The 144,179-nt window shown below is 40.7% G+C and overlaps 6 protein-coding genes across 6 annotated transcripts; 2 read left to right on the top strand and 4 right to left on the bottom strand.

Moving 5' to 3' along the window:
* The first annotated feature begins 29,612 nt into the window (after positions 1-29,612).
* On the top strand, positions 29,613-36,733 carry cdk2ap2 (cyclin dependent kinase 2 associated protein 2). Its single transcript, XM_006787200.2, has 5 exons — positions 29,613-29,721; positions 31,012-31,167; positions 31,444-31,535; positions 33,820-33,940; positions 36,002-36,733. The coding sequence occupies exons 2-5, from the start codon at positions 31,113-31,115 to the stop codon at positions 36,067-36,069; spliced, it is 336 nt and encodes a 111-aa protein (XP_006787263.1). The 5' UTR covers positions 29,613-29,721; positions 31,012-31,112; the 3' UTR covers positions 36,070-36,733.
* A 310-nt stretch (positions 36,734-37,043) lies between these two features.
* aip (AHR interacting HSP90 co-chaperone) lies at positions 37,044-41,617 on the bottom strand. Its single transcript, XM_006787199.2, has 7 exons — positions 41,460-41,617; positions 40,814-40,996; positions 40,540-40,728; positions 39,715-39,891; positions 39,428-39,569; positions 37,940-38,169; positions 37,044-37,812 (listed from the first exon to the last, which is right to left on the bottom strand). Exons 1-7 carry the CDS (start codon positions 41,556-41,558, stop codon positions 37,807-37,809), a joined length of 1,026 nt encoding a protein of 341 aa, XP_006787262.2. The 5' UTR covers positions 41,559-41,617; the 3' UTR covers positions 37,044-37,806.
* Positions 41,618-45,482: 3,865 nt separating this feature from the next.
* On the bottom strand, positions 45,483-53,899 carry tmem134 (transmembrane protein 134). Its single transcript, XM_006787197.3, has 8 exons — positions 53,690-53,899; positions 53,082-53,326; positions 51,187-51,254; positions 51,014-51,100; positions 50,869-50,945; positions 50,326-50,370; positions 45,960-46,013; positions 45,483-45,855 (listed from the first exon to the last, which is right to left on the bottom strand). Exons 2-8 carry the CDS (start codon positions 53,280-53,282, stop codon positions 45,773-45,775), a joined length of 615 nt encoding a protein of 204 aa, XP_006787260.1. The 5' UTR covers positions 53,283-53,326; positions 53,690-53,899; the 3' UTR covers positions 45,483-45,772.
* Positions 53,900-56,842: 2,943 nt separating this feature from the next.
* serping1 (serpin peptidase inhibitor, clade G (C1 inhibitor), member 1) lies at positions 56,843-62,926 on the top strand. The gene is made up of 11 exons (XM_006787196.3): positions 56,843-56,982; positions 57,284-57,331; positions 57,452-57,563; positions 57,657-57,806; positions 57,911-58,207; positions 58,335-58,556; positions 59,789-59,932; positions 60,024-60,227; positions 60,305-60,444; positions 61,977-62,199; positions 62,450-62,926. The coding sequence occupies exons 2-11, from the start codon at positions 57,284-57,286 to the stop codon at positions 62,695-62,697; spliced, it is 1,788 nt and encodes a 595-aa protein (XP_006787259.2). The 5' UTR covers positions 56,843-56,982; the 3' UTR covers positions 62,698-62,926.
* A 2,401-nt stretch (positions 62,927-65,327) lies between these two features.
* doc2g (double C2-like domains, gamma) lies at positions 65,328-136,037 on the bottom strand. The gene is made up of 11 exons (XM_006787195.2): positions 135,869-136,037; positions 132,344-132,749; positions 131,765-131,844; positions 131,126-131,200; positions 128,112-128,221; positions 115,610-115,736; positions 114,736-114,792; positions 114,012-114,136; positions 75,698-75,779; positions 75,360-75,456; positions 65,328-65,805 (listed from the first exon to the last, which is right to left on the bottom strand). Exons 2-11 carry the CDS (start codon positions 132,729-132,731, stop codon positions 65,666-65,668), a joined length of 1,281 nt encoding a protein of 426 aa, XP_006787258.1. The 5' UTR covers positions 132,732-132,749; positions 135,869-136,037; the 3' UTR covers positions 65,328-65,665.
* LOC148102518 (N-lysine methyltransferase KMT5A-A-like) lies at positions 94,363-102,364 on the bottom strand. The gene is made up of 7 exons (XM_087842373.1): positions 101,804-102,364; positions 100,841-100,958; positions 100,582-100,744; positions 100,214-100,406; positions 100,037-100,108; positions 99,161-99,232; positions 94,363-94,479 (listed from the first exon to the last, which is right to left on the bottom strand). Exons 2-7 carry the CDS (start codon positions 100,947-100,949, stop codon positions 94,363-94,365), a joined length of 726 nt encoding a protein of 241 aa, XP_087698499.1. The 5' UTR covers positions 100,950-100,958; positions 101,804-102,364.
* Positions 136,038-144,179: the final 8,142 nt, after the last annotated feature.

The raw sequence follows: 144,179 nt of genomic DNA, 5'->3' as shown, positions 1-144,179 counted from the left end.
CCCCGCCACAGGCTCCTAGAGTCACTCTGTTGGAGTTGTGACTCTAGTTTCCTCCCGTAGCGCTGCTTCGCCTCTTTCACCGCCTTCCGCACGTTATATGACGCGGCTTTGTACAGGTCCATGTCCCCCGTCGTGAGTCCCGTGTTGTAGGCAGCGGTGCGGGATCTCAGAGCGTCGCGGATGGTTTTATCCACCCACGGCTTCTGGTTGGGAAACGTTGTGATAGTCTTTGTCTCCACGGTATCATCCGCTAGTTTCCCGATGAATCCCACAACCGCTTCCGTAAACACGTTGACATCATCGTCGGAGCTGTTTCTGAACATGTCCCAGTCTGCGTCGTCGAGTGCGTCCTGTAACGCGGCCACCGATTGATCCGTCCAGCGCGCGACCTTCCTCTGAACCGGAACTTCTGAACCTCAAGGAAGCATGAAGCCTGAGTCATCAGTAAAAAGTACTCCTGTGGAACTAGCTCCCAGTTTAGATTTGGAGACACATGCTGTCTCTACTTTTAAGATCAAACAAAACTTTCCTTTTTGAGTAAACCTCAGGTGACTCTGAACCATCCCTTAAGCTTTGCAGGCTCAGAGTGCAGGATGCACAGAGGTTCTCCTCCACTATGTAACTCTCAGTGCTGTCATCTTCTCTCTTCTCTTTCTTTGCATCTCCTCAACCAGTTACAAGCAGATACCTGCCCCACCCTGATCCTGGTTCTGTCAGAGATTTCTTCCTGTTAAAAAGGAGTTCTTTCTTTCCGTTGTTGCCAGTCACTTGCTCACAGGGGATTATCTGGTTGTTCGTTATGAATGTGCATTTGTGTTTGTAATAAATAATCTATTCCATATTTATTGATAGTAATTTAGTATTTATTCAGTAAAGTTAATTGTTGTTGTTATTACACTGATTAATTTTTATTTATTTATACAAATACAATTAAACATTTTAAAATATATTCTTTTTAAGTCAAGTTAAACCTTACCTTTGATCTTTGTATTCATTTATTTATTTTTGATATTGATTCCAACTATTAATTTTGCGCACTCAGCCAAAAGGCATCAGTATAAATAACAAAAATATCTTAAGAAGTTTCTTATGCTTCCACAAACTGTCACAAAAATATCACCAAATTTTAATTTGCTCTTATATTTATCAGTGAAAACTACAGAAAAAATCGATTTGTAGCACAATGCGAGTAAGAATGCAAACATACTTTTGGATCTGAGACGGGCTCAAACCTAATGGAGGTCATTAAACATGTAAATCAACAAAAAGTACAATTACATCACAGACCACAAAATATAAGGAGCCACCAACACACTGTAGAATAGTTTAATTCTCTTCGTCCTCTCAAAAAAACAAAAACAAAAACAAAACCCAGATGCACCAGGCCATCCACTTGTTTAAATGACAAAAGTAACACTAAAGATGAGACCTGTTGCCATCCTTGTGTAATTTGGCGTACTTGAACCTTTTTCCATCTCCGGTCTTCACACCCACCCCTCCACGCCATTTCTGATGAGGCGTCAGTGAACAGATCAGCTGAAGGGCCAGATGAATCTCTCAGGTTCGGTGTCAGCTCTGTTGGATTTTTACCTGTTTCTTAAAGACATGACTTTCATATAGTGTTCTTTTCTTCCATTTCCTTGAACTTCCTCAATTCTGTTCATTGTGAGATGGACAGAATCAACTATCTGAGGCATGCTAAGATATGTTAGCATTAGGTTAATTTTCAGTTTACTGAGCCACTTGGGAATTACCTAAGGTAACACAGTTTACCTTTTAAACTGTGTTACCATTGGCATTTTTTATAGATTCAACCAAAAAAAGGAAACAAATGATGTGTTTTCATGACAGGATGCTACTAACAAAGTGCCAAAGATACAATTTAAAAATGGGTCTTTGCTAAGTTGTCTGAGCGTAGACAAAACACTGGTTCATCCCTTGAATTAGCTGCCTTTGAATTACTCATAGGTCAGTGTTAAGTGACTTATGAGTGACCTAAAAGAAACATTTCACTGAAAATGAGTGAAAAGTCACCCAATGTCAAAAGAAAAACAAAAGAAAGCCAAGAGAACTATTAGTTAACACAGCAGTCTGTGCCCTGATGCACTGGATTATAGTATTAGTGAGAGGTACTCACATCTCATCAGTGGTTTGGTATCTGATAGTCTGGTGTTATATTTTGTACCACAATGAGAAAAGGTAATTAAAACTGACAATGGACCAGCTGTCCCACTAGCGAGTAGATTCACAGTACACTTCCATTTTTTTTAACCAACCAGAATAGGTCAAGGTCGGCTGTGCAGCAGGCAGGAATTGAACCTAAAACGCCAGACTTGGGAAACAAGAGGTAAACTTAGAAGCAGCTTTATTGCTTAGCTTTTACCAAAGCACAAAATAATAACAGCTCAACTAATTCTCATTCACACAATGAGGAGGGAACCAACCATGAGGGAGAACAAAAAGAGCAGATTGAGACTAAGACAATATGTCCACATAGGATGACGAGGAAAATACTAAAGGTGAGCAGATCCATCCAGATATTGACAGTATTAATACCAACGCTGGAAATGGTATCAGACTGAGAGTATCGTGATAGGATTGATCCTTTGTTTCTGTCTTCTAAGTTCAGCATGTAGCTCACTGAATGTCTTCAATTAGTTGTTTTTAGGAAATAAATAGATATACCTCAGACATGCACTATGAAAAATATCTGAACCTTTTTGTGTTGACACATCTATTTTATTTATATCCCACAGGACATTTAAACAACAGAAGTTGACCCAGAGTGCTTTAAAAACAGGCACATATACATTTCATGTTAAAAAAAAACAAAAAAAACCAAACAGTTTCAAATACATGAAAAGCTGAATGGTGTGTTTTGTTGTGCTAACTAATTATTGTGGAAATTAAAAATCACAGTGACTTAGTGGTTGTTAAAATTTAGAATTCAATGCAAATTCATGATGCTTCATCTCATAAATAATTACACACTGCTCTTTGATACATAAGCTGCTTATTAAAAGTTAAATGTATTGGTATTGGCAATACTAGCCATTTATTTTATTTTGGCATTGGATTAATACCAAAATTTAAAGTATCGCACACCACCACTGAATATAAAGCACAAGAGACAAGAGGCCACCAGATGAAAACAACTACCAGTGAGACCAAGCCTCAGACATAATAACTTGACATAGAGACTCAAAACACAGAGGCAAGACTGAACAAACAGAAAGGGAATGCAACAAAGACCATCAAGGAGCTAAAGGCACAGATACAGGTAATTGATGTGAGTGAAGTTGCCCCCCCCCCAACACCCTCTACAAATCAAACAAATTTGATGTCAAATGTTTGTGCTACATTTGTGTTGAAACTTTTATTAATATCTTTAAGACATAATCCGTGCAAATTAACATTTTTGCACCACAAGCATAGCACAAAGGTTTGATATCAATTTTGTTTGATTTGAAGAGGGTGGGGGGCCAACTTCACTCAGGGACCATGGCCACACAAAAACATACGGTGGACGGCGTTGGATGTAACGTTTTTCAAAGTAACATGCTTCTGTAATCACATTACATTTTTTAATAGTGTGGTAATGTAACAAATGCTGTTTTTCAAAGGTTTTTCAAGTATCTGCATGGCAGGTGAATAGAAAGAAAAGAAACATTTTCCCTTTTATTTCAGCTCACTTACAATTTGAGTCATGTGCAGGAACGAGGAAAATAGTGGAGCAATCTTGAAACTTGACGTGCCATCATATTATGAACCGCACTCTGGCCTTTTGTTCTGACAGCAGCTCTTTTGGTCCATTTTGGAAAAGAACACTGTGTATCCACCTGCTCAGTCTGTGCTAAAAACAAGTACTCTGCTAAGCTCATTACTGGTATGCTTGAAAATCTGCCCTCACACAGCTCTATCTCCACTCATCTATCATACAGTCCTCCTGTACAGGTTTTTTTTAATGTCTCATTTAAAGGCTGGTGACAGTGGCAATGTGTTTAAGATACATGCAGATACAGCCGCTAATAAAGGACTACAGTTCATCTCAACTGCGTCTCAGTCAGTTGGTCCTCTGGTTACCGCCCACTGAAACAGCAGTGTCCCTTTCTCGCTCTGGGGTGCATGTAATGGCTACTTAATTGCAGAACTGAGGACTGATGCCCTGATCTGAAACTGAGTCTTCCTACCGATCTAATCAGTAGAAGTGGGTTGACAATAAAAATATGTGGACGCGGAATTTTATAGTCAACGTGTTATATCACTAATATCACCTAAATGTTTTGTAACTGCCACACCCTACAAGAAGTCGTCTTGATGCATGCTCAATCATCCAGGTAAGTAAATCTCAAAAAACTTTTGGAAACCCTACAGGAAGCCATGGGGGCAGTAACGTCTATATCTTCTTTCAAGACTGCACTCAGTACTAACGAAGAAGAACATAGCGGTCCTGCAAAACAGGGGGATGGAAGGAAACGGAAACTCATTTTAAAAATAGGAAAGCATTTCACAGTAAGCAAAGTTAAATGCAGTCGGTGCATTCCTTTAATGACAGCACTAGTGCAGTGCACGCGTATTTAAAACAGTTTTAACAAAAAGGGATTGCGGAATGTAAACTGTTATAAATGACTTGTTGACGTAACAAATGTCAAAAACAGATCCGTCATATCTCTAATGAAGAATGTCAAGTAATTTAGAGCACAAGAAAGAAAGAGCACAAATAGATGCTGCAATCAGCTTAATTTTATGTGTCTTTTATTTATCTGGGAAAAAAATGTCAGTAACATTAAAATGTGTTTTTCAAGAGAGATCTACCCAAGAGGGCAGCAGAAATCGTAACGAATATAACATCACAGTTCTATAAACTTACTTAAAGTGATCAAAAAGTACTGGATTGATGGTAATATTGGTACAAAATACGCAGGGTCATTAAGATACTTTAAAAACAGGTAATTTCTTTATTTTATATATCGCATCTTCATAAATCTTATTCACAACAGTCTATTAACTAATATAAGTAACAATATTAGATGAAAAAAAACTGGATCTGTGACGTAAACAAAGAATGGGTCAAGTTTAGAGAGTTAAGTTAGTGTGTTGGGTTGATACCTTGTTTATATTCATGTTTGTACAGTTTTATGTTAGCTTATCTGTCGGAAACTTCTCAGGTTGATACTTGCTTAGTGAACACCATTTCAGTTTAGCTGTGTGGCAGATGTAGGACCTAAGTGCAGGACTCATAAATGAAAGAGTAAATCCAAAATTGCAGCTGAAAAACTTCATATCCAAATATAAAGCAAAACTAGAAACAAGAAACTAAAACTAAAACACTAGAAAATAAACCAGGAACTGAAAACTAGGAGTTGACTTGGAACATGGAGGGAACTACCAAAGTAAAACAGGAAGTACAATTGACAAAAACACAGACTAGAACCTGAGATGGGGAAACATGAAGCACAGAGACAAAAGTGACTAGATGTGGAACACCGTGAAGGCACAAAAACAGAACGGAAAACCTAGAAACCAGAACTATAATTACAATACAAACAGGAAACCATAATCCAAAAAGTATAACTTAACCTCCTAGGACCTGGCGTCCACATATGTGGACATCACATTTTGGGTTATTTAGACCAAAATAATCAGTTTTGCTCTAATGGGCCTGATATCCACTTACGAGGACATTATACTGCTACTGTTCTATCAAGATTTTAAACGAATATCCTTATATGTGGCTCTCATTTTTCTTAGAAACAAAAATCAGGTCAAAAAAAAAACAAAACAGGTAATTCTCTCTTTTTACATTCATCGGGTCAGTTCGGGTCTTAGGAGGTTAACTCAAAAAACACAAACACTGGGTCACCAGAACCAGTGTTGACAAATGCAATAATTAGAAATAATAAAAAATAAAACTTTTCAAATTAACATTAGCGTTTATTCTGAAAATTCTTCCACCTTAGGTTAGGCAGTTAGTCAGTGGGTTGGACCATATCAATAATTAATTATATAGATAGTGAGTTAAAAGAGTTTAACCCTTTAAAGCCGATTGGAGTGGGCACGCTCAGTTTTGCATAACTATTTTTAAATCCCTGTAGAACCGGAACCACGTAAGCTAGCCCAATAATTTTTTTTGTGTATGAAACCAGAGGAGTTGTACTTACATCTTATGCCATCAGCTTGTCCTAAGTCACGGTTTCCTTCCACATAAAGCTTTGCAAAAACTGCATAAAGCGCTTGCAGGAACAAAAACATAATATTCCAGAAACATAGTTTGCCGATCCGACCAGCTGTTCATAACACTTCCCACATTGAAATAGAAGGCAGCACGATCGCATGTCCTCCATTACCTGCCCGAAACCGGAAGTGACGTCATTGTCGCGGAAAATGTAGTTTTTTACTTGTAGGCCTTAGAAGCCTATACTGGTGTTTTTATAAGTCATGTTTGACTTTATGCTTTTCTGAATAATTTCTGTGATGCTTAGAACTCAAATTGCGCTGCTTAAAATAGTTTATTTTGATGCACATGCTGTTTTCTTTGCAAATTTGCATCATAGGATTGTTTTTTGTTTTTCCTATAGTATATAAAAATTGGTGTATCTCAAAAATAAAACTATGAAGACACTCAAAATAAATTTCCTGTTGTTGTAAACTATTTTTTGCAACTTTTTTGCATTTGAAGTTTTGAGGGATAAACCTCTTAAATTCTCCAAGCAGAAATATATATAAAAAAACCCAAAAGCGATTTTCAATTTTTTTGTAGTTTATTGCACTTTTTTGCAATTTATGTCGTTACTATGGACTTAATGCATACATATTATTAAAATGTGGGCTATAACAGTTGTATTGATGTATAGCAACTTGAAATGCTCCCTAAAATGGCACTACAGCATGTAAAAAATATAAAGTAAGCTCTTGGTTCTATGGTAGGTCTTAAAGGGTTAATTGGCACTGAACTCTACACCATCTGAGAAACTATGACAACCAAATTTTTTATTAGTAATTTTTTTTTTCTAATTCAGTTTTGTGTTTTAATAGTATTAATCAAAGGCGTATAGATGAGTTTGTTCTGAAAAGAGGCTCATGCAACTCTCAAATGACTGAAGTTGTGACAGAGAGCAGCTTTATTATGGTTATCAGCAGCTGGGAACATCATCTCAAAGATAAGAGCAAGCCTCACTCCAGATCAATCGTGAATTCATGAACTGATTCATTTGTTAGTTTGAAACTTGCTATTATGGATTGGAAAATAAAATATTTTTGATTTAATTTGAAGCATTATTTGAACTTGAAGGCAAAAGCCATTTTTAGTTTCCTTTTGCACATTATTATTTAGTTTAAATATTACTAGCACATTAATATGTATTACTTTTTTTATTTATTACATCTTTATTCTGATGGTCCGATTGAGTAACGTTAAAAATACCTTTTATTATTTTCAAATTCACATGTTTCTTGGGTCATTATTTTAATTTGCAGTTTGACCAGACAACAGGGTGACATTTACAGGTTGGGTTTACTCCAATCACATTACTTTAAAATTTTCTTCAGCTTTATATTGCAATGCATCCCTGAATAAAATGAGCACATTACAGATAAAAACAGAAAAAGAGTGATGTCAGAGTTCAGTGTACACCGACCCCAGCCAAAGCCCAATCTTCAAAAAGTAGCAAACAAGCATTAATGAGCTGTCAGTATACCTGTACATGTTTCTACATGAGAAGGGGCTACAAGCCCAGTACATGATTCTAGAAAAAGAGTAAGAGCTTGTAATCCATCAAAGGTCACATTAAACCACGGTGTCAGCACAGAGTCATTTGCAGAACATGAATGTTGGAGGAGTTGCGTATTAATGGAAGGACGATGGGACAGAAGCACACTCTGCACTCAGCATGAGTCATCCTTCATCTGACCTGTGGTACATTTGGTTGATATGAAAATGCCACGACTGAGATTTTCATCTGTGCAATGATGGAAAAAACTAATGGGTCAAAAATTATTCTGGAAGACTTTATGTAGCATACTAATACAACTAATTTTCCGCATTTTATTCTTTTGGCATTTTACCCTGCACCACAGTGCCTACTCTTACTGCCTTTTACCACCTGCGACTCCACTTAACTGGTGCAGTGAAGAGTCCACAATTCCTCACTTATGTCCCATCTGTTAAACCAGCCAACAGTGGTGTATTTTGAATTATGAAATTCACTTGAACAATGCCTACATCTGTTAGCATTTGGCTTGTTTCTGAAGCCATGTTTTGTATTTTTTAGGTCTCTGTGATTACCTACCATTATGCTACTTTATGACTACTGATTACCTGCACAACATTTTAATGCAGCTGAATTCAGATTTGCACACTCTGGTAGTTTTCAGTGCTGATTTTCTCTTTTGTGTTTTTTGTGTGATTACAGGTCACTGCCTATTTTGACTAGCATTCATTAGTAGACTGCTGATAAAAGCAGGGTTTCACAATCAAACCATTGAAAGGCAAGATAAACTAAAATATAGGCACTGGCTATAATTACAGGAATGATTGTAGATCAGCAATAACAAAAGTTTCTATTGTTATATAACTGATATAAAGTATTCCAAAACATTTTCAGTGGATATTTAAATACACTGAAGCCGTGCGCGGAATAGGTTATATGCAGCTTTTACCAGTGTGTCATCAGGCATGCTGCAATTTTAACATTTCTAATAAAATGGTTCATATTCACTTACTATCGGTGTTACTCTTTCGACATGTGTTACAAATTGAAATGTCAGTTTTAGCTTTTTTGTACTGCAAATTCTTAGCTGAGATAAAATATATTTATTGCAAAAGTTGGGAATTTTTTGTGTTAAAGCTGAAAAAACAAACAAACGAACAAAATGCCTTACATAAGTAAGATGAACTGAAACTCAATGGCCACTTTGGTAAATACACCTGTTTAGCTGCTTGTTATTAGAAATCTCTAAACAGCCAATCACATTGCATCAACCCAGTGCGTTTATGGATGTAGAGATGGTCGAGAAGACCTGCTGTAGTTCAAACTGAAAGGTGAAGAAAGGTGATTTAATTGACTGTGAATGTGCTGTGGTTGTTGGTGCTGGGTATTTTAGAGTCTTTCAGAAATTGCTGACCTACTGGGATTTTCTACTAGACCTTCTTCAGGGCTTGCAGAGAATGGTCTGAAAAGAGAAAATATCCAGTGAGCTGTAGCTCCCTCGGTCAAAATCTCTTGCTGATTCTAGACGTCAGAGGAGAATGGCCACACTGCTTTGATCTGATGCCAACATTAACTCAAATAACCACTTTTTAAAGCCAAGGTATGCAGAAAAAGATCACTCACTGCAGAACTCACAAGAGATGCTACTGTTGGAAATCAATGCAGCTTCATGCTGCAGTTCATACAGCCTCACCAAAATTAGACAATAGAAAACTGGAAAAATGTTTCCTCGTCTGATGAGTCTCGAGTTTTGCTGTCATTTGGATGGCAGGTTCAGAATTTCGTATAAACAACATGAAAACTTGGATCCAACCTGAGCTTTTCCATACTTTCTTCTCTTCATTGGCCTACTGATAATCTAGAATGAAATTTAAAATCTTTCTCCTCACATGCAAGGTCTTGACGATTTATTGATTTTATTGTATTAATAACCCCAAACAGAGCACTTTGCTCTCAGACTGCTGGCTTACCTGTGGTTCCTAAAAATCCTAAAACTGAATTTAGTTGAATTCCTTCAAAGGTTCAGGCTCCTGCTGGTGGTGTAGTAGTGTAGGGAATATTTGTATTGGCCCACTTGGGCCACTTAGCATCAATTGATAAAAGGAATTCAACATTTTTCATATCACAAGCTTTGTGTGCAAGAGAAATGGCAACCAGCAGAGATAGTGTCAGGAATAAGTAAAAGTGACCTTGCAGGGATCCGAAGCATTCTGAAAGTAGTATTCCAGTTTATCTTGTTGTTGACATGGACAGTGCTTCTGTACTCATCTCAAACTTGTCAGTCAAATTAATTTGACTCTTCTGGGATCCAGCAGAATATTCATGTATTACAACTATCAGTTCAACACATCCACGTTCATGCTGACTGCTCCTAGCTGCAGTTTCAATTTTCTCAACTGAAAAGCTGAAGAAACTCGAACTTCCCTTTATAAATGTTAATTTTTGGTCTTTTTGTTCACTTTCTGTCAGAGTACAGGGACATTTTCTTTTGTCCTTTTACGGCCGACTATTGATGATTGTTACTAGAGCACTCAACCTCACGACAGCTGTCTCAAACACAAATCACGGTTAAAGAAAAGAATTGTGCTGTAGGCGTCTTTTTCCCTGAACTTGTATATTGTTGCTCTAGCTGTTGTGCAATTGCTGGCTGATAATATGCAGCTTAGAAATAATAACTTTCTTCACATATATATCAAATTCTCCTCTCACCCCTGCAGGTAGTCTATCCTTCAAGCTTCAACTGCTACCACAGGCCTGGTACCAGTCAAACGTTTGGACACACCTTCTCCTTTAATAGTTTTTCTTTATTTTTACTACTTTCTGCATTGTAGATACATGCTGACATCAAATATATGAAGTAAGATATTTGGAATTAGGCAGCAAAGAAAACATGATAAATAACTCTAAATATGTTTAATATTTTAGATTCCTCAAAGTATCCACCCTTTGCTTTGTTGACAGCACTACAAACCCTTGGCCCTCTCTCAGTGAGCTTCATGATGTAGTCACCTGAAATGGTTTTCACAGGTGAGCATTGTCAGAGTTCATTGGAGGAATTTTCTGCCTTCTTAATGGGGTTGAGACCATCAGTTGTGTTGTGTAGGAGTCAGGTTGGTACACAGCTGACAGCCCTATATGACAACTGTTAGAATTCATATTATGGCAAGAACCAATCAGCTAAGTAAAGAGATATGACAGTACATCATTATTTTAAGAATTGAAGGTGAGTCAGTCTGGAAAATTTGCTAAAACTTTGTCCCCAAGTACAGTTGTAAAAACCATTAAGTGTTATGATAAAACTGGCCCACATAAGGACCGCCCCAGGAAAGGAAGACCAAGAGTCACATCTGCAGCTGAGGATAAATTCATCCGAGTCGCCAGCTTCAGAAATCACAAGTTAACAGCACCTTAGATTAGAGGTCAAATAAATGCCACACAGATTTGCAGTAGCAGGCACATCTCTACATCAATTGATCAGAGGACTGTGTGAATCAGGCCTTTATGGTCAAATAGCTGCAAAGAAACCACTACTAAGGAAAAGCAACAAGCAGAAGACGTTAGTTTGGGCCAAAAAACACAAGGAATGGACATTAGACCAGTGGGAATCTGTGCTTTGGTCTGATGAGTCCAAATTTGAGATCTTTGTGGCATTTATTTGACCTCTGGATACAGCCACAAAATGCAGTTCTTCATGGGTCATGAGACACGCATGTGTTTCACAAACAGCGAGTGAGGAGTACAAATGTATTTTCCGCTGTGTTGCCAACAGCAAAGTGCTGAAAGCTGCAGGTCTTTGAGTGGTCCGGAATGAGACTGGTTCAGATGTGAGTCATCCCCATAGATGCCCACATTTCAAAGGGCAGCTTTGGAGCAGGAACAAGGATGTTTACACCCTGGTATAAAATAAAAAATTCTGTCTTTACCCTTGTGTGACAAATACACAAAGTACTAAGGTTTATTTGTCATTGTTAGGGGCACAGCTGTTTTGATTTTAAGGTGGACGAAGACATAGGTGTCTGACATGTCTGTTTGCTGTGTGTCAGGTTACCTAATTTTGATCACTAAACTTCTCCGCTTTGGTGAGGGTCAGTGTCCGCATTATGGGCGCAGGGCATCCAGGCCCATTCGAAAATGTCACCATGACCCCTCAGATGAATTCTCCTGTCAGACTTTAACAACTATGAGAAAAATTGAGTCATGTAGTTTGGTAATGAAAAAGTCATTGCTCCCCTCAGTGCATTCTTCTTGGATCTCACAAATCGCCGCCCGTGTGTTACTGTCCAGTGCCTCAAGACTCCTCACATCACCAGTCCGCATATTATTCCCTGTTGCCATATAATAAATCTTTAAAGCCAGCCTTATTATGACAAGGTTATAATGTGGCAGTATTTTGGAGCATTTTAACATGATTATCTAACAAGTGGAGTGATATAGCTTTCTTAGTGGTAAAGATAGGTATCTAAGATGATTACATACCAGCTTTACTGAGTTGAATTCTACTATATGTATATCTACTATGCTTGTTAAACTGTAATCAGTGGCATCAGCGTTGGTCCATATTGAGACTGTGTGAACTCCTGGGATCTGTAGATTCATTATCATTCTGTTCCAGGTGAATGTTCCTGGATAAATGTACCCATCAGGTCAAGGAGTGGCCAATAAAATGTTTTCTGTCATAATGTGAATGAATAACTGTGTGGTTATGGCAACGCATCAAGGCTGTGAAAAATTACTTTAAAAAAGAACTACTCTTTTATTGAATAAACCTTGTACATTTTAGTTAGAGTGATTTTTTTTTCTATTTGGACCCATTTTTAAGGGTTATTTCTATGTGAAGGGTTTTTTTTAGTGTGAACATGCTTTCAGCCTGGAAAAGACAACAACAGCAAAAACCAAGAAAATTATGTACTAATCTATTTGTGTCTCTGCTGCATTCACATGGCCTCTGCTCAGTCTTCTCAGGATATTTCGAACATATTTAGGTAGAAAAGAAAGTGCTAGTGTCAGATCCTATTTGGGCCAGGTGAGGGTCAGTGTCCGCATTATGGGCCAGGGGCATCCAGGCCCATTCAAAAATGTCACCGTGACCCCTCAGCTGAATTCTCCTGCCAGGCTTTAACAACCATTAAAAAAAATTAAGTCATACAGTTTGGTAATGAAATCCTACTCGGGCCAGCAGCTGTGGTGACAACATCTCAAAATCATGCACTTTTACATGATAAAAGTATCATATCATAATATCAGTGGTACATCATCTTCTTCCCTGGATGGTTTGCATTGAAGTCCATGTTGGCATTCTGGTTTCTTTGTACTGTTATAATTGGGATCTTCATTGGATCATGGTGTATGGTGATTTCACAGGCTTTTTCTTTTTTGCTCTAAGCATGTCACCCTACCACTACACTCACTGGCCACTTTATTTGGTGTACCTGTTCATCTATTTGTTAACACTAATATCTAATGAGCCAATCGCATTGCAGCAAGTCCATGCATTTAGGCATGTAGAAACAGGAATGACAACCATCTGAAGTTCAAACCGAGCAACAAAAGGAGGGGAAAAAAATTTAAGTGACTTTGAATGTAGCATGTTTTGCTCATGTTAGATGGGCTGGTCTGAGTGTCCCAGAAACTACTGATCTACTGGGAAACAGCCATATCTGGGGTTTACAGAGAATGGTGTGAAAAAGACAAAATATCCAATGAGCTCAAGTTTTCTGGGTAAAATTGCCTTGTTGATGCCAGGGATCAAAGGAGACTGCTTCAAGCTGACTGGAACGCAACAGCAAATAACCAATGGACGCATCGAACTTTTAAGCAGCTGGGATACAGCAGCAGAAGAGCACACCAGATGCCACTCCTACCATCTCAGAAAAAGAAAATGACTATGTAGTTAGCATGGGCCCACAAAACTAGATGACAGAAGATTGTAGCAATTCAGCAATTGATTGAGTAATGCTACTGACCGTGTCCATTCCTTTATGAGCACTGTGTAACCACCATCATGTCACGAAGCTCAAATATCTCAAACTGGTTTCTTGAACATGACAGTGAGTTCACTGTACTCAAGTGGCCAAAATCTGAGGAATGTTTCCAGTACCTTGTTGAATCTGGAGACACTGAAATCTGCAGGCTGATATTTTAAGAACCTTAGGTGCCTATTAAAAGGTTTTTTAGAAATTTCTTTTTTCACAATATATGACTTCTGTACATAAGTTCAAATAATGCTTCAAATGAAATCAAAAAGATTTTATTTTCCAGTCCAAAATAAGTTAACAGATGAATCGGTTCATAAATTCACGATTGCTCTGGAGTGAGGCTTACTCTTATCTTTGAGATGGCTGTAGCTCAGGAGGTAGAGCAGGTCACCTACTGATCGGAAGGTTGGAGGTTCGATCCCAGGCTCCTCCAGTCTGCATGCCAAGTATCCTTGGGCAAGATACTAACCCCAAGTTGCTCTCCGATGCATCCATCGGAGTATGAATGTGTGTGAATGTAGTTAGAAAAAGCACTAAGTATAGATAAAGTGCTTGTGAGAATGGGTGTGACTGGGTGAATGTGGCATGTTGTATAGAGCGCTTTGAGTACTCCGGGAGAGTAGAAAAGCGCTATATAAGAATCAGTCCATTTACCATTTGAGATGATGTTCCCAGCTGCTGATAACCATGCTAAAGATGCTCTGTCATAACTTCAGTCATTTGAGAGGTGCATGAGCCTCTTTTCAGGACAAACTCATCTATACGCCTTTGATTAATACTATTAAAACACAAAACTGAATTAGAAAAGACCGTTACTGATCACAAATTTGGTTATATATTATAGTTTCTCAGATGGCGTAGATGCCAATGCCAATTAAACTCTTTTAACTGATTATGTATATCATTAATTATTGACATGGTCTAACCCACAGATTAACTACCCAACGTAAGGTGGAAGAGGTTTCAGAATAAACACTAATATTAATGTGAGAGAAAAAATAGGAGAAAGTGAAGCTACTTCAGTCTAATGGTTCACTGTTGCATTTCACTCATTAGCGAACAAAACTGAAACAGTGTTTGCTTAGCAAGTATCAACCTGAGAAGTTTGTTTGTTGTCTGTGAAATGCTTTCACATTTTTTAAAACCTCAGTTTCCATTTTTCTTTCATCCTCCTCTGTTACATTTGGCTACATTCTTCTTTTTTTAGTATTGAGTGAAGTCCTGGCAGATGATATAGATAATACTGCCCCCATGGCTTCCTGTAATGTACTGAAATTACAAAAACACATTTACTAGTATTAGTATATAACAATAAAATTCAGCGTCAACAAATTTTTGTAGTTGACGTCATCAATTATGCCGACACATTGTTGTAACCCTAAAGATGAACAACCATATTTGCATATACAACAATTGATTTTTTTTTCCATTTTGTTCAGATATTATTTTTTGTCTCCTGCCATTCCTCACCTCCTGAAAGCACAAAATAGTGAACCACAGAATTCTGACAAACAACCAGGAATCATCAGTATTCCAAATAAGCAGGACTGAGCCAAGCAGTCATGTAATGAAGCTGTTCTATATGGATATTGCTTTTCCTCAGAATATGTCTACTGCACAGAAACATCTAGTGAAATCAGAAGCATAAGTATTTTTTTCATTTTTAGCTTTTTTCTTTTTGTTTTCTTCCACATGAAGAACTAAAGATAATACATGTTGCTGTTCTGTGTCCATCTGATGCTTTCTGTTGTGAGTTTATAGTCCGAATTCAAGTGAGCAGTGACATCTGAGCAGAATTAAGTTGCATGCAGGTAAACAAGCTGTGTACAAAGAGGAATTAACCAAAACCTTGAAACCAGCTGTTATTGTCTAATGATAATTCAGTTTTATTCGCTTTAAAAAAATTTTTTTACAAAAAAAGACTTTTTTTCTAAAAAGCAACTAGCGACAAATCTGGCCACTTTTTCTGGTGTTATTGGAGACTTATTTATGCTGCTGTGGGCACCTCGCCCATGCCAAAGCCCCCAGCTGCTATCAGGGCAGGAGATGTGCACACCTATGCGTCCAAACTGCAAAAAATCACGCATGAGCGAAGCCTCTGCTCCCGCACTGACTGTAACACAGTCAGTTCTTCTTTTACTCTTATGCTGTTTTGTGGATCACAAGGTTTAAAACTACTTATAAACACACACACACAAAGTAACTCCACCAGACTGCCTATTTCAGGTCACTTTTGCCGGTCCAAGCCCGGATAAAGGAGCAAGGTTGGTATTGTGACATGAAAAAAAACAATAATTGCTAAAAGAAATTTTATTTGTAGCTCTAAATAAATTCTAAATGCATTTAGGACATTTTTTACTCACTTTATGTGTCTTCCACGATGTTATTTCTCTCTCCAACAACGTAGGTTACAATTACATTAGCATGACCAATTATGCAAATTAGGCAATGACGTCGTTTAGCGACTTCTAGCGACTTTTAGGACAGCCAATAGCGATTTTTCTTACTGAGGTGTTGGCAACACTGATTCTGATATCCTGTGTGGTAAAAATAAGCTGTTGTCCTCCACGGATTGTAAATTTAGAAAAGATCAACACAGCTTCCAAATTTTACAAATGAAGCAAGCACAGTTCAGTGCAGGGTTGCTTGCTGTGGTTTCAAAAAGTAGTTTGACTGCATCAAAGTCTCCCCCGCGCTAAGACATCTGTTTTATATTCTGTTCCAAATATTACTAAATAGAACAGATGCTCATTTTTTTCATTACAAGTTTTAGCAGGGCTGGACTGGGACAAAAAATCAGCCCGGGCATTTTGACTAGAGACCGGACCACCAGGCATTATAGGAAAAGCCATAAAGCCTTTGAATGAAAACAAATGCTGTTGTGACAGTGATGTACACTATCTTGTTGGTATATGTATGATTTCTATACATTTTACATCAGATAAAAACTTTGGTTGTAAGATTCAGATAATTATTTAATAAAAGCTAGACATTTTAAATGAAAATAAGAAAGAAAAGTATTTCTTTGTGCCCCCCTTTCCCTGTTAATGCCCTGCCTGGCCCCCTGGCAAAACTTTGCTAGACCCGCCCCTGCACAGTTACCAGCTGTCAGCTACTTAGAAAAGGTTCCTGGTGTTATTAGTCTCTCAGAAACAGTTCATAACTTCCCTTCAACTCATTCATGTCACCTAAAAGGTAAACCTGTTTCTCCATCACCTGTTCAGCTCTGATGATTCAGTAAGGACATCTCCTGGTTTCATCTTCATGTTTCCCTCAATATCCATCCATTCCCTTTCGCTTTTCCTCATCAGAGGAATTTGTTAATTTGTTATATACCTGTTAGAATTGTAGAAGCATGTGTAAATTAGCAGCAAAACAAGTGCAATGAGTTTGTAAAAGCTGCACTGTTGATAAAATATGAAGCAAAATAGAAATGGCGTCAACCATAACAAGGAAGTTCAAGTTCTCCTATCAAGCAAGCAAGGTAACAACTTGGCAGGCTGCTAATGAAAACTAATGTGAAAGTGGTCACAAGTGGATCAGGCAGAACAGACGATGTAACCCTGTTTCACCTTCAAGTGGGCAGTGGGAGTAGCAGGATGTGCACTGCAGCATGCAAAACCCCCTGATGAAACATTAACAATTACTTTCTTTAATAATGTCAAGTAAACATGCAAAGCGCTGATAAGAATGGCATTACCAAGCGAAACTCTTTATCTACAAGCAGATCTTATCTATAACTTTTTTTTTTTAAGTTTACACTGTTTAAACAAGAATCCAAAGCCTGCACTGCAGCTTATTGTTAGAAGAAAAACTCAGAAAAAAGGTTTAAAAAAATGTTCTGCTGGCATTTAATTTGAAGATAAGAGAAGCGTTTTGCAAACACTTTGAATCCCCAGGGGTTAAATATCTCATACTGTCTTTCTGCTCAAACAAAGTTTTTGTCACCTCCATAAAAATAATCTAAGAACTGTGTGTGTGTGTGTGTGTGTGTGTGTGTGTGTGTGTGTGTGTGTGTGTGTGTGTGTGTGTGTGTGTGTGTGTGTCTTTGAACAACTGTAAAAATCCCGTGTCCTGTTATTTTTATATGTTTTCATGTTCAGCTTCTAGCACTTTTTGTTTTATGCAAATCCTTGCTAGTTGCCAGAAGCTTTCTCCTCTCTGTTCCCTAACTCATACAATTGCATCTTATAACTTTGAAAGCATTCAAACTCAGAAGGGTTAAATTATATTGATTTTGTAAGACAAAAAATAAATTTATAAATTTAAACATTTATGTTCTTCGATCAGTTTTTCTTGTTTTAAACAATTCAGGAAGAGAAGGGTAAAAACACACACATAGTATACAGAATTAAATAGGGAAAAGTTTTTTTTTGCTGTTGTTTGTTTTTGACTATATTTCTTGAAAATCAAAGATTCAGTATAGGCGCCAACCTTAGGAGCTCAAACAAAATCAAATTCAAAAACCAGCCTTGTTCAGTCCTTCTTAAGGCTGCCTTCAAAAGACAGTCAGTCCCTGACTCATGTTAAAATGCACCAATTTAGAGAAGAAATAAACCTTTCATCTAAAGATGGTCGCTAAAAGTCTAGACAGCGATTGCTATTTCCGCTTTTATTTGACGTCCATGAGACTGTGATGAGAAAAATCTGGTCCCGGCACATAAACTGTGCACATAAGTGCTACAGTACCTGTGCACAAAAATAATGAAAGCAAGTGAATTTAACTAGAAAACAACAGTCCATTCTATGTTGTTAGTGCCTCAAATTCATCAGAAAAGCTGAAACCTTCAAAGAGCGCAAAATGTGGTTGAAAGACTTCTGAGGCTTTCAGCATCTCCATGGCGACAACCTGTGTGAGACTGTAAGCATGTGAAGCTGGAAACAGGCAGAAACCACACAGATGTGACATGCATAGAGCTCACAGCATATACTGGCTGCTAATAGTTTTAATTTCCTCTTGAACACATTTTCTTTGAGGGGAGCACATTTTCTCGTAACTGTCTAAAAATCTGAATTTTAAATCTTTTTTTAATTTTTTTAAATATCTACAGCACATCAGCAGTAATGAGCATTCTGACTGGTTTACCAGCATTAGAAGCCCAGCTTCATGCATTAAAAAAAAGACTTACTTCTTACTAGCAACAGTGCCGCACTTATGGACACTCTTGAATCCTGCTAAGGCTTTTTGGCAGTTGTTTTTTTTTTTTGCTAAATGGAAAAGTGCATTCCTGCTGACCATTTTTAAGCGCAGCAAGAGATATCAGTACACAAAGACGTGCTGTTTGAACAGTGATATTTTCAGTGTTGGGACTAACGCGTTATTAAGTACATTATTAAATACATTATTAAATACAGTCCAGCCCTGTGTGCAGCTCATCTGCAGTCTGGTGTTACCTACATCTTCCTATTCGGAAGGCAGAATTTCCAAGTTCTGAGTACAATTGAAATCACCACAACTGCAGTTTTTGTGTTGGATGTAAAAAGCGCACTGTGACGTAGGCTAGAATCATGGCAGCGGTCAGTGACGGTCCAGGCATGGGATTTCTCTCGTGGAAATATGCACATTTTTTTTTTTTTCTATTGGTAGGTGGCACAGTGCACTTGTGGCAAGTAAGCAAGCTAGAAGACTGGCAAAGTTATGGAAGCAACACATTAACAAGAGAATTCTGAGTAAAACAAAAGTTACTATCCATAGTAACTAGTTACTTTGAGTAACGAGTAACTTGAAGTAACTTTTGATACTACTAGTTACTTTTGATATAAGTAACTAGTAATTTAACTAAGTTACTAATTTAAAGTAACTTACCCAACACTGGATATTTCTGATGGCTGCACATGCCACTGTGAGACTAATGGAGGTAATGGAGCACTTTGCATGTACCTGCTTATTCTTACGCAGACAACAAAAAGCACATGCATACAGCACCACTTCACACACAAAATCTAAAAATGTTTCAGCTTGCTAGAATAATAATTTAATGGAATTCATAGCCAAAGAAAGCTCACTTTCCTGTGCAGTGCTTTAAGGCTTGTCTTGCATCTACTATTCAGAACACAGTTTGTCACCTCCAAATTGAATTATATGATACAGACAAAGATGAAGTCTGTTTAAGCAACTAGGGGTTTTTTTTGGTATCTGGGGTGTTTTTTGCGTGACATTCACCCTTTATTTAGTGTTTGATGCGAGAATATAATCTTTCAAGCGCAGGTTCTACAAGTGCTTTAGTCGTCTGAAAAACACATGCTCGACTGGAGTTGGGGAAGATGCAGTTTATGTTAGATGAAAGGCACAGCTGATGAGATGGGGTGAGAATACAACCCTTCTCATCACAAACGTCAAATGAAAGCACATCAAAATTCCTTATTTTTCCATCGCTATTAAAGTAAACATTTGGCAAGTGATGGTAAAGCAGTCAACTCTGTACTGAACAAAAATACATAAATACACACAATGTACAATGTGCAATGTACTGTTTTAAAATAAGAAGGATTTAAAATGTATAACGTGCTGGCAGCAAATGGCCAGGACATTTTCTGTGTTTTATGGATTTTATTTTTATACTTTTTTTCTTCCTAAAACCAGGTTTAAGCCCTGCTCTTGCACATTTTCAAATAACCTTTATATCATTCTGTTTTAGGTTCACTCCATATTTTTCCCCTGGCCATCCACACTGCACCTGCGTGGCTCTATATGAAGCTGTAACGTTTCTTTCAAAGCCTCTCCCGGAAGTGGCTTAAGCACATTAGCTTAAGTACTGCACACTACTTAATTACAATTTAGAGGCACTTCTGTTTTTTCATTTTGAGAAACTTTAGACTTGATTATTTGCCAGCAGTATTTTTCTTTGCTTGTTTTTAGCAACAGAAAAATACACAAACAAGTTATGAAATCTGAAACGTAATATTTGATATTTATTTATTTATTTATTTTTAAAGTCTGTTGACTACTCATCTGCTGAAAGATATTTCAGAGTTTACAGTGTATCCAGGAAATCCAGATAAGGGTTATCCAGCTCAAAACTTCCTGTGTCATGTGTTGTTGTTTATTAATATGCAACAATTTTTAAAAAGCTAATAAAAGGCTGCGCTTTCATCTGATAATAGCTATGGGATTTCATTTTGGCAAATGCAATCATTCTTTTGCTCTCCAGACAGGCTATTTATCTGAATGCAATGAAAGCCTGCTAGGACTCTGGCTCTGAATGAAAACCAGGAAGTTTGCAGTACCATAAATCTCTGTATATAATAAAACATAATATCAGTATTAACAATCTAATAACCATTTCCCCCCTCAGGATAAATACACCTACCTTTGATACTGTGACTAAATTTATGTATGACAGATTTAGAAACCATGACCTAGACTGGTTAGTGTATACAATATAAGTTTTCTTAATAAGTAAAACACAATACTGTGTGTTTTTCTAGCTTTTATGGATTCAAGTATTTTGAATTGAATCGAATCTTTTTTGAACATGTTAAAAAAGTACAACAACAGAGAATTGGAAAGAGACAAACAAACAAAGCAAAACAAAAGGAAGAGAACTTTCTCGATCATGGGGCGACCAGTCTACCTACTGAGCTATCCCTGCCAAATAATCCGTGGTTTATCATTTCTTTCAGTCATCATTAGAAAACTGATCAGCGTGCTGCTGTTACTTAGCCAAAAATGTACTCCACCACTTCGCTCATCCACTTCATTTTTCCAGTATCTGCATCATCTGCAAACAATTTGACAATAACAGCAAGAAAAAAACTCATCATGGCCCAGCTGTGTCTTATCTCTCCCAGCCATTTAAGCCTCGCAAATGACTCACAGCCATGGCAGTTTTAACTTAAACAAATGGGGATGATAACACTTTCCTGTACAGTGCGATTTTCAACCTTGTAACAACTGTGTGACAATTTATATTCTCTTTTAAATTGAATTCTTTATCCAGAACTACATTTGTCCTCTCACTGTGGCTAACCTGGAGAAAAACACTTCCCTGAATACCATGTGGTTTCTCAGTGTTCGAATATTCGATTTTTCCTTGTAAGTTTCTTATCTTTCTAAACCATCCCCCTATTTTTTTGATTACCTCCACTGAAGTGTGTGGAACACTGATTGTATGCTGCTGGATTACTGTGAACCTTTTCTTGCTCTTTCAGCTGGATCAGTTTTTTCTTCCATCAGTTCTGTAACTTCAGCAAATAAGACCATGTTTCCATTTGAAGGATTTTTTGTTATTTAACATGTCTCCGAGAATTACAGTACTGTGCAAAAGTCTCAAGTCACCCTCATATCTCTATATTTAGCTATGATATTGGTTGCACTGATTTATGGCCACAGGTCCAAACATAAATGGAACAAATGTTAAAAGAAATTGTTTTTTGATTCTACCAAGCTTGAAAATCAATATTTAGTATGAGCATCTTTAATCTCTAAAACAGACTGAACTCTCTTAGGCAAGCTTTCTCATAATGTCTTGAAGTAGTCTTCAGGAATAGTTCTCCAGGCTTCTTGAAAGACATTCAAAGTTGGCTGCCTTTTGTTCTTTTCTCTGTCAAGATGATTGATTGGTTGATTGATTGATTGATTGATTGATTGGTTGATTGATTGATTGATTGATTGATTGATTGATGGATGGATGGATGGATGGATGGATGGATGGATGGATGGATGGATGGATGGATGGATGGATTGATTGACTGATTGATTGATTGATTGATTGATTGATTGATTGATTGATTGATTGATTGATTGATTGACAATTTATTTCAAACATGTAAACAATATACAGGTACATTTAGAAAAGAAAATAAGAGAGAGAGAAAAAAATACTACACAAAAAAATGAATACATTTCAATATAGCTGCCGTTCTGATTAATTTACATGTTGAAAGGGAGCGGGATATGATCCCCATAATGTTTCAGTAATGTTGAGGTCTGTTATGTGTGCTCAACACCGGTTCCCCTCTTGAGATAGTGTCAGGGACTGGGTCTGTGCCCCAGCATTTTGAGTTTATGTTGTATTATAGATTTCTTATGTTAAAATAATGTTAAAGTTGTGTATTATTCTTAAGTTAATGTGATAATGTTAAATTCTGGTATAATTATTAGCTTGTTTTAGTTAGGTTTTAGTCTGGTATGTTTTTCTATGTCTCTTTGTCTATGTAGCTTTCCCTTTTGTCTCGCCCCTCTGTCTCTCCCCTTGTGTTCTGGGTCTTATCTGTCTGGCATGTGTTCATGTCTATGTGTCCATGTGATCAAGCTTGTATTGCCATGTCCGCGTCCCATTATGTGTGTGTTGTGTTCTCATGTTCAGTGTGTTTAGTTTTCTTCCCCTGTGGCGTCATGTTCATTTGTGTCAGCTGTGTTTCCCCAGGTGTTTCTACTTCCCTCATTACCCTTCTGTGTATTTAAGTCCTCTGTCTTCCTCTGCTCAGCGTCAGTGTGTGTGTTTCCTCCCTTCATATTGTGTAACGTGTTCAGGTACATCATGATTCTGTTCAGGTCATGCTCACAGTTCATGTTTTTCTCATATTTTTTTCACATACTCCTGCCCTGAATCATGTTCATGTACTTTTTTGTCATAGTCATCACAGTCTAGTTTTCCTAGTTTAGGTTTTAGTTTTTGCCCCTGTTCATTTTTTGCCTTTTTTTTGTATTCATGTTTTTTGGCCTCAGATTTCAAAGTGTGAAAAACAAGCTGGAAGTGGTTCAGTGCACCATTAAAAAAGTATATAAATAAAAATTGAAAAGTTGAGAAGTTTAGAACTCATGCTGACAGATTTCTTTGGGTTCTAACTGGGTTAGATTTTGCTGAAATGGAAATAGGGTTCATGTGATTGCTTTTAAAATAAATAAAAAAATACTTACAAATAAAATATAAATAAATATAAACTTTCTTTTTCTAATGCAAGAACCAGTTAGAACTATTAAATGCCAGTATATAATGTATATAATAAATGTAAATGTATATCATAAAAAAGTGAACCATTATGTAAATATCAGCTGAATAGTCAAAATCAAGCAGGGGGCTCTCACCTGCTCTCTCGCCCTTTCTAACTGTTTGACCAGGGCTGTATCCCAATTCAGTGTCTGCAGCCTTAAAGTACGCAGCCTTAACGGTCCACAAGGCCCACGTACTCAAAGACCGCTAAGGCCGGAAGTGCGAGGCTTGTGAAATGGGACGGTCTAGCCTGCCCAGGTTGCGCTGCCCAGGTAGCCTAGCAACCATGATACTAACAGCTGGAAACATTTCATACAGCTTTGTTTGACAGACATGAAGGAGAAAATCTTTTGTTCATTTGTTTCTACATGAGCTTTGATCATTGTCTGTAAGATTAAGCTCAGATATTGAACGGCGTATATTTTAAAGTAAAGGCTTTAAAACCAAGTTAGTACAAACGTCACTAATGTCACATAACTTTGCTGACATGTGGCCAACAGTAATGTTTTAATGTTCTTCGTTATTAAACATTTGCACATAAATAAGTGACACAATATTCAGTACTTACTTAAAGTTGACTCTTCGGGCGCCCCTCATCTGCCGTTTTTTTCGGCAAAATTATCCACACCCACCGCCGCGCTATGCATTCTGGGATATGTTGGGCCACAAAGTCTACACCGCCACATCCTTAAAATTCAGGGAAATGAAGGATGCATTTGAGGGCCGCATTTCGAGCAGCCTTCGAATTGGGACAGCCTTCGTCGCGTCGCTGTGACGTAAAAAGCCTTAAAATGCGACCTTTAAGGCTGCAGACCCTGAATTGGGATACAGCCTATAACTTCTCGCTCATGCGCGGGAAAGTGTCGGGCGCCGACCTTTTTGTCTCCCAGCCTCTGTTTGGTGATGGTCATCCATAGAAGCTGTGATAGCACAAAGTAAGAAAAGTCTCAACTAGGGTTTTAGTAAGGTTTTAGTTTTTGCCCCTGTTCATTTTTTGCCTTTTTTTGTATTCATGTTTTTTGGCCTCAGATTTCAAAGTGTGAAAAACAAGCTGGAAGTGGTTCAGTGGACCATTAAAAAATAAATGAATAAAACTTGAAAAGTTGAGAAGTTTAGAAAGGATAGTACAGATCTATGAAAGTGAAATTCATAGCAATCAAGTCCAAACTTTGAACCATAAAATGTTTTAGATAAATTGGTGATAGTCGGGTATGAGGCCCACATTGATTTGAGATTGACTGACCCTTCCTTGCATTCTGAACTTACCATCTGCCTTTCTGTTACCTTATACTGCTATTTTTATTTAATAATAACTTTTAAGGAATAATTCATTTTCGCTATAGTACAAGCTGGTGCTTGTTGTGAAGGTTCACCAGGAACACTTTGAAATATTATAGTTCTGACTGAGTCATACTATTTTTAATAGAAATAGACCTGTTATATAGACTGTTATGTGACGGCTGTGTGCAGGCAGGAGTGGTAGTAGGAGGACCCAATGTGCAGACACTCGGAGGCGGAACGTGAACTCAAAACAGCTTTAATGCTGAACTGAAAAGGGTAACAAAACAAAGACTCCAAGGTAAACTTACACAAACAGAACACACAGCAAGATAAGGGCAGATCAAGACACTGACAAACTGAAACACAGGGCTTAAATACATAGAGGGAGCAATCAGGGAATGAGTAACAGCAGGGAAACACAGCTGGGGCAAATCAGGCCTAACGAGACAAAGGAAGCACAACCAGACGCATTTACATGAGAAACGGACTTTCAAAGTAAAACAGGAAACATAACACGGACTGAACTTACAGACACAGACTCACAGGCAGGCACTACAGAGGGAACAGAGACATGGGACCAGGGCAGACACAGACACAGACACGGAGATATAGCAGACAGGGGAGACAGCAACTAAGGATTACACAGAGACATAAACCAGACTAGAAATGATAAATAATATAATAAACTCAAAAACCCTGGGTCAACGACACAGGTATCCTAACACGGACAAGTACTGATTTTTAATTAATGGAAGAAAAGTTTGATGAAATGTCTCCTGGCAAAATACTAGATAGCGAAACTTGAAAGACTTTGATCTGAACTACTATTGGGAAAAACAAGAATGGAATGAAATACAATAGGATAGGTTAGGATAGCCCTTTATTGTCATTGTACATCAACAATGACGTTATGGGTGCTCCGCACCAACTGCGCAGGAGTAAATATATATATATATATATATATATATATATATATATATATATATATATATGTGTGTGTGTGTGTGTGTGTGTGTGTGTGTGTGTGTGTGTGTATAAATACTAAAGACATTATACATTATTATTCCTGATTATACATACATACATCAGGAATAAATAGCAATTAGAAGAGATGAATACAGTCTGGAGGAATATATAAAAATCAATAGAAAGGCACACAGTGGAGACCAAAGTGCTTGGAGGTAGTGCAAAGAAAAGCCTTGATCTGAATAGAGTCTGTATGTGAGTGGCCTGAGTGATGAAGGTTATTCAGACCATGGTGTCTAAAGCAAATATGTGATCTATAACCTTAGAAAGCATGAAAAAACCTGATGCATCATAAAGAAAAAGAATTATAAATGTCATATTACAATTGAAAAGTACATGAGAGACAACAGAACAGTGAGAATGTTTTTTCATAGTAACCCACTTTGCTGATAGCCAATAAAGAAAGGACCATTTTAAATAATATATTAAATAAATAAATAATTTATAAACACAGAAATTGTGAGTCCTGATGAGGCCTATAAATCTAACAGTATTAGTTTAACAAAGGTTTAAATTAAAATGTAGTTTTTATTTCCACAGTGCCACTTCACAGAGGAAGTGTCATTAAAATGCATGAAATAGCAAGTTAAAGACCCAACGTGTAAGACAGAACTCAGATCATTGGTGGCCAATTAATATTTACTGGTACTATTGTGGAGGGCAACTCCGATAAGCTTACAAAGAGATAAATTTAACACTGAGCTGAATGAACTTCAGCTTATTGGTGCAGCCTTTCACTGCAGTTTGACGTTCGCATGTGGCCACTTGGGAAAATCTTTTGCCCGCCTTAGAATTAGATGATCCCCTCTGAGCAGTAGAAAGGTAGCGATATTAAGGAGGAAGAACCCTCATTAGACAGGAAGAGACTTCTGACACAGGCATCAATCCAAAGTGACCAATAGGGACAAATTGATAAATATGACCGATATTGCTGTCATCAAACTGTCCAAACTTCTGCTTTGACAGAGCTGGTCATACTTGTTGATGATCAATTAATCAAGTGAATTTGATTATTGGCACCTAGCTGCTACTTATGCACTTACTACCTATGGAAAGAAGTAAACGTGTACTTAGTTTTTAACTGGACTGGATAAAGTATTTTAGACACTTTCTTTTTCATATTCCTGTATATGTAGCCTTAAGAGTTTGCACCCAGATATACTGCAATCTAGACAGCATTTTTTACTCGTGTCGCGTGTTTCAGCAAAACACCTATGATTTGAAAAATATGTCACAGTGGCGCTGCTCAGAAGCTGAACAGTACTGCTTATCAAGCAAGAATGGAAAAACAATTCTCTTTCTTTTCAAAAGAACAGTAAATGATCCTTTCAGTTCTGAAAGGGTTACAGCGTTGTTAAAAGAAGATGAGATGCAGTGCAATGCAACACAATGCTCCCAGCCTTCTGGAAATGTGTTGGTGCCATTAAATTAAAAAGTCTTTTTCTAAAAGCAAGAAAATACAAGGTTTCAGCATTTGCAATGTTGTCTTGGTACTTTGTGTTTTCAGATACATTGAATATGTTACTAGCAAATAATTATTGTGTTTTCTATTTACAATTTACACAGCGTGCAATCTTTTGTAATGATACTTTAATAATGTCTGTCATTATATGCAGACAGTAATTCAATTCAATTCAATTCAATTCAATTCAATTCAATTCAATTTTATTTATATAGCGCCAAATCACAACAAATGTCGCCTCAAGGCGCTTCATAGATACAGAGAAAAGCCCAACAATCATATGACCCCCTATGAGCAAGCACTTTGGCGACAGTGGGAAGGAAAAACTCCCTTTTAACAGGAAGAAACCTCCGGCAGAACCAGGCTCAGGGAGGGGCGGCCATCTGCTGCGACCGGTTGGGGTGAGAGAAGGAAGACAGGATAAAAGACATGCTGTGGAAGAGAGACAGAGGTTAATAACAGATATGATTCAATACAGAGAGGTCTATTAACACATAGTGAGTGAGAAAGGTGACTGGAAAGGAAAAACTCAATGCATCATGGGAATCCCCCGGCAGCCTACATCTATTGCAGCATAACTAAGGGAGGATTCAGGGTCACCTGGTCCAGCCCTAACTATATGCTTTAGCAAAAAGGAAAGTTTTAAGCCTAATCTTAAAAGTAGAGATAGTGTCTGTCTCCCGAATCCAAACTGGAAGCTGGTTCCACAGAAGAGGGTAAAGCCTTGCTGCAAATTAGCGAAAATCATTTTCACACTGCAAACAAGTGCATTGTCAAAACAGCAATTAAGATGATAGGTGATTTATTTGGAGCAGGTTAAAGTGATCTCTTTTCCATCCATAAATACATCTCCCACCTGTACCAAAATATAATGATACAGAAGTGAAAATTGGTCTTTTTGTGCTACAGTGTTTGGTTCCAGTACTTCAGAGGGTCAAAATGTTACAGCAGGGGCATGATGACAGTGCATCTCCACAAAATCATAGTTGTCTGTTCACTCTTTTGAAGCAGATGAGGCTAAATCTGTATGCTAAACTAGAATAGTTCCACCAACTAGGTACTGGAAATTAAATAAATAACCTGTTGAATTATTATACCTCTTCTAAGGTCCTTGTAGTTTACCTTAGTATTTTGACTTTATACTCCAGCTCCCGTATTTAAGAGGGAATATTTCTCTTTTTTTTTTATTCCACCGAGTTTATCTGAGAACTATTACAGCATATTAGGACTTAATATCATCAACATGAAAACTTAACATCATACAGTTATCATAAGCTCAGCTCAGTGTATTTAAACTCGAATGTTGGTACTTTACTACAGGAAATATGAGATGAGAGATGAGATTGCCTTTATTTGTCAGTTGCAGGTCTTTTGCCCACAACCAAGATGACAGACCTTGCCGACCGTACATACAATACACAAACATCACATTGGGGAGACAGGTCAGGCTAGGTAGCGAGGAAAAAAAACATCGAAATATGTAACATGTAAACAGTAGCTGAAGTACTGCAAAAAGGACATCTTTTGTGATCCTATTCTTCTTCATTGGCTGCTCCATTTAAGGGGTCACTGCAGCGCCTCAACTGCCTCCATCTCACCCTGTCCCTTGCATTCTTCTCTTTCACATCAACCCTCTGATCTTTCCCTTTCTCTCCTTCAACATCCTTTGTCTAGTATATCCATTATCCCTCTGCACATGTCCAGACCTTCTCAGCCTTGACTATCTATCTATCTATCTATCTATCTATCTATCTATCTATCTATCTATCTATCTATCTATCTATCTATCTATCTATCTATCTATCTATCTATCTATGCCCTGGCATGAATTGTAATTACCTATGTAATAAGCTATTAATGGAACAAAATTTTATCATGAGTAAAGCATTCAATCAAGTTACGCAAATATATATTTAAATTTAAAATATGGGAGTGAAAACAGAAAAATGAAGGTACATCAAGGGGTAAAATGTTCCCATTTCATATTAACTATTCAGACATGTTTCAAAGTCTAAAAGTTCTTCTAGACTTTATAATTATTATGTAAATGGGAAAGAATTTCTCTCCTAAATATCGTGATGTATTTATCTATAACCATATCTGCCATTTGTTTCAGCGTTCGTATTTTCATTTTCCCTACGTATGACGCGGGTTTGGCGCGGTAGTAGTTTCTGGTGACGAAAACATTTAGGATATATGTCACATGTAAACCGACCAATCAAATCGCTGTAAAGATTAAAAAAAACAACCAGCCCCCTCGTCTGCGCAGACTCAGTCACTGAGGAAGAGTCAGAGCTCGCGTCCCACAGAGGATTTCACGTCTCCCTAAAAAGGTACAAAATTGCCACTTTTTTGTATCGCTTCAGGTGTCATCGGTGGTCACAAGTTTAGTTTAACGCTATTAATATTCGCTGTCTGTATTAGAATGTAAACGGTAAGCCTGTTTGGTTGGGGTTTACTTATGTTTTTGTGGTAACCGGCAAAAGCAAGCTAATCCGGCTAACGTTACCAAGTAGTAGTTAGCTTGGCAGCTTTATGTAAATGCTAACGTCAGCTTTTGTTTCATTGAGCACCTCTGGGCTCCGCTCGTGCGACTTTGAGTGACCACATTCACACTCACCCAGCCTATGAAAAGCTTCAGTAGAGGCGGCTTAAAACACAAAACAAGTACAGTTCACAGGTTGACACATTCAGTGTAGTCTGATATTAAGCTATGGTTCTCTGCAGTCAGGGTACCATTGACAGATTAGGGAACTTGTATTGTAATTACGATGTTTTTGCTGCAAATTGTTAAATTAGAGTCCAGCGGACTCTTAGATGACCTGAGAAAGCTCATGTGGTTGAACACGAGCATGGGTATGTTTTTAATGGCACTTGTTGTTTTGTGACTGAATGGGAAGATTTAATGTACTTTCCCATACAGTGCAAGTTACTATCATGGGTCAGCTAAAATCATTGAAATCCACCTGGTCCCCTCTGAATGAGTTAACTTTTTTTTAAATTTTTCACAATAACTTAACTTAACTATAATTAATGGGGCAGTATAAGGTTTAATATTTATATATAGAGGACATGGGGATGGGTAGAAATGTTATGCTTTATGTACAAAACAAGTGCTCTGCGAATGTCTGATCAGAAGTAAATGTGACTACAGCAGTAATGATCATGTAATACAGCATAATGATCTTTTCTCAATTCAAGCCTGTTCATTTTTGCTATAAAGTTCAAATGTTAAAGTTGAACCAAAGAAAAGGCGTCATTTTAGCACAGAGTATAAAATGTCCGCAGTGAGGACCTTGGTTTCCTGTTGGTTTTCTCATCTCTCTGCTGCAAAAGCAACCTGAATGAGAAATGTTTCCACTGACAGGTCATAAATTTTGTTGTGTAATGTGTGACCTAAGGCAAATGTGCTCTGTTTTTACATAAAAAATGTTTGCGTTGCTCCCAAACACATCCAGGCTGACAAGTCTTGCTACTGCTGTTAAAGAAAGGTCTATTGTGCTCATTTCCTCTCCGACTTTTGTTGATGGTGATTCCTGATTATTCTGATTCACAGCTTCCTTTGCTTCCTTCTATTCATGGATTGAATTGCATTTGTGTTTCTGTGTATCTTTATGCATTAGCTCTTAGGAGCTCATCATCACCTGTAAAGCTGTATAAGTATCGGGTTGACGGGACTGAAGGAAGCGGCACGTCGTACGGGGAGCTGCCTGCTGAAATCGCCATGAGTTACAAACCCATTGCTCCTGCACCATCTGGCTCCAACCACACTCCACCAGGTACTTTAGGACCAGCTTTAATGTTGTGCAGTGCCGTTATTAGCATGTTGTCAGTTTCCTGTGGTGTGTATGTATGAAACAGTTCACACTGTGACTATGGTCAACAGTCCCATTGCCTTCATAAACCAGTGCTGCCCCACACAATATTTTATCAGTCATTAACAATACAGCACAGTATTATTAAACAATTTTTTAAGATTTTACATTTGAAACAAAATTGCTTGTGTTTTAGGTTCAGCCTTTAATGTGTTCTATCTCTTCTCTCCTTCTGGCCAGGGTCTTCTGTGCCCTCTCCCTCTCTTCCATCGTCGTCCAACTTCAGGCCAGCCTTCAGTGACTTTGGCCCGCCCTCCATGGGCTTTGTTCAGGTACAACAACAATTTAATTGCTCTGATACTTGAATACAGACTGCTTTAGTAAAGAGTTGTCACGTGTTTACTGAAGCATAGGTCACCAAACATGGATTTTCAACCACTCTGATTATGTCAATACTGGACCTTAACTGAGTAAATAAACTAAAAAAAAAAACTTGTGTATTCACATACTTTTCACACTCAGGTCCCAGCCTAGGGTTGATTAAATTCACCTCTTTACTGTTGCTGAATTATTTCTAAAAGGCGTGATAAAAAGTCATTTTCCTTTATTTGAAGCTGCACAGAAGTTTGTTTTTGTTCCCATACATCCAGCAAAAAGTGAAGGATTAAAGTTAAACAGTTAAGTTTAAGTAAGTTAAGTTAAAGCATTACAACATACAAGAAGATACTATAGAAATGTCTATCAGTAAAGTCACCCTCTAAGGTAGTAGAAAAAATGTGCCTTTCTGCACTACTTATTAGTGCTATATTGATTAAGTACAGTAAATATTGTTGGCAGTGGAAGGCGGTCACGGTTTGACTGAAGCATGTTTCATTAGCATAAATTGAAACCACTGAAGGGAACTTGATTTCAAAAGAGTTCTGAGAGGACATGGGAACAGTTACATTATTGTTAGATGAGGCAGTGAATACTTGAACACTACAATACTACATCATTGCAGTATTATAATTATTTCATCATTGTTACACAATGTTCCCTCTAAGTTGCGCGCATGCGTAATTGCGCACAGCTGCCACGGTCTCTGCGCAGAAAAAATCTGCGTTACGCACAACAAAAATTCTTACCTGAATTGAAATTAAAGTAAATACGTTAACAATTCTGTTTTGCAGTGCTAGTCAGTAAGTGACTGGCTGCTCCCGTATGGGATTAGAACGATGCCACCTTATCCCATAGTCCAGCCAATGATGCGATTCACATTCGTATATACGCAGCTAATCAACGTCGTTGACAGGCTATGACAGCGTCCTTATGTGCTGACACCGGTGTTTTAGCCAGCAAAGCGCCGTGGCTGATGTGGAGTGAAGCCACGTTAATGACAACATGTACAACCATTGGAGATGTGAGCAGGACAGATGGAAAAAGTGTGGACTTTATTCCACTTTTTAAATTGTGTTGATAGGTCACGTAAAACCAGAGTTGTGATAAAAAAGAAATATACAATGTTTGGTTTTCTTCCTTCCTTCCTGAAGTTGTAAAAACGGCGTTTTATAAGGAAAACACTCAAACGCAATCTCCACCTGTTAGCAAAGACAAAACCAAAACACCCCCACTCTTTCCTGTTGGTCGAAAAATGTACCATATCGACCAATCAAAACACGGCATTTAGTTGTAAAGAAAAGGGAGGAAGTTTTAGAAGTTACGGCGGTTTTGAGATGTGAGTGATTGGGGACATTTAGCGCAAATCTTGTGTAGTTAGTGTGTAGTGTATTCAATAGTTTTGTTGTGTGTGTCAGAACTAAATGTTACAGGTGTTACAAGAGTGATACATCTCCTGTTGTCAGGCCTGCAGGTATCAGGCTTTTGATGTTCTCCTTTATCATAGTGGACAGAAATTATTTTTTTGGTGGCACAAATAATTTGATTGTTCTGTAAATAGTGTGAAATGTTTGTTTAAAAAAAACCTTGGCAGCATTTTAGGTAAACAGCTGCAAAAAACTTTGTTGTTTGCAAAACTCCGTTACTTTTTTGAAGAAGTAACTATATAATTAATTCCCGAACATTGGTCATTATATACTGTATTTTGCAGACAGAGAGTTACAGGACTCTCTCCCAGACCACAGACTCATAATACAAGTCAGAACTTTATGAAAAAAATAAAAAATAAAGTTGTGTTTTCAAAATTGGAGTTCAAGTTATTTTTACTTCCAATAGTGTTAACATACTACACAGGTCATGAACAAGATTTTTTTTTTTTAATTTTCATTGTAAGTGGGCTAAAGCAGTTAATTAAAAGTAGTCTAAAATAAATGTAAATGCTGTAATTTGATTATTTTAATAAACCATGTAACTTGGATGGATTCGATGCTGGCGTGACCACAGTGCACACGTCTGCTGTTGCTCACAGTGGTCCAAGGATCCGCTCAGGGAGTTTGTGTGTTTGCTCAGACACATGAAAAATTAGAGGGAACATTGTTGTTACATCTGCTGTAAAAAGCAAACTGACATATTTTTCATGTCATTCTACAAAAAAGAAAAAAAATCTACATTTTTCATTCATGTCTGGCGTGTATGTGGAACTGTGACATGACTAACGTTTTATACTAATTTCCCAAACAGCCTGTGAAAGTGTCCCAAGGGTCCACCTACAGTGAGCTCCTGTCTGTCATTGAGGAGATGAGCCGTGAGATCAGGCCCACATACGCAGGGAGCAAGAGCGCTATGGAGAGGCTAAAGAGAGGTATGTTTTAGTAGTCAAAAGTGCATGTCAGTAGGATTCAGAACATTGTTGTTGTTGTTTCGGTTTTTGGGGGGTGGGATGAAGTTGGGTTTTTTTTGTTTTTTTTTAATGCATCTATTATGTAAATGGAATCAGAGGAAGAGTGGTGAACTTTTCACTTTTCTTAGCTCTTTGGTGAAAGTGGATTTCACACAGCTTATTCTGAAAATGCTTATTTACTTGCTGCAGTAACAGTGCTCTGTTATTATCCTTTTATATAAAGAAAATTGTCTCTGACTCCAGCTGAAGACTTAAAGCCCAATATCCACATTTATAAGAAATTTGCCAGGTAAAGCCCCCCATGACAGCTGGAAGTTATCACAGTCAGTTATCCATTAAGACACATTTGTCAAAGTGTGGGGCACAGTGAAGAATTTAGTGAAACTGAGTTGCATACATACATTTAAAAGATAAGGTTTGTCACATGACTGTGCAGTCCTGTGAAACTATAAGTACTAGAGGTGGGAATCACCATACATCCCACGATACAATATTATTGCAATTTTTTAAAATATTTTGCGATATTCAGATTCTGTACATAAAGGTAAACTTTATCAATATTCATTTTATCTAATGTCAAAGTCTCACACTCAGTCTTTCTGATTTTCAGTCAGTTTTATTGTTGACAAACTGAACAGTTTGTATTACAGTCTAGTCCAACTTAACTGCAACCATCTGGTACAATTATAGCTATTCTGAACTATGCAATTTATGAAAACTATGCAGCCCATTCAGCAACTGAAGAATTTGAAAGTAAATTAAAACAAAATATAATTTTACATTAAATAAAAAAGTTTTAAACTTAATTAAAATAAAACATGTCTCAAATTAAAATAAGTAAACTGTCATGTTTATTGCTGCCAAAAAAAGTTAAACACATTTGGACAGTGAAGGCATGTCAGGATTCTTGCTCAGAAAAAGGATCAACATGCTCTGAAGTCAGAGCACAAAAACCTTTTTTGGTAACAAAATATCGATTTCTGCTGTCCCTGTATCGATACATTATTAGCAAACAAAATATCACGATACTACACAGTATCGATTTTTTCCCCCACCCCTAATAAGTACACTCTATGACTTGGTAGCTTGTGTACATTTAGCAGCAATAACTAAAAATAAGTTCTCATTTTCTGTGTGACTGAGTTTCATATCTTTGGAGTAATGATCCCACTCTTCTTTACAAAGCTGCAGGGATTTGTTCTGTACCTCCACCACTCTGATAGTTCAAGACAGATGTTTGTGCTAATATGCTGTGTTTGATTTGTGTTGTGCTGTGCATTACCCAGAATATCTCCACTTTAGTCTTGTGTGTCCAAAATGCGTCATTCCAGAAGTCTTGTGTATCCACAGTATCTACACCTCCTTTGGTCTTGTTGTAGAACAGGATCAGTTGTGCTTTTTTTCCCTTCTCTGGTATTTTTATCCTCCATTTTGTTGAGTCCAGATTTGTGCATCACAAACCAAGAAGATCTTTAGGCCATACTCGACGGGCTTGTTTGAATTATATTGTAAAAATCTGAACGTTCCCGTGAATGGCACAAGCGTTCGTCTACAGTGACACAATCACTGGGGATAAACTGTGTGTTAGTTCTTGTTGTGTAAAATAATCTTCCTAAGTGGTGGCACTCTTTGTGGTCCACAAAAATATATTCCTGACACTCACACTTAGTAAGAATATAGGGTAATTCCATAGGAAACAAATGCAGGACGTTTGGGGTAAAAACACAAAAACTAGAATTTTATTAAAAGTATAAAAGGAAAGTTAAAATTTTAAATGGCAGGATAGCCAAAAAGTGTTTTTTGAGGTATAGCTGGAATATAAAATGACAACAACTTTTCATTAATTAGGTAGGCAAGAAAACAACATTAGTGGGTCTTTTTTGAAATACTTTTATGGGTTAAATCAACTCAGTTTTCTTGGTTAATGAGAGACTTCTAACTTGGCAGTAATGACTGTTGCGTTTGTTGTATTTGAGGTAGTCTCTTTTTTTTGTAAACTTGCCTTGTGTTTGTGTCATACAGGTATAATCCATGCCCGTGCACTGGTCAGGGAGTGTCTTGCAGAGACGGAGAGAAGCGCCCGCACATAACCTTTTGGACAAATCCCTCCACCTGGCACTGGCACTCTTTTTCCTGTGACACCTGCCCACATCATGATCCCCATTTGATGTTTTATAACCTTTTTTGTTGTTGTTATAAATTAAATCCTTCCTCTTTCCACTGGCTTTTTAGAGGTGCATTATGCCCCCTTGTATCCATTCACAGCATTTCCCCCTCGCCCATTTTGGTAAAGACTATCTTTCTGCAACTCGTTGGGCGTACGCAAACAGAAAATTTTATATCTATTTTAAAAATGTGGGGAATTTCAGCACATTTTTAGGTCAAGCTGGGGATATCAAAGTGGATGGGAATGTTTATATTTGTTCAACAATGGGATTTGACCAAGAAAGTTGACTTTTTTAAAAGATGTCCCCACTGCACCAGTGCTCCTGTGTCGACTTTGAACATCCAGTTTTCAACCCATGAGCATTTTCTGTTATTCTGTACATCTTGAATATCCTCCTGTTCCTTTCACCCTTGTTTTGTTTTCCATATTTTGTAAACACACATCGGACGTTTCTCATTCCCAAGAACTCTGTATATCTCATGTCAGTTTGTTAGTATGGAAATTTTGTAAACCAGATTTTTGAGATTCGGTATGTATAAATAAAAAAAATTAAAAAAATCACAAAAAAAATGTAAAATGCTTTTTAGGTTTTTAAGATGTTACAGTAGGTTTTATCAAACAAATGTGACTCAACATCTTTCAATGGAGTGTTTTTTGTTTTTATAAAAGTAGTTGAAATGTTTATTGACCTTGGAAATAGTGTTTTGACAACATACTTAGATTTATTTATTTATTTTTAGGATATTAAACTTAACGGCCTTAATCTAGGAAACATTTAAAGAGCAAGGACAGCTTGTTTTTTCACTCAAGACTTCTGATTGATAGAAAACATCCTAATTTTTTTTTATTTTTTAAATAAATCCAGCTCTACGGGCCGTATTTAACAAAACACAAAGCTGAGGATAAACACAGATTTATTTACAGTTCCACAATCACAACCTCAATAACATGTCACTGCAGGCAAGCTTGGGCTAAATGACGCACTGCTTCACATGAACAGTAAAGAGTAGCTCTTTCTAAGCAAGTGAATGAGATACTGTGAGTTTGCGCAGAGTACATCTTGACATAAAAATAAAGGTAGTATTTAGTACATACATGAAATAAGTACACAGTAGAAAGCAAAGACAATGAAAGTGTTTTATAAGATTGTCGCAGAGGTTACATTTCATCGCCCACATATCATGTAGTCATGGTGATTCTGCTGTGACCATAATAGAAAGGGGGTGCGAGGCAAAGATGAGATACATGATTGTCCAAAAAACCAAGATTTTCTGATCATTTTGATCATGGTAATGGGCTCCCAAATTGCAGATAAGTTGATCATTAAAAGGAAAACGCTCCCTTTAAGAAGGTAAATGAAAAAAAAAGTTCCTTTAAATTAATATTACAGACTGAATTAATGGCTGTGCCTTACATTACAGTCCTCTAAAAAAACTGGGTTTTCACTTTAAATTCCAGCTACAACATAAACATTTTCAAATCAAAATCTTAATTTAACATTTAGAGGACTAAAGCTGCAATGCAAGTTTTGTTTGCGCATCGACCCGTGGCTGGGTGTTTGGCTTGGATGGAATAAAAGTGGAACGCCGAGCGCACCGACTGTTTCTCTCCTCCATCTTGAAATTAACAGGCATCCTCTCGAGTCCAACTCATCGAGACTTCAACCCTGTGAGAAGGAAAGAGTATAACACGCTTCATTAAAACACAACACGACTTACTTACAAAACAAGCTTCTCACTTGCGGGCCTGTGAATATGATCAGTGCAATTAGGAAAAACTCAAACTGGACTGACTGTAGTGGCAGTAGCTGGTGGCGTGTTGTAGTTGAACAGGTCCTTGTAGCGACCCTTTTCCTCCTTCTGTTTGGAGCGGATCCTCTCCTCCATGGTTTTCAGCTCCTTGGCCACAGACGGTCCCAGAGAAGGATCCAGTTCCAAGAGCTTCGCAAAGTCGGCTCGCGCCTCCGTCTCATTCCACACGGCAGCGTGGGCTTTAGCGCGCTTGTAAAGGGCCTTTACGTTGTCTGTTAGGAGGAAGAACAGCTATTCAAACTACAACATTGGTGACACAGGGCAGGGATAGCTCAGTAGGTAAAGTGGTTGCCCCATGATTGGAAGGTCAGAGGTTCGAATCCACTGAACGGCTACCCTGAGGTACCCCTGAGCAAGGTACTGTAGCCACCCGCTGCTCCTCGGGCGCTGCACTGGTGGCTGCCCACTGCTTGAATGGGTTAAATGCAGAGGAGTCATTTCTCTACAGGGACTAACACATACACATCATTATTAGATAGGAGCTCAACTGGCTTGTTATCCATCATAATTTGCAAATTATTGTAATGTGTGACATGCAGAAAGAACGTTTTTTCTAAACCTAACAAGAATTTAAATCCACTGAGAAGTTGTGGAGGCCCGAAAACACTCGTTTTATTAAAATCTGACTACCTCAGTAGCAGGAGGAGCAATTCTTGTGCCTTGCCATCATATCAATCCTTCGGACGGATGAGCTAACAAGAGAATGGCAGCGTCCAATAATATTAATGACAGTGAGACGCTTTTTCCTGCCATAATAACCCTGAACAACTGCACAGTTCACTTGTATGGCCTGAGATATAGTTTAGTGTTTGTCTGTGCAGAGGGCAATTGTGAAGCAATCAGCTGTCACAAGTAAAATAACCTGCGTATAATGAATTATTTTATTATACTGAGCACCTTTGTGTTGGTGATAAAACTCCCAAATGTTAAAGAATAAATGCCAAAAATAGTAACAGTATTTTACCATTTTAATATAGAAATGAAAAAAAAACAAGACTAATACGACAACCACAACTGATACGATCAGTCAGGTTCAGGCTGGTTTCTGCGTCTGTTCAACTTTCTGTGTAATACCCCAGAGTGGATCGGAGGGCGTGGGCATGACATCAACACGTGGTTGCATCTGTGGCCACGAGGTGGAACCAGATGATCCACTGACCCAGCTCCAGACCTAAACCAGGAGGTGCGACTTATCTTTGACGATGAGGCTAGTAGTAAATAACTGAAGTTATGCAATCTGCGACAACTTTGACAAAACTGACTCTAACAGAGTCACATTTGTTAAAAAAAAAAAAAAAAGATTAAAGGGTGTATTTTACCAAGTTTCTTAGCAACGATGATATGCCACAGAAAGGCAAAAGAGAGAAAGCAACTAATGCTGTATTAAGCAAGACGCTAACGTTTAAGTGGTGTCATCCTTCAGCAGTGAAATTGGTGCAAACTAACTAAATTTGAGTCAGGCAGCCTTACTCTCGTATTTGAAGAGAAGGGACGAGCAGTGTTCGATGACCTCGTAATACTGGCCCTCGAGCAAGAGGCACTGACAGTAGTTGAGAAGCAGTGTTGTGATCATCTGGTCCAACTTTAACCAATTTTCATCTCCAGGTTGCTCCTGAATAAAAGATTTCACAAAGTATTCACAAAATGACAAGAGACACAAATCTTAATTCCACTTGAAAACATATTCAAGGAAGGAAATGTATGACAGCAATGTGTCCATGGTTATCAGTGCACAAAATGCATGACTGTCCCCCAACCTTGATCTGTAGGTTTTTAAGGCAGGCGATGCCATTGTAGTATTTGTCTCTGGCCTCACTGATGTGGCCTTCTTTGAAGAGCTTGTTGCCCTCCTCGTGGATCTGAGGCACAAAACTGAGTTTCTCTTCATCCGTCATGGCCCACACATCCAGCTGGAATGACCCGGGAGGAAGAACCTGGGCAGGCAGAGAGACACATGAAGTATATTTAGTATATTTGATGCACCTATTAATGGAATATAATGAGTGTATTTACTGAGGAAGAAATTTGAAAAATATATATTTTTCACTAGTATTTTCTTTCCTTTTTCATGATCCCATGAAAAGCTTGAAAATATTTCCTAATATAGATTAAACAACTTTACAGTTAATACAAAGTTAATACAGGCTGAAACAATTATTTGATTTATAGCTAATTAACTGGAAATTATTCTAATCATCATTTTTCATATAAAAATAACACATTTTTACAGTACCAGCTTTTGACAAGTGAGATTCTGCTGCCTTTTAGCTCATTTAGTCATTGATCTACTTAATGTATAACGTAATTATAATAAAATAATAATATTATCCTTCACATTTAAAAATCACCTGCTGTGGCGACGTTTTGTGAATTAAAAAAAAAGCTCTATTAAGTTTGGACTACTGGTAAGATCAAACAAGCATAATTAAGGTGTCACTTTGGACTAACAGCACAATTTTTAATGGCCTAATCAATAAAGAAAATACAAAAATATATATGTATAAAAACTCAAGTACTGTGTTGGTGCTATTACTGGAACCCAACCCAGCACCACCACTGATGTTGCTCTCCTTCCTGCTCACCTCCAGCAGCTCGATAGTAAAGACAAGTGGCTGTGGATTGGCTTGGAGATGATCCAGGTCCTTGTGGCCCAGAGAGTGGTGCGAGTGGATCTGGGCAATGCCACAACAGTGCCTCTGGCCTTCCAGAGGGTCCTTACCAACACTGATGTTTCTTAAGGACTGGGACACAAGCGGATAAAGTGCTGTGTGCTGAGGAATGAGACAGAGATACAATCAGCCCTGAGGAAGAATAAACTGTTTAACCAATCAATTCCAGTATCACCAGCTTACCAACCTTGGTGTCACAGGTAAATTCTGCAACTTCTCCTTCTCTCATAGTGATGACCAGTCTTTCCCACACAGCCAATTTAAACTTTTTGCCCAGGATGAGCTCCATGGGTTTACTGCGGCCCCCCATGGTTCTGGAGTCATCCAGCACGGTGCCCTCACACAGGCTGGTGCGGTAGTGAAAGACCACCTGATCATAAAAAGGGAAATAGTGTTATTACCTAAAAGAAGGAAGAATTAGCACCCCCAAATGACATATCTGTAAAGGTCTGCGTTGTATCACAGTGTGACCAATCACAAAAATGGAAAATTGACTGACGTGAGAGCTCGACGAATCAGAAGTCACAAACACAGGCCGTCCTGTTCCCGCCCCTATCTTTCCATCAGATGAAACAGAGGGGGGGAAAACGAACCAGGCCTAAAACGATCCTAACCCCGTCTACTACTGTATCACCATAAATCGACAAAACACTCTAGCTTGTCGGTGATGTGTGTACACAGAAGCGTCCGATACAGCAAAGACTCGGACTGACTCGAGTCCAAAGTGTTAGCAAAAGTATAAACGCCGATAGCATTAGCTAACGTACCTCGTCGCGTTACTCAGACTAAAGCCTGGATTGAACCCGATCGGTCGCTGGGACCGAAGGTCTTACCTTAGTTCCATTGGGAAAGGTTGATAAGTCTCCTTTACCGGGACTTGTTAATTTCTTTTTAATTCCCTCCGCGAGAAGCTTGCGAGCCTCTTCCTCCATCCTCGGTCGACTCTCAGTTCACGAGATATCACGATCTTTCGCGAGTGCTGTCGTTTCGTAAGACGTCATTAGAGGCGTCATCTAGCGCGAGCTTTTCGTTTTAAAAGAAAAACAGCTGTAATGGTTGACAATTGTAGGTGCGCAGAAACAAACACGCAAAATAACGAAATAAATAGATTAATAAGATTATTATTTAGCTACACTTTCATTACATTGATATTACCTCCTGGTAATAACAGGAGGTAATAACAGTCCCGATGTCGCCAGATGATGGCGCTCTCGAATATCGGAATAATGCAACGTATTTGTTTTATTTACACACACACACACAAAACGTTTCATATGTTTTTACTTTTTATGAGTTCTCTATGTACATTACTGTGCAAAAGTCTTGAGCCACCCCTCATCTTTTTATATTTTCTTTCTGAGGAGTGAGACTTAATTGTGTCTTGAGCAATAGTTCTCCAGGATTTCTGCAGGTCTTTCAGAGATTTTCTTTAGACATTGGCTGCTTTTTTTGTTTTGTTTTTTACTCATTTTCAGTCCAGACCTTGTACTTTACAATTTTTAGAGGAATGTTTGTTTGTTTGTTAAGTAACTTAACACTGACCCACAAATCATTCAAGCACAAAACAAATCCAGTGAAGACTTGACACAGCACCTGAGAGATTCTTAGTTGATCCATCTACTGTTGACTGAAGACCCATCAGAAACTGTATAACTGGAAGGGATGCTGTCAGGAAGTGTTACGGATTCAAATATTGAGGATGGATACAGGAGGAAAACCCAAAATAACAACACTGGTCCGGCCGGGTCAAGTCAAACAATGATTTAATGAACACACGCGTGGGAGATGGACACCATACAGCAGACAGCATCAGATCTCAAAATGGTGGAGCCTTGATCAAACTCTTATAGCCTCTAGTGGCCCCCACCCCATCATAAAAGCCTAAACATTCACATTCTTTCTCACACAGCGCCTAAGCTACGACCTTGGCTCCCTGTTTATCTGCTCCTGATGAGATGGGGCAGTATGCTCTGTTCTCTTCTAATCAGACAAATAAGGCGATGACTTTCTGGAACAGTATTTCTTATAACGCAGCAGTATAATGCATCATAATACAATATCATTCATTCACAATAAATCAGCAGTCTAATGTAATGCAAATGAGTTTAACAAATGTAATAATTATCACCTTCTTCTAATTCAGGAGCATAATGCAAACTAAAACTACATAATAATTCACAATCTTTAATTAGGGGTCTAACATGGCATAAAGTAATATCATAATCCGACAGAAGCCATTCTGAAGGAAGGAGACCAGAGAGAAAGGGCTGAGGTACAGCCATCTGTAAAACACAGCGAAGCCTCTGTCATGTTCGGTGCATTTCAGCCAGTGATGTTGAAGATTGTGCCACATTTGATGGGAATATGAACACAGAAAAGTGCCATCAGATTTTGACCCACCATGCAATATAATCTGGAAAGCATCTGATGGGCAACAGCTTCTTTTTCAGCATGACAGTTATCTCAAACACACTGCCAGCAGCATAAAAACCATGCTTATCTGTTATTTTTCCTCCTCTGTGTGGATGTGAAAGTCTGCAACCCATTGATTTCCCACACTCTACCTGCTAGCCTCCAGCAGATGGACTTTACCACTATTTTTTCTCATCATAATGGTCCAAACATTATAGCTTCATACAGAGTGATCATCAGTGCAGATCACCAAGAACCCTGTTATTTTTTTTTTTTAAAAAGTGCTAGCTTACTCCTGGCTCAGCAGTTATCTGACCAGTATGACAGGAAAGCAGCAGAACCCAAGTGTCCTTCATTGGGTTTGTTATTATTCCTGTTATTTCTTTTTAAAACTGGTATCACTGGAGATTTAGATATCTAGAATAATCTATTATCAATTTAAATGGAAATAGTTTCTGTTTATTGGGTCCAATTGCTCTTTTTAAGAGTCAATTAAATCAACCCTGAACATTCAAGTGCTTGTTTAGCTTACTTTCATAGATGCACACTCAGAGGATTTGTGAGGTAGTAAAGAGGTAGTGGTCCTTTGTGTCATTAGGAATAAAATGTGATTAAAAACCTGCTGGTTTGTCATACTCATAACTGATCTGATCAGGCTTGAAGTACCAAACCAGTGGCAGTATATGTAGCACAGTGCTGCAATTCAATTCAGTATATATACTGTGATTCTAGCCATATACCCATCTGTCCTGGAGTAACATCCTATTAGAAACACCACCTTCACTAAGGTATAAGCATCTAGAGTAATGTTTGAAATGTTGGAAACTCATACATCTTATGCATTTTTACTAGATGTGTAGACTTTATATTTTTTTACATTATTTTAAGGTTAAATGAATAAAAGAAAGTTCAGGTTTATCAGTTTGCTTTAAAAATGTACAAGGATCAAATCAGGTGTCATGTCTTATGTGTGTCTTATCTGATCTGGCCACTTTTTGAATTATGGCAAATGTGAGCTCTGAAAACGTGTTCTAGCTCTTTTCTGTAGTACTGATTCTCTCTTCATCTTCACCTCTCCACTACCTCTGTTTTTTAATGTGCATGCCACATGCCTCATCTTTCCTATTCTCACCTGCCCTGTCCTGTTGTCGCTTCTGCTCATTAAAAAAAGATGTGATCAGCATATGCTCCTCCAAATCTTACCAAATTTCCTTTTATTGTCCTATCAATTAATACTCTAATTAATATGATGTTAATTTATGTGAAAAACAAATTAATGCACTTTGGAATTTTTTGTAGATTTAACAGAGGGAATGGCATCAAATCATGTGTGTTAATCACAGGCTTAAAATTGGTTCTTTGCTTAGTTGTCTGTTACAGGTCGACCTAACACTGACTGATTTAGGTGCCTTTTTATGCTTGAATGATTCATAGGTCAGTATTTTAAATAAAAATCTATAAAAATGGTTAGATACAAGGACTAGTCTACTGCTCAAGACCAATGTCTCTAAGCATATTTTTAATTTAAGCTGAATGATGAGACTCCTCCAGGGCAGTAGGTCCAAAAACGGTATCTACTATTTTTTTTTTTTACTGATTTAATTAACTTATTTTGGTGCATTTTTTAAATATTTGCCAGCATAAAAGTATAATGAAAATAGCCGTTTTGTTATATTTGTGACTAGAAATTTTATGTTAAAGTATTCTACATGTTTCATTTTACATTACTGTGAAATATAACCATATACCATCCAGAAATTATCACTAATTGACTTTTGCAATGTGAAGTTTATTATTTTTTTTTAGTGTGTGCTCAAGTATGGGACTTTTTCATATTTTAAGGCAATAGACATTTTTTGATGTATCCCGGTTCAGATCAAATTTCAGGCTTTTATCCTTTATAGCTTTTTCAGACACGTTCAAACATGGCCTCAAAATCTGAAAAAGAAACATGCTGGAAGTAGGTCAATGGACCATTTAAAAAGAAAGTATTACATTTAAATTGAAAGTAAATTTAACAGCAATTATTACATATATCCAAACTTTGGACCATGAAATTGTATATAACAAATATCTATATATCTATATATATATATATGTGTGTGTGTGTGTGTGTTTTTGTGCAATCCTAATGCTTCTGTTAAATAGATTTGATCCATCATCCTTTAAAAGCAGACCCAAAGCTACTTCTCAATTAGCCTTACAAATTGAATAAATGCGTAATACCTTTCAGAACAGCGGATGAATGGAGTGAGTCAGACAAACACGCTCTTAGAACCAAGAAATAGCAGGTCAAAAATAGATTTCACTGGAAAAATGCACTCAATAACAGATGCAGAGGTAAATGCCTGATTTTGAACTATATAACATCTACATTTTAAATATATTGTGAAATATATCATGATTTAAATGAATGGCTTTTCATTAAAACCAACTGACACAGATTAAAATATACAACATTTTATAGTAATTTCACAGTCATCTTTCACGTAAAACAGAATACACAGGCGAGACGGTGGTCTTTTTGGTATACACATACAGTAATGTCAGTTCATGGAGTGGAAATATAGTGAAGGCGCTGAGTGGTAAAAGTAGGAGTGGTCAATATGTCAAACAAACCAAAAACAAAGAAAAACAACAACAAACAGGTCAATATATCTTATGAGTGTCAAAATACCATTAATTGTAACATAGTTGAAAGAAATGTTGTGAACATGTGTGGGCACATGAAATTTCATTTTTCAAAATAAGGTAGGTAGAACAGTTTGAAGCCTCTTCTACCACGGACTGCACAGCTGATGTAAATCACATGGTACACTGCAGGCGAACACAGAGAATGGCAATATTAGCATTCATCAAAACAAAGCTTTGCACATAAAAAGACAAGTAAAAGGTTTAAGAGATAAAATGAACAAAATTACCTCCAGGGATAAACAGAAGAAATCCAGGAATGAAGAAAATAGCACTTGAAATACCTGTGGGGACAGTTTTATTAGCTACAGTCAAGAGAAAACACACGCAACGCTTTGAGTTCTTAATTAGATTAAGAAATTACTACATAACTACCGGTCCATTTAACATTTACATGCTCTGAAACAGCCAGAAATGCTAAGTTAAATGAGAGGATTGATGAAGTTTGCCTGTACAGTAAATCTGAAGCTACAGCTGCATAAATATTGAAAATGACTAACTACTCTTTTGACAAGATTAACACGTTGTTGTTGGAAATCACTGCTTAGTGTTCTAACAACATTAATAAAAGGTGTGAACAAGAAGGTGAAAAAGTATCTTATGATTATAAATTATGTGGCTGAAAGGAAAGCATAAAAATGGAGAAAATTGAGGTAACACCAGAGGACACCAGAAACAGGCAAACTGCAAATTCCTAATATACAACCATCAATATCGATGGTACTTTCAGTTTAGTTAGGCAAAATTTAAGTGGTGGTGTCAAATATTTCAGCTGTAGCTCAATCTGTGATATTTGCAGCTGCCTGTGGGAACAGCAAACCACATTTATAACTACAGCTCACACAATTGTGTTGTAATTTTCATAAACAAACCAGGAAATAATTGGCCTCTTTCCTTCACTATGTGATCTCATTTTATGTTGCACATGAAAGGAGTCTGAACAGTGTAAAACACTTTAAAAAAAGAATGCTTGCACAGCTGGGCTGCACTTATAGACTTTCTGGTTATAAACACAATGAAATGGTCACAGAAAAAATAGTGCATACTTTACAACATTTTAAAGTACATGTCTAAAGGCCCCTATGACTAGATGGAATTTTTTTGGATTTAATTTAAAATGACACTGTAATTAGATTTACCCACAAATACTTAAAGGTAGTTACACAAGAATAAGGGGGTAACGAGTCAGTTTTTCACACGAATTATACTGCAAGTAAATGTAAGTAGTGTGTAAGTAATTTTAAGTAAGTAAGCAATTTAGTGGGAAAACAAACAGACAAGCTTGAGCCATATTATGCAGCGGCTTGATCTTGCCTAACTTGTTTTTCTACAAAATTACTTATTTAAAATTACTCATGCAGTACTTAAAAACGTACTTACACACTACTTAAATTTACTTGCAGAGCATAATTTTGCTTTGTTTCCTGTAAAAATCTGTCTTGTTACTCTCTTATTCTAGTGTATCTACCTTTAAGTATATAATTATATTGTAATTTCAAATGAAATACATTGAATTCCTTTTAGTTACAGGGTAATAACTCTCTTTGATATTATAAAGTGTTACTAAATAATGCAATACTTGAGCCATATGCACAATCACTCTTATGCTAGTTCATTTGGAGGCAGATGGTGACTTAGCAGATGTACATTTTAAAGAAAATCTTAAAGGGGTGAGTAGAATAATACATCAACTAATGTATGATAAAATAGCACAGAAGCTGATGCAGAAGTGATTAATAATGTGTTGCTAACTTTCAAAATTCTCTACTTTAAAAAAAGGGGGGTAAGAGATTACCCCCCACCCACAATTCTTGTGGTGATGATGCTCAAGAAAAGGCTTGGGAGCAGTGATAAGAGCATGAATTGCTCTGAACAGGACTCAGGGTTATGGAAGTATGCCCAGTCAACTTTAGATAATGAAATTTCTTAAGCAGATTTTACAGCTTAATTGCAGAGTTGCACCTGCTCCTGTAGCTACTTATGAAAGGCAAATTGATCTAATCTCATCTATTTGGACTCTGGTGACATTTTCTTAATATGTTGTGGGTGAGCTCATCCCAAAGAGCACATTAATTGCTTGATTTCTGCCTCAAGCTGGAGAGGAGACACTCTATACAAAAAAGGCAGACATGACTAATTAAAAGTGCCTAACTCGGGGTGAGCATTCGAAGCTGATATTCGTGGAATGTGTAGACCAATTTAATGGGAGGTGCTGATTTTTGTAAAGGGGAAAAGCAAGGCTCATTTGATCTGAAAAGACTTTTTAAAACTTGCCTGACAGATTTTAATTCATTATAAATCCTGGTTGTACAGCCAAAGAAATTCTGAATAACAGTTCTGAACATATAGATACTTGATAAAATGCACTGGGTTTGGACAGAAATACAAGATGAGAAGTATTGAACACTCAGCTTTTTAGAGGTTTGGAGGCAGAAAAAACAAAAGGGACACTACTAATCAAAGACAAGGTTCAAGATAGCTAAACATGTGACACACAGAGCCACTACCGGGCCCAGCAGACCTCTGCACTATATGGAATGTGAAGTGTGATCTCATTCAATACAAACTTATCGCAAGCATGCAGTCAGAGCATTGCACTAGGGCTGGACAATTAACCAAATTTGAAACTCAATCACAAATATGATTGACCAGTGCTGAAAATGCTTGTTCTGTCAATTGAGTACAAAGCAAAAGTAAATCAAGCGCCTCTTAAATCAGTGCCTCATCACGTGCCTGCATAAATAACGAAATTCAAATGTCTGGTAAGGCAGAAGGTGAAGCGCTTGCTCCTTGAAGCAGATCCTCATCTGCTGTTTGGTAATACTTCAGATTTAGCACAAGAGATATTAACCAAGAATACTTCATACGCAAAGAGTTTGCACTGCAAGGCAACACGAACTAAGTTATTCAACCACCTGAAAACACACCACAAGAGTATAGGAATAGATGAACAGATGAAGGCCAAGAAAAACAATGCAATGTTTGCTAACATGAATCATCCAATGTCCACTCATGTCCATAAAAGCAAGGGTGGATACGACACATCAGAGTATCCACCCAGCTCCCAAAGATATACTGAAATCACCAACCAATTGAATTCCATTTGGCCAAGATAGAAACACGGTGAGTAATGGAGGGTTCAGAAAAAATGGTCAACTTACTGGAAAAAAGATATTTTATTTCCACAAGATTTTTCCAATGTGGCAAAGCCTGTCCTGTCTGCAAAACATCGCAGGTATAATGTGGAGGGATACACAGCTGTGGACTACTATGAGCTTTATTCACACCCATACTACACTTACAATGATCTAACTAAAGATTTCCCTGACAGTAAGAAACAGTGATTCTTGTATAGGTTTGTTGCTACATTACAAACATTCTGCTGACAACATTGAGTGTAGTAACAATGCGTAAGCTTGAAGAAGTTATTTTAGAGGACAAGTGGAAGTTTTAGGTGTTCTAGGTGCCTAAACAGCCTAAACCTTAAGCCATCTGTCATTTCCAAGTGCAAATGCTCCTTCGGTTCCCAGAAACTGAGGGACCTTTCAGCTGAATTTAAATGATCAGGGTGGCTGTTCCCTCAGGTGTAACCATAAAGTAAAACCTCCAGGCATCCAAGAAAAAGAGGATTTAAAGAGGTTCAGTGGAGTTTGAGGTTAGCGGGAAGTCGGCCAACTAGTTGCTACAAAGATTATGCACCATGTTATCATTTATTTACAAAACCCCCCAAAAATGTTCAGATGCTGAAGATGCTGAGCGAGGGTTAAACTATTCTCAACAAAAGCAGATGCTGACTGAGACAAATACCATCATGTCAAGTCTGAGATGACCCATATGCACTAAGGTCAGTCAGCATGAAATATTTGCACTTTTCACTTTTCAAGTGTAGGACAGTTATCTACCATGGATATAATAAAGCCACTGGTTGCTAGGGAAACATGTGTTTCCTGACTGGTTGGCAGTGGTTGTTGGAGGAGATTGAAAACCTCAGAGCGACTACTTTGGCTGCAAACAGGTTGCCACAGCTGCCTCTAGTTTCTCATCTTTTTTTAGTTCCTCTAGTTTTTCATACAATCAACGCATGGTTTTCCCTAGCGACTGGTCTCTAAGCCTGTGTAACTCAGCGATCCTGGATTGTCACCTTAATCGTCATAAGGCGGTACAAAAACAAAGAAACAAGCAAAAAAGACCCACTGTACATCATTCTTGTTATGATTCTGTCACTCCAGTCGTAAAAGCAGACAGACTGTGAGATCTGGACTGAGAACTATACTGTCCTGTAGCAGGCAAGGACTATGGCAGCTTTCTGTGTGTTATTTTGTGTGTCAAGATAACACAGAGATCCTCCCACTTGTGGGAAAGCACACCAGCACTAATGGACTCAATGGAATAAAAACATTCCATTCTGAATTATACTATTTAATCCACTATATAAGTCCTGCATTCATTCATGTTTGGTCTGTTTACAATTTGATAGAAGTTGAGAAGTGACGTGCTTCTTTGTGTATGCTTGCATTTGGACTAACATGCATTTCTAAAAAAACAACAACAACAACAGTCTAAATGCTTTGCATGTCAATATTTTATCTTCCTTACCTGCACTTGGATTGAGCTGTATGCCAATACCTGTGAAAATAAGAGCTAAAACAAAAACAGCACAAACATTATAGGTTTGAAAGGTTCTGTTTTTATTCGTTTGGTTATTCTGGCAATAGCTCTGTCATAATCTGTTGATCAGTGCAGGGGGACAAAGTTCACTGTGCAAAGTGCCAAGACTATCATTGCCTGACACAACACGGAACAAACTACCTGGTGTAACATTGCAAAACAATTTGGAGTGGCGCCTTAGTGTTAATGTTAGAGCGTCATTTTGAAGTGAACTTAAAATCAGAAAGAAGAGGTGTGTTTGTCCTTTTAGACTGCAGAAATTTAACTGGAGATTAGCAATTCTTTTGAGTTTAAAACCAAAATTTAATTAAAATCACTAAACCATCTACAGTGGGAGCAGGCAGCCCTTGTTACTGTGATGCTCCAACAGCCAAAATGAATCAGGTAAACATGAGAAAAACAAGTTTCTCTCAGTAGATTGTTCTGGTTTGTGTGTTTCGTACGTAATAAGTAATAAAAACATGTACTTACCAACTCCAGTGATGAGGAGAAGGAATGAAGAGAGAACAACCCTTCTGTTTTTCTTCACCAGCGGATGGGACACCCACCTAGGCGAAACGTGTTTTTAAAGTAACCGTGTTTGTTATGCTTCTCCGTGAGAGAAGACCGAACTTACCCGCAGCAGTGCGCAGAAAGCTGCGTGACTGAACTCAAGGTGCTGAAGGACCACTGAGAGCTGCAGTAAGACAGTGTTGCAGGGTCACTGCGGAGAAAGCAGAAACACGCTTCATCTCACATTCACAGAAGAAGCAGGGAAAAGAAAAATCACACCTGAACTACAGAGCCCACCTGATTTTGAAGAAGTTATTGAAAGAGGAATTCCCATTGTTGCCCAAGGCGTCTTCATTTTCCAGATTCTAAAACAAGAGGAGATGATGGATGTCATATAAACGGCAAAGAAAAATGTATAGCTCGCAGAGAGGAAGCAAAAGTAATACTGTTATTATAGTTGCTGGTTTTTTTCCTATTTCTTAAGGACGTGACTTTCAGATATGTTCATCTGCTGTAGAAATTTATTAGGCCTCCCACTTCTTCTTTTGTCCACACATGCCCAGTTTGTCCAGTTTTTTTTGAGGACACACTGCACAGCATGCTAGGAAACTTCTTGTTGGTGCAAAATGTTTATTTCATTGTTCATATATTCGCCAGAGGAAATGGGAACAAATTATGTGTTTGTGTGACAGGCTGCTAGGAATGAAGTGCCAGGAAATATCATTTAAAACTGGTTCTTTGCTAAGTTGTCTGTTAAGTGTAGACACAATACAGGCTCATGACTGGAGTTAGATACTGCTTTTATCCTTGAATGATTCAGGCAGTCAGTGTAAAGTGGAGAAAAAAAACTGGAGAACTGATACCTAAGACCACTTTACTGCTTGTAAGCAAAATAAATAGAAATGAAGGGCAGCTCAAGACTTTTGAACAGTAATCTACAAGAGTTACTGGCCTTCACAAATATGTTGTGATAGAACCACGTTTAAAATAGTTCTTTTCACACGGTTAACAACCAAGCTCCATCACATCTTACAGATTCCATTTTACCAGAACTTACTGTATCTATGTGTGTTTCCATGAATCCCTCCTTGACTTTCATAACAGCCACACTTGGCACACAAGCCCAACTTAGGCACCTGCCAGTTGTTTTTTATATCACATATTATGATTTTATTATGTTGCCTAGCTACCGCCAGTCACAAAATGACCAGTTTGAACTTTTATGCTCCTATAACACATTGTAAAGACATCCTATTGTTTTAATTTCATTGCAATAATGTCTCATTCACATCCACAAAAGTTGAATTATGCATTCAGTATTAGGCTGGATCAAGTTGCCTAGCAACCACCTAGCAACAGGCTAAAATGAGCAACTTTTACTGTATAAACAATATCTACCACCACTATTTTTCTTAAACTTTTCTCAGTGTTGGTAGATATATCTGTTTGCAGCAGAACAGCACAAAGAGTTCACAGATAATACTGTGGCTGGTGTGTACAAGTTATGCTAATACAGCACTGTGCTGTCAGACTGCAGCCTTTGTGGCTCCTACAGTTCTCCAGCTTATAATGGGAGGCAGAGCCTTGAGCTACTAGACACATCTTTTGTGGAAATAGCTAGTTTAAGCTGTGGACAGACACCCTCTCTCTTCCTTCCTTTAAGGTTGAAATATTTCCTTTTTTGACAAAGATTACAGTCAGAGCTAGATGAGGTAACGCAAAAAAAAAATAAATTTTAAAATGCTGCTTTATGTTCAAGCTGCTAGCGGAAGCTCTCGTGAAGCCTGCTCTTTCACTCCACATAGATTCAAATCATCTCATTGTTACATGTCATTAAAATTGTGTGCTCCCAAGGTTTATTTCTTTTCTTCTTTCTTCTTTGGCATCTTTTCATGCTCTTGTTTTCTTTCTTCTTTTGTTTCATTTCACTGGCTGCTGCCAATTGCTGCCCACCTTAAGCCTGGATCTTCTCTTTCAGTCCTCAAAATCATAAGTTAGCTGTCTTCCTTGCTCACAGGGACTTGCTGAATTCTTGAGTTTGTAGCTACAAATTCGTAGTGTTGTTATAAAAACACTACAAGCTAAAACTGATACCAGTAAAAAAGGAATTAGACAGCCTCTCACTGGAAATGTAACAGCAACATAAAAACAAAAATGCAAACAATGTTTTGTATCTCTTGTGTGCATGCTACCTGATACTTGAGGTTAGTGGGTTCAGGGGAGGCGGCAGCAGCAGGTGAGGGATGATTCTGAGGTTTGGAGAAACTCAAAGGGCCAAATGTCATCTCTCCTCCTTCTCTGTCCTTCCATCCCTGCGGCTCTCCGTCAGACACAACCCCCTCCTCATCTCCCTCCAGCACAAACGCATCGTCGATGGTAAACTGTGTTGCCATGGTGATTCCCTCTTACACCCTGAGGTCCTGTAGCCGGATGCTCACTGTGATTTAAGAGTAATAACGAATGTTTTATGGATTTATGGATTTTTAATCCCTCAAATCGCAGGAGACAGCCTGAGAAAATACTAACTCAGCAGCTGCTGAGTTTTCTCTCACCAATCACAGCATTTCCCTTTAAACGTTTAAAGTTCGCTCATACATGCTACACTACATAAAAACTAAATAAAGTAACTCCACCACTTTGGTTTAAAAGGCGAAAACAGCTGCCGTGCTGCCTACACGTAACAGCGGATGGGATCGAGGCTAAGTACAACAGAGCAGAGGCTACGCGGCTTTCCTGTAGGTCTCTGCCATTGTTTGTCCTCATTCTTCTGTCCGATCAGATGACCAGGAGGAAAACTTACTGTCTTAAGTAAATCTTTTCTCCTGCGAAGAAACTTCGACTTCTGAACTTTGTTCGGAGACGAGTCACATTTTTGTAAGCCCTGAAAAAAGTGGTTTTAAAGCCTTCTGTTAGCAGTATCTTAGTTTTGCTTCTGTAGTGCGACTTCTTTAGAAGTTTGGACTCTCTTCTTTTTTTGGCAACCGGTAATCGATTAGATACGTCTGATTACGCCCAAAGCGCTCTCTTCGTGTGCGAGCCAGGGCGCCGAATCGAGTGTCGTTTTATCGATCGATCCGCTAACTTTTGTTATCGAAGGAGAAAAAAACTGAAGAAACTGTGTCAATCATTACAATTTATGAGATTCCTACGAAAAAATAGATGGCAAAGCATTACATAAGTCACTCGAAATTTCTATACAGTAAGTTGAATTTCTTTAGTTTAAAGCCTGGAATTTTGAGACAATAATTCAAAAAGGCGTTCACTGTGTGCGTGTGTATGCTGAATAATATAAGATAGCTAAAACAGATTAACGAATAAGTTTGGATAAATGATAAATACGATAAAATGAATAGGAAGAAACTGAAAAGAAATGAACAAACGTAAGTGACACAGCTGTCACATGATGTGTGTGCAGCTTTTTGTTGCAAGTTAGAGCTGTGTTATATAATTTAATACAATGCATCTCGTTAAAGATGGTCACGTTTGGTTCTCATTAACTTCAGGGATAGTATAGAACTAGCAAAGCTGTATTTTATTCGACGCAGTTTGTCAGTCTTCTTTCATAATTTTGATCTGGTGTAAAAACACAGTAAATATAAAAAATAATTATTTTATTAAAAGCACGAATCAATTCAAAAACATCTTGACCTGGGTTGTTTAGGGCACAACCTATCAGAATATCAACAAAAGTGTATGTTTGCATATTCGTGTTCATGGACTGTGGTCATCTAATGGAGGAAAGGCATCCCGTCCAAACCCACAAGCCAGTAATATATTACCAAGGCTAATTAATGTCAATTAAAGAGCTGGAATCTATTTTGTGCGTTTTTATCTTTTGCTTTTAATCAAACGGCATTTCAGCTTTTCATTTACTGGAGTTTTAGTGTATTTTGTTTTAACATATTCAATATTCATTAGCAGTGCACTTAAGAACTGATAACAACAAATCAGCTAAATGAATGTATTCTCCATTTGGATTTAAAGACACATATAGATTTACTGGATCTTTGTATTTACATGCATAATAAATTTGGTAAAGCTGCCTCTTCTCCCATAACTAGAATGATTTTTTTTAAAAAGGCTCTAAGGAAGTATTTATTTTGATATAACTTGCTTTGAAATATCTCCAGTTATGGGTATGCTGATGAAGAGGAAAACCAGTTGAGATAGTCGACACACTACAGTAAAAAAGAAATATTTCACAGGACTTGATGCTGTCCAACGCATTCAGGTGTGTGTTAATGCAATGCCATATTCCCTCAAGTATTAGTCATCTCAGCAAATCACCTAAGGCCAAACTGTGTGATGCTCAGAGAAACTGCAAAATACTGCACGTCTTAGTTCATAAAAATACAATAAGACAAAGACTCAACAACAAAGGTTTGCCAGGAGAAAGCCTCTTTTCTCTAAAAATAACATGGTAGCATCTGAACAAACAACAAAACACACGCGACAATATCCTTTGCACAGATTAAACCAAAGCAGAGATGTTTGGCCATAATGCACAGAGACACATTTGTTGAAACCCAAACACAGCATAGCAGCACAAGTACCTCATACCAGCTGTAAAGCACAGTCGTGGTGAGGTGATGATTTGGGCTTGGACATGGACACTTTGAAGCCACTGAGTTGGCCATTTAACTCCTCTGTACACCAGAGTCAAATGTGAGGCAGTCTCTCTGGCACCTAAAGTCCAAACTGGGTTATGCAACAAGCAAGTCTACAACAGAAATGCTGAAAAAGACAAGAAATCTTATTCTTATTGAAATGCTGTGGTGAGATCTTAAAAGCACTGTAAACATACAAGTGCCTGTAAACCTCAATGAACCAAAGGGACTTTGTAAAGAAGAGTGGGTCAAAATTCCTCCACAACAATGTGAGAAACTGATAGTTATACAGAAATTGTGGTTCTACAAGCCATTGTGAATCATGGGGTGTACGGTTTTTTTCACAGTACTCTGTGCAGGATTGCATAGAGTACTGTGAAAGCTTTCTTTGTTACATGACTGTAAAAGATGCAAGAGAGCCAGTTTACAAAAATGGTAACACTTAACCTAATTTATTGCCAGTTTTGTTGGTTTTTGTGTATGTTTGTTTGTTTGTTTTAAAATGATTTTCATATTTTATGTGTTGGGTAACATCCTAATCCCAAATAATCTAAATATTATATCTCAGCAAAAAACAACAACAAACAAACACAAACACACAAATACAATAAATAATAATAATAAAAATATGATTAGGAAATAAAAGTAATGTAGAGAACCGTTGAGTAAACTATGCTTCAGATTAGGTACACCACCTATACCAGGTTGATCTATATTAATGAAATAGAAGTTGTTGTTTTGTTTTTGTTTTTCCACTAATATTGTATGAGGTTTTTGTGGCTCCATGTTGTGGTGCTTTGCACCTGAGAGGATCCACAAATCTTTCTGCGGTTGTGTTTAGAAGGACATGTAAAAAACAATCTGCCAAATCAAACATGCAGAGCTGCCCACCGTCTCACCCCTTTGAGAATTAGGAAGCAACCGAAAAAAACGTTAAAGTCGTTCTGTTGTATGATGTTTCTACACAAATAGTAAGTCAAGTAAAGATGTCGCCTGCCAGTTAGGACAAGCTGGGTTTTTACTTTTTTATGCCCTTGTTTCTCTACCCACCACAACCTTCAGCAAACTAACATAAAACAGTTTAGGAGTGAAACTGTCTGTCTTCCCCCATAATACCCGTGTTTCACTTTTCTTGGCTGAGATGATGTGTTTTGCAAATTCTGCACTAAAGCACTGATACTAGAACTAATGGAATTTATTTGAAATTATCTTTGAAGGCGAAATAAACACTGAAATTTGAATATTTCCACTTAGTACCTGTTGCCAACATGTGAAATCATGTGATTTCCAATAAGTCAGAAGACTTGCATTATGCAAACAAACATCTCTAAACCAACAATCACAGATTAGTCATTGTTGGTTGCAGTTCAGGCGAGCAGATAGTAAGAGCTGCTGGTTGCAGTGAACAGTGGTTCAATGTCAGAGAAACTTTACTGACAAATACTCGTATCAGGACTGAATCTGGACACACGGAAATTCAAGAGCTGTAAGTTATGTATTTGTATGTGTGCGTGTGTGTGCGTGTGTGTGCGTGTGTACGACTAACCCAACTTGAATATGTTCAGCTACTTCCTAAAATATGTAAACATATTTGACATGAACAGGAAAATGTGTACATGTGTCTTTTGATTTTTGGAAATCTAATGAGGCAGTGAAATCCTTGTAATAACAACAGTTTAAGAAACTTTGAATGCAGACTGATATCACTACTTCACAGACTGCGCCACATATTGATCTCTCCTCCGGCTTGGTGCCACATTAATTTTGAAATCCTCTCTCGTTTGCAGATGGGACAAAAGGCCACACTTTGCTTCTTGCTGCAGCTCATTTTTGAGGTAAATCTGAAGAAGTGCAGGACAATATCTTTACCAATCCCACAGAAACTTAAATGGCAGGTGTTTTGTCTCTTAAATTTGTGAAAGTTTCATTTGATGTCTTTCTTTCCTCCTGGTCAGCTGTCATCATGCACAAAAATCAGGGTGATACCTGACTCTACGCTGGAGCTTCCTTGTCTCCCAGCAAATAATCACTTCATCGGAGTGGAAGAAATCACATGGAAATTCAATGGTTTTAAACGGCTTCTGTTTTCAGTGTGATGCAAATATTTGCTGCTTTTATGTACACATATGTATATAACACTTGGTCTTTTTTAAACTACAGGTGCCATCCTGTTTCAAAACTATCAGCCCGTCGCTTCAGACTTTTCCCTCCGCTTTCGCTCTGTCACTAAAACCAAAGAGGGCACGTACGAGTGTCTGTTAAAGGGGAGCAATATGGAAATAGTACGAAGATTTGACGTCATAGTTGATGGTGAGACTCTTTCGTCATCATACGAGCACTTTTAATTTTACAGTTAGTGGAGCAACGAACAATAAAGTGTTTGCTGTTTGTCTGCTTTTTGTTTCTTTTTGCAGAATTCACTGACTATCAAATGAAAGTATTTACAAAGTCAGATGTTAAACTCCCTTGCAATATCCCAAGTTCCAGAGAATTCAGCGCTGCACTGTGGTTCAAAGAAAGTGCAAACGGAAGAATAAAGTTGAATCTTGAAGATGACTCCGCAGATGATAATAAAAAAATAGAGCTGATTTTTCCAATAGACCACGATCAGAGCATCATGGTCAAAAACGCTGGCATGGAGGATGCTGGTATTTATGAATGTGAACTGGATGATGGAAAAAAGCTGAGCTCTATAAACCTTACTGTGGAAGGTAGGGGGCTTGTCAACTATAATAGAGATTTAATAGATTTAATGATTTTCACTGCGCGTTGAGTTAGTAAGAGGAAAAAAAGGATCGATTAGTTGCATAAAACATTTTTATTTATGATTTGTTTCAGTTTTAGCTCCTCCTACAGCTCTTCCTCACACATGCCAAGGCTCCACCTCACCATGGGAGCCCTGCCCGGAGGAGAACAGCCGCACAGCAGAACCCATACTGAAGGAGTCCATGACAGAGTTTTCAATGAAGCTGTATTATTATCTCAGAGAAATATATCCTTCTGGCAACATGCTCTTCTCTCCTGTCAGCATCGGTGGGGTGCTCTCCCATTTGTTGTTAGGTACGAAAAGAGAGGCGAGTCGCTATTTTAATGTAATCACGTTGAAAATGTTTAGCATTCATCATGTTCTCCAGTGAATCCTAGAAAAATGACAATGAACTGTTCATTCCTCTGAAGTCTGAAAAACAAGGCCATCCCATAGACACAACACATCCACTGTCATTCATGAACACTAGAATGGTGAAAAGGTGGCGCTGTTGCATTGTTTCACACAGTTAGTCTGTAAACACAGGCACGTAGGTCATTTTTAGCGATTCTGACATGCAGACATGTATTTTTTAGGCCCTAAAATATTTGGTCAGTGACGCAGTTTTCCAGTTTCATACATCACCATGTTAAATTTGAGATAAACCAACCAGATAAACCTGCAGGATACATTTCATGTTTCAGTTTTGCAGAATTTTAGAGGGTGAATTAATACAGTAATGAACAAAGCCAAAGAAATAACAGGTTACAGATTGATATTAAATTCCTCTTCTTTTTCTGAACTGGTCTGGCTTTTGTTAGGTATTATTGGTTAACGTCTTATGTGGTTAGCTCTGTGATAGACCTTTCCAGGATGTGCCCAGCTTTTAGCCCTATGACAGCTGAAGAAAATGAGTGGAAGATGATCGATGATTGGAAATGAATTGAACTGAATGGATGTTTTGAAGTGTAACTTAAAAATAGAAATGATGCTGTGATCATACAGCACTGCAATCTTCTGTGAATGTCCTGGACTTACAATGTTTCTGAGCTCATCAGCGTAACTAGTGAAACTATTTATTTGACCACTCCTAATATTCCCACTCTCTCCCTCTGTGTTGGAGAGTGTTTTATATATAAAGCCTAAAGATGGCCCGTTTTTCTTCTATTATGTCTTTTGACCAGATGTTATGAGTTCAAAAAAAAGCTTTCAAATGTAAATGTTGCACCTGAAATAATCTTCAGATCTTTCACCTGCTGAATTTATTAAGAAATAACAACAACAACAAAAAAAAGCTCACAGCTATCCACAGCACAGTACATTTTCCCATTACATTACATTTAAGGGTCATGCCATATTTTTCTCCTTAAACTAAAGGAGCCCCTGGACTAAATGTTTCCATGTTTCAAATAACTGTGACTTAAAAATGTTTTGGTACACAGCTAAAAAGACAAAAATGGATTCAACTGTATTTTTAAAATCAAACATGGCTTGCAGCTTCCTATAATGTACTAAACTTATTGTTATTGTCTAATTGTACCTTCAGGTGCAAGGAACGATACCCGTAAGGCCATTGAGAGCGCTATCTGCGTGCCTCACGACTTCCACTGCATTCACTCCCAGATGAAGAAGCTGAGAGAGAAGCTGGCCGGCTCCCTGCTGATGGCCTCTCAGATCTACTATAATTCACGTATTACTATCACAGTGTGAAGTATATCACAGAGCAGAAAATCACAGATCGTGGGAGATAAAATGATTTCTATTTTGGCTCTCCTCCATAGACATGAATCTGAGTGAGTCCTTTACCGACCAGTCGATCCAGTTTTATGATGCGGAGCCCACAAAGCTACTGAATACCACTGAGGAAAACACACAAATGATCAACAGCTGGGTGGCAGAAAAGACCCAAAATAAAATCACAAACTTGCTTGACTTTGTCCCACCAAGTTCACAGCTGATCCTGCTCAACGCCGTCTCCTTCAGCGGTCAGTAAACTGTGCGCACACCTTATGCACATTTCAAAAACGTGGAAACTGATAAACTTTGTTTACGTGTGTTTTAGGTCAGTGGAAGGTCAAGTTTAAACCAAAAAATAAAAAAGGACATTTCACAAAATTTAATGGTGATGTGGTAACGGTGCCTCTTCTCTATCATGACAAGTACATGGCAACTATGATGTATGATCCCCACCTAAAGGCACAGGTAAGGAACAAACCACCAGCTGACACTTTTCACAGCAATACGTGTCTAAATCCTACACAGACCTTTCTGCCACAGGCAACAGAAGTGACATCCTGTCTTCATTGATTCCTACAGGAAACATGTGTGTTATGTTTCTTTAATGTTGAGCTTTTCATCTTTAATGCACATCTAAACTGCTCTCCTAACTCACAAAACATACAGTTTGAACAGTAGCTTAGGTAATGTTAGCATCATAGAAAAATATAAATCCAGATTTCATCTGTCATTATACGGTTATTTTAATTTTATACTACAATCGCTATACAGTTTATTCCTGTATAAGTAAATATGCTAAAATACTTCAGATCTATAGCATTCAATTTCCTGTTCCCCAAAGGGTCAGTTTCTTGTCTCTAGTCTTGTCTCTTGAGCTATGACAGGTATCAGAGTCGTAACCAGATTCCAGCATCTGATAGTCCATAATTCCGGTGACCTGCAGTCCTGTGCAAAAGTCTTGAGCCACCTCTCCTTTCCTTATATTTTACTTCCAAGGAACCAGACGGTATCATTTTTTAAAGTGGTCTGCAGCTCTCCCGGCTTTCTGAAGGTCCCTTTATAGTTTTTCTTTGGACATTGGTTGCTTTTTCTTTCACTCATTTTCAGTCCAGGCCTGTGTAACTGACCATTTTCATAAGAATGCTATTACTACGAAAATGTTTTTTTGTTCCTCAAGCCATTTAACACTGACCAATGAAATGAACAAACAAGTAAAGAACCAATTTAAAATTCTATCTTCAGGCACAAACACAATTTGTATTTTTTTTTTGTTGACTCTATGAAAAATAACAAAGATAACACAGTTTTAAGAGCATTAAATAGTATTTTTGCACCAACAAGGTGATTTTAAAAAAGCTTTTATCTAAAGGGTTGGTGTATTTCAACATGCTGTGGAGTGTGCCCTTAAAAAAAAAAGAGGAAAATGGACAAGTGGAAGACCAAAAAACAAAAACTATCTATGTTTCCTCAGAGAGTTCAGGCTGTGTTGAAGAATAAAAGCAGATATTGACTTTCAGGCATGTTAGAATTGTACAAACTCTGTTTTTGCCATATATATCGTATTTTCATTAAATTGCTAAAGATTTTCCAAGGAAAATGAGCGATGGCTCAAGACTTTTGCACAACAGTAGATATCTTTAAGTTGGTAATCATGTTGTTGGCCTCAGTGCACCGTGGTTTTGCTCAGATGAGTTAGAGAGTCAACAAAGTTACTAAATTTACTGTACCACTGGTGCATTTTCTTTTTTCACTCATTACAAAACAATACACAGAGAATATTTCCATCTCATGGACAACCAGATGATTTAAACAAAGTTAATGCCAGCCAAACAGTTACAGGCACTGATACGATCATGTGTATTACGATGATGAGATAATTTTTTTTCACATCTCAGGTTTATTTTAAATGCCAGTGGTAAAAACAGATGGTCTCATAATGATCTCTTTTGTCACTTATTAACACTTCGAGTATTTTTTTTATCTTTTTTGGCCAACAGGTGGCGAGGTTTGCCCTCACAGGAGACAGCAGTCTTTACATCCTGCTGCCTTCCACCAACACAGAGGCAAAGCTGCAGGAGATCGAGCAGAAGATGACAGACAGGACTGTGGTTCAAATGATACAAAACATGAAAACAGCATCTCCTCAGCATATTGAGGTCACTCTGCCCAAAATCAAACTGAATTTCCAGCCAGAAATGAACACGCTTATCAAGAAACTAGGTTGGTTCATCTTCTGTGCTCTTCTCTCTTTCCAACCCAACATCTGACTTTTTTTTGTATTACCATAAATAAACACCACCCATGCCTTCATCCTGTGCAGTTTAGCTAGCAGTAAACATTAGGTTCCCATTTATGAAATATGTCTCTACGTTTGCTTTTTGATCTCAAAGCATCTCCACCACATGCTTGGCTCTCTTACCTGCTTTCACCCTCACTACTACCTTTTCTGTACTTTTCACTCCCTTTCCAGGACTGTCAGTGCTTTACGAGGGTGCCGACCTGTGTGGCCTCTACCCTCAGGAGAAACTGTTCCTGGACGACGCCAAACACAGAGCCTTCCTCGCACTGACCGAACAAGGAGTGGAGGCCGGCGCTGTCACCACCTTGTCCTTCTCCCGCTCCTACCCTTCCTTCTCCGCCCTGCGGCCTTTCATCATGCTGCTGTGGAGTGACCACACCAATGTGCCGCTCTTTATTGGCAGGTTGACCGAGCCGTGAGAGGAGAACATAACAAGGGATGGGGGGTAAAATGTGCAGGAAACGACAGGCAATGTTTAACAAAGGCTGCTTTGCTGCTGTGTTTGAAGTAATTTGAAGAATTTTTCTGAAAATTCAGTTGTTAAGAATCAATATTGCTTTAAATAGTCTAGTTACTAAAGTGAGCAGTGACTTGTGGATTTGGATGATCTTCCGAGACGATGATAAATAAACACATATCTACACAACACACATGGTGCCTATCTTCTGTTCTTGAAGAATCACATGTTCAAAGGAGGACAGACGCCCACTGATACAGCTCTGATTTATTTTGAGAAGTACTTACACAAACCCACCACAGGATGGCAGCCATACTGTGTGATTGACATGGACAGTGAATACACAGGGACTGCAACAGTGATTTTCCCATCTCATTCCCTCCTCACCCCTCCTGCATCATCACCACTGATATTAATTCAAGGAAGACGAGTGTCAAAATCGGCGACAGTAAAGGTTTTTTGTTCGTTAAAGCGAGAGCTTGCTCGGAAAAGCGAAGCGAACTGAGCAAAAAAGGTACCCTGAATCGTCGTATTCACAAATAAACAAATACACAGATGGCGAGGAGGCTGAATGCATGGCACGTCGGCATTCAGAATGATCAGCTAAGGTTGCACTCTATTATACAAGCTGATGGGGATTGCTAAACATGCAGCTGTACTGCAGATTGAAATGATTACATAAGCAAAGCAGGGTCAATAGACAAAGAGTCAGAAAATTCAGTGACTGTAAACAAAACGAACAGATCCAGAGACGGAAACAAATAACCACCCAGCCAGAAATGTGAACTCTATTTGATCACTGCCAACCAGAAATGTATCCTTAATGCCTGGATAATATGATAATGTTGTTTTGGTTTGATTATCTCACTGCCGACGTGCTGGGAGTCTCAATGTGCATAGACAGAGTGCAGAATAAACCTACCACCCTTTCCCAAATCTTACTGACATTATTTAAGCTCTGAATGAAAATATGCTTAAGCCTAAAAGTGTTTTTTATTAGTGTCCAAGCCCTTTATTCTTATCCTAATCCAACTTTGGAGGATCTACTCTTTTTTTTTTGCAGTCAGCAATCAGACATTCACAAGGTTATCGAAGGACACCAAGAATATGAGCAGCCAGATCGATTCAACAGTTAGAAAACTCCCCGAGGCCACTGACCCACCGTGCATGTGCTTCTCTGAACAAGTGTATGGCCAGAGCTGCTGTGACAGATGAACCAGGGGACGACATCCGATATCCTGGCAGGCATGTAGATAAGTTTTATATATAAGATGAAAATGCTGAAATGTGCACAAAGATCCACGGCATGCATGCAGCTCGATGAAATTGGGATCTTATTGTTGTTGGATCTGTGCGTTTCCACTGACCCTGAAGGATGTAATCCCCCTTTACACGAGAGGTTAAATTATAGGAAGGGTCTTGTACCAAAAGCAAAGTTTTATCAGGAATTCCTGTGTTTAATAGACATGTAGATGATTTAGAAGAGACCTGATATTTAATAGGTCAAAAATAACGGGACAATCAGACGAAACACTGACTCCCTCTGATGGCTGATCTCACCTTCAGCCAGATGTCTTCTACCAATATCGAATGTCTGAGGTCGTGCAGATGTGGGTTAGGGAACCTTTTCGAGCTGTTTATAAAAATCAGATAACCGAACTAATCAAATTCCTGTATCTTTAAATTCAAAATATGTGACACCACACTGACGAAAGAACATGTTGCATAACTGGTGTTTCTGTTGGAGCAAAAATTACAGTCACTGAGGTAAACTGTCTTGAATCCAGATGAAATTTGTTTCAGAAATGCTGCAACACAGTGCAGGATACTCTGAAAGACATCGTTTTGCCTGCTGTGGACACAGCTCTGGGCTTTCATCAGACAGGAGCAGTCAAAGATTACGCACCACAGTATTTGCCTTTCTTAAAGTTGCTCTTTTGGCTTTCTGGCAGTGGGAGACAGAGATAGCAAAGGCCTGGAACAAGTGGCCGGGCGCACTCGCACCACTGAGGCCTGCGGTGGTAACAGAGGATTTCTTTCTTTTGTCCTTTTTTTAAAAAACATTCCTTCGCACCTCTGCGCTTCTGAATTCGGATGGAGATGTTTTGAATGGGGCATGACGTGAATACAGATTAACAGACGCTGCACAGGCAGGAAAAGCAGGCACTCATAGTCTCACAGCCTTCACGCACGCGCACATTTTGACACATTATTGTCTCATGTGAAGGTGGATCAAACACCACTGTTACCAGAAGACAATGAAAATACATAAAAACAATGAAAAGGTAAAGGTAGAAATCCACCGAACGGATCTTTTTGTGCTTTATAATACGGTGTGTTGTTTTGCATTAGATAGACATCCACGAAGATAAGAGACTTCTCACGACAATCATCCTTTCGTAACATTCTCCCCCCCCCGCTCCTGCATCTACGTACCACATAATGAGTCACAGAGGGTGCACATACTGTCGGGTACTTTCACTGAATGAATTTTGAGTACATTAGTCTCAAATCTGGTCATTATGCATAAAATTTGAATGGACATGAGCAACTTCTACAATACGGTACAGTCTAAAGCACAATTTAGTGAGCTTTGTTTTGTTACGTCAACACTTTAATGAGGACATTGTCACAATTTGGTTTACCTTGGAAAAAAAAAGTATTCAGATTACACCTTATTACCATCACTAATATTAGTATGAATATCATATACTAATACTCTGCGCCGTATTTATTGGCAATATGAGACAGATTTTGAACAGTATTGTTATTGCATGTTTTATCCTTTGTTCTTATTTCTCCCTTACTCACACTCTGTTATCGGCCATCGTTCAGTGAGACATAAATATGTGTGTGTGTGTGTGTGTGTGGTATAGTGCATTTGCATGTGTGTGCATTTATGCGTTTGTATCATGAATGTCTTGTATAATCTAGTCCGGTTTGTCACTGCTTGGGGCTCCTTGCTGCGTGAGCGTATGCCAGTACTCGACTTTCTTCCCTTTGTTTTTGAGACACTCGAACCAGTGTTTGAGTCTCTCTCCGCTCGCATTGATGCCCAGCTCCACTCCTCCTGCAAACACACAGAGGGAGAAGCAGAGGAAACAAAGAGGAGTCAAGAGGCGAAGGAAAACGTGTTTGCTGGTGAGGACGATTGGTGATAAAAGGAGACAGAAACTGGGAGAAGGTGAAGATGACTAATAAGGAAACAAAATAACTAACAAACTAAAGAAAGAAAAAGTTGAGTTTGCTTTTCATAATTTTTTTTTTAAATACTCTTTATGAATCTGAAATTCCTGATCATTTTAGCATAGCTATCAGAGGGAAAACAATCACAACACTCACTTATGTGAAATGTTTGCAGGGACCAAAGAATGGTCCAGATCTTTCTAAAGAGCCCCCAAAAATCTGGGAAATACTGGATCCTTACCAATGCACTGTACATTATCCTGGGACCTTACAAAACATTATCTTTACAGTTTAAGTAACACATTTCTCATGAATTGGAGTGGCAGTGTAGAGTGGAATATAATCAAGTTCAGTACCTCAAAATTGTACATTAGTACAAGGCGTGTTTAAAGATTGATCGAATCTACCGACAAAAAACAAAAAAACAAAGCATCTCTGCTTTAAATTTTACCCCTGTCTGCTCCTAGATCTTCTCCTTGTGAAGCACTGTGAGCATTAAGGCACATCTGCTATGCTTGGACTGCTCCCCAGAAGTTCCAAACATAGCGAGAGTTAATCGTCCAGTTTTAGCGGTCATTATTGGGGAAGCCTGCAGACTCCAAGCTTGAAGAAGGGGCATTAGTTGGAGCACAAGTAGGAGCATATGCTCACAGCTTTATCAACTTTTTCAGGGTTTTGCATTGTGAATTTGCTCCAAAGAAGTCCAACTGGACCACAATTTGTGTCCCGAGGCATCAAAAAAAGAACCATAACTGCACACAGCTTGAGTTATGGAGCTCGCCCTCGTGCCACCATCCACCTACCAGTGCTGGGTAATCACATTACAGTTTTCTTCAAAGTAACGTGTACTGTGATGAATTCATTAATTACATCTACTGTAATACTGTCACAGATGTTAGTGATTAATGATCATCAAATGTGCCTTTTTCTTCCTAAACATTTCCCTAATCAGCTGATTTCAGTTGGGCAGGGAGTGGACTGCAGCCTTTGAGAGGTGGCATATAGATATTGCTTTTATTTTTATTTTTTATTGCATGATAAGAACAATAGCTTGATCGTAAAAAATAAGAGCCAATGCTCTCTGTACAGACAGCATGCTAACCAGTGTTGGGACTAACGCGTTATTAATATATATGAATTTTATAGCATTTTGTAAATGTAAACAGGGGGTGGCCATTTTTGGCCACGAACAAGCTGAGAGGAAGTTTTTATGTTTTTCTGTCACTGCACAAAAAAACAAAGATGTATAAAAGTCATTGATACTTTTAATTATTGTTATACATCTAACCTCCATCATGGTTAGAAAGTAAATCAGATGGCATGTTTTATTTGGAAAAAAATTGGGGTTTTGTGATTTTTTCCATTTATGAGTTCCTAGGATTATGTGATCTAACTGGTATTTAAAGGGTTAAAATTATGAATTTGAATGAAATTTTGGTCTTGATGAACAGCACTGGTACTAATCTAAAAAATCATGTCAAAAAAAGTGGAAATTTTTCTTAATATATATGAATTTTATAGCATTTTGTAAATGTAAACAGGGGGTGGCCATTTTTGGCCACGAACAAGCTGAGAGGAAGTTTTTATGTTTTTCTGTCACTGCACAAAAAAACAAAGATGTATAAAAGTCATTGATACTTTTAATTATTGTTATACATCTAACCTCCATCATGGTTAGAAAGTAAATCAGATGGCATGTTTTATTTGGAAAAAAATTGGGGTTTTGTGATTTTTTCCATTTATGAGTTCCTAGGATTATGTGATCTAACTGGTATTTAAAGGGTTAAAATTATGAATTTGAATGAAATTTTGATTTTCATGAACAGCACTGGTACTAATCTAAAAAATCATGTCAAAAAAAGTGGGAATTTTTCTTAATATATATGAATTTTATAGCATTTTGTAAACGTAAACAAGGGGTGGCCATTTTTGGCCACGAACAAGCTGAGAGGGTAGTGATTTTGATGGAATCCAGAAGGTTAAGTAACGCGTTACAGTAACTACGTTATTATTGTGGTAACGAGCACGGTAACTAGTTATTATGCCAAAATCAGGAACGCGTTAGTCGTTACTGGGATTTAGATAGGGTCGTTACTCGTTACTTCGTGTGGTGGCTATCGCGGAGCTTCCACAGATTCAGTAACATTAGCAAGTGGTGGAGGCCAGCAGGTGGATGAGGGAAAGGGGACGCAGAAGGAAAAGAGACCCGAGGCAGCCGCCGGTCCAAGTGTGAACTGAACTTCAGGTAAGAAGTTATGACCTGCAGTCTATCTGGGTCAGATATAAACCAAGTTTAGGTGGAGTTTATTTTCGTTATTCTGACTTTTTCCGTACTGCGTGCTAGCTAGCATGACGGAGTTTCTATACAGCTGGGTGGGTGCTATGAAGTTAATGTTGAACTTTATTTTGTTCATAAGTTATTAGAGTTGCCAACTGTCCCGTCTGGTATTCCAGAGAAAATATTAGGCGTTTCTTATTGAGGTGAAAAGCAACAGTTTGTCCCGTAATTCAGCTACAATGAAAAAGGCACAAAGCTGGATTTATTCTGTGTCTTTGCGGCACAGCTGCCTCTTCTTCTTTCATTCTCCCCCCTCCCTCTCCCGTTTCTACTTCAATCATGAAAACTGATCAATGATCAGCTGATCGGCTCTCTTGTTTGTTTATCGCCCACTTTGCGCCAGAAAGAGGAAACCAGCCGATGTCGCGTTAAACAACAGCAGCACGTTTAAGCTTGATCAGCTGTTGTTAGAACTTATTTAATATTAATTTCTAGTATCAGCTGATGTTTGCTGGAGCCACAGCTGCAAAAAAGCTGCTGGTCATGATATCGGTTTGGTTATCTGGTGAGAGGGAAACATGAAGATGAAACCAGGAGATGTCCTTACTGAATCATCAGAGCTGAACAGGTGATGGAGAAACAGGTTTACCTTTTAGGTGACATGAATGAGTTGAAGGGAAGTTATGAACTGATTCTGAGAAACAGATAACCTTAGGATCCTTTTTAGTTAGCTGACAGCTGGTAACTGTGCAGGGGCGGATCTAGCAAAGTTTTGCCAGGGGGGCCAGGTAGGGCATTAACAGGGAGAGGTGGGCACAAAGAAAAACTTTTCTTTCTTATTCTCATTTAAAATGTCTAGCTTTTAAAAAATAATTATCTGAGTCTTACAACAAACGATTGATAGATTGATGCATATATACCAACAAAACAGTGTACATCACTGTCACAACAGCGTTTGTTTTCATTCAAGGCTTTATGATTTTTCCTATAATGGCGGGCCGGTCTCTAGTCAAAATGCCCGGGCCGATTTTTTGTCCCCGTCCAGCCCTGTATGCAGCTCATCTGCAGTCTGGTGTTACTTACATCTTCCTATTCAGAAGGCAGAATTTCCGAGTTCTGAGTACAATCGAAAGCACCACGACTGCAGTTTTTGTGTTGGATGTAAAAGGCGCACATGACGCTGTGATGTAGGCTAGAATCATGGCAGCAGTCAATGACGGTCCAGGCGTGGGATTTCTCTCGTGGAAATATGCACATTATCTTTTCCTTTCTATTGGTAGGTGGCACAGTGCACTTGTGGCAAGTAAGCAAGCTAGAAGACTGGCAAAGTTATGGAAGCAACACATTAACAAGAGAATTCTGAGTAAAACCAAAGTTACTTTCCCTAGTAACTAGTTACTTTGAAAGTAACGAGTAACTTGAAGTAACTGAGTTACTTTTGATAGAAGTAACTAGTAATGTAACTAAGTTACTATTTTAAAGTAACTTACCCAACACTGATGCTAACACAAAGCTAGCCAAGAACACAGAGTGAAGTGTAGGGATGGGAACTGATAAGAATTCAGTGCTGCCGATTCCATTACTGATTTTCCTATTGAGTTCTCACTGGCTCTGCTTTGAGAGTGACCACCATTGCTAAGCAGAATATCATAAATGTTACATTTGTGCAAATTTCTCTGTAAAATGACCTGAAACACACTGTCTCATAATTACCATTTAACAATATAAACTGAGGCCACACACCAACACAAATGCCAATCCTAACAAGGACACACATGCTATCTTTCTCTTAGTGTTTAGGTATGAACACAAAGTTAACAGCACAAAGCAAAGATGAAAACCAGCACAGAGACTTTCAAGTGATTTTACTGTAGAAACATGAACAGGTGGAAAGGAAAGCTGCAGCCTGACCGATCATCAGTTTGTTACCTGTTGAATTTAGGGTCTGGCTGCTTGGCTGGGGTCAGCATTCACTCAGCTTTATCACCACTCTGGGTTCTTGGCTAGCTTAGCATTAGCATGCTGTCTACAGGATGCAGTTTGGACTTTATCATTGCGCTCTTGTCCATTTGTACAATACAAATAATGCTAATCTCCATATCCACTCTACACACTATTTTCCACCTCCTGAACATTAACTGAAATCACCTGATTGTAGCGCAAGTGCAACTGAAAAGATAAGTTGATAAGCAATGACTGATCAATACTGATTGATAGGAGAGCACACTAATAATCCCCGTCCCTAGTGTGGTTAAAGCTGAGTGTATGTATGCTGCCCCCCAGCACAGCAGCCAGAGCAAAAACAGCAATGATCAGTCAGTCTTGCAGGACTTTTGTCTTATGTTCTAACGAAACACCACTGTGGCGATTGCTGTAAAGTGTTTTTGGGGCTGTTGACTTTGTACTCATATTTAAACACTAAAAGAAAGGTCTCTGGTGTCCTTATTAAGACAGGAATCTGTGTCAGTGTTTAGAAGGTAAAATGCATCTCATGCTATGCTACTGAGTAACACAAGAGTAATGTAATTACTGAGTATTTCAACTAGTTTTTTCTCCAAGGACTGATTAATGCATTACTTTTAAAAAAAGTGACAAGTACCTTCTTCTGAGTAGTAACCCCAACATGGCCACTAGCATGACCACACACATAGCACAATCATTGTAGCTCTGAGATCCAGCTTCTAAATGTGATCATCCTTCCCAAAATATAATTAAAAGTGTGAAGAAGGAAAGGGAATCCAGTGTGGGATAGAGATGAGCAATTGCAGCTCATAGTTATACTTCCAGGAAGCAAGTCGAGGAACACTCAGGGCGCTTCATAACTACATGACCTTAAGAACAGCAGCAATATTAATAAATGTATGTTTTCTGTTGAAGAAGTGCAAACCAGTTGTTGTTGGGTTTTTTTGTTTTTTTTAACTTTGTTGTTAAAAAGTAATCTTTAATAATATTTAATTAGGAACAGCCAACATATAATATATACAATATATTAAAATTTATGTAAATATCTTTATTTGCTGCCAGACTGTCATGGAAGGACAGAAGGAAGCAAAAGGGCCTTAATGTCAAATTTTTCCTGACAGAGAGAAAGAGAAATTTAAGGTAGCTGGAAAATAACAATAAATTGAAATTTTGATGACTGATTTTACAAGCATTGGATGCGCTGGGAATAAACAAGTGGAGAAACAAGAAATACTTCAAGTGAGGTAATGGAGCCACTGGCGGAGAGGCGCAACGTATGATAAAGCTGCACACAGCTGTCAAGCTGGGGATACAAAGCCTTTCTCATGGCTGTGATTGCACAGATAATGGAGCATAAAGTTTTAAACCCAGTATTCTGACAACGCTGACATCTAAAAAACATGAATAACAATGCCTCAGATACTGACAGCCACGAGCAAACAAGGCTCGGTTTTTGATCTACGCCTTTTCTGAGCACGGGACCGAGCGTCGCCTGAGACGCTGCTGCTGGGAGGAGAAGAGGAGCGATCTACAGATCATCCCTCGCTTTCCTCTCACAGAACCATGCAATTGTAGAACAGGTCTAAACCTGTTGACAGAGTTTCGATAGGATAATCACGCACAACACTTTGTCATTTTCACTGCACGCCCCCGCAGCACTCCCACCACCTCCCAACAGTGATCGATGGAGTGTTCCCCCGGGCCCACTGGCTGCTAGTGACAAACGAATGGCCAGCCATCCTGACACACACTGGGGGACAGAAGAAGGATGAGGAACTGGAGCCGGGGGGAGACGTGGCGGCTGACGCACAGGCTGGTGAGCAGGTGCGTGCAAAACTCGCACGGTTTTACCCCTGCTCTCTCCTCACTTCTCCTCTGCTGCAGATCCCTCTCATTAAACCTCACCAGCGGATGAATAACTGCTTGTGGTGAACCAAGCATTTAGCAGAGCCATAGATCTGAAAGAATCAATAGGCGTCAAAGTTCCTACTGAAACACTGAACTGCATCTGAATTTCTCTGTTCCACACAACTTTCCAATCCTTTTATGGGTGGAGGCGTGTCCAGCAGTGTTTTTGGGCCATCAGATCAACAGTTTTACAAACACCAACCTATTAATGTTCGATCACTCAAAGTCTCACAAAGTCCCTCACAGGACTGACACCTTTAGGTGAACACGAGTAGCTGAAGGTAAATTAAGGTAAATAAGTGTTTAAAAGAGAAACCATTAAGACTTGATGTGTATTAAATTACATTTGACTTTTTGAGCAAGCATGTCACATAGCTTTATATGTTAAATATTAAGCTTATTAATTTTGGTAACCTGGTCTTATCCCTCATAAACATCAAGCAATAATTTAAAGTCTTTTTTTTTTGCGTGTGTATACATTCAAAGCTCTCGACTTCCACAGCTTTATATGCAACATGTTCAAATTAAACACATTTTAAATGAAAATACTAAGGGAAGCACAGATGACTTTAAATTTTCTAACAGACACTTTTTACCTGCCCTCAAAATTTGAACTGGAGCTTGATTTGATGGCAGCGCAGTAACTGGATTCATGGGTTTCTGTCTGTGCAGTTGTTGCATCATTACATTGCAATAAACATAAAGTCTCTTGCGATTTGGCATCGTGATTAAAACCAAGATCGAACTGAATCTGAGATATCAGACTTGGAACACAGTCCCACTGTTTTGAGACTGTGCTCGCGTGGCCTTTTCATCAACTCTTTATCCGCTTTTTTGGCTTTGAGACTTGACTTTGAAGGGAACCGTTTGGAAACAGCTCAGAGGTTTAGATTTGGCTCATGGTGAAGATGAAATTTCCCAACTCTCTTCATGCGCATGTTGCTCCCTCAGTTTATCCATTCAATTCATTGCCTGAGTTTACTCACCTCTGTGATGTGACATCCTCTACATACAGTGGCTTGCAAAAGTACTCGGCCCCCTTGAACTTTCCTACATTTTGTCACATTACAGCCACAAACATGAATCAGTTTTATTGGAATTCCACGTGAAAGATCAATACAAAGTGGTGTACACGTGAGAAGTGGAACGAAAATCATACATGATTCCAAACATTTTTTACAAATAAATAACTGAAAAGTGGGGTGTGCGTAATTATTCAGCCCCCTTTGGTCTGAGTGCAGTCAGTTGCCCATAGACATTGCCTGATGAGTGTTAATGACTAAATAGAGTGCACCTGTGTGTAATCTAATGTCAGTATAAATACAGCTGCTCTGTGACGGCCTCAGAGGTTGCCTAAGAGAATATTGGGAGCAACAACACCATGAAGTCCAAAGAACACACCAGACAGGTCAGGGATAAAGTTATTGAGAAATTTAAAGCAGGCTTAGGCTACAAGAAGATTTCCCAAGCCTTGAACATCCCACTATTAATCGTGCACTACACAAAGTAGGCCTTTATGGAAGAGTGGCAAGAAGAAAGTCATTGTTAACAGAAAACCATAAGAAGTCCCGTTTGCAGTTTGCACCAAGCCATGTGGGGGACACAGCAAACATGTGGAAGAAGGTGCTCTGGTCAGATGAGACCAAAATGGAACTTTTTGGCCAAAATGCAAAACGCTATGTGTGGTGGAAAACTAACACTGCACATCACTCTGAACACACCATCCCCACTGTCAAATATGGTGGTGGCAGCATCATGCTCTGGGGGGGCTTCTCTTCAGCAGGGACAGGGAAGCTGGTCAGAGTTGATGGGAAGATGGATGGAGCCAAATACAGGGCAATCTTGGAAGAAAACCTCTTGGAGTCTGCAAAAGACTTGAGACTGGGGCGGAGGTTCACCTTCCAGCAGGACAATGACCCTAAACATAAAGCCAGGGCAACAATGGAGTGGTTTAAAACAAAACATATCCATGTGTTAGAATGGCCCAGTCAAAGTCCAGATCTAAATCCAATCGAGAATCTGTGGCAAGATCTGAAAACTACTGTTCACAAACGCTGTCCATCTAATCTGACTGAGCTGGAGCTGTTTTGCAAAGAAGAACGGGCAAGAATTTCAGTCTCTAGATGTGCAAAGCTGGTAGAGACAAACCCTAAAAGACTGGCAGCTGTAATTGCAGCAAAAGGTGGTTCTACAAAGTATTGACTCAGGGGGTTGAATAATTACGCACAGCCCACTTTTCAGTTATTTATTTGTAAAAAATGTTTGGAATCATGTATGATTTTCGTTCCACTTCTCACATGTAAACCACTTTGTATTGGTCTTTCACGTGGAATTCCAATAAAACTGATTCATGTTTGTGGCTGTAATGTGACAAAATGTGGAAAAGTTATTTCGAATACTTTTGCAAGCTACTGTATTCTGCTAAGACAGTAAGCCTGTTTTCTAATGGTAACGCTTACAGAAGACCACTACACTGGAACTATGCTTGCTCGACCTCTTTATCAACTGTTTTTCTCCATCTCTCTTTTTTTTGTTTCTGTGTCATTTTTCTCTCAGACCCAATTAACATCATGGGCAGGCTGCTGTAGCTAAACCTGTAATGATAATGGTCGGGGAAATGGTTGTTATCTGGGGCTGTGTGTGGGTCTGATGGCCTTTTCCCCTAGCAGGGCTAATAAGTCTTTGGGTTTATCTAAACAGGGGGTGTCTCCCTCGCCTACCGTCTCTCTCTCCCTCTCTCTCTCTCTCTCTCTCTCTCTCTCTCTCTCTCACACACACACACACACACACACACACACATTAGACAAAGTAAAACGCTTTGATCTGAAGGCCTCCGAGCTCATAGGGTGGTAATCCATTCTCACTGTGCCTCCCTACCAGTTCTCCATCACTCCTTAAGCTCCCATGTTCTCCGTTGCTGTGATATACACGCCGGGCCATACCAAAGCTGTTTAGCAGTCTGATGATGCTGCAACCATCTAATGTGCCAAGTCTATGAAGGATGTGGACCCAGAGAAAATCGTCTTCCTTTTTGAGTTTTCCCTTCCATTTCCTGTTCCACTCAAACTCTTCTTTGCTCGCTCAATCGTTCTCCTCAAGCCTCATAATTACTTCTCATCTCTCTAGTTTTCTTCCCCCTCTCTCTACCCACACCCAGCCTGTTTTTTTCCTCCTTCTTTTTTTATCTTTCTGCTCCGCTTTCATTTCAACAGTCTGCTACGGTCACATTCTTTGCTTTGCTGCTTTCCTCTCCACTCCTCCCCTCCACACTACAGCGTTTCTGAGCCTACCTATGAAGTCGTTGCTCATTCCCAAGTCATAGTCCCACACAGTGATCTCCAGGGTCTTCTTCGCCAGCTGGTCCAAGGATACTTCATATGAAAACTCCTGTGCAGGTGGGGTACATGAGAGCATATTTACATCAATGATTCATAAACAGGTGATTGAAAGGAACTGAATTCCTAACTCAGTGCGTGTTCTGTGATACGCTGGGTGCACCTGCAGGATATGACACAGTCCCTTTAAGGTATGCTTAAATTGCCATGCTTTACATTGGGAGCTCAGTAGCGAAATCAAAGAAGTTGTTGGCTGCGGTGTGGTTAATTGCAGAGAAAGTGTGGAGCTGTACCTCATTGAATTCGGGATTGAGAGTCTTTTTCTTCACGGAAGTCTTGTATTTGGACTTTTTCCCCATATCTGGCTGTAAGACGCTGAGAAAGAGAGAGAAACCAGATAAAGACATGAATTCAGTGAGATCTTGGGGGATCAAGGAACATGCTGTACAACCCCTGGAAAACAGACTGTCAGAAACTATTACTCAAATAGCCACGGTCAATGTCCTAGTTAATCTTTGCCTATATTTCATGAAATTCTGCTACTTTTAGGTTAGTGTTACTGACAAACAAATGGAAATGATCACACACATGCATATTTAGCATTGCTGTGCAGTAATTAGTGTTAGGTACAAATAGAGACAGTTTACCAGGTTACCTGTTTACCATCTGTCTGCAGTGGAGTGGAGACGGATGGTAAACAGATATTCTTACACCACCAGTTTTGCACAGATTAACATACAGTGATTGTATTTTGTTTGAGAAAGTGAGTGATTTCAAATGTAAAATAGGTTTGTGCAACAGAGATCTTTGAACTCCTGTCAAACAGAGCCAGAACTTCATTATCAAACCAGTTAATCCACAACTTTTTTTAATCTTTGCCCCGTTGTGACAGTAAAGTCTGCTGAATAGCAGAAACAAAAAGGGAGAATGAAATTTTGCAAAATGTCTTTATGAGATAATTGTAACCCAGAAGTGTTTTGAACAATGGCAGGGACAGAGAGCAGCTGAAAGAGAAAGAGAACGAGAAAGAGACAGAGGAGGTTGTAGACCACAGCAAGATCATAATCGTGCTGATGTTGGAGGAGTATACGCTCCAGAGAAGAGGCAACAGAAGGGTCGCTGGAGGGCAACGAGATTCATCATCAGCATAAATTCAAAGTCAAGATGTTCAGGCAGTGAGATATCACACTCTTCCAGCCTTTCACTGTCAATGACGAATCCTGGCCTGACAGCTGATGCATGCAGAGCTGGAATCAGAGCGAGCGAAGGATGGAGAGGATGCAGGTGGAGCAGGAGGAGGGGGAACTGACAGAGAGCAAGGTGGCAAAAAGTTTGAATCTACTGTTGGATTCTAGTGTCTTTTAATGTAAACTTTAATGCTTATCTGTCAGCTTAGTATCTGAGTGCACTCCCTTCATCAATGCAGACCTTTTCTTTGTCAACTAGAAAGAGAAAAAACAGCAGATGCTTAAGATTTTATGATGGAGAGTTCAAATGTTGTGTCCACTAGGTGGCAGCACATCAACCACCATGACAAGATGAATGCGTTTGTAAACTGAAGCTTGTTCACAGGTTCAGCAGACAAAAAGACAACATTTACATCACACACATCCCAAACCATTCATGGCTCTCCAGTAACTTCATTCCACAAACTCATGGTATCAAAGAAAGACATAACTGTGGGGGGTAAAAAAAAACAATTTAATGTAAAATACACAACAAAATAAAAATACTATTAAAGCTTCGGATCAGATTCGTACTGATGAGTTCCAGGAATCTAAATCTGAGGTCTGTGCTTCCTCTTTGAGCTGCTTATCCAACATCTTTTTAATTTCCTTTGATGATCCTGTTCTAGATGTAGGAAGCAGGCCCGTGTTAAATGGTAACAGTCACAATTTATCAAGCAAGCCTGGAATCTCTTTATTGTGGGTAAAGTAAGTTAATGTACTTCATCTTTCATAAGTTGAGATAATCTACACGGAAGCTAATAAAAAGCCAGAAACTGTGGTGTCATTTGTTTTCACTTAGTTAGGCTGCTGTAACGCGAGTGCAGGAAATAACATTATAATCTGTGCGGCCTACCCAGCAGACTGTTTGGGGTAAACATACATCCAAGTACAGCTGTTTTTATGTTTCATCATAATGCCACATCAGAAATCAAGACTCATCAAATAAGGCAACATTCTCCAGTCTGTTGTCCAGTTTCGGTGAGCCCAACAAAGTGACAAATGAGTGTATATAACTCAAAGTCGGTCAAGTTTCGTACATCAGATTAGCCTGACAACCAAATGCATCAGAGTCAAATAGTCAGAGTTAAATATCTCTGAGCAATTCAAAATAAGTATTCCCTGGGTAACAAACTAACTGTGTGCCTATTAAAGTCCCAATTACTGTGTTGTTCCAGTAAATGTTTCAAAACAATGTATAAAGACGAGACACAGGCTCAGCTATATGTTTAAAGCATTAAAAAGCTCATTATCGCCACGAGATGCATCCTACCTGGTGTTTACATAATAGTTTGGTTTACTTCACAAGAAATAAAAAAGAAATCTTAAAGAAAATAATGAATCAATTAAGACAGTCAGCCAAGCAAAGCATATTTTTAACCCCCAGCGCGTGAGACGGTGAAGTGAAAGCTCGAGGACATCCGAGCCTTAGCTCTGCCGACTCACATTCTGCATACGCCTCCAAGGGCAAATCACGCAGGAGAACTCAGATTTTCAGAATAACAAAACATTATTTGACACCAACGTTCGTAATTAAGATCGGGTAAATGGAAATAAAGGCCACAAAGGAGCAACCGAACTGTGCCCAAATTGCCACAGAAAATTCAATGTGAAAAATAATTCACGACGCAGGATGCTGGTCCACAGAGATACGGGAGGATAATCCCCTCAGTTTTTCACTAACAGTTTCTTTAAAAAGAACAGTGGGGAACAGCAAAGTAAGTAACCACATGTTTATGTGCCGAATACGTGCACCGTTTTAGCTCTGCGTCACCGGCTGACTGTGACTGATAGGGTTAGCGAGCTACCGCAGCTGCTGCTGACAGCCTTTAAACGCTGTTCACGAGACAAACTGTGTTTGTAATGTGAGGCAACATGAACAAGCAGAACTCATCTTTAAAAAGCCCCATAAGGCGTGGACAAAGAAATGAGAACGCCTCCCCGTACACATACTATTAAGAAATCTAATGCAGCTACACTACTACTCAAAATGTTATGGTTTGTCTACTGGGAGTGACCAGGATTAGTACATCGAGCGGCAAGGCTGAGATAGTTTGGACATGTGCAGAGGAGGGATTGTGTATGTACTGGATGAAGGGTATAAAAAGGGGAAGACCACAGAGAAGATTCACAGAGTGAAGGGTTGGTGTGACAGAGGAGCGTGAAACAGAGATAAAGGAAGATGTTCCACTGCGGTGACCTCTAAAAGAAGGAGTCAAAAGAAGATAAAGATATATATTAATAATATTTTTCATATCCTTTTTTTTTTTTTTTTTTTAAGAGTTAGGAAATGTCCTCCAGTGCACATTTGTGCAATATCTCTAAAGTTAGAAACATCCTGTTTCTACAGTAGACAGGCCTTAGAGCTGAATGCTCTGCCTCCCAGTTTATTTTGGAAAGTCACAAAGCCAGAGTTTATGTGTGACAAAAGCCAATAGTGGAGGCTATTATAGTACAGGCAGTTCGATAAGAATCAATCAGTGCAACCTAACTGACCCCATTAGAACAAACTGGTTATTTTCCATGATGACTGCATGACTAGACTGGAAAATTAACCACAAGTTAGCCTGCAGTCTGAGAGTGAAGCACTCTGTTTATTGGAATAATATGGTACTCTGAGGTCTTTGAGATATGATGGGGTCTGATTATTCAATATCGTGTATGTGAGGAGAATTTTTTTAGTTTTGGATTTAACAGGGAGCCGATGAACAGAAGCTAATCAGGGGGGAAAAAATTATGGTCTATCTTTCTAGCCCCCGTCAGAGCTGGAGAAAACTTCAAAAAGTAAATCTGGGTAAATGTGCACGGGTTATACAACCATCCACCATTGGTGGCTGGTCCAAACAACTTACAGTGCATTTGATACCAGGTTCATCTTTTGGTCATAATTCCGTCTGTGTCAAAATAATGTCCCAGTTTAGTCAAACAGTCATTGAAAAATAATCATTTGATTCTAATGGGGTCCATTAGGGTCAGCTGATTGATTTTCTAATGGAAGTGCACTGATCATTTCATCATTATGCCAGTCCCCTACAGGCTCTTCTGACACATGAACTCTGGAAAATGCTGGGAAAGGACATCACGCTGATTTTTTACTTGAGAGCTAGCAGAGTAGAAATTATTTAGTCCCGTCACTCTGACTGATAGGAGCAACATATCCAAACTGGCCTGGACAGTAAGACAGTCCATCACAGGGGTAACAAAGCAAGAGCACACTCTCACATCCACACCTACGGCACACCTACCTCATTAATCAGCCTAACAAGCATGCAGTGCTAACCGGTGCGTCGGCATGCTGTTGTTGTTATTTTAATAGATGCATTAGAAATTAAATGAAACTTGTAGTCAGGAAGGCAGAATCAACTTCTTTATTTTTGCCCAAAATGTTTCTTTCCACCATGGGACCCACATGACGACTTGACAGCTCTCCAAAAAATTCGGTACCACCGTGGTGGCAAGTTAAGGCAGAGGCAGACAGAAGAATGAGAGCACTCCTGTGAGTGAGAGGGGGAAAATTGCTGAAAATGACAGGGATAGATGGAAGAGAGGGAGCCAACGTTAAAAACAGGGAACAAAAATAAGTTATGACACACAGATGTGCCAAAAAAAAGGAGTCACAATTAGAAGAGAGGAGCTAAATATATGCCTGCTGCAGCGGAGCCTCATGATCTTTTTACTTCGTTGTGGAAGAACAGAGAGATAACAAAACTGTAAAGCACGGCAGTGTGCTTGGTCAGCATGAAGGATTTGACATGTTTGCACTTTTTCTGCCCTTACATAGCTTTTTTTTTCCAACAGACTTTTCTTTTTCATGTTTTAGATTGTGCATAAAGATCAGGGTAAAAGACTCAGGGCTCTTTTGAAAGATGTCGAATAATTTAGTCTTTAAAATGCTAATTTGTCCTTTAAATGGAAGACAAATTAGTCCTAAGATAATTCTGACCTTGTGTCACTTGATTGGCTTCTAAAAGCTTAACAAGAGAGAGAGAGAGAGTGACTGGACTCCTTATACAGTCATCTCTTCTCTTTTGGCCTGGTTCCCTGTGGCTTTGATAGATAAATATATGCACACAGAAATGAAGAATGGTTACTTTTTTTAACCTTTATGTCATATTAGTTATAATGTTATTATTTAATAGTAAAAATGTGTAGCCTATACAGGGAAATAAAACAGTGGTTAGCATGGACGTTCACACATAAATGTCTCATCAGTATGAATTCCAAATCCAAAAAAGGAAAGTCATTGAGAAAAACTGAGAATGTTTAGACACATTTCTTTTCTGGTTAAAGTTTCTGTCACACAGGCCTCGAGACTGTTCAGACCACCTGGCAGCTGCTGGTCACCGGAGGAAAAACGCATATTTCACAACCGATCGGCACGTGGTTTCTGTGAAATCAGTTACTAAAGCACCAATGACTCCCTGGCAACCTGAGGTTGCTCCAGAAAAATGGGTACTCCATGATCAGTTGGCAAATTGCTGCTTGAAGATGTTGGCAGTTGCGGGGTGAAACTGCTCCCAAATAGGTCTATTGTGCTGTACCAAAAAACTCCTTGAAATTGCTTTTGGTTGCTAGCAGGTTGTCACAGTTGCCCACAGTCACCTGCTGCTCTCTGAGCGATAGAAAAAGATGAAGTTCAGCTTCAAAATAAAAGGTGAACCTTTTAAAAAGTGTGGATGATGCAACTTTTACCTTGAAGGTGAACATTGCCCATTTCTGGTTCACGTCACTCCTTTTCTAATTTTACTACCACAGGTAGCAAGTATTTACACTGGCAATCACCCAAAATAATAAAGAGGCTTTTTGTGCAGCTCCCTGCTGGAAACAGAGAGACCTGTGGTTACCAGAAGGTTGCTGACCAGTTTTCAGGCCTGCATGACCATACCAGTATGCTTCAGCTGTGGCTGGACTTTACCCTGCCTCTCACCCTGTGGTGACTGGGATAGGCTCCAGCCCCACCGTGACCCTGAATCAGATAAGCGGAATAGGATGGATGGATAATCGACTGCTGCATATTTTATTTAATATCAAACATACTGTGTGTCAATATAGACCTAAACATGCCGATAGATATGTTCAAGAAAGAATTTTGGGTTTTCTTCCAGTTTCATTAAACGCAACAAGAACTTCATTTAATTAAAATTAAAATTAGAATCACGAGTGCCAAATAATCATCAATAGTGCACTGCAGAGCGGCCACTTACACCTACCAGTAATGTTAATAAACATTTTGTATCTGATCAGTTCTCTCTCTCTCTTACACACACACACACACACACGCACACACACACACACACACACACACACACACACACACACCTATACGGGTTTCTATGTATTGCAAGGACACTTTTTCCAAACCAGCCCAGGTGGTGGACTATGGGGACACCACTTTCCGCTTGCCCCTGAGAGATGCTGAATACGTCAAAAAATCTGTTTTGAGCCACAGAGCACAGATCTCACTTCAAAGTTCCTATACACGCAACACAACTAGAGATATAAGAACCTGTTTTTTTGCAACCTTATCAGGACATAGATAATTAGGTGAGAAGCCCCGCCTATGAAAATATTAGACATTTTAACACCCAACAGGATTTGTAAGGACACTGGCTATACAACACACATACCTGTCACCAAAGTATATTATAGGGCCAAAAATGAATAAGTGGGACATGGCTAAACTCAAACACTACTATTGCATATTAAAATTAATAGTTAACAAAACGTGGTCTTATGACAAAAATCGAACATCACAAAACACAAAGACCTGAATTTGAGAACTAGCTCAATGCAATTTGCAAAGACAAACCTTATTCTTAGATTTGTATTGGAGCCATCACATATTTATAATGTGAATTCCCTATAGTCTTTATGAAATGTCTAATGCTCAAGTCAAAGCAATACAGGGATAAGAGTTCCAAAGGTAACTTTTTAACCATGAATTTACAGGTCTTCTCTGTTAAAGGCTAGCAATTAAAGGTTAGATTTCCTAGTTGGTATATTATGCATTTACATTAAGCACATATCTTCCTTAATTTGAGTTATACAACTGCTGATGAGAATTTGCTTTTAGGAACTTTTCCCCTCAGTATAAGAAAGCCTCACTGAAAGACAAATATTCAGTTCCAAAAGAAAAGGTTCCAGGGTTGTGTATCTTCAGAGTTCTTGAATTGGTAATAAGATACATGCTCAAGCACAGAAAAGGTGCTTTTCACATATCATGTTCCCTTTAAGTACGGTCTTTAGAGACAAAAAAAAATTATATATATATATAAATAATAGCCAATCTGATGGTGAATACTCAAGTTTATTTCAACAAGAACACGTGCTTTTTGCAAACATGACATATATGTCAAACATCTGTGTATATATTTTTGTAACTTGATTAATCGTTTAGCGGCTGTTCCTTTTTTTTAGAGTTATGCCGCGGTTCCTGACGAAGTCTCTCACATTTTGAACAGAGCGACTGTCTAATACAGGACGTTCAGCATTTTTACACTGTTTGATTTCTGTCACAGTGGCTAGTTTCCCATTTGCAATGTGCCCACGGAAATGTCTCATGACTGCTGCAATCTCTTTGGGAGACCATGGACATTTTTGTCTCCTTCGAGGATTTTCCCCTTCTGCGCCATTTCCAGGGAATGCTACAAGGGGGAGAGAAAATAAGATCAGCTTACTTTTGATTTGTTAATTATTAAGTTATTATAAAGTTACTCTTCAAGAACAATATGGATGTAAACATCAAATCCATTTCATGGTACACATATCAAAAAGAAGTCCAGGCATTAACCACAGCATTTTTTCACTTGGTTTAAATAGCTGTGGGGCTTTAGATTTACACGGGGGTTTGGCTTTTTGCCATGTTAGATAAATACAGTGTCTTAAAAGCTATATTCTGATTAGAAGATCTAGCTCGTTCTTTCCCGCAAAAACATTAACTCAAAGAAAACTATTAAAGATAGAACTTCTAACTATGTGAATGCCACGGGACACCCAATTACAAAGTGACATTAGTTCCCATCCAGTTTCATCATGTCCTCCTTTATTGTCCTCTACTTCCAATCATGCAGAATCCAGGTTCAACCCATTACTTCAGCTTTGTCCTCTGATCTTTTCACTTAGTTTGTCAAGCAAATTATTCCTCATTTCCACCACTCTTATTCTCATGTGATTTTGTACTGTAACAGTAGCCCAGTTCAGACCTGGCATTATGACAAGTTCTGGGTGATCAGATACAACCAGCATTAATGAAAACTCTAAAGATATCCAGGATACTTTGAGGACTCATTCAAGATCCAGTGATGTAAGGCACACATTTGTTTCCATTCCTCTGAAAGTCAAAACAATCTGTTCCGAAGACAATGTAGGACAGTCTACTCTGATGTCATACTCAGCAAAACAAGATGACTCACATGAAACCTCTTTCTCATTTGATAAAAACCGTGAAACATGGGAGATTAAAAAACATTTGAGTCAGAAATAACTCGTGCAAAAAAATATTAGTTTAAAGATGTACACATTTACAGAATCACCAACACTGACAATAAACTCTCATATTGTCTCTTAAAATAAAAATAAAAAGATTTCAATCAAAAGGTGATCTAACATGCCAATGTAGTTTTCATATATGGTTTAAAAAGCAAGATAAGCAGTTTCCCATCTTTGTTTTCGAATAGTTATGAACATTTGAACTGTTAATCAGGCTTTTGAAGATGATTAATGGTAAGTATTAATATGCAATATTAGTATTTAAGCTGAGTTTACTGGAGCTTTAAGTGAGCCAACTTTCAAGTCGATGTGTACTGTAAACCTATGCAGACAGATCAGTATTTAAGGCTTTACTCTCACCATCCACTGGAGCACAACTTGGGCGTCATCAAGATATTACAAAATAGAGCAAAGACACAGCGGCCAGGGAAGCACAAGAACATGACATCAAGAAGGCCCCGAGTAAATGAGGTTATCCCAGCTGGACTTTTGTCAAACCTGGGAAGGCACCTAAAGAACGCTCCAGCCAATCCAGGAGCGAAGAAGGACAAGAACAGCTGATACGGATTTTCTTAAAAGATAACGTCTCTGTGGCTTTCAAATCCCAAAACTGAAATAAGAACCAAAATAAGAAAAGTATTCTAATGTTGAACCTGAGAAGAAAATTCCTCATGCCAACTTTAAGGTCATACTGGATATTAGTCATGAACTATGCAATGTTTGTAAAATTCTGGCATGTCATATTGACCAAACTTTCATATCAGATCTTTTCAAACACTGTTACAGAGATAACCATTTGCTAGTCTGTTGTTCAAAGAATCTGTTCAAAGGTGTCTTGATATTTTAAAATATTTTATTCTTGTGGTACCTCGTGATGTGCCTTCTCCAGCCGAGTCCACATCTGTAAATAGAAAAGTAAAACAAAAATATCACAAACAACATGAGTGGCTTGGTAATCATGGAAGAGCCATCAATATGCAGGGTGGTGGATAGTTATACCGTTTGAGGTGTTTGGAGGTTCCTCTACAGGTGGCATAGTACTCCTCCCTATAGTACAAGGAGTATTTTAGCTCAATATAGCAGTCACATTTTCTGTTCCTGTTTAGACTTTCCTTTAACACGAAAATAATTTTCACTAACAAGGAGAGAGGCACCCATAAATACAAGTAATCCTCAGGTCCATAGCTCAGTCCTAAAATGACTGAAGAAGTTTAAAGTTACATTGACCATTTCTTCAGCTGGCATATCAGTGAATTGTCATGATATATCTGCAGTACCAGTTAAAACTTTGGACACACCTGTTTATTCATTCTGAATTTGAATAAGCATTGTGTCTTTTCAAAGTAATCTTAACTGCATTTCCCAAAACTAGAAAGCATTTTACTAGAAATAAAACATAAAAGCCATCTACAAAGATGAAAGACATCAAAAATCCCGTCAAACACTGTTACAGAGATAACCATTTGCTAGTCTGTTGTTCAAAGATGTCTTGATATTTTAAAATATTTTATTCTTGTGGTACCTTGTGATGTGCCTTCTCCAGCCGAGTCCACATCTATAAATAGATAAGTAAAACAAAAATATCACAAACAACACGAGTGGCTTGGTAATTATGGAAGAGCCATCAATATGTAGGGTGATGGATAGTTATACCGTTTGAGGTGTTTGGAGGTTCCTCTACAGGTGGCATAGTACTCCTCCCTGTAGTACAATGAGTATTTTAGCTTAATATAGCAGTCACATTTTCTGTTCCTGTTTAGACTTTCCTTTAACACGACAATGATTTTCACTAACAAGGAGAGAGGCACCCATAAATACAAGTAATCCTCAGGTCCATAGCTCAGTCCTAAAATGACTGAGGAAGTTTAAAGTTACATTGACCATTTGTTCAGCTGGCATATCAGTGAATTGTCATGATATATCTGCAGTACCAGTTAAAACTTTGGACACACCTATTTTACTAGAAATAAAACATAAAAGCCATCCACACAGATGAAAGACATCAAAAAGCTTGTCAAACACTGTTACAGAGATAACCATTTGCTAGTCTGTTGTTCAAAGATGTCTTGATATTTTAAAATATTTTATTCTTGTGGTACCTTGTGATGTGCCTTCTCCAGCCGAGTCCACATCTGTAAATAGAAAAGTAAAACAAAAATATCACAAACAATATGAGTGGCTTGGTAATCATGGAAGAGCCATCAATATGTAGGGTGATGGATAGTTATACCGTTTGAGGTGTTTGAAGGTTCCTCTACAGGTGGCATAGTACTCCTCCCTATAGTACAAGGAGTATTTTAGCTCAATATAGCAGTCACATTTTCTGTTCCTGTTTAGACTTTCCTTTAACAAGACAATGATTTTCACTAACAAGGAGAGAGGCATCCATAAATACAAGTAATCCTCAGGTCCATAGCTCAGTCCTAAAATGACTGAGGTCGCCAGTCTCCCACAGGACTAACACAGAGAAAAACAACTATATGCAATCACATTCACATCAATGGGCAATTTAGAGTGACCAATTAACCTAACCCCAGTTTCTTTGGACTGTGCGAGGAAGCTGAAGTATGCCGAGAGAACCCACGCAAACATGGAGAAAACAACTCCATGTTTGCGGACCCTGGACCGATGAACTCAGGACCGTCTTGCTGTGAGGCAACAGTGCTAACCACTATGCTAACGTCCCGCCTTATCGACTGGGCAGCCAAGTCCAATAAGTGCACTTGCTGGGGTTAGGATAAGCGGAAGAGATGTTCTCGGCATACCTTGTAAAAATGTAAACACAATACTCCAACAGTCCAGTTATAAGACAATCATCATCAGTGGGCACACTGTAGGAAGTGGGTAATACTGTCAGAGGTCCCTGGAGGTACCTCAACAAATTGCCTAGTTCCCTTTTCTGTAGTTGAATAGTGTAGCTCAATATTAATGCTCTGTTGCGTTGTGGTTGATTCATTTACACACATCTCTGGCTAGATATCTGTAGCATCACAACACAAAACTATCAATGTAAGTACTATTACATTTTTTGTACTGATCTGGTTAGACCTTTCTTTAGTGACATTATTTGACAGACATCAATCTTTATGACTATGTCAAGAATAGCTTAAGCAGTGTATTAACCTCAGCCCAAAACAAATTAAGACATTTTCAATACTTAAGACTTACAGTGCACATATAATCCTTACTACTACCTTTTAAATAACTGTGTATACCTGAAACATCTCACAATATTGCATTCAACTGAATACTACATAAATATGAGTTGTTTGTTGGTGCATTTACCCATTTTTGTTTGTGCTGGTGGGTATTCTTTGTCAGCCTCGCCATCTTCACTCTCACCAGAGTCTGTCAAGTCTAGGTTATCTGACAAAAAAATATGTTAAGCAGCATCTTGATGCATTCTCAATCATCCAGGTAAGTAAATCTCCAAGAGTTGATTCTGTTCATCTGGACGTAGCGTTTTGTGGGAAAAACGTTTCGTCACTCATCCAAGTGACTTCTTCAGTCTCAGCTTACTGCAGGTTTCCCCAATCTTATAAACAGTACATTTGCATAATGACTGAAACCAGCCCACTGAAGGAACAATGGGCTGGGAGGTCAGTTCCTTAATCTTAATTATGCAAATTCTCATGACCATTGATCAACAACCACTGACCAAAACCCACTGATCAAAGACCACTGATCAATAGCCATGAGTACCATACACAGAGAGTTGGGGAATGGCTGCAATCACAGCACTGTAAGATGGCCTTAGGCCCCCTCCTTGATTATGAATCGAGGCATTCTGAATGCATCAAGACGTTTTAACCCACTTTGGCAAGGACGGCCTGAAGCTTGTACGTCAGTATGAGCAAACAGCACGTAAGATGGTGGATTACAGGAACCACCTGAGATTCAGCCTCAGATGCAGACAAAACCGGATTACTCCTAAAAGTCTGCAAATGAGCTCTTCGTTAAAGGCTTCCGGGCAACAAAAATCCTCCAGAAGGCACAGCATCAGTTGCTTAATGAACGGGTGAGGCAAACAAATTTTACCATGGACATGCTAAAATCTCAAGAGGAGCGGATCCAACAGAGACTGACAATGCTTCTAGATGAGAATACTCTTAAAAAGGTGTTTGACTTTACTGAGAAGGCTCGTCTAGCACAGCACAAGAAGTCTAAGACCAGGCAACAAAGGAAGTTTGACTTACTTGTTGTACGTCGGAAACCACGGCAAAATACGGAGAGTGTCCTCAGTGACCAGAAGAGACAAGGATGCGACACAGAGGATGTGGACAAGTGGGTGAAGAATTTGTCTGACAGACAGCTCACCGAAACAGAGAAAAACATCCTTGCTCAAGGGCTGAATTTTGCTGTCACACCGGGACAAATCCCGCTAGTGGAGCTGATCACAGCCACAGAAACAGCAATTCGTAACAACAATATTGCAGAAATGGAAGCATAGCAACTACAGACGAAAGTTTTGGCCTGTCTCAGCAATGCAAAGCCCCCAGCATCCAAAATCACCATGGAGAGGAAGGTGCTCCACCTGGAGACTCTGTTGTCCTGCTGGGAGACTTCAATGCTCACGTGGGTAACGACAGCAAGACTTGGAGGGGCGTGATTGGGAGGAACGGCCTCCCTGATCTGAACCCGAGCGGTGTTTTGTTATTGGACTTCTGTGCAAATCACAGTTTGGCCATAACAAACACCTTGTTCGAACATAAGAGTGTCCACAAGTGCACGTGGCACCAGGACGCTCTAGGCCGCAGATCGATGATTGATTTTGTAATCGTATCACCAGACCTGCGAACATATGTTCTGGACACTCAGGTAAAGAGAGGGGCTGAGCTGTCAACTGATCACCACCTGGTGGTGAGTTGGATCAGGTGGCAGGAGAGGACGCTGGACAGAACCGGTGCACCTAAACGCTAGGGGTGCAACGATACTCGTATCGATATTGAACCGTTTGATACAGTGCTTTCGGTTCGGTACGCATATGTATCGAACAATACAACATTTTTAATTTATTTTATCAACTTCCCTTCTGACGATGCTGTCTGTGTTGAGCGCTCAGTGGATCTGCGCTCGACAGTGCAGCCTAGGCGGAGTAGTCGAACACAGATTCACTGAGCGCAGGGCAAGCTAGCGAGACAGAAGCTAAGCTCGTTGCAACATGGCAAATTGAACCTCCCCCACCCTCATTCAGATCTGGCGTTTGGAACTATTTTGGTTTTCATGTGAAGTATGACCCTGAAGGTAAGCGCGTCATGGATTAAAGTAAAACAGTATGTTGGATGTGCCAGCAATGCTCAATTACATGGGTGGGAACTAGTGTGTTAGCGCAGTTAGCTCGTTGTGTTGGCCGTCCAGCCCCACGCACAAGGCAATCCGCAGTAGCTCGTTAACGGAGGTGTTGTGTCGTTAACCTCATTTCAGATTAACGCTGACAGCACTAGTGGGAACACAACGAATATGACTGCACATTTACTCCGACATCATCCTAGTGCAAAGACAAGTGGAAGCAGACAAAAACAACAAGCACGCATGCTACAAACTTTACCCGAGTCATTTAGACAGCCGTTAGCACATGATTCTCCTTATGGGGACCTGATATATTTAATATGGTGCTGAGAATATAGCCCAGAAGAAGCGTATAGTATAGCTTTTATTTTGGAAAGAGCCATTTCTCTGTAATAAACTCTCTTTTCCAAAGATGAGTGATTCCTCAATCAGATACAGGGCTCGCAAAATATATGTCAATGCTTTTGCATTCTTTAGGAAATGTAGCTGGGTAATTATGTCATTGGCATCGGTGAGCCACTGTCAATATGTGACATATTGAAATTGCGTTTGAATTTGCGCTTGTTTTTTGCTTTCACTTTGCAATCGTGCGAACTGCGTATAGAGAGCGACAGCACTGATTGGTGAGTGATGATAATTTGCGCACCAATTCCTCTGACATCTTATCAATCGTTAGCTTACTATGCAAACATGACAAGTGAAATCTCCCGCAGCAAGCTTAAACATGTGAGAGGTTGATCGCGCAGAGAATCGCTGAGCGTTATGTGAGTGCATGTGTAAAAGCAGCAGGATATATATTTTAGTTCTGCTGAGCCAAATAAGACAGGTCAGCGTGAAGAAGTGACAGCCAAACAAAGCTTACCACAAAACGGAAAAGTTATGACAAATCAGACTATAAGGCAAAAAGAAAGTGCAGCTTTATGGTTTCATGGACAAAAGAATTTCTGTGGCTGCAATATGACGAGCTAAATAACCAGGGCTGCACATAAGTGGTCCGCAGGTGCGCATTCGCTGTCAAAATAAAAAACGCGCACAAGATAAGAAGTTGCAACGCGTGTTTGCGTACATAGGATTTTCTGGAGGAGGACAGACATTTGTTTAGAACTCTTAAAGATGTTGAAGAAGCAAAATCCTTTAAGCAATTACTTTGGTGTTCCTTCACCTCCAAAGAAATGGAGTCTGAACCACAAAAGAAGCGCGTATTCTCAGAAAAGTGGTTGCAGGAGGTGAGCTGGCTTCAAACAAATGATGAACGCACAGAGATGTGGTGCAGAATGTGCCGTGAAAATTTAATAAATGACAAATTAATAAAAAGGCATGAACATTTTTTTTGTATCGAAAAAATATCGAACCGTGACACCAAAGTATCGAACTGAACCGAACCGTGAATTTTGTGTATCGTTGCACCCCTACTAAACGCGTAGTGAGGGTGTGCTGGGAACGACTAGCAGAGGCCCCAGTCCGCAAGATCTTCAACGCACACCTCCGGCAGAGCTTCAACAGCATTCCGAGGGAGACTGGGGACATTGAGTCCGAATGGACCATGATCAGCGTCTCCATTGCCGAAGCTGCTGCATTGAGCTGCGGCCGCAAGGTGGTTGGTGCCTGCCGTGGTGGTAATCACCTAACCAAATGGTGCACACCAGAGGTGAAAGGAGCCACCAGGCTGAAGAAGGAGTCCTATCAGGCTTGGTTAGCCTGTGGGACTCCGGAGGCAGTCGACAGGTATCGACAGGCCAAGCGGAATGCGGCTCGGGCAGTGGCTGAAGCAAAAACTCGGGTGTGGGAGGAGTTCGGGGAGGCCATGGAAAAAGACTTTCGGACTGCCTCGAAGAGATTCTGGCAAATCGTCAGGCGTCTCAGGAGGGGAATGCGGTGCTCTACCTGCGCTGTGTATAGTGCTGGCAGAGCGCTGCTGACGTCGACTGAGAAAATTGTCAGGCGGTGGAAGGAATACTTCGAGGACATCCTTAATCCCACTGACACGTCTTCCGAGGAGGAAGCAGAGTCTGGGGATGAGGGGAATGACCTACCAATTTCCGGCGGCGAGGTCACTGAGGCAGTTAAACAACTCCTTGGTGGCAGAGCCCCTGGTGTTGATGTGGTCCGCCCCGAGTTCCTGAAGGCTCTGGACGTTGTAGGGCTGTCCTGGTTGACACGCCTCTACAATGTTGCGTGGAGATCAGGGGCAGTACCCCTGGACTGGCAGACCGGGGTGGTGGTCCCCATCTTTAAGAAGGGAGACCGGAGGGTGTGTTCCAACTACAGGGGGCTCACACTCCTCAGCCTCCCTAGGAAAGTCTATGCCAGGGTGCTGGAAAGGAGAGTTCGTCTGCTAGTCGAACCTCGGACACAGGAGGAACAATGCGGTTTTCGTCCTGGTCGCAGAACACTGGACCAGCTCTTTATCCTCTCAAGGATACTTGAGGGTGCATGGGAGTTTGCCCAACCAGTCTACATGTGTTTTGTGGACTTGGAGAAGGCATTCGACCGTGTCCCTCAGGGTGTCCTGTGGGAGGTGTTGCGGGAGTATGGTGTATCAGGCCGATTATTACGGGCCATTCGATCCCTATACAACCGTTGCCAGAGCTTGGTTCGCGTTGCCGGCAGTAAGTCGGACTCGTTCCCGGTGGGTGATGGGCTCCGCCAGGGCTGCCCTTTGTCACCGGTTTTGTTCATAATTCTTATGGACAGGATTTCTAGGCGCAGCCAAGAAGTGGAGGGCTTTCACTTTGGTGGCCTCAGAATCTCAAGTCTGCTTTTTGCGGATGATGTGGTTCTGTTGGCTTCATCGGGTGAGGGCCTCCAGCTCGCAATGGAACGGTTCGCAGCCGAGGGTGAAGCAGCGGGAATGAGGATCAGCACCTCCAAATCTGAGGCCATGGTTCTCAGCCGGAAAAGGGTGGAGTGCCCACTCCGGGTCGGGGATGAGTTCCTGCCCCAAGTGGAGGAGTTCAAGTATCTCGGGGTCTTGTTCACGAGTGATGGGAGAAGGGAGCCGGAGATTGACAGACGGATTGGGGCTGCGGCTGCAGTGATGCGGACGCTTCACCGGTCCGTCGTGGTGAAGAGGGTGACCGAAAGAACGAGATTGCGGACACAAGCAGCAGAAATGAGCTTCCTCCGAAGGGTGGCTGGCCTCTCCCTCAGATATAGGGTGAGAAGTTCGGCCATCCGGGAGGGGCTCAGAGTAGAGCCGCTGCTGCTCCACATTGAAAGGAGCCAGCTGAGGTGGTACGGGCATCTGACAAGGATGCCTCCTGGGCGCCTCCTGGGCGCCTCCTGGGCGAGGTGTTCCGGGCATGTCCCACCGGGAGGAGGCCCCGGGGCAGGCCAGGACACGCTGGAGAGATTATATCTCTCGGCTGGCCTGGGGACGCCTTGGTGTTCCCCCGGATAAGCTGGAGGAGGTGGCTGGGGAGAGGGAGGTCTGGGCCTCTGCTTAGGCTGCTGCCCCTGCGACCCGGCCTCGGATAAAGCGGATGAAGATGGATGGATGGACGGGTGAGAGATGTCATTACGGAGGCAGATGAAACCATGGTCTTGTACGACGTTACATCTCTCTTCACTTGCATCCCAGTCACGGAAGCATTGAAGGTAGTCCGTAAGAGATTATGACACCAACCTCAGCAACAGGACCACTCTCAGCATCGACCAAGTGTGTTTGCTTTTGGAACTGTGTCTTCATTCCACCTACTTCACATACAAGGGTCAGTTCTACAGGCAGAAACATGGGTGTGCCATGGGCTCCCCAGTTTCACCCATCGTGGCCAATTTGTACATGGAAGAAGTGGAAAAGAGGGCTTTGCTATCCTACCCTGGAACACCACCAATCCATTGGTTCAGGTATGTGGATGACACCTGGGTGAAAATCAAATCTCAGGACGTACCACAATTCACGGATCACATTAACTCTGTGGACCGACACATGAAATTCACCAGGGAGGCTATGAAAAGTGGCAGGTTAGCTTTCTTAGACTGAGATTTCCATCAGTAATGGGGGACATCTAAAAGCTGACGTGTACCGTAAACCTACACATACGGATCAGTATTTAAGGTTTGACTCTCATCATCCACTGGAGCACAAACTGGGTGTCATTAGGAGCGAACACCATCCCCACTGACACAGCGGCCAAGGAGGCAGAAGAACATCACATCAGGAAGGCCCTGAGTAAATGTGGTTATCCCAGCTGGACTTTTGTCAAAGCTGGGACGGCTCCTAAAGAAAGCTCCAGCCAATCCAGGAGAGAAGGACAACTGCTGCCCAAACGAAAACCTGTAGTGATCCCATATGTGTCAGGAGTATCGGAGCAGTTGAGACGCATTTTATCTAAACACTGGGTCTCTGTGGCTTTCAAACCCCAAAACACTGTGCCAAAAACTAGTCCACCCCAAGGATCGGGTCCCCCGACACAAACAGAGTAAAATAGTGTACGCTGTTAAGTGCCAGGAGGATTGCCAGGATTTATACATCGGGGAAACCAAACAACCTCTGGCGAAGCGCATGGCACAACACAGAAGAGCTCTCTGTGAATGGTACTCATGGCCATTGATCAGTGGTCTTTGATCAGTGGGTTTTGGTCAGTGGTTGCTGATCAATGGTCGTGAGAATTTGCATAATTAAGATTAAGGACTGACCTCCAAGCCCATTGTTCCTTCAGTGGGCTGGTTTCAGTCATTATGCAAATGTACTGTTTATAAGATTGAAACCTGCAGTCAGCTGAGACTGAAGAAGTCACTTGGATGAGTGACGAAACATTTCTCCCACAAAACACTATGTCCAGATGAACAGAATCAACTTTTTGGAGATGTTAAACAGCAGGTACAAACATTCCTTGTTTCTCTTAACAGCTTTAATGTAAAAGTAAGGTTATTAAATATATTGTGTTAAGAACACTCAAAAGCTTAAAAACTAGACACCTTAAAATACTATCTACTTAGAAATACCTTCAATTTCAATCTCTTCCAATGTTTTGCCTTGGAGATTTCCAAGGGTCCCTTTCTCCATGGCAAGTAGTAGTTTTGATAATTTTGCCAGCTGGGTTGTAGCCTCTGGAAGTCTGTAAAATTCTCTGTGGACACGGATATCATGGCCTAGAAAGTCAGCAACTTGGTCAAGCTCGTGATTTTTTAGGTTCAAGACGTGTGACAAAGTTGCAACATGTTGTGTAGCTGTGTTGACCTAAGGAGTTCAGGACTTTGTGCACCACAGTCATTTGCATAAATCCTGAGACAGTCCTGTCCTCTGTAAGGAGTCAAACAGTTGGGTCTTGCAAAGAGGAAGGGGTTTTCTTCCGGGACTCCACACTCTAGTCTTCTGCTTATGAGCTGCGTTAGGGCTTCAACCATGTCTGGTGATAACAGTACAGCAACCTGCTCATCAACTTCAAAGGAGGACGATGCCATGGGCACAGCAGCTTGAGAACGGTCAGGGTGCTCTGAAACCTTGTGCAAGCAAACACAAAAGTACATTAACATCCATTCAACACAGATACGTTGAGACTATACAATACAGTTATGAAGGTACACTGGTTATTGACATAAATGAGGTAAATGTAATGAAGTAATATTGAGTGAAAATTAATTCTCCAGTGTGAACCAACATGACTCTCGGCAGTATCCACACACAGTCCTCATAATAATGTACCTGAAAGCTTCATACACTGCAGGGTCTCTGTTACACACAGACTTGAGAGCCCATCTTTCAATAGACTTACGCATCCAAAACACACACAGTCCTCATAATGTAGGTATCTTACATTAACCAACACTATAGGACTTGTGTCTAAAACCCTCACTATCAACATCCAAACAACTCGGCTGTGTTCTTGTTGCAATAATAACAACACCAGAAAATTAGTCACCTGCTCATCAACTTCAAAGGAGGACGATGCCATGGGCACAGCAGCTTGAGGACGGCCAGGGTGCTCTGAAACCTTGTGCAAGCAAACACAAAAGTACATTAACATCCATTCAACACAGATACGTTGAGACTATACAATACAATTATGAAGGTACACTGGTTATTGACATAAATGAGGTAAATGTAATGAATTAATATTGAGTGAAAATTAATTCTCCAGTGTGAACCAACATGACACTCGGCAGTATCCACACACAGTCCTCATAATGTAGGTATCTTACATTAACCAACACTATAGGACTTGTGTCTAACACCCTCACTATCAACATCCACACAACTCGGCTGTGTTCTTGTTGCAATAATAACAACACCAGAAAATTAGTCACCTGCTCATCAACTTCAAAGGAGGACGATGCCATGGGCACAGCAGCTTGAGAACGGTCAGGGTGCTCCGAAACCTTGTGCAAGCAAACACAAAAGTACATTAACATCCATTCAACACAGATACGTTGAGACTATACAATACAATTATGAAGGTACACTGGTTATTGACATAAATGAGGTAAATGTAATGAATTAATATTGAGTGAAAATTAATTCTCCAGTGTGAACCAACATGACACTCGGCAGTATCCACACACAGTCCTCATAATAATGTACCTGAAAGCTTCATACACTGCAGGGTCTCTGTTACACACAGACTTGAGAGCCCATCTTTCAATAGACTTATGCATCCAAAACACACACAGTCCTCATAATGTAGGTATCTTACATTAACCAACACTATAGGACTTGTGTCTAACACCCTCACTATCAACATCCACACAACTCGGCTGTGTTCTTGTTGCAATAATAACACCACCAGAAAATTAGTCACCTGCTCATCAACTTCAAAGGAGGACGATGCCATGGGCACAGCTGCTTGAGGACGGCCAGGGTGCTCTGAAACCTTGTTCAAGCAAACACAAAAGTACATTAACATCCATTCAACACAGATACGTTGAGACTATACAATACAGTTATGAAGGTACACTGGTTATTGACATAAATGAGGTAAATGTAATGAATTAATATTGAGTGAAAATTAATTCTCCAGTGTGAACCAACATGACTCTCGGCAGTATCCACACACAGTCCTCATAATAATGTACCTGAAAGCTTCATACACTGCAGGGTCTCTGTTACACACAGACTTGAGAGCCCATCTTTCAATAGACTTACGCATCCAAAACACACACAGTCCTCATAATGTAGGTATCTTACATTAACCAACACTATAGGACTTGTGTCTAACACCCTCACTATCAACATCCACACAACTCGGCTGTGTTCTTGTTGCAATAATAAAAACACCAGAAAATTAGTCACCTGCTCATCAACTTCAAAGGAGGACGATGCCATGGGCACAGCAGCATGAGGACGGCCAGGGTGCTCTGAAACCTTGTGCAAGCAAACACAAAAGTACATTAACATCCATTCAACACAGATACGTTGAGACTATACAATACAGTTATGAAGGTACACTGGTTATTGACATAAATGAGGTAAATGTAATGAATTAATATTGAGTGAAAATTAATTCTCCAGTGTGAACCAACATGACACTCGGCAGTATCCACACACAGTCCTCATAATGTAGGTATCTTACATTAACCAACACTATAGGACTTGTGTCTAACACCCTCACTATCAACATCCAAACAACTCGGCTGTGTTCTTGTTGCAATAATAACACCACCAGAAAATTAGTCACCTGCTCATCAACTTCAAAGGAGGACGATGCCATGGGCACAGCAGCTTGAGAACGGTCAGGGTGCTCTGAAACCTTGTGCAAGCAAACACAAAAGTACATTAACATCCATTCAACACAGATACGTTGAGACTATACAATACAATTATGAAGGTACACTGGTTATTGACATAAATGAGGTAAATGTAATGAATTAATATTGAGTGAAAATTAATTCTCCAGTGTGAACCAACATGACACTCGGCAGTATCCACACACAGTCCTCATAATAATGTACCTGAAAGCTTCATGCACTGCAGGGTCTCTGTTACACACAGACTTGAGAGCCCATCTTTCAATAGACTTACGCATCCAAAACACACACAGTCCTCATAATGTAGGTATCTTACATTAACCAACACTATAGGACTTGTGTCTAACACCCTCACTATCAACATCCACACAACTCGGCTGTGTTCTTGTTGCAATAATAACAACACCAGAAAATTAGTCACCTGCTCATCAACTTCAAAGGAGGACGATGCCATGGGCACAGCAGCTTGAGGACGGCCAGGGTGCTCTGAAACCTTGTGCAAGCAAACACAAAAGTACATTAACATCCATTCAACACAGATACGTTGAGACTATACAATACAGTTATGAAGGTACACTGGTTATTGACATAAATGAGGTAAATGTAATGAATTAATATTGAGTGAAAATTAATTCTCCAGTGTGAACCAACATGACACTCGGCAGTATCCACACACAGTCCTCATAATGTAGGTATCTTACATTAACCAACACTATAGGACTTGTGTCTAACACCCTCACTATCAACATCCAAACAACTCGGCTGTGTTCTTGTTGCAATAATAACACCACCAGAAAATTAGTCACCTGCTCATCAACTTCAAAGGAGGACGATGCCATGGGCACAGCAGCTTGAGAACGGTCAGGGTGCTCTGAAACCTTGTGCAAGCAAACACAAAAGTACATTAACATCCATTCAACACAGATACGTTGAGACTATACAATACAATTATGAAGGTACACTGGTTATTGACACAAATGAGGTAAATGTAATGAAGTAATATTGAGTGAAAATTAATTCTCCAGTGTGAACCAACATGACACTCGGCAGTATCCACACACAGTCCTCATAATAATGTACCTGAAAGCTTCATACACTGCAGGGTCTCTGTTACACACAGACTTGAGAGCCCATCTTTCAATAGACTTACGCATCCAAAACACACACAGTCCTCATAATGTAGGTATCTTACATTAACCAACACTATAGGACTTGTGTCTAACACCCTCACTATCAACATCCAAACAACTCGGCTGTGTTCTTGTTGCAATAATAACAACACCAGAAAAGTAGTCACCTGCTCATCAACTTCAAAGGAGGACGATGCCATGGGCACAGCAGCTTGAGGACGGTCAGGGTGCTCTGAAACCTTGTGCAAGCAAACACAAAAGTACATTAACATCCATTCAACACAGATACGTTGAGACTATACAGTACAGTTATGAAGGTACACTGGTTATTGACATAAATGAGGTAAATGTAATGAATTAATATTGAGTGAAAATTAATTCTCCAGTGTGAACCAACATGACACTCGGCAGTATCCACACACAGTCCTCATAATGTAGGTATCTTACATTAACCAACACTTTAGGACTTGTGTCTAACACCCTCACTATCAACATCCAAACAACTCGGCTGTGTTCTTGTTGCAATAATAACACCACCAGAAAATTAGTCACCTGCTCATCAACTTCAAAGGAGGACGATGCCATGGGCACAGCAGCTTGAGAACGGTCAGGGTGCTCTGAAACCTTGTGCAAGCAAACACAAAAGTACATTAACATCCATTCAACACAGATACGTTGAGACTATACAATACAATTATGAAGGTACACTGGTTATTGACATAAATGAGGTAAATGTAATGAATTAATATTGAGTGAAAATTAATTCTCCAGTGTGAACCAACATGACACTCGGCAGTATCCACACACAGTCCTCATAATGTAGGTATCTTACATTAACCAACACTATAGGACTTGTGTCTAACACCCTCACTATCAACATCCAAACAACTCGGCTGTGTTCTTGTTGCAATAATAACACCACCAGAAAATTAGTCACCTGCTCATCAACTTCAAAGGAGGACGATGCCATGGGCACAGCAGCTTGAGAACGGTCAGGGTGCTCTGAAACCTTGTGCAAGCAAACACAAAAGTACATTAACATCCATTCAACACAGATACGTTGAGACTATACAATACAATTATGAAGGTACACTGGTTATTGACATAAATGAGGTAAATGTAATGAATTAATATTGAGTGAAAATTAATTCTCCAGTGTGAACCAACATGACTCTCGGCAGTATCCACACACAGTCCTCATAATAATGTACCTGAAAGCTTCATACACTGCAGGGTCTCTGTTACACACAGACTTGAGAGCCCATCTTTCAATAGACTTATGCATCCAAAACACACACAGTCCTCATAATGTAGGTATCTTACATTAACCAACACTATAGGACTTGTGTCTAACACCCTCACTATCAACATCCACACAACTCGGCTGTGTTCTTGTTGCAATAATAACAACACCAGAAAATTAGTCACCTGCTCATCAACTTCAAAGGAGGACGATGCCATGGGCACAGCAGCTTGAGGACGGCCAGGGTGCTCTGAAACCTTGTGCAAGCAAACACAAAAGTACATTAACATCCATTCAACACAGATACGTTGAGACTATACAATACAGTTATGAAGGTACACTGGTTATTGACATAAATGAGGTAAATGTAATGAATTAATATTGAGTGAAAATTAATTCTCCAGTGTGAACCAACATGACACTCGGCAGTATCCACACACAGTCCTCATAATGTAGGTATCTTACATTAACCAACACTATAGGACTTGTGTCTAACACCCTCACTATCAACATCCAAACAACTCGGCTGTGTTCTTGTTGCAATAATAACAACACCAGAAAATTAGTCACCTGCTCATCAACTTCAAAGGAGGACGATGCCATGGGCACAGCAGCTTGAGAACGGTCAGGGTGCTCCGAAACCTTGTGCAAGCAAACACAAAAGTACATTAACATCCATTCAACACAGATAAGTTGAGACTATACAATACTACACTACACTACGGTAAATGTAAATATAATATGTACCTTTACTCTCCATGGCCAGTCAGAGTCACCGTAGTTGTATGTTATTGCTTCCCCCGGCTTGATGTCTTTTATGGCAAATAAACAGAGATGAGGCTTTCCATTTACTGTGATTGTCCTCATTTTGCTGTTTGGGCTCACGTGATCGTCATTCACCAGTCTGCCCAAGGAGCCATCCTCTCTGGCTGCATCAATGCTGAGATAACAAAAAATGTAAGACACAAAATTACACAAGGTTTATAAAAAGGCTGAACAATTTGATTACATTTTTAATTATATGGATTTGTAACAAGCTAGCAGTTTGTCTTAATGTGGTCGTCACAACTTTTGCAAAAAGTAGGCTGAAAAATGAATTATTTTAATTTACATACCACAATTGTTGTCCATTGTACCTGAATTCAAAAAGAAAAACCTTTAAGGCGTCATGGTACAATCTTGTTCTGTTTTCATATTCCTTCTTGGTTACAACGTCTCCGCGATATTCCAGAAGGAAGTCTCCTTTGTTATAGTTGCACCTACTAAACACTCCTCGACCTTACAAAGAAAATAGAAAATGTCAACATGGGTCTACTACAATGGTTAAACTTATGACTGTGCCAAAAATCCTCAACAAGTATCCTAGTACCTCACCTTTTACTGAATTTATGAATTTCACTTCAAATCCATCTTTGTCCTGCCCCAAAGATGAAAATTTTACTGCTTCATCTTTTGGTTTAATTTTTGCTCTCGGGGGCCTCATTGCAATACACTGTCTCAGAAAAAGAAAAAAAAATAGTACAATTTATTTAATATTTCAGGAAAATAGTTGATAATGAAAACTGATCTTTCACAGGAGGTGTCTTTAACCCTCTGGAGTCAATGGTATAATCGGCTGTTTTTGACTACTTTTGATTTAATTGTTTTATTGGCTCATGTTCATTTATCCACCACAATAGGAAATGAGATTGTTGGGTTTTTCTCTGTATCTATGAAGCGCCTTGAGGCGACTTTTGTTGTGATTTGGCGCTATATAAATAAAATTGAATTGAGAGGCAATAATGTATCTATGTTTTGTTTTTTAAGAAAATACCGTTTTTATATTTTCCTGCACTAAACTTGACGACAGTTTTCAGGAAAAAGCGTAAATTGTGTATCATAACTCTGGTTTTACTTGGCCTATCAACACATTTTTAAAAACTGTTATATACGCATGTTGCTGATACACCGTAAATTGGTCATATAATCTGCACTCCAGAGAGTTAAATGTTAGCTACCTCGGTTATCTGAAATGTCTCATTAATAGCGTGTCACCTATATTTCAGCGTTGCTTAAAATCTGGAGACAGTGGGATGGATGAATAAATAATAACATCTCAGTAATTTCAAATGTTACAGTTTAACTAAAAAGGTGTGTGTTAGACTAGGTATTTAACCTTGACTAATTAAATACACAACCGCGTGTCATCAAAAAAGCTAGCTTTAGCATGAGAATTACATTGAAATACAAAACTCAATCAAGGAATATACACCAAAGAAAAATCTCAACAAAACTAAATCTGACCAGTTGCTGGGCTACAAAGCTGGCAAAATTCGAAAGTTTAAAGTTTAAAGTTACCTGTTGGCTTCTCCACACCAGCGTCGGTGTCGGTACTCCTCAACTCGAAGTCACGAAGTGAGGGGGAGGGGTGAAAAACAGCTCATTGGCTAAAAAGTGGTCAGGTGATGAGAGTTCTGACTTTTTTATGGAATTTCAGTGAAACATTTACAGTGACGAAGGACTGAGTTTTATTGCATTTGTTTGTTTATAGGAAATTCCTCTTTTAAAAAGTATTTAGTTATTTATTTGAGGCAAAGGTACACTACAAGGGAATACATGTTTCATCACACACCACCAGCCGAGGTCCACCACTGAAGCAATGGTTTTACACTTGCATCTGCATATGTTAAACAAATCTGAGATTCAACCAACAACATAGTGTGACATATTTTAGATCCTTATGTTAAACCAGCATGTATCAAGATGTGGCTTTCTTCGGAAAAATGTATTTAATTATTATATTTTTGTTCTGATCTTTTGTTTGAAGATACAGAAGGTGCATCCTGAAACCAATGAATTTATCACTAGCAATTATGGACAGTTTGAGAAACCAAACATTGTTTTGTTTAGCAGTACAGAATAAATGAGATCATATGATATGACTAAAAAAATCTGAAACTAATAAATCCTATGGAAATTATACAGTGTAAAATTGTCTCTGTTTACAATATAGAACAAGCAGAACAAAACCTTAAAGAAACATGCCATTTTCCTGCATTAGTTATTAGTTATAACAACAAACTTGACAGATTAAATGCAAAACATGTATGTTAGGTTGAATAGATATGATAATTTGATAGTAGTTATTGAGTGAGTAGTTGTTTGGCTGTGTGTTATAGACAGGGGTGCACATAACTGGTACGCAGGTACAAATGCGTGACAAAAATTAGGAATGCGTAGTGACACTTTGCGTACTTGACTGTCTCATTTAATCTTACATGTGTTGCTTGTCACCAGCTAAATGTCCAAAAAAACAACAGACATTAAGCAGCTTCTTTGGTGTGCCACCACTAGCTAAGAAACACCAACCAGAGCCAGAGAAAAGACTTTTTTCAGAAAAGTGGCTCCAAGATTTGCCGTGGCTTGAAGCTAACAATCACATCCACATCTAGCAGACAAATCAGGTGTGTTTTTTAAAGGCTCAAAGAATTTTAACCATCCTTTATTTGACAAACATGAAAAAAAGTAAGGTGTCACGGTTCTGGGTCATTTTGACCCAGCATTTTGAGTTCTTGTGTTTTGGTTTAATTTTGGATTGTATTCTGATTCTTGTGCTTTGTTGATTATTAGTAGAATTCTATGTTTTTGTTTATTCTTGTTAAGGGATTAGTTCTTAGGTTTTGTGTCTCATGTTTAGTGTAGATTTGTTCTGGTGCCCTCCTGTAGGTTTAGTTTAGTGTCTAGTCTGCATCTTTGTGTAGTTGTTTCTTGTTTCCTGTTTTATTGTGAAGGTCCGTGTCTTATGTGACTGTATTCAGTTTAGCTTCCCTTGTCTCGTCTCGTCAATTACTTCCAGTTGTGTTCCCCACCTGTGTGTATTTAAGTCGTGTCTTCTCGTGTGCTGGTCGCTGGTCTGTCTGTGTTTCAACCGTGTTCACCCTGCTGTCCAACTTCAGGTTCAACTGCTCACCTTCCTTCATGTTCGTGTTCATGTTTGCCGTTCAGTAGTTTAGTTTGTCCCAGTATAGATTAGTTTTGTTTCCGTTTTGCCATTTCCACCTTGTGCTTTATTTTTTCAATAAATCTCCTTCGCATCTACGAGTACCTGCGCTTGGATCCTCATTTAATTCCTCCACATGTCTCATCCCGTTCGCTGTGACATTACTGACCAGCCACATTATGGATCCATCGGCATTTGCCCCACCCAAGGAACTTCAGGAGGTCATAATCGACTCTGCTTCCAGGTTGGTCAACCTATGGCTAGAGCATGAGGGAGAGTGAGCTGCTCTGCGCTGTGGAAGCCAGGCTACAGCAGCTCATTTCCGGCCACCCCTGGCTATTGGACTAACTGCACCCGCTCATTCAGGATTTCATTCTCCACAAACTTCATCTTCACCCTCCCCCACTCAGTCTGCAGCCCCGCCTGCAGCTCAAGTCTGCAGCCCCGCTGCCTGCAGCTCGGTCTGCAGCCCTGCTGCCTTTAGCTCAGTTGCCAACTCCACCACCATTATCATCTCAACCATTACTTCAGTCGCCCTCAGTTCAGTCTGCTGCCCAGCTGCCCTGAGTTCAGTCTGCCATTCAGTCTCCTGTGTTGCCGCTAGCTCAGCCAGTAGCACGGCTGGGGGTTCTGGAGAGCCCCGCCAGTGTCACGTCTCGTCAGCTGGGGGTTCAGGAGAGCCTAGTCAGCGTCACGCCTCGTCAGCTGCACGGTCCGAGGAGCCCGTCCGGCATCACGTCTCGTTAGCTGGGGGTCCCGGAGGACCCAGCCAGCATATCCTCGTGTCCGCTGACGGCTCTAGGGAGTCCGTTCAGCCACCACCTGCAACTTACACACCATCGCCTGCAGCGTCACCACCTGCAGCTGCCACGCTGCCGTCTGGTTCCGTGGCTGCCACGCTGCCGTCTGGTCCCTCCTCGTCTGGTCCCTCCTCGTCTGGTCCCTCCTCGTCTGGTCCCTCCTCGTCTGGTGCTGCGGTTGCTACACTGCCGTTGGCCTCCGGACCTGCTCTGTTGCCGCCACTGCCTTCCTCCTGACTTGTTTCGCCTGCGTTGCCGCCGCCGCTGCTGTCCACACGGCCGCCCCCCTGAACTGTTCTGGATTTGGCTCATGTGCTGTCGACCCCCCTGAACTTTTTTGTGGACTCATGTTTGATCTGGTTTAGCTTTGTTTTGAATCGTTTTCATGTGTTTCTGGACTTATGCTCCTTGTCTTTTTTTTTTTTTTTTTTTGTTTCTGTCCTTTGTCTCGTCTCGTCAATTACTTCTAGCTATGTTCCCCACCTGTGTGTAATCTCCCGATGTTCTTCTGTGTATATTTAAGTCGTGTCTTCTCGTGTGCTGGTCGCTGGTCTGTCTGCGTTTCAACCATGTTCACCCTGCTGTGTAAGGCCGGGTGGACAATAGATGATAACAAGTAAGACTGGTTTCTGAGTTTCACAGCTGGGGTGGACAATGTTAAGCATCAGGCTTTCAAATGAATTAAAAGTCTGTCTTGGTCTTTCATTAATTAATAGACTGGTGTGAAAAATTGCTGCCACACCGCCCCCTCAACCTGTGCTTCGAGATTTCTGGTAGTTAGAATGACTCGGGGGTGTTGATTCATTTAAATTAACATAATCATCCTGCTGCAATCAGGTTTCTGTAAGGCAGAGTAAATCAATTTGTTGATCAATTATTAAGTCATGTACTAACAGAGACTTGGAGGAGAGAGACCTAATATTTAATAATCCACATTTCACTGTTTTACTCTTTGGTTCAGATGTGGATACTGTATTGTTCTTTCTTTGTAATTGTTTATGTTTAAGTTGTTTGTTGCTGGTTTTTAGTTTGTTTTTTTTCTTTTTGGAAGCAGACACAGTCTTTATGAAGATGGGTTTTTGCGGGGGTAGCAGGAGGAGAGAAGCTGCAGAGAGGCGTGTAAGACTGCAACTCTGCTTCCTGGTCCCAACTCTGGATAGTCATATTTTGAGGGGTTTAATAAATTTGTCCATATTTCTAGAAATGAGAGCTGCTCCATCCAAAGTGGGATGGATGCCGTCTCTCCTAACAAGACCAGGTTTCCTCCAGAAGGTTTGCCAATTATCTATGAAGCCCACATCGTTTCTGGGACACCACTCAGACAGCCAGCAATTTAAGGAGAACATGCGGCTAAATATGTCACTCCTGGTCTGATTGGGGAGGGGACCAGAGAAAACTACAGAGTCCGACATTGTTTTGGCAAAGTTGCACACCGATTCAATATTGATTTTAGTGACCTCCGATTGGCGTAACCGGGTGTCATTACTGCCGACGTGAATTATGATTTTACTGAATTTACGTTTACCCTTAGCCAGCAGTTTTAAATTTCCTTCAATGTCGCCTGCTCTGGCCCCTGGAAGACAATTGACTATGGTTGCCGGTGTCTCTAGCTTCACATGTCTGAGAACAGAATCACCAATTACCAGAGTTTGACCCCCAGCGGGTGTGTCGCAGAGTGGGGAAAAACGGTTAGACACATGAACGGGTTGGTGGTGTACCTGGGGCTTCTGTTTAGGACTATGCTTCCTCCTCACCGTCACCCAGCCGCCCTCTTTCCCCAGCTGCTTGGGATCTGCCGGGGAACAGCTAGCGGGGCCTACGCTATCTTCGGCTGCACCAGCTACAGGGGCCTGGCTAGCTAAGGGTGAATGAAGGGTGCGATGCCGAGTCTCCAATTCAGTAATCCTGGCCTCCAGAGCTGCAAATATGCTACATTTGTTACAGATATCATTACTGCTAAAGGAGGCCGAGGAGTAACTAAACATCTGACACAATGAAAGAAAGTGCAGGAGGGACAGGTGAAGTAGCCATGGTGCTAACGAGTCGGCTACGAGCTAAGCTAAGCTAGCAAAACAGTACAGAAACAGTGAGTGAAAACTTTGGCTATAAATTAGGTAGTGAGTACACAGAAAGTGTGCTTCGGATGAAGCACGTGAAGATTATACTCTGAAAAAAGAATGTATTTAAAAGTTGTTAATTAAACTGCTAAGCAAATAAGCTACTCAGAAACACCACTGTGTTTGAGCAGGAACAGGAAGTGATACTCTACTACAGAGCGAGCGAACACCAAGTGACAGGGTAGGTAGCAGTAGGTTGTTTTCCTGACACCATGTCAGGGCTCTCACCTCTGCTCTGTAAGCAGACTCGTCTCCATCTGAAATGCAACGAATGATGGTAGTGTCACCTGCCCATCCAAAACCTTTATTTTGGTTTCCTTTTGAGGGTTTTTAACCAGTCAAAGGTGGACTTACTGATGTGTTTCAGATCATTGTCCTTTTGTATAACCCAAGTACCCAACTTCATGAGTTCATGTTCAGTTCATGTCCACTTCAGGACATGAACTGATTGCCGGCCATTCTCCTTCAGGATTTTCTGGTAGAGAGCAGAAGTCATGGTTCCATCAATTACAGCAAGGTGTCATGAAGCAAAGCAGTTCCAGACCATCACATAACACCACCATGTGTGACTGTTGCTATATGTTCTTTTTATGAAATGTTGTGTTAGTTTGATAAAAGATGTAACGGGATTCAAAGCTTCCAAAATGTTCATCTTTTGTCTTGTCAGTCAACAGAATATTTTCCCAAAAGTCTTCAGGATCATTAAGATGTTTTTTGGCACATATGAGAGGAGCCCTTGTGTTCTTTTTGGTCAATGGTAGTTTTTTCCTTGGACCTCTCCCATGGATGCCATTGTTGCCCAGACTTTTTCTTATTGTTGAATAATGAACTCTGATCTTAACTGAGACAAGTGAGGTCTGCAGTTATTTAGATGCTGTTCTGGCTGTTCTCTTGTGACCTCCTTGATGAGTCGGCAGTGCGCTCTTAGAGTAATTTTGGTAGGCAGGCTGCTCCTGGGAAGGTTCAGCACTGTTTTAAGTCTTCTCCATTTGTGGATAATGACTCTCTGCAGTGCCAAAGCGATGGAAATGTCTTTGTAACCCTTCCCAGATGGATAGATGTCAATGACTTTGTTTCTCATATTGTTTTTGTAGATTGTGAAGCTCTTTGGCTTTTTGAGATCTTTTAGCCTTCTTCACTTTGTCAGACAGGTTCTCTTTAAGTGATTTCTTCATTCAGCAGGTCTGTAATAATCAGGTATGGGTGTGGCCAGTGAAACTGAACTCAGCTTTACAAAAACTGTTAATTGATGATTTAACAAGAGGGGGCAGTTACTATTTCACACTGGACCGGGTAGGTATGGATAGCTTATTTCCCTTAGTAAATTTTGTATTTACTCATATTATCTTTGTGTAATATGAAAACGTGTTTGATGATCTGAAACATGTGAGTGTGATAAATATGCAAAAAAATAAAATAAAAAAAACTAAGAAATTAGGAAGGGGGCAAATACTTTTTCACACCACTGCATGTGTTTTATGATCCAGGTGGGAGAGGGCAATATGCTGAGCTAATGCTATTGCATCATCTGTGGATCTTTCTGGCCTGTAGGTAAACTGAAACTGGTCGAGCAGGCATTGAAGATGTGATGTGAACTTTGACTATATGCTCAAAGCACTTCATAACAATGGGCGTAAGTGCTCTTGGGTGACAGTCACTGAGTCAGCTCACATTAGGTTTCTTCAGGACGGTGGTCCTCTTGAAGCATGAGGGGACTATAAACAAGAGAAAAGTCATCACTTTACCCAGCTGACTTATCTAATTATAGGCTAATCTCAAACCTTACTTTTACATTCTTTAAAGAGTACCAGAATGCTGAATCTGTTCATCTGGACATACTATTTTTAGTGATTTTTAGAAATGTTTCATCCCCAACTGGTGAATTCTTCAGTCTCAGCCTACTGCAGGTTTCCCCAACCTTATAAACAGTACATTTACATAATGACAGAAACTAGCATCAACAATGGGCTGTGAGGTCAGTTCCATGATCATTAGTATCCAATTTGTCATGACCATTGATCAGTGGCCATGAGAACTGATGAGGCCAGGGTGTATGTTTAAGAACAATTGTTTGGATGATCAATTTGGTCACCTATAACATCTCAACATTTCTGTCTTCTGTCCACAACCCATTTATATGCAGCTCCAAACACCACATCCAGAACCCTTTGGATTTTGTTGAGAAGGTGAGAGATCATATATGGCAGGCATCTTTGCACAGACTGGATCTAGGGTCCTGCCTGGTGTGGTAAACACCAGCCTCTACTGGTCTTGCACTTGGAGCCCTGATTAGTGCTTCATCCTACAAGGGTTTGTCCTTCCATGATGCTTCCTGCTCCACCTCCTCCTCCTGAGGTTTCAGCTGCTTGAACTATTTACTAAGCACCTAATCACTTGTGTTTATCTTCCTGATGCACTGATGATTAGGGATGGGTATCGTTTAGGTTTTATCCGATACCAGTACCAAACCGGTACTTTTGAAACGGTGCCGGTGCTTAAACGGTGCTTGAACCGGTGCTTAAAGAATGGAGAACACACACTTTGTCCAAAAACCTCTCATGTTTAGCTGTTTTTTTGTAAAAAGATAAGAATGTTAGCCGTTTCTGCAGCTATAGGGGATTTATGGCATTACTCTTGGCTGGAAGCAGTGCTTAAACAATGGAAAAAAACACAAACTTTATCCAAAAACCTCTCATGTTTAGCTGTTTCCCTCTTTTTCTTTGGTCATTTTAGCCTTTGGCCAGGGTGAAGGGAGTATCTGCCATCAAACAAGAAGACAGCCGCATGTAAATATGACGGTGTTTGCTAGTTCACCTTACGTGCATTAATTTTATAACGTGGTTAGCGTACTCAACGTAAATTACACACGAACAACAACAAGGCAACGAGTGTTGCCCAGCCATGACAGATGGTGTCATAAAGCAGCTGATTTCATGCAGGATAGGACCCAAACGCAAACTCACTAGGGTGAAATGTGAACTTAAAATACAGCTTTATTACTGAGCACAAAAAAGTCATACAAAACCGAAACTGGGAAAAATAACATGAACTATAATGGGAGCCCTAAATACATGAGGAAGGACACAGGGACACGCACATAGTAAGGAGGGAGGAAGCAACACAGGACTGAGGGAGACACTGACCTAAATACACAGAAGGATAAGAAGGAAGTGAGAACACACAAGGAACACAGTAACACGAATAACCATAACGAGACAGGGGGAGCAAAACTGAACAGAATGAACATGGAAACACAGGACCTTCACAATAAAATAGGAAAACTGCTCTTGACGAAGGCGGTCGCACTTTTCTCCTCTCCTCTATTATAATATATAATAATACATATAATATATATAATATAAAGGATTCCTAGAGCAAAATATGAAAAAAGAAATGCTTAAAAAATTAACCATCACACAGTCAAGAGTTAATAAAGCATAACTACAGTATATATTAAGTGCTAGATTAAGTAGTTTAGTCATCTCAGTATCACTGAAAGTGGAGTTTTAAATTTAACAGAGTTTTAAGGATTTATCTATGGTCATGTTTTGAAACACTATTTTTAATAAAAACTACAACAATGGGTACCTTCCAACTGTCAGCCAGTCAGAATACAGAACTTTGTTATGTAACACACAATCTTTTAAAAAAAAAACCCGTAATTATAAGGACCTTCTGCCTGCCAGCCAATCAGAACACAGAATTGTTTTATGTAACACACACTATCTGACAAAAACCGTAATTATAGGGACCTTCCGGCTGTTAGCCAATCAGAAGCCTTAAAAAATACACGTTGTGTGAATATTCATGACCAGGTGCAGTACCCAAACCGGTCTACAGGGGAGCTGTGTTGATACACAGATTATACACAAAAGTTGGGTAATTGTGAATAGTAAGGACTTTTTTTCGATTTCGCTGAAATTTTGAATTTAGGCTTTTGACACCTATTTAAGCACCCTCACATCGAGTTTTCATTCCATGAATTGTGAGGACATCGGCCCTGTCCTCATAATTCCAAATGTCCGGACAGTGTGGCGTGTATTCTTGTGAAATGTCCTCATAAACCACCTTTGCGCACACACACGCACACACACACACACACAAAGATACTGGCATCAAGATATGCTTGAGCTGCAGAGGATGTCTGGTTTTACAGCTGCAGGACATCAGTGAACTATGTAAATTAATTCCTGTCGATTTAATTGCTCAGTACACTTAAGGGATGTAATTTACCTGTGCAAGCAACATATTTAACCCCCTCCCTCCTTATTTGTTCAAAGTTAACTTCACTAAAACTTTACAGTGTTCATTATGCTGGTTCTACGGTGTGCACTGACAAAAAATACAGCGCCTTGAGCTGCACACCTTCAACAGCTCATCCGCTGAACTGAGGTAAACACGGCTCTGTGTGATGGATACAAAGTCCCTGATACGCGAACACAGAAGGGAACAAAAAGAAATGCTGGCAGACGGGCTGCTGAAAAGACCCAAGTGCCAGAAATACGAATCGGATCAGGGCAGAGGCTTAAATGAATAATAAACGACAAGAGTCAGCGTAAAAGAAGCAGCTGGTACAATAATGTAGAACAAGAGGAGGAAGACACAACTGAGGGAAATAACATGTACCAGTGTGCACAAGGCCAAGCAGGGATATAAGATAGAATCAGTTGTGCATTCTGGGTGCACGTGTAATTTTACCTTTGTTCTCTAAAACATTGTATTAGAAGAGACACCGATACTGTACAACATGCCGGCTTTAAAGTAAAGAAACAACTCCTCAGAGAAACTGCTAGTATGAGCATTTCCGACTTTCTTGTTTCAGTTGTCAACATGACTCAGAAAATGTCCACTTGCACGAACCTTTGACACCATTAGCTTAAAAAGCAGTTTTCAGTGCAGTGATTGTAGGTGTTCCTCTTATTCAAATCAAACTACTACGCACTGAAAAAGTACTCCTTCACCTCACTGTAGAATACGTCATCCAGACTTTCCTGCAAGCTTGTACTTACAGTTCAGCAAATGCGTGTCATTTTTCCCACAGATGTACTCAGAGGAGGGTGTTATTGGCAAGGAAGCTGAGTGTCAGGAAGCCTGCGTGTCAGACAAGCTGACTGGTTCTCCAAAAGTTTAGTTCAGAAGAGAAAACATGAATGCGTTTTCAAGCTTCAGCCACTAGATTGGTTGAAACGAGAGAGAAACAGTATGTTTAATCTTATGCCTTTTCAACTGGGGATGTGTTTTCTTTCCATTCATTTGAGATCCCTGTGTCATTTATTCATAAATTATAAATAATGAGAAAACTACACATCACCCTTAGGCAATAAACAAACATCATCAGGTTCAAAAATGGAAGGCTCAAAAAACGAAATGACCTATTGTTAAACCATAAATGACGTTATTGCATCTCTCCGATCAGAGTCATCTAAAGAAAACAGAAAGGTGCTTTACAACCTTTTCAGTATTATTTTTAGCAACCTTGTGCTGCTTCTACCTTGAAGCCTCCCACTGTTGGAGGTGGCGTTGGTTACAAGATTTGCTGTCCTGTGTGGGAGCTTTCACTCTCTGCACTGTTGGTGCTTAAGTGCAGCAGGCACGCTGGAGATTTAGCTGTGTGGGTTTTATCTGTCACCGTGCCTTACAGGCAAGCCGGTACAGTATCAACTATAGTTCTGTGTTTTAGACTTTGAAGAGACCTGCGTTGGCTGAGAAAAGAATTGATCTCACTGAGAGTACAATGTGATCAGAATGCATCCACCTCCACTCTGCAGGACCTTCCATGTGTCTCAGCGACTGTCACAGAAACACCTCAGCTCATAATGAGTGCTGATCTGCTTACTGCGGTGCATAATGTCAGTCAGGCTCTTGTTGACTTCACATTCCTGTCTCTAATGTAATAAAAACCTGGAAACAAAAGAAATGAAACAACTTTTTACAGTTAAAAATAATCTGTGGATTCTACAAGCATCCCAAAAAGTTTCATATAAGAAAGTTTTCACAGAACTCTTTGCAGTTCTGTGCAACAGACAAAAACTAAGTACAATTTGGTGGTACTTAGTTGGTTGGTGGTACTAATAAACTGCACTTGATTATATGATAATCAGAAAATGTGAGCACCTCTATAAAAGCAGGTGTGTGTACACACAAAGCCACAATCCTCCCAGGAGTGGAGATCTAGAACATTCACTCTAAGGTCAGTCTTTGCAATGCTCAGAGAAACTAGAAAAACACCTGAAAGCTATATCTCAGACTCTACAGTCCTCAGTTAGCATGTTAAATGTTAATGACAGTACAATTAGAAAAAATCTGGACATGTTTGGCTTGTCTGGAAGGGAAAGCCTCTTCTTTCTTAAAAGAACATGGCAGCAAGGTTTAGGATTGTAAAGTTGCCCCTGAACAAATCACAAGACTTCTGGTGCGATATCACTAGCACAGATGAGATCAAAGCGGAAATGTCTGGTAAGAATATTAAACCACATTTGGTGAAACCCAAACGCAGCATATGAGCACAAACAACTCACGCCAATGATGATGATTTGGGATTGTTTTACAACCACAGGTGCTGAGGTACCTTGCACTCCTTGGGTAAACCAAGAACTCCTCCACATACCAAAGTATTCTGATCATGAAACAGTATAATGATCCCAAACACAGCAGCAACTCTACATCAGAATTTCTGAAAAATAGAGAATAAGAGGCTTTGCAATGGCCCAGAAAAAGTCCCTTGACTGAAAAAACTTGACTGAAATGCTGTGCCAGAGCTTAAGTGAGCTGTGCATAAACAAATGGCAGCAAAGAAGAGCGGGCCTAAATTCCTCCGCAGCGTTCTGAGAGACTCACAAAGTCAAACAGAAATCTGCTCCTTCAGGTTCATGCTGCTAAACGTAGGTTCAAGCAGCTACTGAATCATGGGGTGTACTTAGTTTTTCACAGGACCCCCACAGAGTCCTGTGAAAAACTCTGAAACACTTTGATGTTTGTTTGAGAATCTTAATGAGCAAAATCATATTAAAGATGCATTCTGATTGCTGCAGCATGTAATTTATTCAAAGAAGCCCACTTTATTGATCTACCCAGGCAGCCTGGCCTGGATAGATCAATAAAGCATAAGTCTGATGTATAGTAGTTTCTGTAGGTCAGAAAATGTTGAACTAAGGTTTTGGCAAAATAAAGTAGTTACTGAGATCATAAATCAAGAGAGGTGCAGGGTAATTTTCTAATGGACTTCTATTCAATCACCATTTTCAAGAATGTAAATTTGAGGCACTTCTCTTTCAATCCTGGAGGCCACATCTTTCTTTTACATACAGCCTCTGGGTGTTCCTTGTTTTACGACTGCAAGGCGTCTATTCTAATCTCTGAAGAGCGTCAACAATTAAAGATCCCTAAACTAAAACCACCATGGAATCAGATAAACACCAGGTGGCTTTCTCTTGTTTATGGTTAAAAGGGGTTGTGATTACAGCTAAATAAGATAAATGTCAGCACTGATAAGACAGCACACTAGCAGTCCAATCTATGCCTTTCATTTTGCAGTACCATAAAAACATCCAAACACTTCCTGAATTAAATATGAATCCTTAAATTAAAAGCTGTTCCTGAGCATAATTTGTAGGATCCCAGGTTGTTCACGGGTATCTAACATGACTTACGTTTTGACAAAGGGGTCAGAGTAGCCGTTGGAGTCCATGGCGGCCAGATGGGCGCAGCGTATGATCCCAACCAGCAAGCAGCCCTTCTCTGTGTTATAGCACAGTGACACCAGGATGCGGCCACGCTGGGGACACAAGAAGCTACAGTGTCAGACAGAGCACCTGTTTCCACTCTGATATTTCCCTCTTCAGCGAATAACCACAGCGGGAAATCCTGCGGCCGGGTCAGCAAAGTTTCTCAAAACACTTGAAATAGTTTCACCGTGTAGGATATAGCGTGTTAGCTGAGAGGTTTGGAATTAAAGCTCATAATTAAAGGGCTTATCTGGGCCGGAAAAAATGACACTGCTGCCTTCTCCTTTTAATCTCCAGGTTGAACCGTAAGCCGAGTCTAATCAGAGACCAAAAGCTATTAGCCTTCGTCTCTGGAATCACAGAGAGACGTGAGATAATCACCACCAGGGGAGGAAAAAAATCACTGTAGTGGCAGTGGTACTGGTCTAAATTACAAACTGTAGCTTCTCTATCAAAGGTCGTGCCTTAAACACATATACTGATTAAAAACACATATTTAAACTTCCTCTAAGATTGTGGAAGTAGATGACAGATTAGGATTAGGACTGTTGGAAGGATAAATTGCATGAGACATGGGAGATTAATAAGACAGTGGGTCATGTTTTAGTTAAAAAAACAACGATAATGATAAAGAGGTTGATATCATTACCTCCTCTTCTGCAACTAGTGCTCCCTGCTCCTGTGTTTGATTGTTAGTTTCTTTATTCTGAAATAATAAAGACAGGAAGAGAGATCACAGTGCATAGTACATTGCATTTTTCTGTAATGTGCACATCTGGTGCTTTACCAGATGTGCAAGTGCCATGTCCATAGACACAGTATTGCAGATGGAGGCTTTTGAACTGATAACAACCTGCATGGTCCCTCTTCTCTTTAGTCTGTAAGGCATGACGTTAATGTTTTCCAGAAATAAATTCACATTTGGTTTCCTCTGACAGAACAGTTTTCCACTTTGGCTCAGTCCATTTTGACGGCTTAGCAGAGATAGCAGTGTTTCTGGGTCTTGCTCACATGTCTTCTTTTTTGCATTATGGAACTTTAACCTACACTTTTGGACAACACATTAAATTTCCAGAAGTGTTGCTGAGTCCATGCAGTGATTTCCATGACAAAATCTGTTTTTAATGCAGTGTCACGATGATCACAGTCATCCAGTGCTGAAGCCTTCACCCTTGCTCACAGAGATTTCTCCAGATTCTTAGTCTTCTAATGAAACTTATGCGTAAGTTCAAGACGGCTGATCGATGGTCTCACATCTGTCTGCTCCCAGGTGTTGCCGGCTAAATCTAAGCTTCTCGTCACTTCCACTTTCCCATGCTGTCAAGCTGTTTGTGACATCAAAGGTCTAGTCCAATCATCTTTCTCCACTTTAAATCTCACTGCGCATCTGTCATTTCCTTTGCGGACCCCTTTGTGCAACCCACATCACCTAAACCTTCTTTCTATGTGAAGACCATGCAGATACATAATACATATCACATATTTCTCCACATAAACACGCACACAGTGTAATGTACACATACCTGTGCAATTCTCTCCAGGCCCATGTTGTAGCGTTTGTTCTCGCCTTCTTTCAGTTTCTTCAGAGCCACTCTCACCTCTCCGATGAATTCATTTCGTCCTAGTCTGTCCATGTCACAGACGCACAGCCTTCAATAGACAAGAGGTGCAGGTGAATTAGTGGCAAGTTTTCAATCCCTCTTGCAACTGTGCTGCTCTGCCTCAAAGTCTTGAAGCAAGCAAATAATGCACCAAATACATCCAAAGGGCATCTGAACAGTGCATCCGCAACACGAGATCAGTCCACTGTGTGTTTTTTTTTTTTTCTCATTGTCTTGCGCCCATCAGACATACCACTCCCATGTAAGAGGCATAAGATGTTTTAAAAAAGCATTTTTCACAGGAGCTAAAAGAAAAATAATGATGCGTGCTGGCACATTAAATCAGTGGCATCTACGGGGATCTCCTGGAAAAAAATCTTTAATCTCTCACCCACACATTGTTTCACTGCAGAAATCATGGATTTGTTTGTACGTATAATGTGAATCAATGTATAGCTGCCTCTTTTCTATAGTTTATTTCTCTTTAGATGCACTCGGAATTTAAAGTGAGACAACTAAATCAATAACTTTGTCTCTACTGCTACAAAACTGGTTCTGTAAAATGATTTCTTCCGCCGAGAGCACTTATTCAAACTGATGGTTATGTTTGATAGAAAGCGAGTTTTTCATCAGCTACAGTTGAGTCTTCACAGCCCATCGCCCGCCACAATACTCTCTCTCTCTCTGCTCCGATATTCCCAGAGGGACTGTAGCTGCTTCACCTCTTTCTTCACTGTCTCATTCTAAACCTCTCTCGCTCTCTCTCTCTCACACACGCACATACTTCACACACACCTTCCCCCTCTTCCTGTTCTCTCCCTGTCCTGCTGACATTTGGACTTTTGACATGCTGGTTCCAGTCTTTTAGTCATAACGGATGAGTATCTCTAGCAGAACAGCTCTGACTCACGACCACGGCTGTCAGATGATTTATGTCCCTTTGCTCTGTCATACATGTAGGGTGTCTGTACTGAGACAAAGGTTGGCGGGCAATGTGACACCATTTCTGCTCAAACTTCTTCTGTGATGATTTTTCTTTCATTTCCCCAGTTTTGGAGTTCCTATAAAACCAAACAGATGCTGGTAGAATCTGTTCAACCTCTTGTGCCAAGTTTGGTTCGGTATTATTGATTAAATCCACCTCATGCGAGTAAAATTAGGATTTCCCATTCATAGTGTTAAAAACAACTACAAAGACTGGCACTAAAATGGCTTTATACTGTGCTGTGGAAAAGTCTAGAAGCACCATTTGTTTTTTTATACTTTGGTTAGAAAAGGGGAAATAGGTGCAGTGATTTATTGAAACGTGCAAACATTCATGGAAATATGGTATATAAGGCAAAAAAGATTTACAATACTTGAAAATCTATTTTTGGTACAACAACCTTTATTCAACAGGGCCTGACCTCTCTCAGACAAGCTTTTGTGTAATTTGGTTAAGTAGTTTTCAGGAACAGTTCTCCAGGTCAACATTTTAAGTGTTTCCTATGATAGTGTCGTCTGTCCAGACGATCCCACAATGCATCAATAATGTTGAGGTCCCGGCTCTGGGGAGGCCAATCCATGACTGATAGTGTTCTACTGTGATTCTTTCTGTCCAGGTATTACACAGCGGCAGTATGCGGGATCACTTTCATGCTGAAAAATGAAGCTGTTGGTGATCCCAGATGGTATTTAATAGTGGCTCAAACTGCACTTTTCTCCATTCATAATTCCATTAGTTTAGACAAGATCCCCAACACCACTGGCTGAAATGTAGCTCCGCTGTGTCCACAGATGGCTGTACGCACTCACCCTTCTCCTGATATTGAAGATAATCTGAACTAAAATTTTTAAATTGGGATTCATCACTCCATCGGACCTGTTAGCACTCATTTTCAGTCCTGTTCTTGTGTAATTTGGCATACGTCAGCCTTTTCATTCTGTTTTGGAATGGCTTCTTAAAATCCAGCCCTTCACTGAGATAGTTTCTAATGAGGCTTCAGCAAACTGAAAGGCCAGATGTATCTTTCAGATCCTGTCTTACGTCTTTGCTGCAGGTTTTCCAATTTCTTAAGGGTGTGCCTTTCAGTTCGTGTTCATCTGCTGTGGTTTTTATGGCTGCCACTTTCTTTTGTCTTTCATTTTCTACAGATTTTCTGATGACACACTGAGATATGCCAGGTTTTCAGCTAATGTCTTTTTGGAAATCACAGTATTGCTACATAAATACTATTTTCTGCCCGTCGAACTGTGTAATCGTTCACATTTCTTGTAATTCTACAAATTACTGATGTGTTTTTGTGACATCTAGTTAGTGTGTTTAAAGATACAAGATCGAGTTAGGTGACTTTTAATGCTTGAATGATTCATAGGTCAGTATTAAGTGGCATAAAAAACACAATTTCCTTATCAGGGTTGTCAGGTCTCAGCCGATTAAAATGAACCCAAAAACCGGTCCAGATCGTATTTGAGGCAGGCAAACTCTAAAATGACAAGTTTGATCTCATAATGAAGTCACAAAAGCAAGAGTTATTACAGCTCTCTTCTATTACAGACATTCCTTTACCAGTATTTAGTTTTAAACAACAATTGAAGCACAGCATTCACGAGGCGCTGTCTGTGTAAACTTTCATGGCTGTTGATAGTTCAGTTTAAGGCCAAATTATATAGCTGAGTCAACTCCAACAACAATATCATCACCACCCAACATCTAACACCCAGCCAACATATATATATTTTTTACTCCTTGATCATATTTGTACCTGACTGAATCTCATCTAAGCCACCCGTTATGGCAATCTCAGCCTCCATCTATTACCAAATCAAGCCACAGATTTATTCCTATCTGCCCACAACCGAGGATGGTGGAAGTCTATTATGAGGCGCGGCAGAGGCATGGAGAGAGAAAGAGGAAAGAAAGTGAAAGGAGACAGACTCGAGCTGGCACTGAAATAATGTTTGTACACCTTTAACACGCACACGCACAAACACACTGCATCTCGTGATACCCGGCTCTCATCACACCTCCACATGATCAATTTCTCTGCTGATCATTCAGAGCCTGACAAACGTTTCAGTTGTAAATGTCAGAAGGACTTTTGAAAGATTGTCCCCAAGGTATGCATTCATGTTTGACTCATCGCATTTATTTATTTTTTGTGTGCATTAAAATGCACACAAGAGTGGTGTCATTGAAATAAGGGGCTGGCTCGTGGTATCACATTATCACTCTCACTGCTCTCTAAATTATTAAAAATACCGCCTAAAGGCAGATTCACACTGCGGCAACTGATGGAGAAATTTTGGGCCTAATCCCACAATCACGTGGCCCCGCAGTGATAAAACAGGCTGAGTCTGTCTCATACTGAGAATTCAAAAGGAAGCAGATATATCTATAGCGAAGTATCAGTGCTGAAGCTGTGCAAAAATGATCTCAAATGTCTTACCCTTCCTGACAATTTTTGCGAGTCATAACCTGAATAAATAAGTGGCAAGGTTGGAGGTTTTTCCAGTCTGTTTTACTGCAGTGGACTTTTCACTCAAGACGAAAGCACCTCCGGCAGCCCGCCGCACCAATTAAAGGATTAGCTGGTATGAGGCCAACCGTAAAGTCTGGATTGAGGACGTTAGTTATTAGTTTACTCAGCTAGTTCATTGTTAATAACAGAATGGACCTCTAGCAGCCCTTAGAGATACAGTCTGCACACTGAAGCATTGAGGCGTTGCATAAAGGATGTAAAGAAAAAAACAATAATGCTGATACAACTTTGAGGGCTTTTTCAGAACTGTCTTTAATTTAGCCGTTCCCTTTTTGTATTTTGCCTTAGCATAATGGTTTTATGTAATCACACTTAGCGCAAATTATTGAATGAAAGATGAAAAAAAGAAATAAATGCATAAACCCACTCACTGAAGAACTCTTTTTTATGTCCTGTTCTACAAAGAGCAGTGCAGGAGGATGGACTCTCACTCCCACTTTAGCACCATCAGAAGACGCGGTGCTTAAAATTTCCATGAAATCAAAGCCCATATTTGGTACGTGTACAGGGTTTTTCTGCAGTGGCCATGTAATGCATTCACATCCACTAACTATGGCTTTATGTAGTAGCTTTTAGTGGTTAAGCCATCCATTCCTGCACTAGATTCTGACTAAGAGGGATTCACAGCAAATTTCCTTTTGCAACAGAGTCAGATAAAAAAAAATGACAACACAGCAAAAAGCAATCATGGAAACCCTGATGAATTTGTCACAGAGGTTATCCCATTGGTGTTTTATAGCTAATCATTTCCTCTTTTTTTTTTTTTTTGTCCCGTTTGGATCTTTAGCCATCAGAATTGTTGTCTTAAGGCCAAGAAAGATGCCAAGCGGATTTATTTTACCAAGTGGATCATCATGGCCTTGCCATATTGGTCCATTTGACTGACCTTTATTATAATTATGTATTTATTTTATTTTTGGTTGCTACAAACGGGACAGACATGACTGGGGGATAGGACAGGGAGAAAGAATGAAAGAAAGAGAGGGAGAGAAAGAAAAACAGAGGGGAGAAGAGACGGTGAGAAAGGGGGGAAGAAAGAAAGAAAAACAAACAAAACACCTGGATCACCTGTATGGAGAAAAAAACAGAAGAGAAAGCAAACAAAAAAAGAGCAACATAATAAATACCATCACAATAAACTAGCTAGCAGTAGATAACAGTAGATACTGAATATTAAACGATATTGTTCGAACATAAGAGTGTCCATAAGTGCACGTGGCACCAGGACGCTCTAGGCCGTAGGTCGATGATCGATTTTGTAATCGTATCACCAGACCTGCGACCATATGTTCTGGACACTCGGGTAAAGAGAGGGGCTGAGCTGTCAACTGATCACCACCTGGTGGTGAGTTGGATCAGGTGGCGGGGGAGGACGCTGGACAGAACTGGTGCACCTAAACGCGTAGTGAGGGTGTGCTGGGAACGACTAGCAGAGGCCCCAGTCCGCGAGATCTTCAACGCACACCTCCGGCAGAGCTTCAACAGCATTCCGAGGGAGGCGGGGGACATTGAGTCCGAATGGACCATGTTCAGCGCCTCCATTGCCGAAGCTGCTGCATTGAGCTGCGGCCGCAAGGTGGTTGGTGCCTGCCGTGGTGGTAATCCCCGAACCAAATGGTGGACACCAGAGGTGAAGGGAGCCACCAGGCTGAAGAAGGAGTCCTATCGGGCTTGGTTAGCCTGTGGGACTCCGGAGGCAGCCGACAGGTATCGACAGGCCAAGCGGAATGCGGCTCGGGCAGTGGCTGAAGCAAAAACTCGGGTGTGGGAGGAGTTCGGAGAGGCCATGGAAAAAGACTTTCGGACTGCCTCGAAGAGGTTCTGGCAAACCGTCAGGCGTCTCAGGAGGGGAAAGCGGTGCTCTACCTGCACTGTGTATAGTGCTGGCGGAGCGCTGCTGACGTCGACTGAGAAAATTGTCAGGCGGTGGAAGGAATACTTCGAGGACCTCCTTAATCCCACTGACGCGTCTTCCAAGGAGGAAGCAGAGTCTGGGGATGAGGGGAATGACCCGCCAATTTCTGGGGGCGAGGTCACTGAGGCAGTTAAACAACTCCTTGGTGGCAGAGCCCCTGGTGTTGATGAGGTCCGCCCCGAGTTCCTGAAGGCTCTGGACGTTGTAGGGCTGTCCTGGCTGACACGCCTCTGCAATGTTGCGTGGAGATCAGGGGCAGTACCCGTGGATTGGCAGACCGGGGTGGTGGTCCCCATCTTTAAGAAGGGGGACCGGAGGGTGTGTTCCAACTACAGGGGGATCACACTCCTCAGCCTCCCCGGGAAAGTCTATGCCAGGGTGCTGGAAAGGAGAGTTCGTCCGCTAGTCGAACCTCTGATGCAGGAGGAACAATGCGGTTTTCGTCCTGGTCACGGAACACTGGACCAGCTCTTCATCCTCTCGAGGATACTTGAGGGTGCATGGGAGTTTGCCCAACCAGTCTACATGTGTTTTGTGGACTTGGAGAAGGCATTCGACCGTGTCCCTCGGGGTGTCCTGTGGGAGGTGTTGCGGGAGTATGGGGTGTCTGGCCCATTGCTACGGGCCATTCGATCCCTATACAACCGTTGCAAGAGCTTGGTTCGCATTGCCGGCAATAAGTCGGACTCGTTCCTGGTGGGTGATGGGCTCCGCCAGGGCTGCCCTTTGTCACCGGTTCTGTTCATAATTTTTATGGACAGGATTTCTAGGCGCAGCCAAGTGGCGGAGGGCTTTCGCTTTGGTGGCCTCAGGATCTCATCTCTGATTTTTGCGGATGATGTGGTTCTGTTGGCTTCATCGGGTGAGGGCCTCCAGCTCGCACTGGAGCGGTTCGCAGCCGAGTGTGAAGCAGCGGGAATGAGGATCAGCACCTCCAAATCGGAGGCCATGGTTCTCAGCCGGAAAAGGGTGGAGTGCCCACTCCGGGTCGGGGATGAGGTCCTGCCCCAAGTGGAGGAGTTCAAGTATCTCGGGGTCTTGTTCGCGAGTGATGGGAGAAGGGAGCCGGAGATCGACAGACGGATTGGGGCTGCAGCTGCAGTAATGCAGACGCTGCACCGGTCCGTCGTGGTGAAGAGGGAGCTGAGTGTAAAAGCGAAGCTCTCAATTTACTGGTCGATCTACGTCCCTACCCTCACCTATGGCCACGAGCTGTGGGTAGTGACCGAAAGGACGAGATCGCGGATACAAGCGGCGGAAATGAGCTTCCTCCGAAGGGTGGCTGGCATCTCCCTTAGAGATAGGGTGAGAAGTTCGGCCATCCGGGAGGGGCTCAGAGTAGAGCCGCTGCTTCTCCACATCGAAAGGAGCCAGCTGAGGTGGTTTGGGCATCTGGTAAGGATGCCCCCTGGGCGCCTCCTGGGTGAGGTGTTCCAGGCATGTCCCACCGGGAGGAGGCCCCGGGGCAGACCCAGGACACGCTGGAGAGATTATATCTCTCGGCTGGCCTGGGAACGCCTTGGTGTTCCCCCGGATGAGCTGGAGGAGGTGGCTGGGGAGAGGGAGGTCTGGGCCTCTTTGCTTAGGCTGCTGCCCCCGCGACCCGGCCCCGGATAAAGCGGATGAAGATGGATGGATGGATGGATTGTGCAGCACGCAAGATAGACAGCGCACAATGTGCTTTGAGGCAGCAGCCAAGAAAGGTGTAGTCCGCATCTGTGAACACCCGTGTGTAAACCTGTGTGGATCAGCATGCTTGTATTCCAAAGGTTTCTCCATGTAACGATCTGCTAGGGAGTGTGGGGAGCCATAGCCCCGTCCCCAAGGGCATGAAGCAGGTATGGAGGAGATCCAGGCCCCAGACATCCAGAAGCTCCAGAGTACGAGGACCCGAGGAGGACCACCAAAAGGGGGCAACCATGCCACCCTCCTGGGAAGAGCTGAGTAGAGCCCCAAACGAGAGGTCACCCAGCAGCTACGGAGCAGAGGCCAGAGGGGGTTGCAGTGGCGTGCCCGCGGGCTCTGCCGGCAGCCAGCTGTGCCAGGCCTGAGGGCACCCCACCCCCCGGAAGGGGCCCAGCCGGGCCACAGGCGCCAGGCCCCACCAATCGGCCACCAGGAGTGAGCCGGTACATACATGAGCGCCCAGCCCCAGTCGACAAGAACCACCAACACACCAACGTCTGAGGGCATCAGCCACCGGCAGGGAGTGTGGTGAGGGGATATAGGCCTCCGTACTTTGGAGGGCCTGAGATGTACCCAGAGAGGTTGAGTCTAAGACCCAACCTGACATATAGACACAGACGAACAGGCGCACGCGGACACAAACGTGCATTCCCACCCCCATATACACAACCAAATACTCGGCACTCACCCAACGTGTAGACAGACACAAATAGACACTACACAGACAGTCACACTCCCCAAACATACTCTATATCCCAGGTCCAGGCACCCCCGCCCCCAGAGGGGCAAGCCGCACCTAGGCCCAGGAGATGTAATCCTTCTCTCTGGGGTGGAGGCAAGCGGACCACCTCCTTATCTGCAGTAGCAGGGAGGCCCCGCATCCCAGACCCCAATCTGACGGCCAGCACCTCCTCCCAGCCCCCCAGCCCTGACGGCTAACAGAACCGGGATGAGTGAAGACCCCAAACCTCCCTACGCCCGCTCATATGTAGTGTTGCTGTGTGCTGTTCTAAAGTGCATTTAAAACACAGGAGAGCATGGTTCCGGCTCCTCCCGAAAACCCTTAGTGTCTATATGCATTTAAAATTGAGGGTAGGGCACTAGCGCCAGAGGTGGGTTGGAATACACCGACCATCCTCTGGATGCTGTAGAACGTGCCCACCCCCAAGGCCCTATATGTATGAGTTATGTGAGAGTGTGAGTAATGTGGATGTCTAGGTTGCAGAATAAAATTGAGGCACAGGCGGCCAGAAGGGGACAGAGGGGGAGTGCCTCCCCTGCACCCTGGTGACATACCTGCACCCCAAGCCCTGCGTGTGTGGGTGGGTGTGGTAGAGCGGGAATAGGGAGGCAGCTGAGGATGGGGAGGGAAGAAAGGGAGGGGCAAGCGGCCCCTCCCTGGGGCCAGCTCCCCCGCTGACCCCAGTAGGCACCCCCACACTCTGGAACCCACCAGGGCAAGGGGGCCCAGGCCCATCCGGACCAGGGCTAATCATTTCCAACCCCATAAATGCACGAGTATTATACACGTTTATATCATACGTCTCTAGAGGCCTGGCATTAATATGTGTGAGAATTCATGATTATTTCATGCTGATTATGTCGTAATTTGTTCACAATCTGCTTTAACTTCTGCCAGAGCAACATCCAGCAATTACGCAATAATTTTATGTCCTCATGGTTATTGCAATGTGGTTGTTTTTGCACAAAGTGCACACCACCTCACTGTTTTTGAGGCAGTGTGATGATGGGCAAATGTGCCATCCTCAGTTATTTTCAACTGTTTCTGGGCAAGAAAAGACTGAGAGGAGTAATTAAATGTAAAAAGAAGAAACCCACCAACCAAACAAACAAAAACAGGTTTCGCATCTGTTTCACTGACACATTCACCTAACAAGCAAAAATCCCAGGCTATATCCTGGGAGGAGACACAAATCCCTTTGGGGTTGCATCAGGAAGGACATCCGGCATAAAAATCTCAACATGCAGAGCTGCCTGCTGTGGAGCCCTGCGTGAATATGACAGCAGCCAAAAGTACTTATTTATTTATTTATTTGTTTTTATGAGCACCTGGTGGTAAATAACATGCTGCCACTACCAAAAAAGTGGCATTGATGCACACCTACAAGCTTTTGGCCAATCACTAACAACAAAAAAGTAAAAGTAAAATATGTGTGAAGTGGCGAGACACTACAGCCATCAAACGGAAAAAGACTCGTTGGTTCAGAGTGAACATCAAGTTTGATTTTTTTCAATCACTGCTGAAGACTAGAGCATTAACTTTGGGAAATCCTGATACCCCATTTTTCCTTTTCTCCAGCTGTGCCCACAGCATCTGTGAGCCAGCATCCTCCAAGAGTGTGAGCCTTTCTGGGATTTTGGCTTCCTAAGTAGATATTTGGCATGGAAAACTACAGAATCAAGTAACTAAATGTCACTGCTTCATCTGTCCCGAGTGCCAGAATACTGATGCAACCCAGTTTGACAGCTACACAATCCAGAGCTCCTTCTGTCTGATACAAACTCCAAGCGTTTTTTGCTCCAGATCTGCTTATTTATGAATGGGTCGAAAGCTCCTCATCAGGTACATCACCTGAAGCACTGTCATTAACACAATACCTTCAATTTCAGAGCAAACGCAGCTATCAGCTAAACCTCCTTCAGAGCCATTGTGCTCCTGTGACATCACTGTGCCTCGGCTCACTCAGCGTAACAGTGAAACACTTTTTTGTAAGGATAACTGAGGAGGAAAAAGACAGCACCTTCTTTTACTTCAGCACTATAAAAAACAGAAAGAAATTACTTTTTCACTGCAAGCTGGAAACAAAAAACACCTGAATTTAACTAAACAAATAAGTAAGAGCTTCCCATTAGATCAGAGGTCTACATACGCACTGTGTGCCCAAAAACTGAGGAGACCAGGTTTTTTCTTTGCTCACAGCACGGGTATATTTCAGTATGACAATGCCAGTTTTCACACATGATTTGGCCCCCACAGAGCCCAGACATTAACCCCTGTGAGAATCTTAGGGATATGCTTTAGGAGGAGACCTTAAGCAGCAGCTCTGGATGGAAATAAATGTTGTGACACCGCATAAGCTTATGAAAATGATGCCACAGTGGATGCTCGCTGTCATCAAATATGAAGGCGGTCCAATTAAATATTAGGCTGTGTGACTTTTGTTGGCCAGCCAGTGTAAATCAGGTCTCTCTATAGCTGCTAGACACGAGAGCACAATGGCAAACAGCTGCTTAAGCAGTGGACCACAGCGACTGTTACATAACAATCATGGGCTACACTATGTTAAGACACTTAAATATAAGGGATTATAGCCTTATAACAATCTACTGAATCAATATGAAGACTAGTTTGTGCAGAACAAACATGCCAAACAACACAACTTTGTATCACGTATCAGTTTGTAACACAGCTGTGCGACTTTACTCGAGTGGTTCGCTCTCACCACCCTCACGGCGCCTCCTTTTGGCCGCAGCTGTTTTCAAAGAGTCACTTACTGTACATTACCCGCTCGACACCAAAACCGCAGACAAACTCAGTTACTGCAGGTTTAGGACTGCGTGGACGTAATCCTTGCGCTTACATAAAAACACATCATTTAAACAGAGGACCTATTGCATGTGACAGGACGGCCCAGTTTGACAGTGCACTTTGCACTCTCCAGGCCTTCGGGCGAGTCTACGAGAATGCCGAGTCTGGGCAAAGTCCCTCCCTCTCAGCAGTGCACAGAGCACAGGGATCAAATACTACAGCATCCCCAGCAGAGCAGATGCAGCAGGGCACAACCCCAGCGAGTAAACATCTCTCTGGGGATCCCTATCTGCTTTCCCATTCTCTGACTTCTTGCCCCTTTCTAGGGAGTAATGAGAACAAAGTCTGTTTATTGTCTGAGGTATTGTGCTAGTGCCTGAACTCATCCAGAGAGACACTGATCCAATTTTAAGCCTCCCCTTCTCCTCCGTTCTCCTTACTTTCAGACAGTGTCTCATTTACTGGCTCATATATATTACTGTCCTCGTTCTTTCGTTTTTTTGGCCACCCCTTTTGAGAAAACTCCTCCCCAGCGCTCTACTCGTTTTTTTGTCTTCATTCATCACTTCATCCATCTTACACTCTACTCCAGCTACTCTCTCACACTGCCAGTTGACCTCTTGGATTCTCTGCGTCCCTCTTTTCTCTCGTCTTTGTCAGTCTTGGCCTCCCTAGTTTCCTCTTCCGCGCACCCTCATCTGTCACTCGACATCATTCACGCTTTCCCTCCTGCTCTTTTTGTTGATCTTGGCAGCCACTTCTCTCTCTCTCTCTCTCTCTCTCTCTCTCTCTCTCATCATCATCATCATCATCTCTTGCTTGGCACTGGTCACACTCCACCTCCTCCTCTTTCTCATTTTGGCAACCCAGAGCCCCCCTGCTGGTCTGTGGCTGTGAGCTATGTCCTTGAACAAAGGTCAGGTGGGTTTCCTCTAGTTTGAGGGGTCTCTCCTCAAGCTGTTGTTTGCATGTCAAGCACGGGTTTTTTGTGGCTTTTTTGGGTCGGGAGAGTAAATGTTTTTCTCTCAAACGTGCACGCTCAAGGACATTTGTTGTTTGAGTGTTTGTGTGTGTATGTGTGTGTGTGTGTGTTTTCTGACTACATGCAGAGGAAGGGCCATGCATGATCTTTCCTGCCAGTGATTGCCCTTGACATGGACACAAGAGGATAAGCAACACACCTGACTGCCAGCCTCTGTGTGTGCTGTGTAGATGGGACTCATGTGCGTGTGTGTGAGTAAATGCACTTCCCTGTGTGTGCATGCGCGAATGCGTGCATAGCTTCTCCGCTGCATTTCCACAGGATAAACAATGCTATCCAAACCTATTATGAATACTCTGACTAAACTGACACTGATTACATGTTCACAAACAAAACACACACAAAACTCCGTCTCTGAATCAGCACACAGACGGACACGCGTGCGTCAGAGTTTTTGGGCCAAGATGGCTACGTTTGACCTCAATCACTCCGCATGCAGGACGATGTGGGAGGAAAGAGGGCGGAGCCTCCTGGCAAAGCCAACACCTGGGCAGTTACTGCAGCAGTAGCAAGTGGAACATTTGGCTGGTGTCGCTGGGCAGGAATAATGAATTACAGTACCTGGAAAAGCCCACTGGGAAGCAGACTGGCTGTTGGCAAGTCACTGGAGGGTTTCAAGTTTGGGTTTTCATCATTCGCATAATAAATTTTGGCTCTCAGGGAGGGCGGGGGTGTAACAGCAGGACTGAAATCCAAAGCTGAGTGCCTACCTGAGCGTTTTGGTGGTCATGTCTGCTGCAGTGATGCCGTGATACACCAGCGTTTCGTTCCACACTGGATTCAGTGTGTTTTTCAGGGTTTTTGTGCGTAGTTTGTTTGCCTGCAGAGGAAAAGTGAGACAGATGAAAAGAGAGTTACAGAAAGGCGAAGATCTAAAGAACAAACAGAAGAGTCAGGAATGTTCAAAGGGCAGGAGAGCAAATTCACTAGCTCAGATTCACATAATACAAGAAAAAAATAAGAGCAACAATAGATAAAGAAAACAGAAAGTGAAAGAGTGGGGACGCATCATTTTTCACTGTCCCTTTGGACATCACAGACATCTGCTGCCTGGGCTATTAAAAAAAGAAAAAGAGGTGAAAGCACGCACGGCTACCCTCACCTCACCTGTCCGTCTGCCTCCTTCTCAACATGATTAGAGAGTGCATTAGCACCAGCCAGACCGCCAAAACAAACACCGCGTCTCAAACGCAACACGACACAGCAGCCAATTAAACCGTGCAACACAATCATGATGAAAAATTAAACCTTTCCAGAAGAGGAAATGCTCCCGAGCTCCTAATGGCTTCAGCAACCATAAATAAAGTTTGCATCTACGTGCTGCCTCGCTTGACTTCAGCGAGTTCTAATCTTGTTTGACTTTTATCTCAGGTTTAATCAGGACGCTTATATACTTGTATATATATGCATATATGCTGTATTTGGATTGCATCCCATAAAATGCCTTCAATTTCTACAAACAAGTAAGACCATGATGAGACACTGGCAGAACGAACTGGCGGGTTAGTAAAGTGCAGATGTGTGTTTTTTTGTATTTTCTCCCTCTGTTGAAAAAATACATTAATAAACAACAGTTACTTTGCATATTTTAATTTGACTGCAAGTCTTTTGCTTAATGGAGTATTTTTGTTCCGTTGCTCTTCTTTCGCCACTGCAGGCTATGCAAAATTATACTGTATGTATGTTACAAATACACATTTCCCTCTTAATACCCTCCTGCTCGTGTCTGAGGCATGTGTGAAGTCAGATGCCTCAACTCTCGTCCTCTCTGCCACTGTCAGCTTCTTGCTATAATGCCTCAGGGCCAGAGGCTGAATGCTCCATGCCATCTTCTTTCTCTTTGTCTGTCTTTGTCCCCTCGTCCTATTGTTCTGCCTGAGCAGAAATTCCCTCTTCTCCCCTCTTGCCTCATCTCTGTCTCCTCCTCTATTCTCCGTGTTCTGCTGGAAACATCTGGCTTATCGACCGCACTCGGCTCTTTAGAAGTTGGTCGATCGAGGAAAACAAGTGTCTTCGATTCGTGTCATTTGTTTGATTCATCAATGTGCGAGACGAGCCACGCTTAAGCAGCGTCACGACTTGCAGCGGTGTTTCACCGCCTGCCGTGTGCGTGCCGGCACAACTCAGCAGAACAGTTATTTTTCTAACACTCATCACTTGTTTGCGCTCGGATCAGGTTTGGTTTCTGCTCCATCTTCAAACAAAAAACAAAAAAACCCACCACTTCCGTCTCTGTCACTCCCATCCTCCGTTTTCCCTCTGTACTGCTGCCTTTTTTTGTTTTGCTTTGTTTTTAAATGTTTTATCAGTAGCACTCCATCTGTCCACCACACCACACCACCCCCATCTGTCTGCATAGATCATTTTACATACTTCATACTCCCTCTTCCTCAGTCCCTACTTCCCAAAGCTCTGAATGAATATTCTTTTCATGTCGGTTTGTAATGGAGAGATGAAGATAACGGTGACCATCACAGACGTGCACTAAGAACTACAACTGTGTGTGTGTGTGTGTGTGTGTGTAAGAGAGGGAAAGTGGGAGCATCTCTGTGTGGTTATGACTAAATCCTTAGCATGTGTCAGCACATGTACAAGGTCACGGTGAGCATGTGTTGTTGCACTTGACAGCGAGGGAAGGCACGCTTAGCTGTCTGCTGGTTAAGGAGTGTGTGTCGGTGGGTGTGAGACAGTAGGAAAGGAAGCAAGGAAACGTGCCAGGGCAGAGGAGAGATACCCCCACCCCCATGTGGTGGGTATTTAGCAAACAGTCATTCATGGATACTACTCATTGATGCCGTCTCTGCGTTCCTCCACCACCGCCTATACCCCCCATCAACAATTGCCTGTTGACGTGAGCCGTGTAACAATCCTCCCTGTTTCCATGACAACCACCTGCTGCTGTCCTCCCCTCATCTGTCTTTCCCTCTCTCCCCCCTGCCCTCCCTTCCTCCACTCCCCCCTTTCTTCCTCTCCTCTCAATTGTCTCCCTCTCTGCACACTGTTGGTATTTCAAGGTCAAAGAGGGTCACAGGCAGATAGTGAGATAGAGACAGAGATAGGGCTGGCAAAGTGGGGAGGTGAGAATTACAACAACGGGACAGAAGACAGACAGAGGAAGGCTGGAGGACAAAAATCCCCCAGACGTCGTTATGGTCGGCACCTTGAGACTTCAGACGTTTGCCTTGTTCGGGCTGTGCCGCCTTCATCGTCTCCACCCACAGCACTTTCATAACCTCATTTGGGGTCAACTTTGAGCCAAAATGGCTGACAACAGGTTGTATTATTGGGTTGCTGCTGTTGTGGCAAGCTTTATCTTCCCTGCTGCTTGAGCTGAAAACAAGACAAGAGAAGTCCAGTGGACCAGAACGTGTTTGCGCTCGATAAAGAGGAGCACCGGACAAGCCACATTAAGCAGTAACCAACTGAAACGCTCCCTGCTCGTTGGATTGAAGCGACACACACACAACAAATTAGCTTGCTCCCATGTTACATTTTTGTTTTTCAGGCTTTTGACCTCTTCATGATGTTTCATAAGGAAGAATCCACAAGGGGGGATTTCACATAGACCTGCATCTGGGGTTTTTTTTGGTTTCCTCAGTAAGTGATCTACTTCTACCACCAGTTACTGCGTGACATACAAGCTCAACGACAGTTAGTAACTGGGACATCCCAGCGTGGCGGCATGTTACGATAATTGCTGTTGAGGTAAGGGTGAAGCAGTGACCTTGCTAGCCCCAGGGAGAAGATGCAGCTTGACGTATGGATCAGCCAGCCCATTGGAGTCCATGGCTTTCAGTCCCTGTGGACACAAACAGACACACAAACACACAAGTACTATAGTGTCAAAGGTGATGTCATGGTGCCCTCCAACTATTCACACATAACTGTCAGGGTCAGAAAAAGACAGCACGTACGACGGACCTGTTCGACAGCAGTCACATCTCAATAGTTCTTCTGGCGGTTTTCTCTCTCTAGGCTAGTGTTTTCTACCTCCTTTGTAATGGCCTCAAGGGAACTGTTCAGTGAGATTTGCATAATTGACATCATGGGAGTGCGTGCAGCATGCAACGGACGGCTCGTGTCCTTGCACGATGACCAAAATGTGTCTGCGAGAGCAACCTAGCAACATTATCCAGCATTACGTCGCGCCGTGAGATGATTTAGTCTTGAACTGACAAGCTGCCGAGGCTACGTGGCAAATTTGTTTCCCTACAAAGGTTGAGAGACAGGAGTCTGACGTCTTCTGCAAACGTAAAAGCATTACAGGAGAATCATTTTCACTGGGCCTTCAAGGAGGATTACGCAACGGCACACATGCAGACAGACAGCCTAGTTATAAAGAAGATTTTACAATTGCGCGTACCTTTGCCTTGTGAATAGTACAATGCAGACAGTTGTTTTCTTGATCAAAGAGCAGGTTGAACTCCAGCGTTCCCAGGTAGGCTATAAAAAAGAAGAAAAACAACCACACACAAAACACAGCAATTACTGTCAGAAAAAGCAGAGACACGTTCAGTCTAACACACACTCAAAAGCTCTGAGTCATATTTGTAGCAGATGGGCTCTTCAAAATACGATGCTGCCTAATATGAATTGATCTGTCTTGTTTGATTACTGTTTGGGAAAGAACAGAAACCAGAGCCCTGCTATTGCAGCGCGGTGTAATAAATCATTAGAGCCGCTGTGTCACATAAAGTGGGAGTGACAAACACACAAACACAAAATGCTTCACTCCACAATTACTCTGCAAGCATATGCTGTGCTTCTGAGAGGGGAAGGGGAAAAAAGCAGAAGCTCAAATCAAGTAAAACAAGATAATGTTCCACTCTAAACTGCATAAAACAGCGTTGTTTTTTTATGCTGCGGTGCTTAGTCATTTTCGCATGAATGAAAACCCCCGACTTTGAACTTCGAGCACAACTTTCCCCACCGCAAAACTCACTGTCATCATCATCAGAGTCGATCAGCTCCTCCCTGTCTCCCTCATTCTCCCCTCTTCTCTCGCCATCCTTGTACCCTCCGCCCGTCTCCCCATTGAAAGTCTCCTCTTTCAGGATCTTCTTCTCCCTGGGAGGTGGCGGCGTGCAGGGGTAGTCGTGGAAACGCGGGAAGAAGTCTGAGATCTGTGGGATGGGGAGGATGGGCCCTGGGCACACGTTAATGGCAAAGTGCTCCTGCATAGAGATTTTGACCGGCGAGGGCGGGGGCGGGGCAATAGAGTGGGGCGTCGCCGAGGGGGAGGAGGCGGACGAGGAAGGGGTGGAGGCGGAGGAAGGGGGGATGGCCAGGTGGGAGGTCGAGGGTGGCGGTGGGGGCTTGGAGACACTCATGTGGACTGTCAGACGGGACTGTGGAATAAAAATGGAGAAGCGAAGCAGAGAAGGACAAAAAAAAATGGTGAGAAAGACAAAGATAATTACACGAAAACACCGTCAGCCTCCTCTGACTCTGTCACACTCCACTTTGCAGGGGGTCAGTGGTTTTCAAAGAGCACACTGGTCTCGTATTTACACGGAAGGATGGGTGAACCCATCACTAGTGGGCACCTTCAAGCAAAGGTCTGAGTCCCCCTGAGATGCATTCAGGCTGCGCTGAGATGCAAGAACTCTCAGATCTCTGAGATCATTCAGACCACATTCGGAGCTGGTCTGGGCTGTTTCTGTTAGCACTATGTAAGGAGAAAGTTTGCCTTCAGGGCTTTCTGCCAGTAATGCTCTGTCTCTGAAAGCTTTTTTTGAAAAAAATTAATATATCTTTCATTATTTTCACTTCTTCGGTTCAGTTATATACAGGCACCAAAATAGGTAGATATGGCAAAAAAATAAAGCCTGCTTTTTAAACCCACCTTTATTTAAATGTTTACTGTGTCTTCCAATCTCTGTGTGGCAGAAAGCCACTGAAGACAAACTTTTCCCATGGGAAATGTGCCCTGCACCAGAGTGAAGGACCACTTACTCAACCGACACCCTCCACATAAGTGGATCCAGCTAGTATTTATTTGTCTTCTTCTTTTATTTTCTGGCAGACTATGCACAGGGAGCGCGTTGCTGCCTCCCACGGGTTAAAATCAACACTATATTTCCATGTGTTTATTTGCATATGGAGCAGGGAGGTGAAAATCCAGTCACAGGTGGTCATGACACGCATCTGCAACATCCTGTGAAAAACTGAAATGTGTTCCTGTTTTAATCCACTGATGAAATCCTGACCTGTCAAGAGCCAAAATAGAATTTGCCAGAACCCTTGGCACTTCAAGCATGACTCACACATTGTGTCAGCACCGAGTCTGTGCTCTGAATGAATATTCAAATGCAATGCTGTAAAGTAACGAACAAGAGATGTCACTTGTGTATCGGTTCTCAAATCCATCCCTTACCGCCCTCTTTTCCCTCTTCTCTCTCTCATCTGCAACTCCCCAGAGCAATATTTACATAATACTACTTGGAGCCTTTCTCAGTCCTTAGCATATTTGTACCTAAATGAAGCATAATGACTGTTTCTAGACTCCATCATCATTAAGCCAAATGCTCTAATTTCCTATTTTCCTGGCAGTAATTAAGAAATACTGAAGATGTACTCCCACGGTGCTCTTGAGTCTTTAATATTTTAAGATCCTGTTTGATTTTATTGGTCACAGTAAAAAAAGAAAAACAAAAAAACCCAACAAACACAAAAAAAGAAAAACCAACTTCAGACTGTTTACTGTCGCTGTCCCAGATTAAAATGCTAAATATAAAAATAACTCCATTAAAGAAAAAACTGGCTTAGTGTGTGCAAAAATATACAGATGCACTTCATGAACGAGCATGACGAAGTCACTGTCGACAGCCACATCACAACAGCAGGTCATGTGAGGATGCACGCCAGTCGTCATCCTTCCTATATGTTTCACATGTCCATCATGTCACAGCTTGTTAGATTCAGCTGGTGGCATCTGCTCCTTCATATCTGAGCAGTTTGTGTTTCACACACATCTTTAGTGTTTGACTGATTCAACTTGATTCGTTTGTTGAAGGCACAAACGTTTCCTTAACTTGAAAAGTTGCGTGTGAAAGTGCTGAAGCAGTTTTGGATGACTTTCCTATTAATTAATAGTGCAAAGAAAAAAACCTAACGCATGTTTCAAGAGCATCTTTCTCTTATCTGTCAGATAAGAGAAACATGCAATGATATATCGGTCGAATGGTGTTGCAAACAAGTCAGCGTTCGCTGACGGCAGCGGTCAATATATATTTGTTGTGTCACATCAGTTTTGCACTGGCTAAATGTTCAAACGTAGTGTGATGAAGACCTGAAAGATTTGTTTCTCTTGGCACAGAGGGGGCGATTCATTAGGAAAAAAACAAATAGACTGAAAATATTCTCTTACCAGCTTTTGGCCAAATTGTTATCACATTTGCACTAAAAAAATAGTTTTTCACCCTCAGCAAATGTGAGGCAAAGAGTCTGAGTAAAATGCAACTGAAATAAATAAAATCAAAGGTTTATTCATGCAAATAATTAATTAATAAGGAAAATGTAATTAGTATAAACTGAGACTGTACTCAAGCAACATTCACTTGACCAGATTCCATTAAATGTAAAATTTTGTGAGAAAATTACATGAAACATTTACATGTAATTAAATTAGTTAAAGTCAGCATTTCAGGCTTTTTTCTTTTTTTGACTGTGGGCTGACCAAGGGTCTACAACTCAAAGATAGTTCACAAAAAACAGAGAAAATCAAGGAAAAACTCAGAATCGTTGCCATTTTTGCATAACAAAAGCCTTAATCAGTCTTGAAAATTGTTATTGATTATTGTCCTGTCAATTTGCACACAGAATAACTGATTGATTGTTTCACCTCCTTTGAAATGAGCTCGAGCTTTAATGAGACTTTGCCGGAATGTCATTCGATGTCATCTTTTTTCACAGTGAGCTTAATTTCTCCATCTACATGAGTCAGAACTCGAGCAAAAATCAGCAACGGGGGAAAAACAAAAACAGACTAACAATGCCTTGTTTTCATCAGCATTGGTGTAGCTCATCTCCAGTCTACGGTGAAGCATGCTGACCACTCCACGCACAAACATTCACGTGCATGTGAGGCTGAACGCACCTCTGTGTCAACACCTTAACTCGCTTTTGAACTTGCATCTGTAAGAGCATCCCGCATTCCTGACCATACTTCATTACACACATTTATTCAGACCCTCAACACACATAAAGACCCCAAACCACCAGTCCCCGTCCTCAACAACTACACTCATTCAGTCACTCACGCCGCTCTTACGTAACAGCACCTAAATTCGCTGCTTGGGAACCCGCGTTCAAATGTTCACTTGCAGCATGTTGCTTGCAAACTCATTCGCTCGCGTCCTTTTACATACTGAGACACGCACATGCGAGCGCATGTGCTCACACACACACAGACTTCCAGACACGCGTACACACATTCACAATTATAGCCACCCTCAAAAAAACATACCCAGGGACAGTCTTCATCTGTGCCAGCACTCCATCTTGCCTGCTCTCACATCCTCTGTCTCTCACACTCTGTGGAGCATGCAGACCAGCTTTGAGTCAATATATCCTTCTGTACTCTCTCTCTCTCTCTCTCTGCTTTCTCCTTGTCTCTGTTCATCGTTTGCTCTGCTCTGCTCTCCCCTCCCTCTCTCCCTTCCCCTTTACTTGTGACGTATGTGCTTAAAATCCACATCAGTCGTTTCCAGACTGTGCATATAGTACTGTCACTCACTTTCTCGGCAGTGGGGAGAAATCCGGGCAAAAAGGCAGGCTTGGGAGGGAGAAGTGTTTGTGGGGTTTTGACAGAAAGGAATAGAGAGGGAGAGAGAGTGACAGACAGACAAGAAGAGCAATACATCGGGACAGACGGGGAGACAAACAGACAAACACAAGGCAGTAGGAGCAAAGACAAACACACAGAGACGCAGATATATATATATATATACATACAGTACATGTGGAGGGAAATGGGTGTGAAAACACTGACTGCACACAATAGGAAACATTACTTAAAGGTGGGAAAAAGGGGGACGGGGGCACTAGCTGAAGGACACAGAAAGGAAATTAAATTCAACGTGTTGACTGAGCTCAACAAAACACACCGCCAACCATTAAATTACACTACCAGATTACTTTGTGTGGGCTATGACTACAGCCAATATCAGACAAGCATATGTGTGTGCGTGTGTGTTTGTCTGCATGTGTCCAATTCAAGAAGAGCTGATAGTAACGGCTGCCACCTGCCACAGTAATAAAATGAATCAAAGGCAGCAACGCATCAGTAGCAGTGGATTTATGTGGGATGTCACTGATGGAAATCAGCAATGGTCACAAGGATGAACAACAATACGACTGACTGAGTGTGTTCAACCCTGCAAGTTTATGAGGTTTTTAAAATTAGAGGGCTTATTAGCATTAGAAAACGATTTTTGTGTTTTATTTGTTGTGATAATACTTTTTTAACCCCCAAATCCTATTTTCTAAGAGGTTCAACATGCATTTAGACCCGGCAGTCATCCAAATGTATGAAATAGTTTATACTTTTTAGTCATTCAAAGACCATAAGGCATAAAATGTGAACTGTTTGGTGCAATAAAAATGTTTTATGGTCCTGTTTGGTTAGATTATTAAATTATCTTCAAAGCGACTGGTTAGTAAACTTTCTGAAGTGGATTTTAATCAAGTCAAAAGAAAAGAGAATATCTGAAGGAAAAATTAAAGGAAAGATAACATTTTCTAAATGTTAGCATGAGGAGCATTAAGGTTGATGGGACATGCAGCCAATATCAATAAAACACGAGGCTTTGATAGGAGGGGTGAAGAAGGGGCCATCTCCAGTGTTCTAAGGAAAAGGGGAGAACAAAGATGGAAAAATGGATATAAAAGAGAAAACATTCAGTCTCAATGAGAAAAATGAGAGTAAACCAATAAACCTGGACGGCAGCTCTTTGGAATCACAGCAAAAAGGTTCATGGTTCAAATCCCAGCTGGGGGAGAGTTGGCATGTTCTCTCGTACTCTGGCTTCCTCCCAGAGTCCAAAGACAAAGTGATTTTAAATTGGCCATGGAAGTGAGCTAGCGACAGTGTATAGCACAAACGACTGCACAAAGACATGAACGCTACATGATGTATCATGTAGAGTGGGAGCCCATTGGAAGGTTGTTGGTTTGATCCCTGGCTGCTCCAGTCAGCATGCCAAGATATTAAGTTGCTGCAGATGTGTCTGTCGGAGTGTGAATGTTAGAAAACAATTAGAAAAAGTGCTTTTGTAAATGAGGCAAGTTGTATAAAGTGCTTTGAGTAGAAAAGCGCTATATAAGAACCAGTCCATTTACCACGGTTAAAATTCGCCTTCAGTCTAAAGAGCTTTGAGAAAAGCATTTTAAAAACGTGAGTATATTTGTTTTGTCTGATGTTACTGAGTTTCTTCAGAGACACAAACAGGCTTTTTGCCTTTAAATGACCCGATTTGTTTGAGACGTTTATCCCAGCTATGGTCTGTATATAAAAGACAGACATAACGTCAGGTCTGAAAAGTCAAGCCAGCGTCTAAGTGTCTTAGCTCTAAATCTTTGTAAATGCCATCAGAGGGCATCTGGTTATAAAATGAAGCCCAACTTACCCCACTGCTCACTGAATTTATGATTTTATAAAAACATTCCTGATGAGATTACAGCCTCAGTAGTTATGCAACAAGTTAAATATGTAAATTAAATTCCTATTCAGATCAAAATAAAGTCTGATTGACGAGTCTCCACCATATAAGCCTGCGTTCATCGGTTTTCAGTTAGATCCAAGCTTTGTACAAACTAGTGGCTAATATTAGGCTGGCTGCATCCATCATTTATATACAGTCCATGATTACCTCCTATTTCATTGTGATAATCTTGACTGGCAAAAAAAACCCAAGTCATGCTAAGGGTAAAGTGGAGTACTGTGGTTATAGAGCACCAAGTTTATGGTGGATGAGGGTAGCGTCACTGGATCTGCTGAAAAATTGCTTTCAGGTGGGAGTGCAGCATTTTGACCCTTGTCTAATAATAACAGTGTGTTTATTTTGGCAACCAAGATTACAAGAGTTGTCTGATAGCAGCTCAGCTATTCTCAGAGTTACAGAATTACACCTGTCCTATAATTACTAATATATGTAGTAAATGCTGGTCTGAGCTGCACTCAGTGGGTTGGCGTAAACATTAACAATGTCATTTTGCATTGTTAAAAAGCAACAAATGATCAACATCAAGCATATTCAGTTATATTAATGGTCGGAGGAGAAGAGGGGTAAATACATGTGGGTGTGTCAGCTCATCCATTTATAGGCAGATTTAGTCTGGGCATGTCATCACTATCAGGATTACCGCATCAATATTGCGTTAACAAACCATTACACTGTTTATTCATTAATTTGCAAGAAGAACATGTCGGCTAAATGAGTTGAAATGAGATAAATGATTACTCGGTGTACCGGGGCCAAAATGATCTATTTTTAAATAGGTGCTTTCGACATGCGCCACAGGCTTCGAGGGGCTTGAAATTGATTCTCCTACAGTAAACATCTGCCTGAGTTCTGGTTACACGGACACAAAGTCTTCATGGTGTTGGTTTCCACACAGCTACTCGGCCGTCTGGTGAAAATGAAGAAGCACAGGTGAGCAATTTCACTCCACCCACAGCGTCAGTTATTAGAGTGCTCATAGCTGACCTCCAAAACTCTCAGACGCTCTTCATGTGTCTGTGCACTGTAGTCCACCAGGAGGGCTCTTGCAGCATGTTCAGGTCATGGATCAACAATGAACCACAGATTTCTGGTGCACTTTCTCTGAGTTAGTTTAGCAAAACAATTGCAAAATTTTTTTTTTCAAGTATCTGAGTGGTATCTGGAACACCAGGGGGGTTCGTTCTTTTTTCTTTTTTTTTTTTTTTAAAGCTGGACGGTATATAGAGGAACAAGGTTATAGGAGAGATATATTGGTTGGCTTTCGTAGGTAGTGTATATAGGCTATTTAGTTGTGTGGCTGGGGGAGGCATTATGTCTGATGTGGTGGTTAGTAATACTAAAGCACCACAGGGGCCAGTCCTGTTTCCATTCCTGTTTACTTTGTACACCTCAGATATCGAGTATATCAGTGATTCATGCCACCTGCAGAGGTACACTGATGACATCGCAGTGGTTGGGTGTGTTAGGGGTGGGCACGAGTCGGAGCACAGGGAGCTGGTGAAGAATTTTGTCAGGCAGAAATCACCTGCTCCTGAATGTCAGCAAGACAAAAGACATTCAGAGATAGCGGTTGATTCCCGGAGGGGAAAAAACTGCAGGTGAGGAGGTTAAATCAGTGTTCATTTGAATGACAGACTGAACTGGTGGAGCAACAGTGATGATGTGTACAAGAAGGGGATGAGCAACACACCCTACTTTCTGAGGAAGCTCAGGTCCTTCAGTGTGTGCAGAAAGATGCTGGAGATCTTCTACCTGACTGTGGAGGCGATTTTACTGTCGTCTGCTGGGGGGCAGCATCAGTGGGAGAGAGCAGTGCAGGATCAACAAACTAATTCACAAGGCAGGAGTCATCACATTCTGGAGGTGTTTGAGTAAGTGAGGACAAGAGGTCACTGAAAAACTGCTCTCCATCATGGATACCTGTCACATCAGCTCCATTCATCACTACAGAAGCAGCGGAGCTCATTCTTCCTCAACATTATTCAGTTATTGATGGCATAAAGAATACTTCAGGAAATCATCCATACTGTTATCAACAGTGTGTATTAAAGCTTCTTGCTGCTGTAGGTTACTATATAAAAAAAACCTTTATTGAATCATGTCTAAATAAGTGAATAACTTTAGGATTTGTGGGGTTTTCTTAAAATCCTGTACTACAGCAGTGCAGATTAAGTTTTTTTCATTTTGTTTGCTCTCCTCAAAGCACTGAAATCATCCATCCAAAATATTAAACAGCCAAAACACAGCCCAGAAACAATGCTTCTGCTACTCTGGATTAATCACAGGCATTGTTTTTCACAGTAACATTTTCCTATCCTTATACAACCGTTGCAAGAGCTTGGTTTGCACTGCCGGCAATAAGTCGGTCTCGTTCACGGTGGGTGATGGGCTCCGCCAGGGCTGCCCTTTGTCACCGATTCTGTTCATAATTTTTATGGACAGGATTTCTAGGCGCAGCCAAGTGGCGGAGGGCTTTCACTTTGGTGGCCTCAGAATCTCATCTCTGCTTTTCGCGGATGATGTGGTTCTGTTTGGCTTCATCGGGTGAGGGCCTCCAGCTCGCACTGGAACGGTTTGCAGCCGAGTGTGAAGCAGCGGGAATGAGGATCAGCACCTCCAAATCGGAGGTCATGGTTCTCAGTGCCCACTCCAGGTCGGGGATGAGTTCCTGCCCCAAGTGGAGGAGTTCAAGTATCTCGGGTCTTGTTCGCGAGTGATGGGAGAAGGGAGCCGGAGATCGACAGACGGATTGGTGTGGCGGCTGCAGTGATGCGAACGCTGCACCGGTCCGTCGTGGTGAAGAGGGAGCTGAGTGTAAAAGCGAAGTTCTCAATTTACTGGTCGATCTACGTCCCTACCCTCACCTATGGCCACGAGCTGTGGGTAGTGACCGAAAGAATGAGATCGCGGATACAAGCGGCGGAAATGAGCTTCCTCCGAAGGGTGGCTGGCCTCTCCCTTAGAGATAGGGTGAGAAGTTCGGCCATCCGGGAGGGGCTCGGAGTAGAGCCGCTGCTCCTACACATCGAAAGGAGCCAGCTGAGGTGGTTCAGGCATCTGACAAGGATGCCTCCTGGGCGCCTCCTGGGGTTGGTGTTCCGGACATGTCCCACCGGGAGGAGGCCCCGGGGCAGACCCAGGACACGCTGGAGAGATTATATCTCTCGGCTGGCCTGGGAACGCCTGGTGTTCCCCCAGATAAGCTGGAGGAGGTGGCTGGGGAGAGGGAGGTCTGGGCTTCTCTGCTTAGGCTGCTGCCCCCGCGACCTGGCCTCGGATAAAGCGGATGAAGATGGATGGATGGATATACATATATATATATATATATATATATATATATATAATAAAATGCTGTTAGTCAAAATTTCCTGTGTCTTGCTTTTTATTTCCTTCACCAACATGCTCTCGGCCCTCTGTTCCAGTTCTAAAGAGTTTGTTTCTCCACCCGAAGACATTTTAAATCCAGCTCCAAAAAGTCTGCCCACAGATTACAGCTGAAGTCTGTAATAACTGAATTATTTCCATGGTTAAGAAAAATACCATCACAACATCTATCTAGCAAGATGTAAACCACTAGTGTTTATTGCTGATTGCTGATTGTGTGACTGCTGTGTGAAATTGTAGAAGTGTGCAGGACTCTCTACTCAGCCAAATGCTGCAAAACTGACTGATCAGTGCTTCACGGTGCAAATGGATATAATGACCCAAAGCATCTTGCAAAATAGCCCAAGAGTTTCTCAAAGCAAAAAAAGGAATATTATCACATTTTTAATGGCCAAGTCAGTCACCTGATCATAATCCAAAAGAGCATGCTGTTTAGTTATTAAATACAAAACTGAATAAAAGAAATCCCCATAAACAAGCAGCAACTGAAGCGAGCTGCCGTAAAGGCCTGACAGAGTATAGCAAGAGAGCAAACACAACATTTGGTGCTGTCCATAGCTTCTAGACTTCAGAGACTCATTTCTTGCAAGCATTAAAAAATAATACTTATATCTAAAATTATGTTAGCTTGTCTGATAACCTTTGAGCCTCTGAAAATGTTGTGGCTGATGGCTGTTATTCAGAAAAAAGTTAATGCAAAATTTTTTTGTTCAAATCCTTTAATTAAAGATGAAACTCCATGCTTCAATCACAGTTTGTAAACTCCTCCGTGGTGGTGTGTTATTGTACAAATAGTTATCGTCCTAACTGGCTACACTGAAACTGTAGGTTTGGCAAAATAGTTTAAAAAATGACATAAAAGCTCAAAATTTTGAGTTACTTCCATTAAACGAGTTTTTGCCCAATCAATGGCTCAAATTTGGAGTCTACACCTAAAAAATGTATTCAATGCTAGCAGTGAAAACATCATAACTACATGATGTATATAGATCATGTAGTTATGATGTATATATGATGTATATAGATCATGTAGTTATGATGTATATATGATGTATATAGATCATGTAGTTATGTATCTATAGATCATGTATCTATAAAGCTCACCAATGAGGGGAGTGAGGTGGTACATTTGACAGGCACATGCTCGGTTTACGCTGTTCTTCATTCAGGGTGTCATGGATTTGTCTGGTTTACCATGTCCCGGCAAGCTGTGAGGAAGAAATCCAATCAATTGTGCTTGAAGAATGAAGTCTGCTCAATGGTGTTGAGGTATTGATCTTTCTTAGGGGTAAACATTAGGTTGCCTGTCTGGATATTTAACACAGTGGCATTGTCCATGAGCTGACAAAAGTGAAGCACGGCGAGCAACATCCAAAGAAAACAATTGAAGTGAGTTCCAAAAAAACCCCCCAAAAAAAGTAAACCCTGACAAAGAATGATGAAAGAAGCTGCATAAACTGAAAATATTAGTCAGTGATATCACCGACTAAAAACCTAAATAAACAGTAAAAAAAATAGAGAGAAGTAAAGAGGGAAACAATGCTGGAAAACAGAATCCCTGAACAAAGCCGTTCAGCTGCCACACACGCCTCAGCCTCCGTGTCAGCGTGATTAAAGCATCCACATCGCTCATGAGTATAATATGAATAATAAACATCTAGAATAAGTGAGGAAGAGATTGGTGGGAAGGAGGGAGAGGCTGCAAGCAATTTGTGGAGAAGCATTTATCCAGTCCTTCTGCATGGCAAGATAATCTCCTCCCATTACTGCAGCACAAAGCAGTGAAGGTTTTCCATTAAGTGTATAACCACAGCCTCCCTAGCCTCTCACCCAGCCATTAGCTCTGAGATTAAGTAAACCTCTATTTACATACTTCAGCACTAGCATATGGTGAATTTTTTAACATTTGACCACAGCACAGGCTAAGAAACAGCATAAATCTTCTGATAGAGATCAAAAGAACTGCTCACCGTTTCCTACACTTGCCCTTGCAAATGTGTGCAGACAGACTGCCAGACTATCTTAAGTTCCCGAGTAACTTTGCTACTTTTTGCAAAAAGCAAAGCCACATTAATGGCATGGCTGCTAAAGTCAAACTAAAATAAAAAGTCACCCGTGACACAGCTGTGTTTCAGCGTTTCCTAGCATTTCCTGCTTTCGGCTCCAAAAGCCAAAACCATTTTTCTCACAGGACTAGAAAAAAAAAAGAATTTTTTTCTTCATTTCATCATAATAAAATGAGTTCAGTGGCTTTGTCTCACTGGGCCTTTAAAAGGTGGAAACAACCTCAGCAATCTGACCGTTCTACTCTATATTTTTTGCCACCTTACTTCAACCAGTGTTGAGCTGAAATATAAAAATGCTGTTTCAGTCGTGTTTGTTTGTGTTTGAGGGACGTGTCTGATAATATAACACAAGAATTTCCTTCACCTAAACACACAGTAGACTATGTTATTTTTCAGGACAAACAAAGTGTTTGTATTTGTGTGTGTGCGAGTGCATAACCAGCTTTGAAATATACTTTCAACTCGCGTTTGGAGCCAGCCTCAAGTGGCCATTGGAGAAACTGCACCTCACTGCCACTGGGAATAGAAAAGACTGGGAAAAGGAGTAAGGGGACATCAGCAGTATCTTATATCAAGCAAAACACTTTATTTCCTTTTTCATGTA

Source organism: Neolamprologus brichardi, chromosome 6, assembly GCF_056152115.1.
Source record: "Neolamprologus brichardi isolate AB-2024 chromosome 6, ASM5615211v1, whole genome shotgun sequence".
NCBI lineage: Eukaryota > Metazoa > Chordata > Actinopteri > Cichliformes > Cichlidae > Neolamprologus > Neolamprologus brichardi.
Note: the sequence above shows the minus strand (reverse complement) of the source record. Positions and strands in the feature narration are given on the sequence as shown.

What these genes read in the sequence shown, in the direction of transcription:
- LOC148102518 (XM_087842373.1), bottom strand. Translation starts at nt 100,949, where the DNA reads ATGAGGCCCCCGAGAGCAAAAATTAAACCAAAAGATGAAGCAGTAAAA. An exon ending in TACAATGGACAACAATTGTG is followed by an intron (nt 100,407 to 100,581) that starts GTATGTAAATTA and finishes TTGTTATCTCAG; the next exon opens with CATTGATGCAGCCAGAGAGG. An exon ending in CCTTTGAAGTTGATGAGCAG is followed by an intron (nt 94,480 to 99,160) that starts GTGACTAATTTT and finishes CCGTGTCCACAG; the next exon opens with AGAATTTTACAGACTTCCAG.
- tmem134 (XM_006787197.3), bottom strand. Translation starts at nt 53,282, where the DNA reads ATGGCAACACAGTTTACCATCGACGATGCGTTTGTGCTGGAGGGAGAT. An exon ending in CTTTCTGCGCACTGCTGCGG is followed by an intron (nt 50,946 to 51,013) that starts GTAAGTTCGGTC and finishes CGTTTCGCCTAG; the next exon opens with GTGGGTGTCCCATCCGCTGG. An exon ending in ACAGCTCAATCCAAGTGCAG is followed by an intron (nt 46,014 to 50,325) that starts GTAAGGAAGATA and finishes CTGTCCCCACAG; the next exon opens with GTATTTCAAGTGCTATTTTC.
- cdk2ap2 (XM_006787200.2), top strand. Translation starts at nt 31,113, where the DNA reads ATGAGTTACAAACCCATTGCTCCTGCACCATCTGGCTCCAACCACACT. An exon ending in CCTCCATGGGCTTTGTTCAG is followed by an intron (nt 31,536 to 33,819) that starts GTACAACAACAA and finishes TTTCCCAAACAG; the next exon opens with CCTGTGAAAGTGTCCCAAGG. An exon ending in TATGGAGAGGCTAAAGAGAG is followed by an intron (nt 33,941 to 36,001) that starts GTATGTTTTAGT and finishes TGTGTCATACAG; the next exon opens with GTATAATCCATGCCCGTGCA.
- doc2g (XM_006787195.2), bottom strand. Translation starts at nt 132,731, where the DNA reads ATGAGTGTCTCCAAGCCCCCACCGCCACCCTCGACCTCCCACCTGGCC. An exon ending in GCCTGGAGAGAATTGCACAG is followed by an intron (nt 114,793 to 115,609) that starts GTATGTGTACAT and finishes TTATTATTTCAG; the next exon opens with AATAAAGAAACTAACAATCA. An exon ending in AATGAGCAACGACTTCATAG is followed by an intron (nt 65,806 to 75,359) that starts GTAGGCTCAGAA and finishes GTGTGTTTGCAG; the next exon opens with GAGGAGTGGAGCTGGGCATC.
- serping1 (XM_006787196.3), top strand. Translation starts at nt 57,284, where the DNA reads ATGGGACAAAAGGCCACACTTTGCTTCTTGCTGCAGCTCATTTTTGAG. An exon ending in AATCACATGGAAATTCAATG is followed by an intron (nt 57,564 to 57,656) that starts GTTTTAAACGGC and finishes TTTAAACTACAG; the next exon opens with GTGCCATCCTGTTTCAAAAC. An exon ending in CAACGCCGTCTCCTTCAGCG is followed by an intron (nt 60,228 to 60,304) that starts GTCAGTAAACTG and finishes CGTGTGTTTTAG; the next exon opens with GTCAGTGGAAGGTCAAGTTT.
- aip (XM_006787199.2), bottom strand. Translation starts at nt 41,558, where the DNA reads ATGGAGGAAGAGGCTCGCAAGCTTCTCGCGGAGGGAATTAAAAAGAAA. An exon ending in AATTTACCTGTGACACCAAG is followed by an intron (nt 40,729 to 40,813) that starts GTTGGTAAGCTG and finishes CTCATTCCTCAG; the next exon opens with CACACAGCACTTTATCCGCT. An exon ending in CCTTCTCTTCAAATACGAGA is followed by an intron (nt 38,170 to 39,427) that starts GTAAGGCTGCCT and finishes TCCTCCTAACAG; the next exon opens with ACAACGTAAAGGCCCTTTAC.